Here is a 108,826-nt window from a genome sequence, read left to right as displayed (position 1 = left end):
AGTGAAGACCTCACAACTATGAAATAACACATACGCAATCATGTAGTAACCAAAAAAGTGATAGACTAATCAAAATATATTTTAGATTTGAGATTCTTCAAAGTAGCCACCCTTTGCCTTGATGACAGCTTTGAACACTCTTGGGATTCTCTCAACCAGCTTCATGAAGTAGTCACCTGGAATGCATTTCAATTAACAGGTGTGCCTTGTTAAAAGTTAATTTGTGGAATTTCTTTCCTTCTTAATGCATTTGAGCCAATCAGTTGTGTTGTGACAAGGTAGAAGATAGCCCTATTTGGTAAAAGACCAAGTCCATATTATGGCAAGAAAAGCTCAAAAAGCAAAGAGAAACGACAGTCCATCATTACTTTAAGACATGAAGGTCGGTCAATCCGGAAAATTTCAAGAACTTTGAAAGTTTCTTCAAGTACAGTCATAAACCATCAAGCGCTATGATGAAACTGTCTCTCATGAGGTCCACCACAGCAAATGAAGACCCAGAGTTACCTCTGCTGCAGAGGATAAGTTAATTCGAGTTATCAGCCTCAGAAATTGCAGCCCAAATAAATGCTTCACAGAGTTCAAGTAACAGACACATTTCAACATCAACTGTTCAGAGGAGACTGCGTGAATCAGGACTTCATGGTTGAATTGCTGCAAAGAAACCACTACTGAAGGACACCAGAGACTTGCTTGGGCCAAGAAACACAAGCTATGGACATTAGACGAGTCCAGATTTGAGATTTTTGGTTCCAACCGCTGTGTCTTTGTGAGACGCAGAGTATGTGAAAGGATGATCTCCGCATGTGTGGTTCCCACTGTGAAGCATGGAGGAGGTGTGATGGTGTGGGGGTGTTTTGCTGGTGAAATCATCTGTGATTTATTTAGAATTCAAGGCACATTTAACCAGCATGGCTACCACAGCATTCTTCAGCAATAAGCCATCCCATCTGGTTTGCGCTTAGTGGGACTATCAGTTGTTTTTCAACAGGACAATGACCCAACACACCTCCAGGCTGTGTAAGGGCTATTTGACCAAGAAGGAGTGATGGAGTGCTGCATCAGATGACCTGGCCTCCACAATCACCCGACCTCAACCCAATTGAGATGGATTGGGATAAGTTGGACAGCAGAGTGAAGGACAAGCAGCCAACAAGTGCTCAGCATATGTGGGAACTCTTTCAAGACCGTTGGAAAAGCATTCCAGGTGAAGCTGGTTGAGAGAATGCCAAGGGTGTGCAAAGCTGTCATCAAGGCAAAGGGTGGCTACTTTGAAGAATCTAAAATATATTTGGATTTGTTTAAGACTTTTTTGGTTACTACATTATTCCATGTGTTATTTCATAGTTATGATGTCTTCACTATTATTCTACAATGTAGAAAACTGGGAAAAATAAAGAAAAACCCTTGAATGAGTAGGTGTGTCCAAATTTTTTAATGGTACTGTATATATATTTTTTCAATTTCTATATGCCCAAGTAATTGATGGAGCACAGTCTGTGTGGGTTGTGCCTGAGAGGGCGCCTCCTTGGCTCTGCGGTCCTCCTGAGAGTGGAGCTGTCTGAGACGAGCCCTCTCCAGGCTGTCAGTCTGAGTCTGCAGGCTCTCTAAAACACAAACAAACAGGTTCAACATATATACACACACTAAGACAGAAGGTAATCAAATCCATCCTACAGAAGATACATATGAACTACTTTATGCGAATGCACACACATAATTAACAAGCAGAGTTTATAGTTACTCAGAAGTGCAGGGTCTGGGTTGGCCACTAAGGGGGTGATGGAAACATAGGCACCATCCTTTGGGTTTCCTGATAAGATAAACAAATACTTAAAAACAAAGAAGAGCCATGTATAGATAGAAACTCCTTTTTTGGCAATTATAAATAGTTTCATAGAGGCCTTGTCCACTCTAGTGGTTCTACTTTCAGAGAACTCACGATTAACAGTGCAAAATGTGAGGAAGTAGTCGGCTGGCACACTCCTGAGGCTGCTGGGACAGAAAGAGAAGCTTCAGAGCCCCGTGGTCATCACACAGATCCACCAGCTCTGAAACACACATGCAAATAGATACATTTAAGACAAATCTATCCATCTGCAATGAGAACCAAGACTGGTTGAATATAACATGCTTGGTGTCCATTAGAGATGGCTGTGTGTGATTTACAGCTGATAGCTTTTTGATGGTCACACCCACTCATCAGCAAGCCTCATTAATGTCAGTGCTAATGAGAGGGGTAATGCTAGCATCATTACTGCAGGAGGCTTGCTCTTGGCCTTGCTCTAACGCAGCGTTGAGTGTAGCAGGACCCAGTAGGTGTAAGCAGACACCATTGGAGTTGAGCAGTGTGAAATATTTAACGCCAGCCTCTGGTGAACCCCCCCCACACACCCCCAACCAGATCCATGATTCTCACATCAACACTCTCCATCCACATTCCCTGCTTTAGCTACAACTGTGGCACTAAACTTGGGATATACTCAAGCCCCACCTTGCCTGTAAGAGCAATGGCCTTGGGAACCATTAGCACAGCAGCATTTCAATCAGGAAACTGTCATCATCACCCCACAGGCCTCCATTCCACCCTCCCTGATGTGGTGTTAGTTTTGATGCCAGAGAGCAATCCTACTCCTGCCTATGCCAGCCTTATTACAGTGTGCTGACTAGTGTCATGAGGAGTGAAGGACAAGCTGAATCACACTTACAGACAACACAACAACCGTATCAAGACAATAGCAAATATGAACAATAAACCAAGTCTTATAAAACAGATTTAATTTACACTACATGGCCAAAAGTATGTGGACACTTGCTTGTCGAACATCTCATTCCAAAATCATGGGCATTAATATGGAGTTGGTCCCCCCCTTCGCTGCTATAACAGCCTCCACTCTTCTGGGAAGGCTTTCCACTAGACGTTGGAACATTGCTGCGGGGACTTGCTTCCATTCAGCCACAAGAGCATTAGTGAGGTCGGGCACTGATGTTGGGCAATTAGGCCTGACGCGCAGTTGGCATTCCAATTCATTCCAAAGGTGTTTGATGGAGTTGAGGTCAGGGCTCTGTGCAAGCCAGTCAAGTTCTTCTCAACAAACCATTTCTTTATGGTCATCGTTTTGTGCATGGGGGCATTGTCATGCTGAATAAGGAAAGGGCCTTCCCAAACTGTTGCCACAAAGTTGGAAGCACAGCATCGTCTAGAATGTCATTGCATGCTGTAGCGTTGATTTCCCTTAACTGGAACTAAGGGGCCTAACTCAAACCATTAAAAACAGCCCCAGACCATTATTCCTCCTCCACCAAACTTTACAGTTGGCCCTATGCATTGGGGCAGGTAGCGTTCTTCTGGCATCCGCCAAACCCAGATTTGTCCGTCAGACTGCCAGATGGTGAAGCGTGACTCATCACTCCAGAGAACGCATTTCCACTGCTCCAAAGTCCAATGGTGGCGAGCTTTATACCACTCCAGCCGACGCTTGGCATTGCGCATGGTGATCTTAGTCTTGTGTGCGGCTGCTCGGCCATGGAAACCCATTTCATGAAGGTCCCAATGAACAGTTCTTGTGCTGACTTTGGTTCCAGAGGCAATTTGGAACTCGGTAGTGAGTGTTACAACCGAATGCTAAAGCTATGCTGTTTAGCCCTCGGCGGTCCCGTTCTGTGAGCTTGTGTGGCCGACCACTTCACAGTTGACCGGGGCAGCTCTAGCAGGGCAGAAATTTGACGAACTGACTTGTTGGAAAGGTGGCATCCTATGACGGTGCCACGTTGAAAGTCACTGAGCGCTTCAGTAATGCCATTCTACTGCCAATGTCTGTCTATGGAGATTAAATGGCTGTGTGTCGATTCTATACACCTACCAGCAACGGGTGTGGCTGAAATAACAGAATCCAGTAATTTGAGGGTGTATCCACATACTTTTGTATATATAGTGCATCAAATGATATATATTAGCAATTTGTTCTGTTCATAACAAATAATTAGCATAAGATTTATAATATACTGTATCTACACTCAGTACATTGAGTATTCCAAACATTAGGAACATTTTGTCTTGCACATTCGCGCACTGAATGGCACACATACATAGACAAACCACGTCTCAGGCTTAAACATCCTTCTTTACGTCTCCTCCCCTTCATCTACACTGATTGAAGTGGATTTAACAAGTGACACCAATAAGCTTTCACCTGGTCAGTCTATGTCATGGAAAGAGCAGGTGTTCTTAATGTTTTGTATACTCAGTGTACATCCATGCTTTTCCTCTCATTTCGAGTTGAAAATATACCCCTTCCACCAGCATCCAATACCTAATCAGCCTGTCTCCAACTAGTTAAAATAGAACATGGCCAGATCAGACCTTTTAACAGACAGTGATTTGGAGGCCCCAGGCACAGGGCAGTCCGAGGTTTTAGTTAGGGATCCATCAATGTGGAAATTCTGGGTGAATACATATTTGATATTTTCTTAATCAAACAACACCTATACTGAACAAAAATATAAATGCAGTGCTATGAAAGGGTGGGATTTTATGTTATTAATTTAATATCAAGCAATACATGGATTACCCTGTTTATTGTTGTCTCAGCCTATTTTGCTTTTCCTAGGGGTTTGAATTATGCCAGCCATTATAGAGTTCTGGGCAAGGGTGAACCGTTTCATGTTTCAGCTTCAGCTTCTTTAGACTGTAGTTATATTGAACAAAAATATGAACGCAACATATAACGTGTTGGTCCCATGTTTCATGAGCTGAAATAAAAGATCCCAGAAATGTTCCATATGCACAAAAAGCTTATTTCTCCAAAATTGTGTGCACAAATGTGTTTACATCCCTGTCAGTGAGCATTTCTCCTTTGCCAAGATAATTAATCAACCTGACAGGTGTGGCATATCAAGAAGCTGATTAAACAGCATGATCATTAATTACACCGGTGCACCTTGTGCTGGGGACAATAAAAGGCCACTTTAAAATGTGCCGTTTTGTCACACAACACAATGACACAGATGTCTCAAGTTGAGGGAGCGTGCAATTGGCATACTGACTGCAACAATGTCCAAAAGAGCTGTTGCCAGATAATTGAATGTTCATTTCTTCACCATCAGCAGTAGATCCAACTGGCCTCACAACCGCAGACCACATGTAACCAAGCCAGCCCAGGACCTCCACATCTGGCTTCTTTACCTGTGGGATCATCTGAAGGGGGGAGGGGTGTTGAGGAGTATTTCTGTCTGTAATAAATCTCTTTGTGGGGAATAACTCATTTAGATAGGCTAGGCTAGGCCTGGCTCCCCAGTGGGTGGGCCTATGCCCTCCCCGGCCCACCAATGGCTGTGCCCCTCCATAAATTAGGGTCTAATGAATTTACATTGTCTGATTTCCTTCTGTGAACTGTAACTCAGTGTAACATTTGAAATTGTTGCATGTTGCATTTATATTTATATAATTAAAAAAATTACAAGTTTATGTAGGTCCTGTGTGGCTCAGTTGGTAGAGCATGGTGTTTGCAACACCAGGGTTGTGGGTTCAATTCCCATGGGGGACCAGTATGGAGAAAATAATGTATGAAATGTATGCATTCACTACTGTAAGCACCTCTAGATAAGAGTGTCTGCTAAATAATGTAAATGTAATGGCCATTCCAGCACAGATAGAAACTTGGTTGCAGTTTATGTTCATAAAGCTAATAAGAAAATATGTTAAATGACTTGAATATAGGAAATATGTAACAATTTCAATTTGCATCAGAAAGTGAGAATTGTATCAGAAATTGGAAAGTTCAGGAAAACATAAGGGAAGATCATCAGGTATGTAGAAAAAAAAGATGTGTCCTGCAGAGCTTGTGAGTGTCGTAGATGGAAACAAAGAATTTCTTAGCTTCAGGAATGGGGTCATAATAGTTTTTTTTATTGTATTTTTATTCAACTAGGCAAGTCAGTTAAGAACAAATTATTTTTACAATGATGTCCTACACCGGCCAAACCCAAACCAGGACGACACTGGGCCAATTACGCACCGCCCTATGGGACTCCTGATCATGGCCGGTTGTGATACAGCCCGGGATCGAACCAGTGTCCATTGTGACGCCTCTAGCACTGTGATGCAGTGCCTTAGACCGCTGCGCCACTCGGGAGCCCACCGCTCAAAAGCTAGAGGCAAATTCGCAGGAAGATAACAGAATCGGCACTGCTTGTCATAAACAAAGATGGTCACAATTGCTTAATAGCGCATTATTAAACAAAATGATGATGATGTAAGGCCCCAGGCAATTGCCTGAGTTGGTACATACTGATAGGAAAAACTAGAAGCCAGGCACGCGAGGCCCAGGCTACCCTCTGGCCAACCCCACATCCAGTTCATCGCAAAGATGAGGAGAGTATCAGAGAGCAAACATCATAGCCATGGTGATCAACTGTACTGCGCTGATGGAGCGGAAATCACAGAAGATATATGTGGTCGTTGCAGCAGCAGAGAAATATTTTGGGGTGAGAGATTTTAGTGCAGAAGAGCTACAGGAAGTTTTGAGAGAAGGGGTTCCATCCTCCCAGACCGACAGCATGGTGTAGGATTGTTACGGGCCAACGTAGTGGGATGGGGTGGTTAGTTTTTGGTGATAATGTATAGGTGCTGGGTTAGATGGTGGTGCAATTTAAGATTATCCCATTCACCTTCTTTTTTTTTTGTGACCAAAATTTGCAATCCACACTCCGACCTGTGAAAGGCAGTAGGCAACACAGCGTCTAGTCTGCTGGAAAGCCACATGAAGAAGAAGAGCGCAAAACATCTCCAGAGTCCATAATAGAACACTGAGTTGACCTCAAAGACTGCCCTCTGTTGGAATTATTGAACACCAAGGGCCCTGTCCAGGAAATTGGCAAAATGCTTTGGTTGTCCGGGTAAGAAGGGTGAGAGAACAGCAAGGTCCATTGTCTTCAGGGTCTCATTAAGAGTGCTGTGAAATAATTGGAGAGAAAAGGGTATGTTGACCCACTGGATTTCAATCACAGTTTGACAACTCTAGGACTTTATTAGCAGAAATGTACATATACAATATGTCAGATTGACCAAGTGAGTCCTCATGATCAAGTTGCACATGAGGATTTACACTGACCTGGGGGTGCAGTACAGTAGGTGTGAGTCTTGGTGTAGCTGTCTGGCCAGCTCTAGCTGGTGATTGTCCATAAGTTTGTCATTGACCACCACTAGCAGTGGCTTGTCTGCACCAAGGGTCTCCAGACAACTACCTGCCCCTGAAAATACAATACAAGTCATTATAATTCATCAACATCATAGACCAGCACAATAGTATGTTAGTTTAGCTAGTTTGTTTCATTTCTTTTTAAAAAATAGATACACACCAGCATGGCTGATAACCAAGTCGGCACATTTGATATTTTCAGCAATGGAATCCTTGAATCGAAATGCCTCTAACGTGAGCTCGTGACAGCTGTCTGAATCTGGGAGAATGGAGCCTTGTCCAACCTGCAGAACCAAATGTTGATAGCCGCGGGCTTTCAACTCCTTCAAGAGAGAGATGCATAACGTTCTAGAAATATAACAATGCGAGGGTATGGCACGACTACTCAAATTATTATTGTCTACTTTTTGAGGACAGTTGGCTAGCTAGCTAACGTTAGTTTCTGTAGCCATCACATATCATACTCACTTGAACAGCTTCAGGGGAAGTAACGCGTTCGATTAGGTCATCAAAGCTTGTTGTTCCTACAGTTACAAATACCCTCTTCATGGTTGCTCATGTATCAAATGTAATTTGCAGTACTTGTACTAAAGATGTCCCATGTGTTTGTTTACAAAATTCAGTAGCCTGACGTCACGTTTTTCTTTCATTTACTTGGCATTTCCGCTAAAGAATACATCACTCTGCCACCTACAGGTTTGGACATGAACTTGCAGTCTAGACATTTTTCTTTCCTAAAAATAAGTGTGGTGGTATTGATCTAACGAAGAAACAGTAGTTTGTCTATGACCATTTTGAAAATGCCTCCAGTAGGTAGGTTTCCATTTAATTGGTGACAGATTTTCTTGCGAATATTCTAACATCCGCATAAAGAAATTATGCGCATTTCCCACTAGTGTGGTGTTTCCACCAAACGGATTTGTTGCCGATAAAAATCAGTGCACTTATGTTTTATTTAACCTTTTAACTAGGTAAAGATTAAATAAATAAAACATACATCCACTGATTTTTATCGGCAACAAATACGTTTGGTTGATGATATAGTGCACACGTTTACTTTTTCGCTTAAGTTTTATGTACCGAATAAAAATACAAAGTTAAATGTGTTTCCATCACATTTTCAACTCCACGGTTAGTTTTGTCAAAAAAAACTGTTGTGTTAAATAGAAAACTTTGCCTACTCTGGTCTTTGCACGTGTTTTCTAGCCAACAGCTAGCATATACAGTGCGAGTAGGCTGTGCAGGTTGTTTTGTCTACTACATGATGAGATTATGGATAAAAACTATCATATTGTATCTGGCAAACGGCAGTGAAGCATCGACCATCATGTCACCAGAATAAGACCCTCGCTATATTGGAAGGCAGCATCAAACTCATTACCGTGCACTTTCACCACCCTGTGAAGTTCATCATAATTTATTTAATCTGTAACCTAATAAAGTACATGGTTTCCCGAGTCGTAGTGGGAGGACCACAAGCCGTATCATCGCGACTCCAAATGTACTTCGAGATGATTAACTCAATATTTGCGCATTAAGGCGTTTCCACTGGCATTTCCCGCATAATTGATTTTACCGACACAAAAAGATCCCACCATGTTGAACGAACAAATTATCTGTCGGCATTTATACAATTACGCAGAAACGTCCTGTCTCCATTACAGCTGTTGTGATTTTGTTTAATACAATATTACTTTAGTCGTATAAAAACTGTGGATGGAAACGTTGTTTGACATGTAAAAATACATTTAAAAAAGCCCCCAGAGCTAGATTAACTGCTTTCAAATAATGTAGAGAATGCTGCCCTCTTGTGGCTGATTGTGTAACAGTATTTGGCCTTACTATATGCAACACATAAAACGTTGCAGATAGAAATATACTATATAGAACAGACTATTCTTTCTACATGACAGAAACTCATGTTCTACCACATATTCAGAATGGCCCAACCTCAAGGCCACTCAAGTCGGGTCATTTGAATATTGAGCCAGCTCAAAAAGTGCCAGTTCTCATTATGTGCAATGGAAGGACAGACAGCAATTTGCATAAAGTGTTTGTTTAAAAAAAAATGTGAAGTAGGAAACGATATTCAATATATAGTGTGTTTCAGTCTGTAATGAAGTCTAAACCAGAAATGTAAGACCATTTCAATCAGCATACCAAACTTGTGACCACATGATCAGGTCAGGGTCCTTCAATCTTAGTATCAAATTTGTACTATTTGGCAGTAATTGTGTTGAAGAGTTGAAAGTATGAGACTGAATGACCACACAGAAACCAACATAAGACTGAAATCATTTAAGGCTCTGTTAATTCAAAACTTACAACAAAAAACTCACTGTAAAGTCAAAAAAAGCTAACCCAAAAGCAAGTATAAAAGAAAACTTTGATTGGATAACAATGTAATTAGATATTTTAATAAATAGGTTATGAGAAACTTACAAAAAAATATATAATATAAAAAAGTTAGTTTAGGGCCAGAATTTGATCAAACCATGTAACATGACAGTCATCATCCAAATGCCGAGGAACCTATATCTAAAGCAACCACACAGCTGTAATCAGAAAACAAACATGGATGTGCTCTACAGTCAACTCAATGTGAATGTCTCATGCTTAGGGGCACATTGACCTGGCTTGACCACACCCGTCGGGAAAAAAATGAAAATTGGTCTGCTTCTATGGCCACCATACAGTTGGTTTTAGGCCCTATAAAGCAGTGTTTCCCCACTCCAGCCCTCAAGTCAACTAATCATTAAGCCCTCATTAAACATTTTTCCAACCACTCTTTTCGCGAGTAAAGTCATACTGTATTAAAACAAAAACATCACGACAGCTGTAATGGAAACAGGAAGCGTCAGTACAATTTTTATAAATGCAGACAGACAATTCGTTAATTCGACATGGTGGGCTCTTTCTGGGCTGGTAAAATGTATTGTGAGAAATAGCGGTGGAAACCCCTTTATGCGCAAATATTGATATAATAACCATCATATCGAAGTCAACTTGGAGTCACGCGATGATGTGGTCCTCCCACTCCCACTCGAGAAACCATGCAGTTTATTAGGCTACAGATTAAATAATTGATGAATGTCACAGTGTGGTGAAAGTGCAAGGTGATCTTGATGTTCCTTCCCAATAAAAAACAAGGGTGTGATTCTGGTGACATGATGATCGATGCAAAAAAAATGTTTTTGTTATTCATAATAATGTAATGTAATGTAGACTAGCCTACCTGTGGTCTGTTAGCTAGAGTGCACGTGCCAAGACCAGAGTTGGCACATTTGCTATTTAACACAACAGTTGACAAAACTAACACGTTGAACTTTTGATTTTTATTCCGTACATGAAAACGGTTGCAGAAAAGTACATTGTGTGTGCACTACGTCATCACGCAGTGATTTCTATCTGGAACAAGTCCGTTTATGAAAATCTGTCGCCAATTGGTCGGAAACCTAGCTAACGACTTCAAATCAGGTGTTTTGGTAAACACTGCTGTAGAGCACAGCAATCATATATTTACCACGGTTTGATTGAATTCTGTCCCGAGGCCCAAACCTGTATAATGGCTGTTATCGCTTCAAAATTAGATACCAGATTTAACAAACCAATTCCAGTACAAAGTAAAACTAGTGGATATAATGACTGAGCAGCTTCAAAAAGGGACACTGTGGTCCCGAGCAGATCACTGCTCATTGCCCCAGCACTCCCCAACCCCAAATGAGAAAATAGAAATCCATAGACAACCCTTCATCCTCATAAATCTGTCCTATACACATTGAAAAGTAGGTCTTCCCTGGGCCTAAACCATGAAGGCCAGTGAGTCTGCAGGTGAATGTGTTCCACAGTCAAGATATCAAAGGTTGGGCAGGCTCAAGACTCCCTTGAATTGGCTCATGAACAGACAGAAATCTGCCCTCTGGTAAGTAATACTGCCAGCTGGAGAGGTCAGAAGGTGTGATGGCGCTGAAGTGGTTCCTGGGGTCATAGGTCATCAAAGCAGGAACTTTACAACAATGGAAAAAGAAAATGTACTGTGTTACTGAGAGTAGAGGAAAGACTGAAAACAATAGGTGTTGAGACACTCGTAGATATGAAGATATGACTAAGTAATTAACACCTTTACAATTAAGGAAATGAGCATTTCACCAATATGTAAACTGTGAAACTCAGTTACAACGACAACTACCTCAATGTGTATGTCTGTGTGTCTGCTGTATGGGTGGGGAAGTTACTTCTCACAGTGAAGAAAATCTGCTTCCTGTTTTGGAACATCAATTTATATTCAGGATGTTGCGTTTTCCTTTTTCTTTGTCTGGGATCTGCCCTCTCTTGCTCACAGGTCGCTCGTCTCTCTGCTTGTACATAACCATTCACTTCCCTCACTCCTCTTTTCCGCCCCTGTGCTCACTGCTCAGACAGTTGGCTTCTTCACGCCACATTCTTTGTCTGATCTAATGATAACAGGCTAAACCAACGGTTTTATCAGTCCGTGCAGCAAACCCCCTTTCCGTCTGCTTCTTCTAACAGCTGTCATATGGTTCCATTTGTGCCACCCCTGATCCTCTCATCTCCCTGCACATTTTTGTACATGCATTACAAACTCTGCACTGCTGCTATCCATGCCCATATGTCTATTGACAACATGTGAATTCTTGCCCGTTGTCAGTGAAAAGCCTATCAGTGTGCATTATCACTTCTTAGTGTTACTATGTGTGTGGAGGGTGAAGTATAGTGCTTCAGCCTCTTACCTGGGGGAGAGTTGTGGAGAGGACAGTGTCCCCCTACTCCTTTACTGCACCACACAGGCCGTGCAGCACTGCTCCTGTTTCTCTGGCAGCGTAGCATAGTTCATCTGACGGACGATCTCAGCAAACAGCTCGTCCACCATGGTCTTGCTCTTGGCAGAGGTCTCGATGAAGGGGCAGCCCCACTCCTGAGCCAGGGCCCGACCGTCTGCACCTGCAACCTCCCTCTCAGACTCCAGGTCCACCTTGTTGCCCACCAGGATCAGTGGCACCTTCTCAAAGCGCTTGACCCGCACTATCTGGTCTCGCATCGGCCTGATGTCCTGGAGTTAGGGATGGATAGAAAGGATATTCTCAGGAACTGTGGAAAAACGTTTGTGCAACAACTATTGCTGCATAGCTCTTCGATGAATATCAATGAGTTAAGTAGAAGCCCATTGGCCATTCTTCCAACCTGTTGAGCTTATAGAATTTTGGACTTAGCCCATAGTTGTAGGGATTAAGGCTATGGCTGGATCTCTCTAGTTGGTTCCTGATTTGTCAACAATGGGGTTACAACTAAAAATGATACAAGACAACTGAGATTGCTCAGTAGGCCCATTTAAAACATGGGTACAGTGCATCTTGATAGCTGGTGATGCTAGTAAGAGAGATGCTCCTTGACATGTGGGCAGGTATTGGTAACAGGTAGTAAGGGCCTTTACCTGAAAAGACTGTTGATTGACGAGACTGTAGACAAGTATGAAACCCTGGCCGTTCTTGATGTACAGGTCCCTCATGGAGGCGAACTGTTCTGTCCCTGCCGTGTCAAGGATCTCCAACACCGAAGGCGACGAGTCCACTTCAATCTCTTTCCGATAGAAGTCCTCAATTGTAGGGTCATATTTTTCGATGAACGTGCCCGTGACAAACTGGACAGTCAGCGCGGACTTGCCAACGCCTCCGCTTCCCAACACAACCACTTTGTACTCCTTCATTAGGGTGCACGAGCTTGTCCTGGGCTACTTAGCTGGCTAGCTGGATTGTTATATCCTTTGACAACATTAAATCAAGCAAAACTTGAAAGCACTCCTCTGCAAACTAACAAGTGAACCTCAGTTAAAATGTTAACACGTATGCTTAACAATTGGCAAACATACAAGAAGTTAAAACAAACACAAATCTGGTTAAATACAGATTTGGACTGAGTAAGCTAGCTAGCAAAGTTGGCTAAATCCACAACGCCCCTCCATGCTCGCTCACGATAAGGAGCCTTATGCCAAATCCTACACAGACAATAAATATACCTTGGGCAGTAGTTGCTTTAATCTGCCCCAAAACGGCGCATTAGCTGGCTTGGTGGCTAACTAGATAAGACGCACAATACGATAATGATTTCCTATTGTCTCCATTTTTGGAGAGCATGTGAATGTGGCTCGCTCACATACTGTTCCACATCATAAACAATACCGGTGCCGCAAAAGCGCAATGCCAACGTCTGCCACGGAGGGTCCCTGGCCTTATCCCGAGCGGGCTGCACTTAGCAGCCAGATAGCGTTTAAGAACCTTGGGCTGGAGTTTTAGTCCAATGCTGTCCACAGTACACTGCTTGCGGTTTAGGATGAGAAGGTGGAAGACCTCCCACTCCCTTCCCTAATTTCGTCCTCACGGCCTCTCCCTACTGATACTGCCTCACCCTCGCGACCACCACTGAGCTGTAATGGAACCGAGTATGTTAGCAGCTCGTATTTTCTTTCCAAATCTATAAAATGAGGGAGCACCAAATTTATGCTGCGAATACTATATGTTCTAGTCCTCAGCAGGGACATTAAAACGATACACGACAATGCAAAATGCAGGCCATAATGTAAAGGAATGACCATGGTGGGGAATGTGCAATTTAATTGGTCCTTGAAGAGCCATTGGCATTCCCATTGGTTAAACTATGACTTCAGGCGGGACAGTAGATCGAAACGTTTGAACGTTTAGAATTTGCACATAGAAATGGCCTGCATAGAACGGAACTTTCAGGATTAAGTTTCAACATTTAGTGAGCTATTTACAGAAACGATATGTGTTATTGGCAAGAAATAATTTGTCTGATATGTCATATATTTTGTATGTGTATTTATAAGTGTGCTCAAGCTTTTCCCCAGTAGGTGGATTGGGAGACTGCAAACATTGATGTGAATTTGTGTTCTCATCTGCTTTTTTGGACCTCTTTTTCTGGATGTTGTTGCTCTGGATTCTTTTACTTATGACTGTAAGGTTGACATCTGTTGATCAGCGTATCAGCCATGCCACAGAGCATAGTCAATGGGCTAGGGGACAAAACAAAACAGATACCCAGATGACCACTCGAGTGAAACTAACTTCGAACAGGGACACAGACACACTGCTACATTGCCTTTCTCATTATACAATGAAAAAACCCCGAATAATACCAAATAACTCATGAACCATTAAGAGAGATCACAATTTTAGTGCTTTATTAAAAGGTAAAACAAAAATAACAGGAGTCATACATGTATTTATATCTCTATATTTATACATATTGAAAATAACTGGTATGTAGCACAGTTCTCTAGCACATACAAGTGCAAGCTAAATATCGGTAGCTGTTAATTTGTTTGTAAATGTTGGGAGCTCTGACAAAAGACAGGAAAACAGTGACCATGTTCGGGCGACCAACATGCATTTATTTCCCCACGATCATCTGATCCTGACGTTATTCCACAGACAGCCAGCAGGGGGAACTCCAGACTCACAAGTTTTTCTGCTAACCCCAAACTCACTAACCATACAATACAACTATTTCCACCACTAGGCTTACTGCAGTCACTGCTTCAACCGTTACTGAACGACCATGAAAAATACTTTTAGACAGCTGAAGCAAGCATACTTTATAAAAAAGTATCCTTTCTTGTTGACGAGGGATTTGGCAGTGCGGTCATTGAGATTTCATACTTCTTACTGGATGCACGGCGGGATTAGCTCAAATGGTAGAGCGCTCGCTTAGCATGCGAGAGGTAGCGGGATCGATGCCCGCATCCTCCAATTATTTAGTTTGGTTCAATCAGCACACATTGTTGTTGTAGCTCTGCACTGATTTAACTAATCCAAGGATTAGTTAACAAATTGAATCAAGTGTGCTTGTCTGGCTCTAAAATGTAAATGTCTATTGTTGGCGGTTCCCGAGGACTACAGTTGGGAAACACGAGTGGAAGGTAGAGCATGGTGACGAGTTGAAATATGAATTCAGAACAGACCTATCGGTAGACGATGCTATCATGGCTTTTAATAACATATTAGGCTAAGTAGTGTTTTATACTATGTACTTTCAATTGTTTTGAGTTGATGACATATTTCTCATGCAGTGTTTTAATAGGATTATTTAGGGACAGTTCAAAAGTTACTGGGTGACTGGGGGTTTGTAACTCTCAAACTCTAGGGGTGTTTCTCCAAACATACTACGATGCTCCACACTCATGCTCCGATTGTATTCTCCACTACATTCTTTTGAGTACGTTCTTTGTGAGGTCAAGAGTGAGGAGAATGCATAAAACAATACATTTAAGAAGCACTCGCACTCCCCCTACTGTATTACCTCACGCTTCACCGCCCCATTCGCTGAACCTCCTTCCAGCCAGGACAATGTCAACAATAGACGAAACAAGATATACACAAAGCAAACGTTTGACTTCATAATTATCAGCTAAATATGTGAATCGTAATAATTTAGCTAGCCAGATAGTTAAACAGGAAAAAATGACCTAAAACTAATATTATGCAAGATAGATGTCAATTCTTCATGGTTACAGTAGCTAGCTAACAATTCGTTGTGGCTATCAGCTAGCCAGTCAGCCCTATTGACTAATTATGGGCTTGCGATATAAGGTACGTAGGCAGGTAAACATGCCGAACAATACCAAATGACTCATGAACCATTAAGAGAGATCACAATTTTAGTGCTTTATTAAAAGGTAAAACAAAAATAACAGGAGTTATACATATATTTCTATCTCTATATTGAAAATAATTGGTATGTAGCACAAATCTCTAGCACATACAAGTGCGAGCAAAATATCTGAAGTGAACTGCCTTACTGCCTCAACTCCTCTAACTACAGACTCCATCACTCTCCATCTTATTATTATCATCTGAAGCTGTGGAAGCCATCGGCCAAGTATGTACCAGATCACCTTGAATTTATTTTCGTTTCTAAAGCTACTTTGAGATTCTGTGTGTAATGAAAAGTGCTATATAGAATAAATCATTATTATTATTAGTTATCCTACAGGGGAGGAGGAGCCCTTGTCATAATGGCTTTGCGATATGATGGACAGCCTTCTTTTCGCTACTAAACAGGTCCTAATATCTTAGTCTCTGTGCCAGTTCATTCTCTCTTTTGCCTTTGTTGTGGCAAGCAGAAACACACTGGAATTTAGGAAATCCCACCAAACCACCTAATTATTACTTAAATTAAAGGGACAAATTCTGTGGTCGCTTGGGGTAATGCAACAATCCCCTTTCGTTATCACATGTAGGCACATGTGTAGTTTATGAGACAGATCTTTGATTTAGTAGCTGTTCATTTGTTAGTAAATGTTGGGAGCTGTGCCTCTATTTATTCTACTGGAAGGCTGTCCTCTCCTCTGCTTACAGTAGAAAGGCCTTGGACCGACCCACTGAGACGCAGTGAGCATAAGAACGACAAAAGACAGGAAAACAGTGAACATGTTCGGGCGACCAACATGCATTTATTTCCCCACGATCATCTGATCCTGATGTTATTCCACAGACAGCCAGCAGGGGGAACTCCAGACTCACAAGTTTTTCTGCTAACCCCAAACTCACTAACCATACAATACAACTATTTCCACCACTAGGCTTACTGCAGTCACTGCTTCAACCGTTACTGAACGACCATGAAAAATACTTTTAGACAGCTGAAGCAAGCATACTTTATAAAAAAGTATCCTTTCTTGTTGACGAGGGATTTGGCAGTGGGGTCATTGAGATTTCATACTTCTTACTGGATGCACAGCGGGATTAGCTCAAATGGTAGAGCGCTCGCTTAGCATGCGAGAGGTAGCGGGATCGATGCCCCCATCCTCCAATTATTTAGTTTGGTTCAATCAGCACACATTGTTGTTGTACCTCTGGACTGATTTAACTAATCGAAGGATTAGTTAACAAATTGAATCAAGTGTGCTTGTCTGGCTCTAAAATGTAAATGTCTATTGTTGGGGGTTCCCGAGGACTACAGTTGGGAAACACGAGTGGAAGGTAGAGCATGGTGACGAGTTGAAATATGAATTCAGAACAGACCTATCGGTAGACGATGCTATCATGGCTTTTAATAACATATTAGGCTAAGTAGTGTTTTATACTATGTACTTTCAATTGTTTTGAGTTGATGACATATTTCTCATGCAGTGTTTTAATAGGATTATTTAGGGACAGTTCAAAAGTTACTGGGTGACTGGGGGCTTGTAACTCTCAAACTCTAGGGGTGTTTCTCCAAACATACTACGATGCTCCACACTCATGCTCCGATTGTATTCTCCACTACATTCTTTTGAGTACGTTCTTTGTGAGGTCAAGAGTGAGGAGAATGCATAAAACAATACATTTAAGAAGCACTCGCACTCCCCCTACTGTATTACCTCACGCTTCACCGCCCCATTCGCTGAACCTCCTTCCAGCCAGGACAATGTCAACAATAGACGAAACAAGATATACACAAAGCAAACGTTTGACTTCATAATTATCAGCTAAATATGTGAATCGTAATAATTTAGCTAGCCAGATAGTTAAACAGGAAAAAATGACCTAAAACTAATATTATGCAAGATAGATGTCAATTCTTCATGGTTACAGTAGCTAGCTAACAATTCGTTGTGGCTATCAGCTAGCCAGTCAGCCCTATTGACTAATTATGGGCTTGCGATATAAGGTACGTAGGCAGGTAAACATGCCGAACAATACCAAATGACTCATGAACCATTAAGAGAGATCACAATTTTAGTGCTTTATTAAAAGGTAAAACAAAAATAACAGGAGTTATACATATATTTCTATCTCTATATTGAAAATAATTGGTATGTAGCAGAAATCTCTAGCACATACAAGTGCGAGCAAAATATCTGAAGTGAACTGCCTTACTGCCTCAACTCCTCTAACTACAGACTCCATCACTCTCCATCTTATTATTATCATCTGAAGCTGTGGAAGCCATCGGCCAAGTATGTACCAGATCACCTTGAATTTATTTTCGTTTTTAAAGCTACTTTGAGATTCTGTGTGTAATGAAAAGTGCTATATAGAATAAATCATTATTATTATTAGTTATCCTACAGGGGAGGAGGAGCCCTTGTCATAATGGCTTTGCGATATGATGGACAGCCTTCTTTTCGCTACTAAACAGGTCCTAATATCTTAGTCTCTGTGCCAGTTCATTCTCTCTTTTGCCTTTGTTGTGGCAAGCAGAAACACACTGGAATTTAGGAAATCCCACCAAACCACCTAATTATTACTTAAATTAAAGGGACAAATTCTGTGGTCGCTTGGGGTAATGCAATAATCCCCTTTCGTTATCACATGTAGGCACATGTGTAGTTTAGGAGACAGATCTTTGATTTAGTAGCTGTTCATTTGTTAGTAAATGTTGGGAGCTGTGCCTCTATTTATTCTACTGGAAGGCTGTCCTCTCCTCTGCTTACAGTAGAAAGGCCTTGGACCGACCCACTGAGACGCAGTGAGCATAAGAACGACAAAAGACAGGAAAACAGTGACCATGTTCGGGCGACCAACATGCATTTATTTCCCCACGATCATCTGATCCTGATGTTATTCCACAGACAGCCAGCAGGGGGAACTCCAGACTCACAAGTTTTTCTGCTAACCCCAAACTCACTAACCATACAATACAACTATTTCCACCACTAGGCTTACTGCAGTCACTGCTTCAACCGTTACTGAACGACCATGAAAAATACTTTTAGACAGCTGAAGCAAGCATACTTTATAAAAAAGTATCCTTTCTTGTTGACGAGGGATTTGGCAGTGCGGTCATTGAGATTTCATACTTCTTACTGGATGCACAGGGGGATTAGCTCAAATGGTAGAGCGCTCGCTTAGCATGCGAGAGGTAGCGGGATCGATGCCCGCATCCTCCAATTATTTAGTTTGGTTCAATCAGCACACATTGTTGTTGTAGCTCTGCACTGATTTAACTAATCGAAGGATTAGTTAACAAATTGAATCAAGTGTGCTTGTCTGGCTCTAAAATGTAAATGTCTATTGTTGGGGGTTCCCGAGGACTACAGTTGGGAAACACGAGTGGAAGGTAGAGCATGGTGACGAGTTGAAATATGAATTCAGAACAGACCTATCGGTAGACGATGCTATCATGGCTTTTAATAACATATTAGGCTAAGTAGTGTTTTATACTATGTACTTTCAATTGTTTTGAGTTGATGACATATTTCTCATGCAGTGTTTTAATAGGATTATTTAGGGACAGTTCAAAAGTTACTGGGTGACTGGGGGTTTGTAACTCTCAAACTCTAGGGGTGTTTCTCCAAACATACTACGATGCTCCACACTCATGCTCCGATTGTATTCTCCACTACATTCTTTTGAGTACGTTCTTTGTGAGGTCAAGAGTGAGGAGAATGCATAAAACAATACATTTAAGAAGCACTCGCACTCCCCCTACTGTATTACCTCACGCTTCACCGCCCCATTCGCTGAACCTCCTTCCAGCCAGGACAATGTCAACAATAGACGAAACAAGATATACACAAAGCAAACGTTTGACTTCATAATTATCAGCTAAATATGTGAATCGTAATAATTTAGCTAGCCAGATAGTTAAACAGGAAAAAATGGCCTAAAACTAATATTATGCAAGATAGATGTCAATTCTTCATGGTTACAGTAGCTAGCTAACAATTCGTTGTGGCTATCAGCTAGCCAGTCAGCCCTATTGACTAATTATGGGCTTGCGATATAAGGTACGTATGCAGGTAAACATGCCGAACAATACCAAATGACTCATGAACCATTAAGAGAGATCACAATTTTAGTGCTTTATTAAAAGGTAAAACAAAAATAACAGGAGTTATACATATATTTCTATCTCTATATTGAAAATAATTGGTATGTAGCACAAATCTCTAGCACATACAAGTGCGAGCAAAATATCTGAAGTGAACTGCCTTACTGCCTCAACTCCTCTAACTACAGACTCCATCACACTCCATCTTATTATTATCATCTGAAGCTGTGGAAGCCATCGGCCAAGTATGTACCAGATCACCTTGAATTTATTTTCGTTTCTAAAGCTACTTTGAGATTCTGTGTGTAATGAAAAGTGCTATATAGAATAAATCATTATTATTATTAGTTATCCTACAGGGGAGGAGGAGCCCTTGTCATAATGGCTTTGCGATATGATGGACAGCCTTCTTTTCGCTACTAAACAGGTCCTAATATCTTAGTCTCTGTGCCAGTTCATTCTCTCTTTTGCCTTTGTTGTGGCAAGCAGAAACACACTGGAATTTAGGAAATCCCACCAAACCACCTAATTATTACTTAAATTAAAGGGACAAATTCTGTGGTCGCTTGGGGTAATGCAACAATCCCCTTTCGTTATCACATGTAGGCACATGTGTAGTTTATGAGACAGATCTTTGATTTAGTAGCTGTTCATTTGTTAGTAAATGTTGGGAGCTGTGCCTCTATTTATTCTACTGGAAGGCTGTCCTCTCCTCTGCTTACAGTAGAAAGGCCTTGGACCGACCCACTGAGACGCAGTGAGCATAAGAACGACAAAAGACAGGAAAACAGTGAACATGTTCGGGCGACCAACATGCATTTATTTCCCCACGATCATCTGATCCTGATGTTATTCCACAGACAGCCAGCAGGGGGAACTCCAGACTCACAAGTTTTTCTGCTAACCCCAAACTCACTAACCATACAATACAACTATTTCCACCACTAGGCTTACTGCAGTCACTGCTTCAACCGTTACTGAACGACCATGAAAAATACTTTTAGACAGCTGAAGCAAGCATACTTTATAAAAAAGTATCCTTTCTTGTTGACGAGGGATTTGGCAGTGGGGTCATTGAGATTTCATACTTCTTACTGGATGCACAGCGGGATTAGCTCAAATGGTAGAGCGCTCGCTTAGCATGCGAGAGGTAGCGGGATCGATGCCCCCATCCTCCAATTATTTAGTTTGGTTCAATCAGCACACATTGTTGTTGTACCTCTGGACTGATTTAACTAATCGAAGGATTAGTTAACAAATTGAATCAAGTGTGCTTGTCTGGCTCTAAAATGTAAATGTCTATTGTTGGGGGTTCCCGAGGACTACAGTTGGGAAACACAAGTGGAAGATAGAGCATGGTGACGAGTTGAAATATGAATTCAGAACAGACCTATCGGTAGACGATGCTATCATGGCTTTTAATAACATATTAGGCTAAGTAGTGTTTTATACTATGTACTTTCAATTGTTTTGAGTTGATGACATATTTCTCATGCAGTGTTTTAATAGGATTATTTAGGGACAGTTCAAAAGTTACTGGGTGACTGGGGGTTTGTAACTCTCAAACTCTAGGGGTGTTTCTCCAAACATACTACGATGCTCCACACTCATGCTCCGATTGTATTCTCCACTACATTCTTTTGAGTACGTTCTTTGTGAGGTCAAGAGTGAGGAGAATGCATAAAACAATACATTTAAGAAGCACTCGCACTCCCCCTACTGTATTACCTCACGCTTCACCGCCCCATTCGCTGAACCTCCTTCCAGCCAGGACAATGTCAACAATAGACGAAACAAGATATACACAAAGCAAACGTTTGACTTCATAATTATCAGCTAAATATGTGAATCGTAATAATTTAGCTAGCCAGATAGTTAAACAGGAAAAAATGACCTAAAACTAATATTATGCAAGATAGATGTCAATTCTTCATGGTTACAGTAGCTAGCTAACAATTCGTTGTGGCTATCAGCTAGCCAGTCAGCCCTATTGACTAATTATGGGCTTGCGATATAAGGTACGTAGGCAGGTAAACATGCCGAACAATACCAAATGACTCATGAACCATTAAGAGAGATCACAATTTTAGTGCTTTATTAAAAGGTAAAACAAAAATAACAGGAGTTATACATATATTTCTATCTCTATATTGAAAATAATTGGTATGTAGCAGAAATCTCTAGCACATACAAGTGCGAGCAAAATATCTGAAGTGAACTGCCTTACTGCCTCAACTCCTCTAACTACAGACTCCATCACTCTCCATCTTATTATTATCATCTGAAGCTGTGGAAGCCATCGGCCAAGTATGTACCAGATCACCTTGAATTTATTTTCGTTTTTAAAGCTACTTTGAGATTCTGTGTGTAATGAAAAGTGCTATATAGAATAAATCATTATTATTATTAGTTATCCTACAGGGGAGGAGGAGCCCTTGTCATAATGGCTTTGCGATATGATGGACAGCCTTCTTTTCGCTACTAAACAGGTCCTAATATCTTAGTCTCTGTGCCAGTTCATTCTCTCTTTTGCCTTTGTTGTGGCAAGCAGAAACACACTGGAATTTAGGAAATCCCACCAAACCACCTAATTATTACTTAAATTAAAGGGACAAATTCTGTGGTCGCTTGGGGTAATGCAATAATCCCCTTTCGTTATCACATGTAGGCACATGTGTAGTTTAGGAGACAGATCTTTGATTTAGTAGCTGTTCATTTGTTAGTAAATGTTGGGAGCTGTGCCTCTATTTATTCTACTGGAAGGCTGTCCTCTCCTCTGCTTACAGTAGAAAGGCCTTGGACCGACCCACTGAGACGCAGTGAGCATAAGAACGACAAAAGACAGGAAAACAGTGACCATGTTCGGGCGACCAACATGCATTTATTTCCCCACGATCATCTGATCCTGATGTTATTCCACAGACAGCCAGCAGGGGGAACTCCAGACTCACAAGTTTTTCTGCTAACCCCAAACTCACTAACCATACAATACAACTATTTCCACCACTAGGCTTACTGCAGTCACTGCTTCAACCGTTACTGAACGACCATGAAAAATACTTTTAGACAGCTGAAGCAAGCATACTTTATAAAAAAGTATCCTTTCTTGTTGACGAGGGATTTGGCAGTGCGGTCATTGAGATTTCATACTTCTTACTGGATGCACAGGGGGATTAGCTCAAATGGTAGAGCGCTCGCTTAGCATGCGAGAGGTAGCGGGATCGATGCCCGCATCCTCCAATTATTTAGTTTGGTTCAATCAGCACACATTGTTGTTGTAGCTCTGCACTGATTTAACTAATCGAAGGATTAGTTAACAAATTGAATCAAGTGTGCTTGTCTGGCTCTAAAATGTAAATGTCTATTGTTGGGGGTTCCCGAGGACTACAGTTGGGAAACACGAGTGGAAGGTAGAGCATGGTGACGAGTTGAAATATGAATTCAGAACAGACCTATCGGTAGACGATGCTATCATGGCTTTTAATAACATATTAGGCTAAGTAGTGTTTTATACTATGTACTTTCAATTGTTTTGAGTTGATGACATATTTCTCATGCAGTGTTTTAATAGGATTATTTAGGGACAGTTCAAAAGTTACTGGGTGACTGGGGGTTTGTAACTCTCAAACTCTAGGGGTGTTTCTCCAAACATACTACGATGCTCCACACTCATGCTCCGATTGTATTCTCCACTACATTCTTTTGAGTACGTTCTTTGTGAGGTCAAGAGTGAGGAGAATGCATAAAACAATACATTTAAGAAGCACTCGCACTCCCCCTACTGTATTACCTCACGCTTCACCGCCCCATTCGCTGAACCTCCTTCCAGCCAGGACAATGTCAACAATAGACGAAACAAGATATACACAAAGCAAACGTTTGACTTCATAATTATCAGCTAAATATGTGAATCGTAATAATTTAGCTAGCCAGATAGTTAAACAGGAAAAAATGACCTAAAACTAATATTATGCAAGATAGATGTCAATTCTTCATGGTTACAGTAGCTAGCTAACAATTCGTTGTGGCTATCAGCTAGCCAGTCAGCCCTATTGACTAATTATGGGCTTACGATATAAGGTACGTAGGCAGGTAAACATGCCGAACAATACCAAATGACTCATGAACCATTAAGAGAGATCACAATTTTAGTGCTTTATTAAAAGGTAAAACAAAAATAACAGGAGTTATACATATATTTCTATCTCTATATTGAAAATAATTGGTATGTAGCACAAATCTCTAGCACATACAAGTGCGAGCAAAATATCTGAAGTGAACTGCCTTACTGCCTCAACTCCTCTAACTACAGACTCCATCACTCTCCATCTTATTATTATCATCTGAAGCTGTGGAAGCCATCGGCCAAGTATGTACCAGATCACCTTGAATTTATTTTCGTTTTTAAAGCTACTTTGAGATTCTGTGTGTAATGAAAAGTGCTATATAGAATAAATCATTATTATTATTAGTTATCCTACAGGGGAGGAGGAGCCCTTGTCATAATGACTTTGCGATATGATGGACAGCCTTCTTTTCGCTACTAAACAGGTCCTAATATCTTAGTCTCTGTGCCAGTTCATTCTCTCTTTTGCCTTTGTTGTGGCAAGCAGAAACACACTGGAATTTAGGAAATCCCACCAAACCACCTAATTATTACTTAAATTAAAGGGACAAATTCTGTGGTCGCTTGGGGTAATGCAATAATCCCCTTTCGTTATCACATGTAGGCACATGTGTAGTTTAGGAGACAGATCTTTGATTTAGTAGCTGTTCATTTGTTAGTAAATGTTGGGAGCTGTGCCTCTATTTATTCTACTGGAAGGCTGTCCTCTCCTCTGCTTACAGTAGAAAGGCCTTGGACCGACCCACTGAGACGCAGTGAGCATAAGAACGACAAAAGACAGGAAAACAGTGACCATGTTCGGGCGACCAACATGCATTTATTTCCCCACGATCATCTGATCCTGATGTTATTCCACAGACAGCCAGCAGGGGGAACTCCAGACTCACAAGTTTTTCTGCTAACCCCAAACTCACTAACCATACAATACAACTATTTCCACCACTAGGCTTACTGCAGTCACTGCTTCAACCGTTACTGAACGACCATGAAAAATACTTTTAGACAGCTGAAGCAAGCATACTTTATAAAAAAGTATCCTTTCTTGTTGACGAGGGATTTGGCAGTGCGGTCATTGAGATTTCATACTTCTTACTGGATGCACAGGGGGATTAGCTCAAATGGTAGAGCGCTCGCTTAGCATGCGAGAGGTAGCGGGATCGATGCCCGCATCCTCCAATTATTTAGTTTGGTTCAATCAGCACACATTGTTGTTGTAGCTCTGCACTGATTTAACTAATCGAAGGATTAGTTAACAAATTGAATCAAGTGTGCTTGTCTGGCTCTAAAATGTAAATGTCTATTGTTGGGGGTTCCCGAGGACTACAGTTGGGAAACACGAGTGGAAGGTAGAGCATGGTGACGAGTTGAAATATGAATTCAGAACAGACCTATCGGTAGACGATGCTATCATGGCTTTTAATAACATATTAGGCTAAGTAGTGTTTTATACTATGTACTTTCAATTGTTTTGAGTTGATGACATATTTCTCATGCAGTGTTTTAATAGGATTATTTAGGGACAGTTCAAAAGTTACTGGGTGACTGGGGGTTTGTAACTCTCAAACTCTAGGGGTGTTTCTCCAAACATACTACGATGCTCCACACTCATGCTCCGATTGTATTCTCCACTACATTCTTTTGAGTACGTTCTTTGTGAGGTCAAGAGTGAGGAGAATGCATAAAACAATACATTTAAGAAGCACTCGCACTCCCCCTACTGTATTACCTCACGCTTCACCGCCCCATTCGCTGAACCTCCTTCCAGCCAGGACAATGTCAACAATAGACGAAACAAGATATACACAAAGCAAACGTTTGACTTCATAATTATCAGCTAAATATGTGAATCGTAATAATTTAGCTAGCCAGATAGTTAAACAGGAAAAAATGACCTAAAACTAATATTATGCAAGATAGATGTCAATTCTTCATGGTTACAGTAGCTAGCTAACAATTCGTTGTGGCTATCAGCTAGCCAGTCAGCCCTATTGACTAATTATGGGCTTGCGATATAAGGTACGTAGGCAGGTAAACATGCCGAACAATACCAAATGACTCATGAACCATTAAGAGAGATCACAATTTTAGTGCTTTATTAAAAGGTAAAACAAAAATAACAGGAGTTATACATATATTTCTATCTCTATATTGAAAATAATTGGTATGTAGCACAAATCTCTAGCACATACAAGTGCGAGCAAAATATCTGAAGTGAACTGCCTTACTGCCTCAACTCCTCTAACTACAGACTCCATCACTCTCCATCTTATTATTATCATCTGAAGCTGTGGAAGCCATCGGCCAAGTATGTACCAGATCACCTTGAATTTATTTTCGTTTCTAAAGCTACTTTGAGATTCTGTGTGTAATGAAAAGTGCTATATAGAATAAATCATTATTATTATTAGTTATCCTACAGGGGAGGAGGAGCCCTTGTCATAATGGCTTTGCGATATGATGGACAGCCTTCTTTTCGCTACTAAACAGGTCCTAATATCTTAGTCTCTGTGCCAGTTCATTCTCTCTTTTGCCTTTGTTGTGGCAAGCAGAAACACACTGGAATTTAGGAAATCCCACCAAACCACCTAATTATTACTTAAATTAAAGGGACAAATTCTGTGGTCGCTTGGGGTAATGCAATAATCCCCTTTCGTTATCACATGTAGGCACGTGTAGTTTATGAGACAGATCTTTGATTTAGTAGCTGTTCATTTGTTAGTAAATGTTGGGAGCTGTGCCTCTATTTATTCTACTGGAAGGCTGTCCTCTCCTCTGCTTACAGTAGAAAGGCCTTGGACCGACCCACTGAGACGCAGTGAGCATAAGAACGACAAAAGACAGGAAAACAGTGACCATGTTCGGGCGACCAACATGCATTTATTTCCCCACGATCATCTGATCCTGACGTTATTCCACAGACAGCCAGCAGGGGGAACTCCAGACTCACAAGTTTTTCTGCTAACCCCAAACTCACTAACCATACAATACAACTATTTCCACCACTAGGCTTACTGCAGTCACTGCTTCAACCGTTACTGAACGACCATGAAAAATACTTTTAGACAGCTGAAGCAAGCATACTTTATAAAAAAGTATCCTTTCTTGTTGACGAGGGATTTGGCAGTGCGGTCATTGAGATTTCATACTTCTTACTGGATGCACAGGGGGATTAGCTCAAATGGTAGAGCGCTCGCTTAGCATGCGAGAGGTAGCGGGATCGATGCCCGCATCCTCCAATTATTTAGTTTGGTTCAATCAGCACACATTGTTGTTGTAGCTCTGCACTGATTTAACTAATCGAAGGATTAGTTAACAAATTGAATCAAGTGTGCTTGTCTGGCTCTAAAATGTAAATGTCTATTGTTGGGGGTTCCCGAGGACTACAGTTGGGAAACACGAGTGGAAGGTAGAGCATGGTGACGAGTTGAAATATGAATTCAGAACAGACCTATCGGTAGACGATGCTATCATGGCTTTTAATAACATATTAGGCTAAGTAGTGTTTTATACTATGTACTTTCAATTGTTTTGAGTTGATGACATATTTCTCATGCAGTGTTTTAATAGGATTATTTAGGGACAGTTCAAAAGTTACTGGGTGACTGGGGGTTTGTAACTGTCAAACTCTAGGGGTGTTTCTCCAAACATACTACGATGCTCCACACTCATGCTCCGATTGTATTCTCCACTACATTCTTTTGAGTACGTTCTTTGTGAGGTAAAGAGTGAGGAGAATGCATAAAACAATACATTTAAGAAGCACTCGCACTCCCCCTACTGTATTACCTCACGCTTCACCGCCCCATTCGCTGAACCTCCTTCCAGCCAGGACAATGTCAACAATAGACGAAACAAGATATACACAAAGCAAACGTTTGACTTCATAATTATCAGCTAAATATGTGAATCGTAATAATTTAGCTATCCAGATAGTTAAACAGGAAAAAATGACCTAAAACTAATATTATGCAAGATAGATGTCAATTCTTCATGGTTACAGTAGCTAGCTAACAATTCGTTGTGGCTATCAGCTAGCCAGTCAGCCCTATTGACTAATTATGGGCTTGCGATATAAGGTACGTAGGCAGGTAAACATGCCGAACAATACCAAATGACTCATGAACCATTAAGAGAGATCACAATTTTAGTGCTTTATTAAAAGGTAAAACAAAAATAACAGGAGTTATACATATATTTCTATCTCTATATTGAAAATAATTGGTATGTAGCACAAATCTCTAGCACATACAAGTGCGAGCAAAATATCTGAAGTGAACTGCCTTACTGCCTCAACTCCTCTAACTACAGACTCCATCACTCTCCATCTTATTATTATCATCTGAAGCTGTGGAAGCCATCGGCCAAGTATGTACCAGATCACCTTGAATTTATTTTCGTTTCTAAAGCTACTTTGAGATTCTGTGTGTAATGAAAAGTGCTATATAGAATAAATCATTATTATTATTAGTTATCCTACAGGGGAGGAGGAGCCCTTGTCATAATGGCTTTGCGATATGATGGACAGCCTTCTTTTCGCTACTAAACAGGTCCTAATATCTTAGTCTCTGTGCCAGTTCATTCTCTCTTTTGCCTTTGTTGTGGCAAGCAGAAACACACTGGAATTTAGGAAATCCCACCAAACCACCTAATTATTACTTAAATTAAAGGGACAAATTCTGTGGTCGCTTGGGGTAATGCAATAATCCCCTTTCGTTATCACATGTAGGCACATGTGTAGTTTATGAGACAGATCTTTGATTTAGTAGCTGTTCATTTGTTAGTAAATGTTGGGAGCTGTGCCTCTATTTATTCTACTGGAAGGCTGTCCTCTCCTCTGCTTACAGTAGAAAGGCCTTGGACCGACCCACTGAGACGCAGTGAGCATAAGAACGACAAAAGACAGGAAAAAAGTGACCATGTTCGGGCGACCAACATGCATTTATTTCCCCACGATCATCTGATCCTGATGTTATTCCACAGACAGCCAGCAGGGGGAACTCCAGACTCACAAGTTTTTCTGCTAACCCCAAACTCACTAACCATACAATACAACTATTTCCACCACTAGGCTTACTGCAGTCACTGCTTCAACCGTTACTGAACGACCATGAAAAATACTTTTAGACAGCTGAAGCAAGCATACTTTATAAAAAAGTATCCTTTCTTGTTGACGAGGGATTTTGCAGTGCGGTCATTGAGATTTCATACTTCTTACTGGATGCACAGGGGGATTAGCTCAAATGGTAGAGCGCTCGCTTAGCATGCGAGAGGTAGCGGGATCGATGCCCGCATCGTCCAATTATTTAGTTTGGTTCAATCAGCACACATTGTTGTTGTAGCTCTGGACTGATTTAACTAATCGAAGGATTAGTTAACAAATTGAATCAAGTGTGCTTGTCTGGCTCTAAAATGTAAATGTCTATTGTTGGGGGTTCCCGAGGACTACAGTTGGGAAACACGAGTGGAAGGTAGAGTATGGTGACGAGTTGTAATATGAATTCAGAACAGACCTATCGGTAGACGATGCTATCATGGCTTTTAATAACATATTAGGCTAAGTAGTGTTTTATACTATGTACTTTCAATTGTTTTGAGTTGATGACATATTTCTCATGCAGTGTTTTAATAGGATTATTTAGGGACAGTTCAAAAGTTACTGGGTGACTGGGGGTTTGTAACTGTCAAACTCTAGGGGTGTTTCTCCAAACATACTACGATGCTCCACACTCATGCTCCGATTGTATTCTCCACTACATTCTTTTGAGTACGTTCTTTGTGAGGTCAAGAGTGAGGAGAATGCATAAAACAATACATTTAAGAAGCACTCGCACTCCCCCTACTGTATTACCTCACGCTTCACCGCCCCATTCGCTGAACCTCCTTCCAGCCAGGACAATGTCAACAATAGACGAAACAAGATATACACAAAGCAAACGTTTGACTTCATAATTATCAGCTAAATATGTGAATCGTAATAATTTAGCTAGCCAGATAGTTAAACAGGAAAAAATGACCTAAAACTAATATTATGCAAGATAGATGTCAATTCTTCATGGTTACAGTAGCTAGCTAACAATTCGTTGTGGCTATCAGCTAGCCAGTCAGCCCTATTGACTAATTATGGGCTTGCGATATAAGGTACGTAGGCAGGTAAACATGCCGAACAATACCAAATGACTCATGAACCATTAAGAGAGATCACAATTTTAGTGCTTTATTAAAAGGTAAAACAAAAATAACAGGAGTTATACATATATTTCTATCTCTATATTGAAAATAATTGGTATGTAGCACAAATCTCTAGCACATACAAGTGCGAGCAAAATATCTGAAGTGAACTGCCTTACTGCCTCAACTCCTCTAACTACAGACTCCATCACTCTCCATCTTATTATTATCATCTGAAGCTGTGGAAGCCATCGGCCAAGTATGTACCAGATCACCTTGAATTTATTTTCGTTTCTAAAGCTACTTTGAGATTCTGTGTGTAATGAAAAGTGCTATATAGAATAAATCATTATTATTATTAGTTATCCTACAGGGGAGGAGGAGCCCTTGTCATAATGGCTTTGCGATATGATGGACAGCCTTCTTTTCGCTACTAAACAGGTCCTAATATCTTAGTCTCTGTGCCAGTTCATTCTCTCTTTTGCCTTTGTTGTGGCAAGCAGAAACACACTGGAATTTAGGAAATCCCACCAAACCACCTAATTATTACTTAAATTAAAGGGACAAATTCTGTGGTCGCTTGGGGTAATGCAATAATCCCCTTTCGTTATCACATGTAGGCACATGTGTAGTTTATGAGACAGATCTTTGATTTAGTAGCTGTTCATTTGTTAGTAAATGTTGGGAGCTGTGCCTCTATTTATTCTACTGGAAGGCTGTCCTCTCCTCTGCTTACAGTAGAAAGGCCTTGGACCGACCCACTGAGACGCAGTGAGCATAAGAACGACAAAAGACAGGAAAACAGTGACCATGTTCGGGCGACCAACATGCATTTATTTCCCCACGATCATCTGATCCTGACGTTATTCCACAGACAGCCAGCAGGGGGAACTCCAGACTCACAAGTTTTTCTGCTAACCCCAAACTCACTAACCATACAATACAACTATTTCCACCACTAGGCTTACTGCAGTCACTGCTTCAACCGTTACTGAACGACCATGAAAAATACTTTTAGACAGCTGAAGCAAGCATACTTTATAAAAAAGTATCCTTTCTTGTTGACGAGGGATTTGGCAGTGCGGTCATTGAGATTTCATACTTCTTACTGGATGCACAGGGGGATTAGCTCAAATGGTAGAGCGCTCGCTTAGCATGCGAGAGGTAGCGGGATCGATGCCCGCATCCTCCAATTATTTAGTTTGGTTCAATCAGCACACATTGTTGTTGTAGCTCTGCACTGATTTAACTAATCGAAGGATTAGTTAACAAATTGAATCAAGTGTGCTTGTCTGGCTCTAAAATGTAAATGTCTATTGTTGGGGGTTCCCGAGGACTACAGTTGGGAAACACGAGTGGAAGGTAGAGCATGGTGACGAGTTGAAATATGAATTCAGAACAGACCTATCGGTAGACGATGCTATCATGGCTTTTAATAACATATTAGGCTAAGTAGTGTTTTATACTATGTACTTTCAATTGTTTTGAGTTGATGACATATTTCTCATGCAGTGTTTTAATAGGATTATTTAGGGACAGTTCAAAAGTTACTGGGTGACTGGGGGCTTGTAACTCTCAAACTCTAGGGGTGTTTCTCCAAACATACTACGATGCTCCACACTCATGCTCCGATTGTATTCTCCACTACATTCTTTTGAGTACGTTCTTTGTGAGGTCAAGAGTGAGGAGAATGCATAAAACAATACATTTAAGAAGCACTCGCACTCCCCCTACTGTATTACCTCACGCTTCACCGCCCCATTCGCTGAACCTCCTTCCAGCCAGGACAATGTCAACAATAGACGAAACAAGATATACACAAAGCAAACGTTTGACTTCATAATTATCAGCTAAATATGTGAATCGTAATAATTTAGCTAGCCAGATAGTTAAACAGGAAAAAATGACCTAAAACTAATATTATGCAAGATAGATGTCAATTCTTCATGGTTACAGTAGCTAGCTAACAATTCGTTGTGGCTATCAGCTAGCCAGTCAGCCCTATTGACTAATTATGGGCTTGCGATATAAGGTACGTAGGCAGGTAAACATGCCGAACAATACCAAATGACTCATGAACCATTAAGAGAGATCACAATTTTAGTGCTTTATTAAAAGGTAAAACAAAAATAACAGGAGTTATACATATATTTCTATCTCTATATTGAAAATAATTGGTATGTAGCACAAATCTCTAGCACATACAAGTGCGAGCAAAATATCTGAAGTGAACTGCCTTACTGCCTCAACTCCTCTAACTACAGACTCCATCACTCTCCATCTTATTATTATCATCTGAAGCTGTGGAAGCCATCGGCCAAGTATGTACCAGATCACCTTGAATTTATTTTCGTTTCTAAAGCTACTTTGAGATTCTGTGTGTAATGAAAAGTGCTATATAGAATAAATCATTATTATTATTAGTTATCCTACAGGGGAGGAGGAGCCCTTGTCATAATGGCTTTGCGATATGATGGACAGCCTTCTTTTCGCTACTAAACAGGTCCTAATATCTTAGTCTCTGTGCCAGTTCATTCTCTCTTTTGCCTTTGTTGTGGCAAGCAGAAACACACTGGAATTTAGGAAATCCCACCAAACCACCTAATTATTACTTAAATTAAAGGGACAAATTCTGTGGTCGCTTGGGGTAATGCAACAATCCCCTTTCGTTATCACATGTAGGCACATGTGTAGTTTATGAGACAGATCTTTGATTTAGTAGCTGTTCATTTGTTAGTAAATGTTGGGAGCTGTGCCTCTATTTATTCTACTGGAAGGCTGTCCTCTCCTCTGCTTACAGTAGAAAGGCCTTGGACCGACCCACTGAGACGCAGTGAGCATAAGAACGACAAAAGACAGGAAAACAGTGACCATGTTCGGGCGACCAACATGCATTTATTTCCCCACGATCATCTGATCCTGACGTTATTCCACAGACAGCCAGCAGGGGGAACTCCAGACTCACAAGTTTTTCTGCTAACCCCAAACTCACTAACCATACAATACAACTATTTCCACCACTAGGCTTACTGCAGTCACTGCTTCAACCGTTACTGAACGACCATGAAAAATACTTTTAGACAGCTGAAGCAAGCATACTTTATAAAAAAGTATCCTTTCTTGTTGACGAGGGATTTGGCAGTGCGGTCATTGAGATTTCATACTTCTTACTGGATGCACAGGGGGATTAGCTCAAATGGTAGAGCGCTCGCTTAGCATGCGAGAGGTAGCGGGATCGATGCCCGCATCCTCCAATTATTTAGTTTGGTTCAATCAGCACACATTGTTGTTGTAGCTCTGCACTGATTTAACTAATCGAAGGATTAGTTAACAAATTGAATCAAGTGTGCTTGTCTGGCTCTAAAATGTAAATGTCTATTGTTGGGGGTTCCCGAGGACTACAGTTGGGAAACACGAGTGGAAGGTAGAGCATGGTGACGAGTTGAAATATGAATTCAGAACAGACCTATCGGTAGACGATGCTATCATGGCTTTTAATAACATATTAGGCTAAGTAGTGTTTTATACTATGTACTTTCAATTGTTTTGAGTTGATGACATATTTCTCATGCAGTGTTTTAATAGGATTATTTAGGGACAGTTCAAAAGTTACTGGGTGACTGGGGGCTTGTAACTCTCAAACTCTAGGGGTGTTTCTCCAAACATACTACGATGCTCCACACTCATGCTCCGATTGTATTCTCCACTACATTCTTTTGAGTACGTTCTTTGTGAGGTCAAGAGTGAGGAGAATGCATAAAACAATACATTTAAGAAGCACTCGCACTCCCCCTACTGTATTACCTCACGCTTCACCGCCCCATTCGCTGAACCTCCTTCCAGCCAGGACAATGTCAACAATAGACGAAACAAGATATACACAAAGCAAACGTTTGACTTCATAATTATCAGCTAAATATGTGAATCGTAATAATTTAGCTAGCCAGATAGTTAAACAGGAAAAAATGACCTAAAACTAATATTATGCAAGATAGATGTCAATTCTTCATGGTTACAGTAGCTAGCTAACAATTCGTTGTGGCTATCAGCTAGCCAGTCAGCCCTATTGACTAATTATGGGCTTGCGATATAAGGTACGTAGGCAGGTAAACATGCCGAACAATACCAAATGACTCATGAACCATTAAGAGAGATCACAATTTTAGTGCTTTATTAAAAGGTAAAACAAAAATAACAGGAGTTATACATATATTTCTATCTCTATATTGAAAATAATTGGTATGTAGCACAAATCTCTAGCACATACAAGTGCGAGCAAAATATCTGAAGTGAACTGCCTTACTGCCTCAACTCCTCTAACTACAGACTCCATCACTCTCCATCTTATTATTATCATCTGAAGCTGTGGAAGCCATCGGCCAAGTATGTACCAGATCACCTTGAATTTATTTTCGTTTCTAAAGCTACTTTGAGATTCTGTGTGTAATGAAAAGTGCTATATAGAATAAATCATTATTATTATTAGTTATCCTACAGGGGAGGAGGAGCCCTTGTCATAATGGCTTTGCGATATGATGGACAGCCTTCTTTTCGCTACTAAACAGGTCCTAATATCTTAGTCTCTGTGCCAGTTCATTCTCTCTTTTGCCTTTGTTGTGGCAAGCAGAAACACACTGGAATTTAGGAAATCCCACCAAACCACCTAATTATTACTTAAATTAAAGGGACAAATTCTGTGGTCGCTTGGGGTAATGCAACAATCCCCTTTCGTTATCACATGTAGGCACATGTGTAGTTTATGAGACAGATCTTTGATTTAGTAGCTGTTCATTTGTTAGTAAATGTTGGGAGCTGTGCCTCTATTTATTCTACTGGAAGGCTGTCCTCTCCTCTGCTTACAGTAGAAAGGCCTTGGACCGACCCACTGAGACGCAGTGAGCATAAGAACGACAAAAGACAGGAAAACAGTGACCATGTTCGGGCGACCAACATGCATTTATTTCCCCACGATCATCTGATCCTGACGTTATTCCACAGACAGCCAGCAGGGGGAACTCCAGACTCACAAGTTTTTCTGCTAACCCCAAACTCACTAACCATACAATACAACTATTTCCACCACTAGGCTTACTGCAGTCACTGCTTCAACCGTTACTGAACGACCATGAAAAATACTTTTAGACAGCTGAAGCAAGCATACTTTATAAAAAAGTATCCTTTCTTGTTGACGAGGGATTTGGCAGTGCGGTCATTGAGATTTCATACTTCTTACTGGATGCACAGGGGGATTAGCTCAAATGGTAGAGCGCTCGCTTAGCATGCGAGAGGTAGCGGGATCGATGCCCGCATCCTCCAATTATTTAGTTTGGTTCAATCAGCACACATTGTTGTTGTAGCTCTGCACTGATTTAACTAATCGAAGGATTAGTTAACAAATTGAATCAAGTGTGCTTGTCTGGCTCTAAAATGTAAATGTCTATTGTTGGGGGTTCCCGAGGACTACAGTTGGGAAACACGAGTGGAAGGTAGAGCATGGTGACGAGTTGAAATATGAATTCAGAACAGACCTATCGGTAGACGATGCTATCATGGCTTTTAATAACATATTAGGCTAAGTAGTGTTTTATACTATGTACTTTCAATTGTTTTGAGTTGATGACATATTTCTCATGCAGTGTTTTAATAGGATTATTTAGGGACAGTTCAAAAGTTACTGGGTGACTGGGGGCTTGTAACTCTCAAACTCTAGGGGTGTTTCTCCAAACATACTACGATGCTCCACACTCATGCTCCGATTGTATTCTCCACTACATTCTTTTGAGTACGTTCTTTGTGAGGTCAAGAGTGAGGAGAATGCATAAAACAATACATTTAAGAAGCACTCGCACTCCCCCTACTGTATTACCTCACGCTTCACCGCCCCATTCGCTGAACCTCCTTCCAGCCAGGACAATGTCAACAATAGACGAAACAAGATATACACAAAGCAAACGTTTGACTTCATAATTATCAGCTAAATATGTGAATCGTAATAATTTAGCTAGCCAGATAGTTAAACAGGAAAAAATGACCTAAAACTAATATTATGCAAGATAGATGTCAATTCTTCATGGTTACAGTAGCTAGCTAACAATTCGTTGTGGCTATCAGCTAGCCAGTCAGCCCTATTGACTAATTATGGGCTTGCGATATAAGGTACGTAGGCAGGTAAACATGCCGAACAATACCAAATGACTCATGAACCATTAAGAGAGATCACAATTTTAGTGCTTTATTAAAAGGTAAAACAAAAATAACAGGAGTTATACATATATTTCTATCTCTATATTGAAAATAATTGGTATGTAGCACAAATCTCTAGCACATACAAGTGCGAGCAAAATATCTGAAGTGAACTGCCTTACTGCCTCAACTCCTCTAACTACAGACTCCATCACTCTCCATCTTATTATTATCATCTGAAGCTGTGGAAGCCATCGGCCAAGTATGTACCAGATCACCTTGAATTTATTTTCGTTTCTAAAGCTACTTTGAGATTCTGTGTGTAATGAAAAGTGCTATATAGAATAAATCATTATTATTATTAGTTATCCTACAGGGGAGGAGGAGCCCTTGTCATAATGGCTTTGCGATATGATGGACAGCCTTCTTTTCGCTACTAAACAGGTCCTAATATCTTAGTCTCTGTGCCAGTTCATTCTCTCTTTTGCCTTTGTTGTGGCAAGCAGAAACACACTGGAATTTAGGAAATCCCACCAAACCACCTAATTATTACTTAAATTAAAGGGACAAATTCTGTGGTCGCTTGGGGTAATGCAACAATCCCCTTTCGTTATCACATGTAGGCACATGTGTAGTTTATGAGACAGATCTTTGATTTAGTAGCTGTTCATTTGTTAGTAAATGTTGGGAGCTGTGCCTCTATTTATTCTACTGGAAGGCTGTCCTCTCCTCTGCTTACAGTAGAAAGGCCTTGGACCGACCCACTGAGACGCAGTGAGCATAAGAACGACAAAAGACAGGAAAACAGTGACCATGTTCGGGTGACCAACATGCATTTATTTCCCCACGATCATCTGATCCTGATGTTATTCCACAGACAGCCAGCAGGGGGAACTCCAGACTCACAAGTTTTTCTGCTAACCCCAAACTCACTAACCATACAATACAACTATTTCCACCACTAGGCTTACTGCAGTCACTGCTTCAACCGTTACTGAACGTCCATGAAAAATACTTTTAGACAGCTGAAGCAAGCATACTTTATAAAAAAGTATCCTTTCTTGTTGACGAGGGATTTGGCAGTGCGGTCATTGAGATTTCATACTTCTTACTGGGTGCACAGGGGGATTAGCTCAAATGGTAGAGCGCTCGCTTAGCATGCGAGAGGTAGCGGGATCGATGCCCCCATCCTCCAATTATTTAGTTTGGTTCAATCAGCACACATTGTTGTTGTAGCTCTGGACTGATTTAACTAATCGAAGGATTAGTTAACAAATTGAATCAAGTGTGCTTGTCTGGCTCTAAAATGTAAATGTCTGTTGTTGGGGGTTCCCGAGGACTACAGTTGGGAAACACGAGTGGAAGGTAGAGCATGGTGACGAGTTGAAATATGAATTCAGAACAGACCTATCGGTAGACGATGCTATCATGGCTTTTAATAACATATTAGGCTAAGTAGTGTTTTATACTATGTACTTTCAATTGTTTTGAGTTGATGACATATTTCTCATGCAGTGTTTTAATAGGATTATTTAGGGACAGTTCAAAAGTTACTGGGTGACTGGGGGCTTGTAACTCTCAAACTCTAGGGGTGTTTCTCCAAACATACTACGATGCTCCACACTCATGCTCCGATTGTATTCTCCACTACATTCTTTTGAGTACGTTCTTTGTGAGGTCAAGAGTGAGGAGAATGCATAAAACAATACATTTAAGAAGCACTCGCACTCCCCCTACTGTATTACCTCACGCTTCACCGCCCCATTCGCTGAACCTCCTTCCAGCCAGGACAATGTCAACAATAGACGAAACAAGATATACACAAAGCAAACGTTTGACTTCATAATTATCAGCTAAATATGTGAATCGTAATAATTTAGCTAGCCAGATAGTTAAACAGGAAAAAATGACCTAAAACTAATATTATGCAAGATAGATGTCAATTCTTCATGGTTACAGTAGCTAGCTAACAATTCGTTGTGGCTATCAGCTAGCCAGTCAGCCCTATTGACTAATTATGGGCTTGCGATATAAGGTACGTAGGCAGGTAAACATGCCGAACAATACCAAATGACTCATGAACCATTAAGAGAGATCACAATTTTAGTGCTTTATTAAAAGGTAAAACAAAAATAACAGGAGTTATACATATATTTCTATCTCTATATTGAAAATAATTGGTATGTAGCACAAATCTCTAGCACATACAAGTGCGAGCAAAATATCTGAAGTGAACTGCCTTACTGCCTCAACTCCTCTAACTACAGACTCCATCACTCTCCATCTTATTATTATCATCTGAAGCTGTGGAAGCCATCGGCCAAGTAGGTACCAGATCACCTTGAATTTATTTTCGTTTCTAAAGCTACTTTGAGATTCTGTGTGTAATGAAAAGTGCTATATAGAATAAATCATTATTATTATTAGTTATCCTACAGGGGAGGAGGAGCCCTTGTCATAATGGCTTTGCGATATGATGGACAGCCTTCTTTTCGCTACTAAACAGGTCCTAATATCTTAGTCTCTGTGCCAGTTCATTCTCTCTTTTGCCTTTGTTGTGGCAAGCAGAAACACACTGGAATTTAGGAAATCCCACCAAACCACCTAATTATTACTTAAATTAAAGGGACAAATTCTGTGGTCGCTTGGGGTAATGCAACAATCCCCTTTCGTTATCACATGTAGGCACATGTGTAGTTTATGAGACAGATCTTTGATTTAGTAGCTGTTCATTTGTTAGTAAATGTTGGGAGCTGTGCCTCTATTTATTCTACTGGAAGGCTGTCCTCTCCTCTGCTTACAGTAGAAAGGCCTTGGACCGACCCACTGAGACGCAGTGAGCATAAGAACGACAAAAGACAGGAAAACAGTGACCATGTTCGGGCGACCAACATGCATTTATTTCCCCACGATCATCTGATCCTGATGTTATTCCACAGACAGCCAGCAGGGGGAACTCCAGACTCACAAGTTTTTCTGCTAACCCCAAACTCACTAACCATACAATACAACTATTTCCACCACTAGGCTTACTGCAGTCACTGCTTCAACCGTTACTGAACGACCATGAAAAATACTTTTAGACAGCTGAAGCAAGCATACTTTATAAAAAAGTATCCTTTCTTGTTGACGAGGGATTTGGCAGTGCGGTCATTGAGATTTCATACTTCTTACTGGATGCACAGGGGGATTAGCTCAAATGGTAGAGCGCTCGCTTAGCATGCGAGAGGTAGCGGGATCGATGCCCGCATCCTCCAATTATTTAGTTTGGTTCAATCAGCACACATTGTTGTTGTAGCTCTGCACTGATTTAACTAATCGGAGGATTAGTTAACAAATTGAATCAAGTGTGCTTGTCTGGCTCTAAAATGTAAATGTCTATTGTTGGGGGTTCCCGAGGACTACAGTTGGGAAACACGAGTGGAAGGTAGAGCATGGTGACGAGTTGAAATATGAATTCAGAACAGACCTATCGGTAGACGATGCTATCATGGCTTTTAATAACATATTAGGCTAAGTAGTGTTTTATACTATGTACTTTCAATTGTTTTGAGTTGATGACATATTTCTCATGCAGTGTTTTAATAGGATTATTTAGGGACAGTTCAAAAGTTACTGGGTGACTGGGGGCTTGTAACTCTCAAACTCTAGGGGTGTTTCTCCAAACATACTACGATGCTCCACACTCATGCTCCGATTGTATTCTCCACTACATTCTTTTGAGTACGTTCTTTGTGAGGTCAAGAGTGAGGAGAATGCATAAAACAATACATTTAAGAAGCACTCGCACTCCCCCTACTGTATTACCTCACGCTTCACCGCCCCATTCGCTGAACCTCCTTCCAGCCAGGACAATGTCAACAATAGACGAAACAAGATATACACAAAGCAAACGTTTGACTTCATAATTATCAGCTAAATATGTGAATCGTAATAATTTAGCTAGCCAGATAGTTAAACAGGAAAAAATGACCTAAAACTAATATTATGCAAGATAGATGTCAATTCTTCATGGTTACAGTAGCTAGCTAACAATTCGTTGTGGCTATCAGCTAGCCAGTCAGCCCTATTGACTAATTATGGGCTTGCGATATAAGGTACGTAGGCAGGTAAACATGCCGAACAATACCAAATGACTCATGAACCATTAAGAGAGATCACAATTTTAGTGCTTTATTAAAAGGTAAAACAAAAATAACAGGAGTTATACATATATTTCTATCTCTATATTGAAAATAATTGGTATGTAGCACAAATCTCTAGCACATACAAGTGCGAGCAAAATATCTGAAGTGAACTGCCTTACTGCCTCAACTCCTCTAACTACAGACTCCATCACTCTCCATCTTATTATTATCATCTGAAGCTGTGGAAGCCATCGGCCAAGTATGTACCAGATCACCTTGAATTTATTTTCGTTTCTAAAGCTACTTTGAGATTCTGTGTGTAATGAAAAGTGCTATATAGAATAAATCATTATTATTATTAGTTATCCTACAGGGGAGGAGGAGCCCTTGTCATAATGGCTTTGCGATATGATGGACAGCCTTCTTTTCGCTACTAAACAGGTCCTAATATCTTAGTCTCTGTGCCAGTTCATTCTCTCTTTTGCCTTTGTTGTGGCAAGCAGAAACACACTGGAATTTAGGAAATCCCACCAAACCACCTAATTATTACTTAAATTAAAGGGACAAATTCTGTGGTCGCTTGGGGTAATGCAACAATCCCCTTTCGTTATCACATGTAGGCACATGTGTAGTTTATGAGACAGATCTTTGATTTAGTAGCTGTTCATTTGTTAGTAAATGTTGGGAGCTGTGCCTCTATTTATTCTACTGGAAGGCTGTCCTCTCCTCTGCTTACAGTAGAAAGGCCTTGGACCGACCCACTGAGACGCAGTGAGCATAAGAACGACAAAAGACAGGAAAACAGTGACCATGTTCGGGCGACCAACATGCATTTATTTCCCCACGATCATCTGATCCTGATGTTATTCCACAGACAGCCAGCAGGGGGAACTCCAGACTCACAAGTTTTTCTGCTAACCCCAAACTCACTAACCATACAATACAACTATTTCCACCACTAGGCTTACTGCAGTCACTGCTTCAACCGTTACTGAACGACCATGAAAAATACTTTTAGACAGCTGAAGCAAGCATACTTTATAAAAAAGTATCCTTTCTTGTTGACGAGGGATTTGGCAGTGCGGTCATTGAGATTTCATACTTCTTACTGGATGCACAGGGGGATTAGCTCAAATGGTAGAGCGCTCGCTTAGCATGCGAGAGGTAGCGGGATCGATGCCCGCATCCTCCAATTATTTAGTTTGGTTCAATCAGCACACATTGTTGTTGTAGCTCTGCACTGATTTAACTAATCGGAGGATTAGTTAACAAATTGAATCAAGTGTGCTTGTCTGGCTCTAAAATGTAAATGTCTATTGTTGGGGGTTCCCGAGGACTACAGTTGGGAAACACGAGTGGAAGGTAGAGCATGGTGACGAGTTGAAATATGAATTCAGAACAGACCTATCGGTAGACGATGCTATCATGGCTTTTAATAACATATTAGGCTAAGTAGTGTTTTATACTATGTACTTTCAATTGTTTTGAGTTGATGACATATTTCTCATGCAGTGTTTTAATAGGATTATTTAGGGACAGTTCAAAAGTTACTGGGTGACTGGGGGCTTGTAACTCTCAAACTCTAGGGGTGTTTCTCCAAACATACTACGATGCTCCACACTCATGCTCCGATTGTATTCTCCACTACATTCTTTTGAGTACGTTCTTTGTGAGGTCAAGAGTGAGGAGAATGCATAAAACAATACATTTAAGAAGCACTCGCACTCCCCCTACTGTATTACCTCACGCTTCACCGCCCCATTCGCTGAACCTCCTTCCAGCCAGGACAATGTCAACAATAGACGAAACAAGATATACACAAAGCAAACGTTTGACTTCATAATTATCAGCTAAATATGTGAATCGTAATAATTTAGCTAGCCAGATAGTTAAACAGGAAAAAATGACCTAAAACTAATATTATGCAAGATAGATGTCAATTCTTCATGGTTACAGTAGCTAGCTAACAATTCGTTGTGGCTATCAGCTAGCCAGTCAGCCCTATTGACTAATTATGGGCTTGCGATATAAGGTACGTAGGCAGGTAAACATGCCGAACAATACCAAATGACTCATGAACCATTAAGAGAGATCACAATTTTAGTGCTTTATTAAAAGGTAAAACAAAAATAACAGGAGTTATACATATATTTCTATCTCTATATTGAAAATAATTGGTATGTAGCACAAATCTCTAGCACATACAAGTGCGAGCAAAATATCTGAAGTGAACTGCCTTACTGCCTCAACTCCTCTAACTACAGACTCCATCACTCTCCATCTTATTATTATCATCTGAAGCTGTGGAAGCCATCGGCCAAGTATGTACCAGATCACCTTGAATTTATTTTCGTTTCTAAAGCTACTTTGAGATTCTGTGTGTAATGAAAAGTGCTATATAGAATAAATCATTATTATTATTAGTTATCCTACAGGGGAGGAGGAGCCCTTGTCATAATGGCTTTGCGATATGATGGACAGCCTTCTTTTCGCTACTAAACAGGTCCTAATATCTTAGTCTCTGTGCCAGTTCATTCTCTCTTTTGCCTTTGTTGTGGCAAGCAGAAACACACTGGAATTTAGGAAATCCCACCAAACCACCTAATTATTACTTAAATTAAAGGGACAAATTCTGTGGTCGCTTGGGGTAATGCAACAATCCCCTTTCGTTATCACATGTAGGCACATGTGTAGTTTATGAGACAGATCTTTGATTTAGTAGCTGTTCATTTGTTAGTAAATGTTGGGAGCTGTGCCTCTATTTATTCTACTGGAAGGCTGTCCTCTCCTCTGCTTACAGTAGAAAGGCCTTGGACCGACCCACTGAGACGCAGTGAGCATAAGAACGACAAAAGACAGGAAAACAGTGACCATGTTCGGGCGACCAACATGCATTTATTTCCCCACGATCATCTGATCCTGATGTTATTCCACAGACAGCCAGCAGGGGGAACTCCAGACTCACAAGTTTTTCTGCTAACCCCAAACTCACTAACCATACAATACAACTATTTCCACCACTAGGCTTACTGCAGTCACTGCTTCAACCGTTACTGAACGACCATGAAAAATACTTTTAGACAGCTGAAGCAAGCATACTTTATAAAAAAGTATCCTTTCTTGTTGACGAGGGATTTGGCAGTGCGGTCATTGAGATTTCATACTTCTTACTGGATGCACAGGGGGATTAGCTCAAATGGTAGAGCGCTCGCTTAGCATGCGAGAGGTAGCGGGATCGATGCCCGCATCCTCCAATTATTTAGTTTGGTTCAATCAGCACACATTGTTGTTGTAGCTCTGCACTGATTTAACTAATCGGAGGATTAGTTAACAAATTGAATCAAGTGTGCTTGTCTGGCTCTAAAATGTAAATGTCTATTGTTGGGGGTTCCCGAGGACTACAGTTGGGAAACACGAGTGGAAGGTAGAGCATGGTGACGAGTTGAAATATGAATTCAGAACAGACCTATCGGTAGACGATGCTATCATGGCTTTTAATAACATATTAGGCTAAGTAGTGTTTTATACTATGTACTTTCAATTGTTTTGAGTTGATGACATATTTCTCATGCAGTGTTTTAATAGGATTATTTAGGGACAGTTCAAAAGTTACTGGGTGACTGGGGGCTTGTAACTCTCAAACTCTAGGGGTGTTTCTCCAAACATACTACGATGCTCCACACTCATGCTCCGATTGTATTCTCCACTACATTCTTTTGAGTACGTTCTTTGTGAGGTCAAGAGTGAGGAGAATGCATAAAACAATACATTTAAGAAGCACTCGCACTCCCCCTACTGTATTACCTCACGCTTCACCGCCCCATTCGCTGAACCTCCTTCCAGCCAGGACAATGTCAACAATAGACGAAACAAGATATACACAAAGCAAACGTTTGACTTCATAATTATCAGCTAAATATGTGAATCGTAATAATTTAGCTAGCCAGATAGTTAAACAGGAAAAAATGACCTAAAACTAATATTATGCAAGATAGATGTCAATTCTTCATGGTTACAGTAGCTAGCTAACAATTCGTTGTGGCTATCAGCTAGCCAGTCAGCCCTATTGACTAACTATGGGCTTGCGATATAAGGTACGTAGGCAGGTAAACATGCCGAACAATACCAAATGACTCATGAACCATTAAGAGAGATCACAATTTTAGTGCTTTATTAAAAGGTAAAACAAAAATAACAGGAGTTATACATATATTTCTATCTCTATATTGAAAATAATTGGTATGTAGCACATATCTCTAGCACATACAAGTGCGAGCAAAATATCTGAAGTGAACTGCCTTACTGCCTCAACTCCTCTAACTACAGACTCCATCACTCTCCATCTTATTATTATCATCTGAAGCTGTGGAAGCCATCGGCCAAGTATGTACCAGATCACCTTGAATTTATTTTCGTTTCTAAAGCTACTTTGAGATTCTGTGTGTAATGAAAAGTGCTATATAGAATAAATCATTATTATTATTAGTTATCCTACAGGGGAGGAGGAGCCCTTGTCATAATGGCTTTGCGATATGATGGACAGCCTTCTTTTCGCTACTAAACAGGTCCTAATATCTTAGTCTCTGTGCCAGTTCATTCTCTCTTTTGCCTTTGTTGTGGCAAGCAGAAACACACTGGAATTTAGGAAATCCCACCAAACCACCTAATTATTACTTAAATTAAAGGGACAAATTCTGTGGTCGCTTGGGGTAATGCAACAATCCCCTTTCGTTATCACATGTAGGCACATGTGTAGTTTATGAGACAGATCTTTGATTTAGTAGCTGTTCATTTGTTAGTAAATGTTGGGAGCTGTGCCTCTATTTATTCTACTGGAAGGCTGTCCTCTCCTCTGCTTACAGTAGAAAGGCCTTGGACCGACCCACTGAGACGCAGTGAGCATAAGAACGACAAAAGACAGGAAAACAGTGACCATGTTCGGGCGACCAACATGCATTTATTTCCCCACGATCATCTGATCCTGACGTTATTCCACAGACAGCCAGCAGGGGGAACTCCAGACTCACACGTTTTTCTGCTAACCCCAAACTCACTAACCATACAATACAACTATTTCCACCACTAGGCTTACTGCAGTCACTGCTTCAACCGTTACTGAACGACCATGAAAAATACTTTTAGACAGCTGAAGCAAGCATACTTTATAAAAAAGTATCCTTTCTTGTTGACGAGGGATTTGGCAGTGCGGTCATTGAGATTTCATACTTCTTACTGGATGCACAGGGGGATTAGCTCAAATGGTAGAGCGCTCGCTTAGCATGCGAGAGGTAGCGGGATCGATGCCCCCATCCTCCAATTATTTAGTTTGGTTCAATCAGCACACATTGTTGTTGTAGCTCTGGACTGATTTAACTAATCGAAGGATTAGTTAACAAATTGAATCAAGTGTGCTTGTCTGGCTCTAAAATGTAAATGTCTATTGTTGGGGGTTCCCGAGGACTACAGTTGGGAAACACGAGTGGAAGGTAGAGCATGGTGACGAGTTGAAATATGAATTCAGAACAGACCTATCGGTAGACGATGCTATCATGGCTTTTAATAACATATTAGGCTAAGTAGTGTTTTATACTATGTACTTTCAATTGTTTTGAGTTGATGACATATTTCTCATGCAGTGTTTTAATAGGATTATTTAGGGACAGTTCAAAAGTTACTGGGTGACTGGGGGCTCGTAACTCTCAAACTCTAGGGGTGTTTCTCCAAACATACTACGATGCTCCACACTCATGCTCCGATTGTATTCTCCACTACATTCTTTTGAGTACGTTCTTTGTGAGGTCAAGAGTGAGGAGAATGCATAAAACAATACATTTAAGAAGCACTCGCACTCCCCCTACTGTATTACCTCACGCTTCACCTCCCCATTCGCTGAACCTCCTTCCAGCCAGGACAATGTCAACAATCGACGAAACAAGATATACACAAAGCAAACGTTTGACTTCATAATTATCAGCTAAATATGTGAATCGTAATAATTTAGCTAGCCAGATAGTTAAACAGGAAAAAATGACCTAAAACTAATATTATGCAAGATAGATGTCAATTCTTCATGGTTACAGTAGCTAGCTAACAATTCGTTGTGGCTATCAGCTAGCCAGTCAGCCCTATTGACTAATTATGGGCTTGCGATATAAGGTACGTAGGCAGGTAAACATGCCGAACAATACCAAATGACTCATGAACCATTAAGAGAGATCACAATTTTAGTGCTTTATTAAAAGGTAAAACAAAAATAACAGGAGTTATACATATATTTCTATCTCTATATTGAAAATAATTGGTATGTAGCACAAATCTCTAGCACATACAAGTGCGAGCAAAATATCTGAAGTGAACTGCCTTACTGCCTCAACTCCTCTAACTACAGACTCCATCACTCTCCATCTTATTATTATCATCTGAAGCTGTGGAAGCCATCGGCCAAGTATGTACCAGATCACCTTGAATTTATTTTCGTTTCTAAAGCTACTTTGAGATTCTGTGTGTAATGAAAAGTGCTATATAGAATAAATCATTATTATTATTAGTTATCCTACAGGGGAGGAGGAGCCCTTGTCATAATGGCTTTGCGATATGATGGACAGCCTTCTTTTCGCTACTAAACAGGTCCTAATATCTTAGTCTCTGTGCCAGTTCATTCTCTCTTTTGCCTTTGTTGTGGCAAGCAGAAACACACTGGAATTTAGGAAATCCCACCAAACCACCTAATTATTACTTAAATTAAAGGGACAAATTCTGTGGTCGCTTGGGGTAATGCAACAATCCCCTTTCGTTATCACATGTAGGCACATGTGTAGTTTATGAGACAGATCTTTGATTTAGTAGCTGTTCATTTGTTAGTAAATGTTGGGAGCTGTGCCTCTATTTATTCTACTGGAAGGCTGTCCTCTCCTCTGCTTACAGTAGAAAGGCCTTGGACCGACCCACTGAGACGCAGTGAGCATAAGAACGACAAAAGACAGGAAAACAGTGACCATGTTCGGGCGACCAACATGCATTTATTTCCCCACGATCATCTGATCCTGACGTTATTCCACAGACAGCCAGCAGGGGGAACTCCAGACTCACACGTTTTTCTGCTAACCCCAAACTCACTAACCATACAATACAACTATTTCCACCACTAGGCTTACTGCAGTCACTGCTTCAACCGTTACTGAACGACCATGAAAAATACTTTTAGACAGCTGAAGCAAGCATACTTTATAAAAAAGTATCCTTTCTTGTTGACGAGGGATTTGGCAGTGCGGTCATTGAGATTTCATACTTCTTACTGGATGCACAGGGGGATTAGCTCAAATGGTAGAGCGCTCGCTTAGCATGCGAGAGGTAGCGGGATCGATGCCCCCATCCTCCAATTATTTAGTTTGGTTCAATCAGCACACATTGTTGTTGTAGCTCTGGACTGATTTAACTAATCGAAGGATTAGTTAACAAATTGAATCAAGTGTGCTTGTCTGGCTCTAAAATGTAAATGTCTATTGTTGGGGGTTCCCGAGGACTACAGTTGGGAAACACGAGTGGAAGGTAGAGCATGGTGACGAGTTGAAATATGAATTCAGAACAGACCTATCGGTAGACGATGCTATCATGGCTTTTAATAACATATTAGGCTAAGTAGTGTTTTATACTATGTACTTTCAATTGTTTTGAGTTGATGACATATTTCTCATGCAGTGTTTTAATAGGATTATTTAGGGACAGTTCAAAAGTTACTGGGTGACTGGGGGCTCGTAACTCTCAAACTCTAGGGGTGTTTCTCCAAACATACTACGATGCTCCACACTCATGCTCCGATTGTATTCTCCACTACATTCTTTTGAGTACGTTCTTTGTGAGGTCAAGAGTGAGGAGAATGCATAAAACAATACATTTAAGAAGCACTCGCACTCCCCCTACTGTATTACCTCACGCTTCACCGCCCCATTCGCTGAACCTCCTTCCAGCCAGGACAATGTCAACAATCGACGAAACAAGATATACACAAAGCAAACGTTTGACTTCATAATTATCAGCTAAATATGTGAATCGTAATAATTTAGCTAGCCAGATAGTTAAACAGGAAAAAATGACCTAAAACTAATATTATGCAAGATAGATGTCAATTCTTCATGGTTACAGTAGCTAGCTAACAATTCGTTGTGGCTATCAGCTAGCCAGTCAGCCCTATTGACTAATTATGGGCTTGCGATATAAGGTACGTAGGCAGGTAAACATGCCGAACAATACCAAATGACTCATGAACCATTAAGAGAGATCACAATTTTAGTGCTTTATTAAAAGGTAAAACAAAAATAACAGGAGTTATACATATATTTCTATCTCTATATTGAAAATAATTGGTATGTAGCACAAATCTCTAGCACATACAAGTGCGAGCAAAATATCTGAAGTGAACTGCCTTACTGCCTCAACTCCTCTAACTACAGACTCCATCACTCTCCATCTTATTATTATCATCTGAAGCTGTGGAAGCCATCGGCCAAGTATGTACCAGATCACCTTGAATTTATTTTCGTTTCTAAAGCTACTTTGAGATTCTGTGTGTAATGAAAAGTGCTATATAGAATAAATCATTATTATTATTAGTTATCCTACAGGGGAGGAGGAGCCCTTGTCATAATGGCTTTGCGATATGATGGACAGCCTTCTTTTCGCTACTAAACAGGTCCTAATATCTTAGTCTCTGTGCCAGTTCATTCTCTCTTTTGCCTTTGTTGTGGCAAGCAGAAACACACTGGAATTTAGGAAATCCCACCAAACCACCTAATTATTACTTAAATTAAAGGGACAAATTCTGTGGTCGCTTGGGGTAATGCAACAATCCCCTTTCGTTATCACATGTAGGCACATGTGTAGTTTATGAGACAGATCTTTGATTTAGTAGCTGTTCATTTGTTAGTAAATGTTGGGAGCTGTGCCTCTATTTATTCTACTGGAAGGCTGTCCTCTCCTCTGCTTACAGTAGAAAGGCCTTGGACCGACCCACTGAGACGCAGTGAGCATAAGAACGACAAAAGACAGGAAAACAGTGACCATGTTCGGGCGACCAACATGCATTTATTTCCCCACGATCATCTGATCCTGATGTTATTCCACAGACAGCCAGCAGGGGGAACTCCAGACTCACAAGTTTTTCTGCTGACCCCAAACTCACTAACCATACAATACAACTATTTCCACCACTAGGCTTACTGCAGTCACTGCTTCAACCGTTACTGAACGACCATGAAAAATACTTTTAGACAGCTGAAGCAAGCATACTTTATAAAAAAGTATCCTTTCTTGTTGACGAGGGATTTGGCAGTGCGGTCATTGAGATTTCATACTTCTTACTGGATGCACAGGGGGATTAGCTCAAATGGTAGAGCGCTCGCTTAGCATGCGAGAGGTAGCGGGATCGATACCCCCATCCTCCAATTATTTAGTTTGGTTCAATCAGCACACATTGTTGTTGTAGCTCTGGACTGATTTAACTAATCGAAGGATTAGTTAACAAATTTAATCAAGTGTGCTTGTCTGGCTCTAAAATGTAAATGTCTATTGTTGGGGGTTCCCGAGGACTACAGTTGGGAAACACGAGTGGAAGGTAGAGCATGGTGACGAGTTGAAATATGAATTCAGAACAGACCTATCGGTAGACGATGCTATCATGGCTTTTAATAACATATTAGGCTAAGTAGTGTTTTATACTATGTACTTTCAATTGTTTTGAGTTGATGACATATTTCTCATGCAGTGTTTTAATAGGATTATTTAGGGACAGTTCAAAAGTTACTGGGTGACTGGGGGCTCGTAACTCTCAAACTCTAGGGGTGTTTCTCCAAACATACTACGATGCTCCACACTCATGCTCCGATTGTATTCTCCACTACATTCTTTTGAGTACGTTCTTTGTGAGGTCAAGAGTGAGGAGAATGCATAAAACAATACATTTAAGAAGCACTCGCACTCCCCCTACTGTATTACCTCACGCTTCGCCGACCCATTCGCTGAACCTCCTTCCAGCCAGGACAATGTCAACAATCGACGAAACAAGATATACACAAAGCAAACGTTTGACTTCATAATTATCAGCTAAATATGTGAATCGTAATAATTTAGCTAGCCAGATAGTTAAACAGGAAAAAATGACCTAAAACTAATATTATGCAAGATAGATGTCAATTCTTCATGGTTACAGTAGCTAGCTAACAATTCGTTGTGGCTATCAGCTAGCCAGTCAGCCCTATTGACTAATTATGGGCTTGCGATATAAGGTACGTAGGCAGGTAAACATGCCGAACAATACCAAATTACTCATGAACCATTAAGAGAGATCACAATTTTAGTGCTTTATTAAAAGGTAAAACAAAAATAACAGGAGTTATACATATATTTCTATCTCTATATTGAAAATAATTGGTATGTAGCACAAATCTCTAGCACATACAAGTGCGAGCAAAATATCTGAAGTGAACTGCCTTACTGCCTCAACTCCTCTAACTACAGACTCCATCACTCTCCATCTTATTATTATCATCTGAAGCTGTGGAAGCCATCGGCCAAGTATGTACCAGATCACCTTGAATTTATTTTCGTTTCTAAAGCTACTTTGAGATTCTGTGTGTAATGAAAAGTGCTATATAGAATAAATCATTATTATTATTAGTTATCCTACAGGGGAGGAGGAGCCCTTGTCATAATGGCTTTGCGATATGATGGACAGCCTTCTTTTCGCTACTAAACAGGTCCTAATATCTTAGTCTCTGTGCCAGTTCATTCTCTCTTTTGCCTTTGTTGTGGCAAGCAGAAACACACTGGAATTTAGGAAATCCCACCAAACCACCTAATTATTACTTAAATTAAAGGGACAAATTCTGTGGTCGCTTGGGGTAATGCAACAATCCCCTTTCGTTATCACATGTAGGCACATGTGTAGTTTATGAGACAGATCTTTGATTTAGTAGCTGTTCATTTGATAGTAAATGTTGGGAGCTGTGCCTCTATTTATTCTACTGGAAGGCTGTCCTCTCCTCTGCTTACAGTAGAAAGGCCTTGGACCGACCCACTGAGACGCAGTGAGCATAAGAACGACAAAAGACAGGAAAACAGTGACCATGTTCGGGCGACCAACATGCATTTATTTCCCCACGATCATCTGATCCTGATGTTATTCCACAGACAGCCAGCAGGGGGAACTCCAGACTCACAAGTTTTTCTGCTAACCCCAAACTCACTAACCATACAATACAACTATTTCCACCACTAGGCTTACTGCAGTCACTGCTTCAACCGTTACTGAACGACCATGAAAAATACTTTTAGACAGCTGAAGCAAGCATACTTTATAAAAAAGTATCCTTTCTTGTTGACGAGGGATTTGGCAGTGCGGTCATTGAGATTTCATACTTCTTACTGGATGCACAGAGGATTAGCTCAAATGGTAGAGCGCTCGCTTAGCATGCGAGAGGTAGCGGGATCGATGCCCCCATCCTCCAATTATTTAGTTTGGTTCAATCAGCACACATTGTTGTTGTAGCTCTGGACTGATTTAACTAATCGAAGGATTAGTTAACAAATTGAATCAAGTGTGCTTGTCTGGCTCTAAAATGTAAATGTCTATTGTTGGGGGTTCCCGAGGACTACAGTTGGGAAACACGAGTGGAAGGTAGAGCATGGTGACGAGTTGAAATATGAATTCAGAACAGACCTATCGGTAGACGATGCTATCATGGCTTTTAATAACATATTAGGCTAAGTAGTGTTTTATACTATGTACTTTCAATTGTTTTGAGTTGATGACATATTTCTCATGCAGTGTTTTAATAGGATTATTTAGGGACAGTTCAAAAGTTACTGGGTGACTGGGGGCTCGTAACTCTCAAACTCTAGGGGTGTTTCTCCAAACATACTACGATGCTACACACTCATGCTCCGATTGTATTCTCCACTACATTCTTTTGAGTACGTTCTTTGTGAGGTCAAGAGTGAGGAGAATGCATAAAACAATACATTTAAGAAGCACTCGCACTCCCCCTACTGTATTACCTCACGCTTCACCGCCCCATTCGCTGAACCTCCTTCCAGCCAGGACAATGTCAACAATCGACGAAACAAGATATACACAATGCAAACGTTTGACTTCATAATTATCAGCTAAATATGTGAATCGTAATAATTTAGCTAGCCAGATAGTTAAACAGGAAAAAATGACCTAAAACTAATATTATGCAAGATAGATGTCAATTCTTCATGGTTACAGTAGCTAGCTAACAATTCGTTGTGGCTATCAGCTAGCCAGTCAGCCCTATTGACTAATTATGGGCTTGCGATATAAGGTACGTAGGCAGGTAAACATGCCGAACAATACCAAATTACTCATGAACCATTAAGAGAGATCACAATTTTAGTGCTTTATTAAAAGGTAAAACAAAAATAACAGGAGTTATACATATATTTCTATCTCTATATTGAAAATAATTGGTATGTAGCACAAATCTCTAGCACATACAAGTGCGAGCAAAATATCTGAAGTGAACTGCCTTACTGCCTCAACTCCTCTAACTTCAGACTCCATCACTCTCCATCTTATTATTATCATCTGAAGCTGTGGAAGCCATCGGCCAAGTATGTACCAGATCACCTTGAATTTATTTTCGTTTCTAAAGCTACTTTGAGATTCTGTGTGTAATGAAAAGTGCTATATAGAATAAATCATTATTATTATTAGTTATCCTACAGGGGAGGAGGAGCCCTTGTCATAATGGCTTTGCGATATGATGGACAGCCTTCTTTTCGCTACTAAACAGGTCCTAATATCTTAGTCTCTGTGCCAGTTCATTCTCTCTTTTGCCTTTGTTGTGGCAAGCAGAAACACACTGGAATTTAGGAAATCCCACCAAACCACCTAATTATTACTTAAATTAAAGGGACAAATTCTGTGGTCGCTTGGGGTAATGCAACAATCCCCTTTCGTTATCACATGTAGGCACATGTGTAGTTTATGAGACAGATCTTTGATTTAGTAGCTGTTCATTTGTTAGTAAATGTTGGGAGCTGTGCCTCTATTTATTCTACTGGAAGGCTGTCCTCTCCTCTGCTTACAGTAGAAAGGCCTTGGACCGACCCACTGAGATGCAGTGAGCATAAGAACGACAAAAGACAGGAAAACAGTGACCATGTTCGGGCGACCAACATGCATTTATTTCCCCACGATCATCTGATCCTGACGTTATTCCACAGACAGCCAGCAGGGGGAACTCCAGACTCACAAGTTTTTCTGCTAACCCCAAACTCACTAACCATACAATACAACTATTTCCACCACTAGGCTTACTGCAGTCACTGCTTCAACCGTTACTGAACGACCATGAAAAATACTTTTAGACAGCTGAAGCAAGCATACTTTATAAAAAAGTATCCTTTCTTGTTGACGGGGGATTTGGCAGTGCGGTCATTGAGATTTCATACTTCTTACTGGATGCACAGGGGGATTAGCTCAAATGGTAGAGCGCTCGCTTAGCATGCGAGAGGTAGCGGGATCGATGCCCGCATCCTCCAATTATTTAGTTTGGTTCAATCAGCACACATTGTTGTTGTAGCTCTGGACTGATTTAACTAATCGAAGGATTAGTTAACAAATTGAATCAAGTGTGCTTGTCTGGCTCTAAAATGTAAATGTCTATTGTTGGGGGTTCCCGAGGACTACAGTTGGGAAACACGAGTGGAAGGTAGAGCATGGTGACGAGTTGAAATATGAATTCAGAACCGACCTATCGGTAGACGATGCTATCATGGCTTTTAATAACATATTAGGCTAAGTAGTGTTTTATACTATGTACTTTCAATTGTTTTGAGTTGATGACATATTTCTCATGCAGTGTTTTAATAGGATTATTTAGGGACAGTTCAAAAGTTACTGGGTGACTGGGGGCTCGTAACTCTCAAACTCTAGGGGTGTTTCTCCAAACATACTACGATGCTCCACACTCATGCTCCGATTGTATTCTCCACTACATTCTTTTGAGTACGTTCTTTGTGAGGTCAAGAGTGAGGAGAATGCATAAAACAATACATTTAAGAAGCACTCGCACTCCCCCTACTGTATTACCTCACGCTTCACCGCCCCATTCGCTGAACCTCCTTCCAGCCAGGACAATGTCAACAATCGACGAAACAAGATATACACAAAGCAAACGTTTGACTTCATAATTATCAGCTAAATATGTGAATCGTAATAATTTAGCTAGCCAGATAGTTAAACAGGAAAAAATGACCTAAAACTAATATTATGCAAGATAGATGTCAATTCTTCATGGTTACAGTAGCTAGCTAACAATTTGTTGTGGCTATCAGCTAGCCAGTCAGCCCTATTGACTAATTATGGGCTTGCGATATAAGGTACGTAGGCAGGTAAACATGCCGAACAATACCAAATGACTCATGAACCATTAAGAGAGATCACAATTTTAGTGCTTTATTAAAAGGTAAAACAAAAATAACAGGAGTTATACATATATTTCTATCTCTATATTGAAAATAATTGGTATGTAGCAGAAATCTCTAGCACATACAAGTGCGAGCAAAATATCTGAAGTGAACTGCCTTACTGCCTCAACTCCTCTAACTACAGACTCCATCACTCTCCATCTTATTATTATCATCTGAAGCTGTGGAAGCCATCGGCCAAGTATGTACCAGATCACCTTGAATTTATTTTCGTTTCTAAAGCTACTTTGAGATTCTGTGTGTAATGAAAAGTGCTATATAGAATAAATCATTATTATTATTAGTTATCCTACAGGGGAGGAGGAGCCCTTGTCATAATGGCTTTGCGATATGATGGACAGCCTTTTCGCTACTAAACAGGTCCTAATATCTTAGTCTCTGTGCCAGTTCATTCTCTCTTTTGCCTTTGTTGTGGCAAGCAGAAACACACTGGAATTTAGGAAATCCCACCAAACCACCTAATTATTACTTAAATTAAAGGGACAAATTCTGTGGTCGCTTGGGGTAATGCAACAATCCCCTTTCGTTATCACATGTAGGCACATGTGTAGTTTATGAGACAGATCTTTGATTTAGTAGCTGTTCATTTGTTAGTAAATGTTGGGAGCTGTGCCTCTATTTATTCTACTGGAAGGCTGTCCTCTCCTCTGCTTACAGTAGAAAGGCCTTGGACCGACCCACTGAGACGCAGTGAGCATAAGAACGACAAAAGACAGGAAAACAGTGACCATGTTCGGGCGACCAACATGCATTTATTTCCCCACGATCATCTGATCCTGACGTTATTCCACAGACAGCCAGCAGGGGGAACTCCAGACTCACAAGTTTTTCTGCTAACCCCAAACTCACTAACCATACAATACAACTATTTCCACCACTAGGCTTACTGCAGTCACTGCTTCAACCGTTACTGAACGACCATGAAAAATACTTTTAGACAGCTGAAGCAAGCATACTTTATAAAAAAGTATCCTTTCTTGTTGACGAGGGATTTGGCAGTGCGGTCATTGAGATTTCATACTTCTTACTGGATGCACAGGGGGATTAGCTCAAATGGTAGAGCGCTCGCTTAGCATGCGAGAGGTAGCGGGATCGATGCCCGCATCCTCCAATTATTTAGTTTGGTTCAATCAGCACACATTGTTGTTGTAGCTCTGGACTGATTTAACTAATCGAAGGATTAGTTAACAAATTGAATCAAGTGTGCTTGTCTGGCTCTAAAATGTAAATGTCTATTGTTGGGGGTTCCCGAGGACTACAGTTGGGAAACACGAGTGGAAGGTAGAGCATGGTGACGAGTTGAAATATTAATTCAGAACAGACCTATCGGTAGACGATGCTATCATGGCTTTTAATAACATATTAGGCTAAGTAGTGTTTTATACTATGTACTTTCAATTGTTTTGAGTTGATGACATATTTCTCATGCAGTGTTTTAATAGGATTATTTAGGGACAGTTCAAAAGTTACTGGGTGACTGGGGGCTCGTAACTCTCAAACTCTAGGGGTGTTTCTCCAAACATACTACGATGCTCCACACTCATGCTCCGATTGTATTCTCCACTACATTCTTTTGAGTACGTTCTTGTGAGGTCAAGAGTGAGGAGAATGCATAAAACAATACATTTAAGAAGCACTCGCACTCCCCTTACTGTATTACCTCACGCTTCACCGCCCCATTCGCTGAACCTCCTTCCAGCCAGGACAATGTCAACAATAGACGAAACAAGATATACACAAAGCAAACGTTTGACTTCATAATTATCAGCTAAATATGTGAATCGTAATAATTTAGCTAGCCAGATAGTTAAACAGGAAAAAATGACCTAAAACTAATATTATGCAAGATAGATGTCAATTCTTCATGGTTACAGTAGCTAGCTAACAATTTGTTGTGGCTATCAGCTAGCCAGTCAGCCCTATTGACTAATTATGGGCTTGCGATATAAGGTACGTAGGCAGGTAAACATGCCGAACAATACCAAATGACTCATGAACCATTAAGAGAGATCACAATTTTAGTGCTTTATTAAAAGGTAAAACAAAAATAACAGGAGTTATACATATATTTCTATCTCTATATTGAAAATAATTGGTATGTAGCACAAATCTCTAGCACATACAAGTGCGAGCAAAATATCTGAAGTGAACTGCCTTACTGCCTCAACTCCTCTAACTACAGACTCCATCACTCTCCATCTTATTATTATCATCTGAAGCTGTGGAAGCCATCGGCCAAGTAGGTACCAGATCACCTTGAATTTATTTTCGTTTCTAAAGCTACTTTGAGATTCTGTGTGTAATGAAAAGTGCTATATAGAATAAATCATTATTATTATTAGTTATCCTACAGGGGAGGAGGAGCCCTTGTCATAATGGCTTTGCGATATGATGGACAGCCTTTTCGCTACTAAACAGGTCCTAATATCTTAGTCTCTGTGCCAGTTCATTCTCTCTTTTGCCTTTGTTGTGGCAAGCAGAAACACACTGGAATTTAGGAAATCCCACCAAACCACCTAATTATTACTTAAATTAAAGGGACAAATTCTGTGGTCGCTTGGGGTAATGCAACAATCCCCTTTCGTTATCACATGTAGGCACATGTGTAGTTTATGAGACAGATCTTTGATTTAGTAGCTGTTCATTTGTTAGTAAATGTTGGGAGCTGTGCCTCTATTTATTCTACTGGAAGGCTGTCCTCTCCTCTGCTTACAGTAGAAAGGCCTTGGACCGACCCACTGAGACGCAGTGAGCATAAGAACGACAAAAGACAGGAAAACAGTGACCATGTTCGGGCGACCAACATGCATTTATTTCCCCACGATCATCTGATCCTGACGTTATTCCACAGACAGCCAGCAGGGGGAACTCCAGACTCACAAGTTTTTCTGCTAACCCCAAACTCACTAACCATACAATACAACTATTTCCACCACTAGGCTTACTGCAGTCACTGCTTCAACCGTTACTGAACGACCATGAAAAATACTTTTAGACAGCTGAAGCAAGCATACTTTATAAAAAAGTATCCTTTCTTGTTGACGAGGGATTTGGCAGTGCGGTCATTGAGATTTCATACTTCTTACTGGATGCACAGGGGGATTAGCTCAAATGGTAGAGCGCTCGCTTAGCATGCGAGAGGTAGCGGGATCGATGCCCCCATCCTCCAATTATTTAGTTTGGTTCAATCAGCACACATTGTTGTTGTAGCTCTGGACTGATTTAACTAATCGAAGGATTAGTTAACAAATTGAATCAAGTGTGCTTGTCTGGCTCTAAAATGTAAATGTCTATTGTTGGGGGTTCCCGAGGACTACAGTTGGGAAACACGAGTGGAAGGTAGAGCATGGTGACGAGTTGAAATATGAATTCAGAACAGACCTATCGGTAGACGATGCTATCATGGCTTTTAATAACATATTAGGCTAAGTAGTGTTTTATACTATGTACTTTCAATTGTTTTGAGTTGATGACATATTTCTCATGCAGTGTTTTAATAGGATTATTTAGGGACAGTTCAAAAGTTACTGGGTGACTGGGGGCTCGTAACTCTCAAACTCTAGGGGTGTTTCTCCAAACATACTACGATGCTCCACACTCATGCTCCGATTGTATTCTCCACTACATTCTTTTGAGTACGTTCTTTGTGAGGTCAAGAGTGAGGAGAATGCATAAAACAATACATTTAAGAAGCACTCGCACTCCCCCTACTGTATTACCTCACGCTTCACCGCCCCATTCGCTGAACCTCCTTCCAGCCAGGACAATGTCAACAATCGACGAAACAAGATATACACAAAGCAAACGTTTGACTTCATAATTATCAGCTAAATATGTGAATCGTAATAATTTAGCTAGCCAGATAGTTAAACAGGAAAAAATGACCTAAAACTAATATTATGCAAGATAGATGTCAATTCTTCATGGTTACAGTAGCTAGCTAACAATTCGTTGTGGCTATCAGCTAGCCAGTCAGCCCTATTGACTAATTATGGGCTTGCGATATAAGGTACGTAGGCAGGTAAACATGCCGAACAATACCAAATGACTCATGAACCATTAAGAGAGATCACAATTTTAGTGCTTTATTAAAAGGTAAAACAAAAATAACAGGAGTTATACATATATTTCTATCTCTATATTGAAAATAATTGGTATGTAGCACAAATCTCTAGCACATACAAGTGCGAGCAAAATATCTGAAGTGAACTGCCTTACTGCCTCAACTCCTCTAACTACAGACTCCATCACTCTCCATCTTATTATTATCATCTGAAGCTGTGGAAGCCATCGGCCAAGTATGTACCAGATCACCTTGAATTTATTTTCGTTTCTAAAGCTACTTTGAGATTCTGTGTGTAATGAAAAGTGCTATATAGAATAAATCATTATTATTATTTGTTATCCTACAGGGGAGGAGGAGCCCTTGTCATAATGGCTTTGCGATATGATGGACAGCCTTCTTTTCGCTACTAAACAGGTCCTAATATCTTAGTCTCTGTGCCAGTTCATTCTCTCTTTTGCCTTTGTTGTGGCAAGCAGAAACACACTGGAATTTAGGAAATCCCACCAAACCACCTAATTATTACTTCAATTAAAGGGACAAATTCTGTGGTCGCTTGGGGTAATGCAACAATCCCCTTTCGTTATCACATGTAGGCACATGTGTAGTTTATGAGACAGATCTTTGATTTAGTAGCTGTTCATTTGTTAGTAAATGTTGGGAGCTGTGCCTCTATTTATTTTACTGGAAGGCTGTCCTCTCCTCTGCTTACAGTAGAAAGGCCTTGGACCGACCCACTGAGACGCAGTGAGCATAAGAACGACAAAAGACAGGAAAACAGTGACCATGTTCGGGCGACCAACATGCATTTATTTCCCCACGATCATCTGATCCTGATGTTATTCCACAGACAGCCAGCAGGGGGAACTCCAGACTCACAAGTTTTTCTGCTAACCCCAAACTCACTAACCATACAATACAACTATTTCCACCACTAGGCTTACTGCAGTCACTGCTTCAACCGTTACTGAACGACCATGAAAAATACTTTTAGACAGCTGAAGCAAGCATACTTTATAAAAAAGTATCCTTTCTTGTTGACGAGGGATTTGGCAGTGCGGTCATTGAGATTTCATACTTCTTACTGGATGCACAGGGGGATTAGCTCAAATGGTAGAGCGCTCGCTTAGCATGCGAGAGGTAGCGGGATCGATGCCCCCATCCTCCAATTATTTAGTTTGGCTCAATCAGCACACATTGTTGTTGTAGCTCTGGACTGATTTAACTAATCGAAGGATTAGTTAACAAATTGAATCAAGTGTGCTTGTCTGGCTCTAAAATGTAAATGTCTATTGTTGGGGGTTCCCGAGGACTACAGTTGGGAAACACGAGTGGAAGGTAGAGCATGGTGACGAGTTGAAATATGAATTCAGAACAGACCTATCGGTAGACGATGCTATCATGGCTTTTAATAACATATTAGGCTAAGTAGTGTTTTATACTATGTACTTTCAATTGTTTTGAGTTGATGACATATTTCTCATGCAGTGTTTTAATAGGATTATTTAGGGACAGTTCAAAAGTTACTGGGTGACTGGGGGCTCGTAACTCTCAAACTCTAGGGGTGTTTCTCCAAACATACTACGATGCTCCACACTCATGCTCCGATTGTATTCTCCACTACATTCTTTTGAGTACGTTCTTTGTGAGGTCAAGAGTGAGGAGAATGCATAAAACAATACATTTAAGAAGCACTCGCACTCCCCCTACTGTATTACCTCACGCTTCACCGCCCCATTCGCTGAACCTCCTTCCAGCCAGGACAATGTCAACAATCGACGAAACAAGATATACACAAAGCAAACGTTTGACTTCATAATTATCAGCTAAATATGTGAATCGTAATAATTTAGCTAGCCAGATAGTTAAACAGGAAAAAATGACCTAAAACTAATATTATGCAAGATAGATGTCAATTCTTCATGGTTACAGTAGCTAGCTAACAATTCGTTGTGGCTATCAGCTAGCCAGTCAGCCCTATTGACTAATTATGGGCTTGCGATATAAGGTACGTAGGCAGGTAAACATGCCGAACAATACCAAATGACTCATGAACCATTAAGAGAGATCACAATTTTAGTGCTTTATTAAAAGGTAAAACAAAAATAACAGGAGTTATACATATATTTCTATCTCTATATTGAAAATAATTGGTATGTAGCACAAATCTCTAGCACATACAAGTGCGAGCAAAATATCTGAAGTGAACTGCCTTACTGCCTCAACTCCTCTAACTACAGACTCCATCACTCTCCATCTTATTATTATCATCTGAAGCTGTGGAAGCCATCGGCCAAGTATGTACCAGATCACCTTGAATTTATTTTCGTTTCTAAAGCTACTTTGAGATTCTGTGTGTAATGAAAAGTGCTATATAGAATAAATCATTATTATTATTAGTTATCCTACAGGGGAGGAGGAGCCCTTGTCATAATGGCTTTGCGATATGATGGACAGCCTTCTTTTCGCTACTAAACAGGTCCTAATATCTTAGTCTCTGTGCCAGTTCATTCTCTCTTTTGCCTTTGTTGTGGCAAGCAGAAACACACTGGAATTTAGGAAATCCCACCAAACCACCTAATTATTACTTCAATTAAAGGGACAAATTCTGTGGTCGCTTGGGGTAATGCAACAATCCCCTTTCGTTATCACATGTAGGCACATGTGTAGTTTATGAGACAGATCTTTGATTTAGTAGCTGTTCATTTGTTAGTAAATGTTGGGAGCTGTGCCTCTATTTATTCTACTGGAAGGCTGTCCTCTCCTCTGCTTACAGTAGAAAGGCCTTGGACCGACCCACTGAGACGCAGTGAGCATAAGAACGACAAAAGACAGGAAAACAGTGACCATGTTCGGGCGACCAACATGCATTTATTTCCCCACGATCATCTGATCCTGACGTTATTCCACAGACAGCCAGCAGGGGGAACTCCAGACTCACAAGTTTTTCTGCTAACCCCAAACTCACTAACCATACAATACAACTATTTCCACCACTAGGCTTACTGCAGTCACTGCTTCAGCCGTTACTGAACGACCATGAAAAATACTTTTAGACAGCTGAAGCAAGCATACTTTATAAAAAAGTATCCTTTCTTGTTGACGAGGGATTTGGCAGTGCGGTCATTGAGATTTCATACTTCTTACTGGATGCACAGGGGGATTAGCTCAAATTGTAGAGCGCTCGCTTAGCATGCGAGAGGTAGCGGGATCGATGCCCGCATCCTCCAATTATTTAGTTTGGTTCAATCAGCACACATTGTTGTTGTAGCTCTGGACTGATTTAACTAATCGAAGGATTAGTTAACATATTGAATCAAGTGTGCTTGTCTGGCTCTAAAATGTAAATGTCTATTGTTGGGGGTTCCCGAGGACTACAGTTGGGAAACACGAGTGGAAGGTAGAGCATGGTGACGAGTTGAAATATGAATTCAGAACAGACCTATCGGTAGACGATGCTATCATGGCTTTTAATAACATATTAGGCTAAGTAGTGTTTTATACTATGTACTTTCAATTGTTTTGAGTTGATGACATATTTCTCATGCAGTGTTTTAATAGGATTATTTAGGGACAGTTCAAAAGTTACTGGGTGACTGGGGGCTCGTAACTCTCAAACTCTAGGGGTGTTTCTCCAAACATACTACGATGCTCCACACTCATGCTCCGATTGTATTCTCCACTACATTCTTTTGAGTACGTTCTTGTGAGGTCAAGAGTGAGGAGAATGCATAAAACAATACATTTAAGAAGCACTCGCACTCCCCCTACTGTATTACCTCACGCTTCACCGCCCCATTCGCTGAACCTCCTTCCAGCCAGGACAATGTCAACAATAGACGAAACAAGATATACACAAAGCAAACGTTTGACTTCATAATTATCAGCTAAATATGTGAATCGTAATAATTTAGCTAGCCAGATAGTTAAACAGGAAAAAATGACCTAAAACTAATATTATGCAAGATAGATGTCAATTCTTCATGGTTACAGTAGCTAGCTAACAATTCGTTGTGGCTATCAGCTAGCCAGTCAGCCCCTATTGACTAATTATGGGCTTGCGATATAAGGTACGTAAGGCCGGTAAACATGCCGAACAATACCAAATGACTCATGAACCATTAAGAGAGATCACAATTTTAGTGCTTTATTAAAAGGTAAAACAAAAATAACAGGAGTTATACATATATTTCTATCTCTATATTGAAAATAATTGGTATGTAGCACAAATCTCTAGCACATACAAGTGCGAGCAAAATATCTGAAGTGAACTGCCTTACTGCCTCAACTCCTCTAACTACAGACCCCATCACTCTCCATCTTATTATTATCATCTGAAGCTGTGGAAGCCATCGGCCAAGTATGTACCAGATCACCTTGAATTTATTTTCGTTTCTAAAGCTACTTTGAGATTCTGTGTGTAATGAAAAGTGCTATATAGAATAAATCATTATTATTATTAGTTATCCTACAGGGGAGGAGGAGCCCTTGTCATAATGGCTTTGCGATATGATGGACAGCATTCTTTTCGCTACTAAACAGGTCCTAATATCTTAGTCTCTGTGCCAGTTCATTCTCTCTTTTGCCTTTGTTGTGGCAAGCAGAAACACACTGGAATTTAGGAAATCCCACCAAACCACCTAATTATTACTTCAATTAAAGGGACAAATTCTGTGGTCGCTTGGGGTAATGCAACAATCCCCTTTCGTTATCACATGTAGGCACATGTGTAGTTTATGAGACAGATCTTTGATTTAGTAGCTGTTCATTTGTTAGTAAATGTTGGGAGCTGTGCCTCTATTTATTCTACTGGAAGGCTGTCCTCTCCTCTGCTTACAGTAGAAAGGCCTTGGACCGACCCACTGAGACGCAGTGAGCATAAGAACGACAAAAGACAGGAAAACAGTGACCATGTTCGGGCGACCAACATGCATTTATTTCCCCACGATCATCTGATCCTGACGTTATTCCACAGACAGCCAGCAGGGGGAACTCCAGACTCACAAGTTTTTCTGCTAACCCCAAACTCACTAACCATACAATACAACTATTTCCACCACTAGGCTTACTGCAGTCACTGCTTCAACCGTTACTGAACGACCATGAAAAATACTTTTAGACAGCTGAAGCAAGCATACTTTATAAAAAAGTATCCTTTCTTGTTGACGAGGGATTTGGCAGTGCGGTCATTGAGATTTCATACTTCTTACTGGATGCACAGGGGGATTAGCTCAAATGGTAGAGCGCTCGCTTAGCATGCGAGAGGTAGCGGGATCGATGCCCCCATCCTCCAATTATTTAGTTTGGTTCAATCAGCACACATTGTTGTTGTAGCTCTGGACTGATTTAACTAATCGAAGGATTAGTTAACAAATTGAATCAAGTGTGCTTGTCTGGCTCTAAAATGTAAATGTCTATTGTTGGGGGTTCCCGAGGACTACAGTTGGGAAACACGAGTGGAAGGTAGAGCATGGTGACGAGTTGAAATATGAATTCAGAACAGACCTATCGGTAGACGATGCTATCATGGCTTTTAATAACATATTAGGCTAAGTAGTGTTTTATACTATGTACTTTCAATTGTTTTGAGTTGATGACATATTTCTCATGCAGTGTTTTAATAGGATTATTTAGGGACAGTTCAAAAGTTACTGGGTGACTGGGGGCTCGTAACTCTCAAACTCTAGGGGTGTTTCTCCAAACATACTACGATGCTCCACACTCATGCTCCGATTGTATTCTCCACTACATTCTTTTGAGTACGTTCTTGTGAGGTCAAGAGTGAGGAGAATGCATAAAACAATACATTTAAGAAGCACTCGCACTCCCCCTACTGTATTACCTCACGCTTCACCGCCCCATTCGCTGAACCTCCTTCCAGCCAGGACAATGTCAACAATAGACGAAACAAGATATACACAAAGCAAACGTTTGACTTCATAATTATCAGCTAAATATGTGAATCGTAATAATTTAGCTAGCCAGATAGTTAAACAGGAAAAAATGACCTAAAACTAATATTATGCAAGATAGATGTCAATTCTTCATGGTTACAGTAGCTAGCTAACAATTCGTTGTGGCTATCAGCTAGCCAGTCAGCCCCTATTGACTAATTATGGGCTTGCGATATAAGGTACGTAAGGCCGGTAAACATGCCGAACAATACCAAATGACTCATGAACCATTAAGAGAGATCACAATTTTAGTGCTTTATTAAAAGGTAAAACAAAAATAACAGGAGTTATACATATATTTCTATCTCTATATTGAAAATAATTGGTATGTAGCACAAATCTCTAGCACATACAAGTGCGAGCAAAATATCTGAAGTGAACTGCCTTACTGCCTCAACTCCTCTAACTACAGACTCCATCACTCTCCATCTTATTATTATCATCTGAAGCTGTGGAAGCCATCGGCCAAGTATGTACCAGATCACCTTGAATTTATTTTCGTTTCTAAAGCTACTTTGAGATTCTGTGTGTAATGAAAAGTGCTATATAGAATAAATCATTATTATTATTAGTTATCCTACAGGGGAGGAGGAGCCCTTGTCATAATGGCTTTGCGATATGATGGACAGCATTCTTTTCGCTACTAAACAGGTCCTAATATCTTAGTCTCTGTGCCAGTTCATTCTCTCTTTTGCCTTTGTTGTGGCAAGCAGAAACACACTGGAATTTAGGAAATCCCACCAAACCACCTAATTATTACTTCAATTAAAGGGACAAATTCTGTGGTCGCTTGGGGTAATGCAACAATCCCCTTTCGTTATCACATGTAGGCACATGTGTAGTTTATGAGACAGATCTTTGATTTAGTAGCTGTTCATTTGTTAGTAAATGTTGGGAGCTGTGCCTCTATTTATTCTACTGGAAGGCTGTCCTCTCCTCTGCTTACAGTAGAAAGGCCTTGGACCGACCCACTGAGACGCAGTGAGCATAAGAACGACAAAAGACAGGAAAACAGTGACCATGTTCGGGCGACCAACATGCATTTATTTCCCCACGATCATCTGATCCTGACGTTATTCCACAGACAGCCAGCAGGGGGAACTCCAGACTCACAAGTTTTTCTGCTAACCCCAAACTCACTAACCATACAATACAACTATTTCCACCACTAGGCTTACTGCAGTCACTGCTTCAACCGTTACTGAACGACCATGAAAAATACTTTTAGACAGCTGAAGCAAGCATACTTTATAAAAAAGTATCCTTTCTTGTTGACGAGGGATTTGGCAGTGCGGTCATTGAGATTTCATACTTCTTACTGGATGCACAGGGGGATTAGCTCAAATGGTAGAGCGCTCGCTTAGCATGCGAGAGGTAGCGGGATCGATGCCCCCATCCTCCAATTATTTAGTTTGGCTCAATCAGCACACATTGTTGTTGTAGCTCTGGACTGATTTAACTAATCGAAGGATTAGTTAACAAATTGAATCAAGTGTGCTTGTCTGGCTCTAAAATGTAAATGTCTATTGTTGGGGGTTCCCGAGGACTACAGTTGGGAAACACGAGTGGAAGGTAGAGCATGGTGACGAGTTGAAATATGAATTCAGAACAGACCTATCGGTAGACGATGCTATCATGGCTTTTAATAACATATTAGGCTAAGTAGTGTTTTATACTATGTACTTTCAATTGTTTTGAGTTGATGACATATTTCCCATGCAGTGTTTTAATAGGATTATTTAGGGACAGTTCAAAAGTTACTGGGTGACTGGGGGCTCGTAACTCTCAAACTCTAGGGGTGTTTCTCCAAACATACTACGATGCTCCACACTCATGCTCCGATTGTATTCTCCACTACATTCTTTTGAGTACGTTCTTTGTGAGGTCAAGAGTGAGGAGAATGCATAAAACAATACATTTAAGAAGCACTCGCACTCCCCCTACTGTATTACCTCACGCTTCACCGCCCCATTCGCTGAACCTCCTTCCAGCCAGGACAATGTCAACAATCGACGAAACAAGATATACACAAAGCAAACGTTTGACTTCATAATTATCAGCTAAATATGTGAATCGTAATAATTTAGCTAGCCAGATAGTTAAACAGGAAAAAATGACCTAAAACTAATATTATGCAAGATAGATGTCAATTCTTCATGGTTACAGTAGCTAGCTAACAATTCGTTGTGGCTATCAGCTAGCCAGTCAGCCCTATTGACTAATTATGGGCTTGCGATATAAGGTACGTAGGCAGGTAAACATGCCGAACAATACCAAATGACTCATGAACCATTAAGAGAGATCACAATTTTAGTGCTTTATTAAAAGGTAAAACAAAAATAACAGGAGTTATACATATATTTCTATCTCTATATTGAAAATAATTGGTATGTAGCACAAATCTCTAGCACATACAAGTGCGAGCAAAATATCTGAAGTGAACTGCCTTACTGCCTCAACTCCTCTAACTACAGACTACATCACTCTCCATCTTATTATTATCATCTGAAGCTGTGGAAGCCATCGGCCAAGTATGTACCAGATCACCTTGAATTTATTTTCGTTTCTAAAGCTACTTTGAGATTCTGTGTGTAATGAAAAGTGCTATATAGAATAAATCATTATTATTATTAGTTATCCTACAGGGGAGGAGGAGCCCTTGTCATAATGGCTTTGCGATATGATGGACAGCCTTCTTTTCGCTACTAAACAGGTCCTAATATCTTAGTCTCTGTGCCAGTTCATTCTCCCTTTTGCCTTTGTTGTGGCAAGCAGAAACACACTGGAATTTAGGAAATCCCACCAAACCACCTAATTATTACTTAAATTAAAGGGACAAATTCTGTGGTCGCTTGGGGTAATGCAACAATCCCCTTTCGTTATCACATGTAGGCACATGTGTAGTTTATGAGACAGATCTTTGATTTAGTAGCTGTTCATTTGTTAGTAAATGTTGGGAGCTGTGCCTCTATTTATTCTACTGGAAGGCTGTCCTCTCCTCTGCTTACAGTAGAAAGGCCTTGGACCGACCCACTGAGACGCAGTGAGCATAAGAATGACAAAAGACAGGAAAACAGTGACCATGTTCGGGCGACCAACATGCATTTATTTCCCCACGATCATCTGATCCTGATGTTATTCCACAGACAGCCAGCAGGGGGAACTCCAGACTCACAAGTTTTTCTGCTAACCCCAAACTCACTAACCATACAATACAACTATTTCCACCACTAGGCTTACTGCAGTCACTGCTTCAACCGTTACTGAACGACCATGAAAAATACTTTTAGACAGCTGAAGCAAGCATACTTTATAAAAAAGTATCCTTTCTTGTTGACGAGGGATTTGGCAGTGCGGTCATTGAGATTTCATACTTCTTACTGGATGCACAGGGGGATTAGCTCAAATGGTAGAGCGCTCGCTTAGCATGCGAGAGGTAGCGGGATCGATGCCCGCATCCTCCAATTATTTAGTTTGGTTCAATCAGCACACATTGTTGTTGTAGCTCTGGACTGATTTAACTAATCGAAGGATTAGTTAACAAATTGAATCAAGTGTGCTTGTCTGGCTCTAAAATGTAAATGTCTATTGTTGGGGGTTCCCGAGGACTACAGTTGGGAAACACGAGTGGAAGGTAGAGCATGGTGACGAGTTGAAATATGAATTCAGAACAGACCTACCGGTAGACGATGCTATCATGGCTTTTAATAACATATTAGGCTAAGTAGTGTTTTATACTATGTACGTTCAATTGTTTTGAGTTGATGACATATTTCTCATGCAGTGTTTTAATAGGATTATTTAGGGACAGTTCAAAAGTTACTGGGTGACTGGGGGCTCGTAACTCTCAAACTCTAGGGGTGTTTCTCCAAACATACTACGATGCTCCACACTCATGCTCCGATTGTATTCTCCACTACATTCTTATGAGTACGTTCTTGTGAGGTCAAGAGTGAGGAGAATGCATAAAACAATACATTTAAGAAGCACTCGCACTCCCCCTACTGTATTACCTCACGCTTCACCGCCCCATTCGCTGAACCTCCTTCCAGCCAGGACAATGTCAACAATAGACGAAACAAGATATACACAAAGCAAACGTTTGACTTCATAATTATCAGCTAAATATGTGAATCGTAATAATTTAGCTAGCCAGATAGTTAAACAGGAAAAAATGACCTAAAACTAAGATTATGCAAGATAGATGTCAATTCTTCATGGTTACAGTAGCTAGCTAACAATTCGTTGTGGCTATCAGCTAGCCAGTCAGCCCCTATTGACTAATTATGGGCTTGCGATATAAGGTACGTAAGGCCGGTAAACATGCCGAACAATACCAAATGACTCATGAACCATTAAGAGAGATCACAATTTTAGTGCTTTATTAAAAGGTAAAACAAAAATAACAGGAGTTATACATATATTTCTATCTCTATATTGAAAATAATTGGTATGTAGCACAAATCTCTAGCACATACAAGTGCAAGCAAAATATCTGAAGTGAACTGCCTTACTGCCTCAACTCCTCTAACTACAGACTCCATCACTCTCCATCTTATTATTATCATCTGAAGCTGTGGAAGCCATCGGCCAAGTATGTACCAGATCACCTTGAATTTATTTTCGTTTCTAAAGCTACTTTGAGATTCTGTGTGTAATGAAAAGTGCTATATAGAATAAATCATTATTATTATTAGTTATCCTACAGGGGAGGAGGAGCCCTTGTCATAATGGCTTTGCGATATGATGGACATCCTTCTTTTCGCTACTAAACAGGTCCTAATATCTTAGTCTCTGTGCCAGTTCATTCTCTCTTTTGCCTTTGTTGTGGCAAGCAGAAACACACTGGAATTTAGGAAATCCCACCAAACCACCTAATTATTACTTAAATTAAAGGGACAAATTCTGTGGTCGCTTGGGGTAATGCAACAATCCCCTTTCGTTATCACATGTAGGCACATGTGTAGTTTATGAGACAGATCTTTGATTTAGTAGCTGTTCATTTGTTAGTAAATGTTGGGAGCTGTGCCTCTATTTATTCTACTGGAAGGCTGTCCTCTCCTCTGCTTACAGTAGAAAGGCCTTGGACCGACCCACTGAGACGCAGTGAGCATAAGAACGACAAAAGACAGGAAAACAGTGACCATGTTCGGGCGACCAACATGCATTTATTTCCCCACGATCATCTGATCCTGATGTTATTCCACAGACAGCCAGCAGGGGGAACTCCAGACTCACAAGTTTTTCTGCTAACCCCAAACTCACTAATCATACAATACAACTATTTCCACCACTAGGCTTACTGCAGTCACTGCTTCAACCGTTACTGAACGACCATGAAAAATACTTTTAGACAGCTGAAGCAAGCATACTTTATAAAAAAGTATCCTTTCTTGTTAACGAGGGATTTGGCAGTGCGGTCATTGAGATTTCATACTTCTTACTGGATGCACAGGGGGATTAGCTCAAATGGTAGAGCGCTCGCTTAGCATGCGAGAGGTAGCGGGATCGATGCCCGCATCCTCCAATTATTTAGTTTGGTTCAATCAGCACACATTGTTGTTGTAGCTCTGGACTGATTTAACTAATCGAAGGATTAGTTAACAAATTGAATCAAGTGTGCTTGTCTGGCTCTAAAATGTAAATGTCTATTGTTGGGGGTTCCCGAGGACTACAGTTGGGAAACACGAGTGGAAGATAGAGCATGGTGACGAGTTGAAATATGAATTCAGAACAGACCTATCGGTAGACGATGCTATCATGGCTTTTAATAACATATTAGGCTAAGTAGTGTTTTATACTATGTACTTTCAATTGTTTTGAGTTGATGACATATTTCTCATGCAGTGTTTTAATAGGATTATTTAGGGACAGTTCAAAAGTTACTGGGTGACTGGGGGCTCGTAACTCTCAAACTCTAGGGGTGTTTCTCCAAACATACTACGATGCTCCACACTCACGCTCCGATTGTATTCTCCACTACATTCTTTTGAGTACGTTCTTGTGAGGTCAAGAGTGAGGAGAATGCATAAAACAATACATTTAAGAAGCACTCGCACTCCCCCTACTGTATTACCTCACGCTTCACCGCCCCATTCGCTGAACCTCCTTCCAGCCAGGACAATGTCAACAATCGACGAAACAAGATATACACAAAGCAAACGTTTGACTTCATAATTATCAGCTAAATATGTGAATCGTAATAATTTAGCTAGCCAGATAGTTAAACAGGAAAAAATGACCTAAAACTAATATTATGCAAGATAGATGTCAATTCTTCATGGTTACAGTAGCTAGCTAACAATTCGTTGTGGCTATCAGCTAGCCAGTCAGCCCTATTGACTAATTATGGGCTTGCGATATAAGGTACGTAGGCAGGTAAACATGCCGAACAATACCAAATTACTCATGAACCATTAAGAGAGATCACAATTTTAGTGCTTTATTAAAAGGTAAAACAAAAATAACAGGAGTTATACATATATTTCTATCTCTATATTGAAAATAATTGGTATGTAGCACAAATCTCTAGCACATACAAGTGCGAGCAAAATATCTGAAGTGAACTGCCTTACTGCCTCAACTCCTCTAACTACAGACTCCATCACTCTCCATCTTATTATTATCATCTGAAGCTGTGGAAGCCATCGGCCAAGTATGTACCAGATCACCTTGAATTTATTTTCGTTTCTAAAGCTACTTTGAGATTCTGTGTGTAATGAAAAGTGCTATATAGAATAAATCATTATTATTATTAGTTATCCTACAGGGGAGGAGGAGCCCTTGTCATAATGGCTTTGCGATATGATGGACATCCTTCTTTTCGCTACTAAACAGGTCCTAATATCTTAGTCTCTGTGCCAGTTCATTCTCTCTTTTGCCTTTGTTGTGGCAAGCAGAAACACACTGGAATTTAGGAAATCCCACCAAACCACCTAATTATTACTTAAATTAAAGGGACAAATTCTGTGGTCGCTTGGGGTAATGCAACAATCCCCTTTCGTTATCACATGTAGGCACATGTGTAGTTTATGAGACAGATCTTTGATTTAGTAGCTGTTCATTTGTTAGTAAATGTTGGGAGCTGTGCCTCTATTTATTCTACTGGAAGGCTGTCCTCTCCTCTGCTTACAGTAGAAAGGCCTTGGACCGACCCACTGAGACGCAGTGAGCATAAGAACGACAAAAGACAGGAAAACAGTGACCATGTTCGGGCGACCAACATGCATTTATTTCCCCACGATCATCTGATCCTGATGTTATTCCACAGACAGCCAGCAGGGGGAACTCCAGACTCACAAGTTTTTCTGCTAACCCCAAACTCACTAATCATACAATACAACTATTTCCACCACTAGGCTTACTGCAGTCACTGCTTCAACCGTTACTGAACGACCATGAAAAATACTTTTAGACAGCTGAAGCAAGCATACTTTATAAAAAAGTATCCTTTCTTGTTAACGAGGGATTTGGCAGTGCGGTCATTGAGATTTCATACTTCTTACTGGATGCACAGGGGGATTAGCTCAAATGGTAGAGCGCTCGCTTAGCATGCGAGAGGTAGCGGGATCGATGCCCGCATCCTCCAATTATTTAGTTTGGTTCAATCAGCACACATTGTTGTTGTAGCTCTGGACTGATTTAACTAATCGAAGGATTAGTTAACAAATTGAATCAAGTGTGCTTGTCTGGCTCTAAAATGTAAATGTCTATTGTTGGGGGTTCCCGAGGACTACAGTTGGGAAACACGAGTGGAAGATAGAGCATGGTGACGAGTTGAAATATGAATTCAGAACAGACCTATCGGTAGACGATGCTATCATGGCTTTTAATAACATATTAGGCTAAGTAGTGTTTTATACTATGTACTTTCAATTGTTTTGAGTTGATGACATATTTCTCATGCAGTGTTTTAATAGGATTATTTAGGGACAGTTCAAAAGTTACTGGGTGACTGGGGGCTCGTAACTCTCAAACTCTAGGGGTGTTTCTCCAAACATACTACGATGCTCCACACTCACGCTCCGATTGTATTCTCCACTACATTCTTTTGAGTACGTTCTTGTGAGGTCAAGAGTGAGGAGAATGCATAAAACAATACATTTAAGAAGCACTCGCACTCCCCCTACTGTATTACCTCACGCTTCACCGCCCCATTCGCTGAACCTCCTTCCAGCCAGGACAATGTCAACAATCGACGAAACAAGATATACACAAAGCAAACGTTTGACTTCATAATTATCAGCTAAATATGTGAATCGTAATAATTTAGCTAGCCAGATAGTTAAACAGGAAAAAATGACCTAAAACTAATATTATGCAAGATAGATGTCAATTCTTCATGGTTACAGTAGCTAGCTAACAATTCGTTGTGGCTATCAGCTAGCCAGTCAGCCCTATTGACTAATTATGGGCTTGCGATATAAGGTACGTAGGCAGGTAAACATGCCGAACAATACCAAATTACTCATGAACCATTAAGAGAGATCACAATTTTAGTGCTTTATTAAAAGGTAAAACAAAAATAACAGGAGTTATACATATATTTCTATCTCTATATTGAAAATAATTGGTATGTAGCACAAATCTCTAGCACATACAAGTGCGAGCAAAATATCTGAAGTGAACTGCCTTACTGCCTCAACTCCTCTAACTACAGACTCCATCACTCTCCATCTTATTATTATCATCTGAAGCTGTGGAAGCCATCGGCCAAGTATGTACCAGATCACCTTGAATTTATTTTCGTTTCTAAAGCTACTTTGAGATTCTGTGTGTAATGAAAAGTGCTATATAGAATAAATCATTATTATTATTAGTTATCCTACAGGGGAGGAGGAGCCCTTGTCATAATGGCTTTGCGATATGATGGACAGCCTTCTTTTCGCTACTAAACAGGTCCTAATATCTTAGTCTCTGTGCCAGTTCATTCTCTCTTTTGCCTTTGTTGTGGCAAGCAGAAACACACTGGAATTTAGGAAATCCCACCAAACCACCTAATTATTACTTAAATTAAAGGGACAAATTCTGCGGTCGCTTGGGGTAATGCAACAATCCCCTTTCGTTATCACATGTAGGCACATGTGTAGTTTATGAGACAGATCTTTGATTTAGTAGCTGTTCATTTGTTAGTAAATGTTGGGAGCTGTGCCTCTATTTATTCTACTGGAAGGCTGTCCTCTCCTCTGCTTACAGTAGAAAGGCCTTGGACCGACCCACTGAGACGCAGTGAGCATAAGAACGACAAAAGACAGGAAAACAGTGACCATGTTCGGGCGACCAACATGCATTTATTTCCCCACGATCATCTGATCCTGACGTTATTCCACAGACAGCCAGCAGGGGGAACTCCAGACTCACAAGTTTTTCTGCTAACCCCAAACTCACTAACCATACAATACAACTATTTCCACCACTAGGCTTACTGCAGTCACTGCTTCAACCGTTACTGAACGACCATGAAAAATACTTTTAGACAGCTGAAGCAAGCATACTTTATAAAAAAGTATCCTTTCTTGTTGACGAGGGATTTGGCAGTGCGGTCATTGAGATTTCATACTTCTTACTGGATGCACAGGGGGATTAGCTCAAATGGTAGAGCGCTCGCTTAGCATGCGAGAGGTAGCGGGATCGATGCCCGCATCCTCCAATTATTTAGTTTGGTTCAATCAGCACACATTGTTGTTGTAGCTCTGGATTGATTTAACTAATCGAAGGATTAGTTAACAAATTGAATCAAGTGTGCTTGTCTGGCTCTAAAATGTAAATGTCTATTGTTGGGGGTTCCCGAGGACTACAGTTGGGAAACACGAGTGGAAGGTAGAGCATGGTGACGAGTTGAAATATGAATTCAGAACAGACCTATCGGTAGACGATGCTATCATGGCTTTTAATAACATATTAGGCTAACTAGTGTTTTATACTATGTACTTTCAATTGTTTTGAGTTGATGACATATTTCTCATGCAGTGTTTTAATAGGATTATTTAGGGACAGTTCAAAAGTTACTGGGTGACTGGGGGCTCGTAACTCTCAAACTCTAGGGGTGTTTCTCCAAACATACTACGATGCTCCACACTCATGCTCCGATTGTATTCTCCACTACATTCTTTTGAGTACGTTCTTGTGAGGTCAAGAGTGAGGAGAATGCATAAAACAATACATTTAAGAAGCACTCGCACTCCCCCTACTGTATTACCTCACGCTTCACCGCCCCATTCGCTGAACCTCCTTCCAGCCAGGACAATGTCAACAATAGACGAAACAAGATATACACAAAGCAAACGTTTGACTTCATAATTATCAGCTAAATATGTGAATCGTAATAATTTAGCTAGCCAGATAGTTAAACAGGAAAAAATGACCTAAAACTAATATTATGCAAGATAGATGTCAATTCTTCATGGTTACAGTAGCTAGCTAACAATTCGTTGTGGCTATCAGCTAGCCAGTCAGCCCCTATTGACTAATTATGGGCTTGCGATATAAGGTACGTAAGGCCGGTAAACATGCCAAACAATACCAAATGACTCATGAACCATTAAGAGAGATCACAATTTTAGTGCTTTATTAAAAGGTAAAACAAAAATAACAGGAGTTATACATATATTTCTATCTCTATATTGAAAATAATTGGTATGTAGCACAAATCTCTAGCACATACAAGTGCGAGCAAAATATCTGAAGTGAACTGCCTTACTGCCTCAACTCCTCTAACTACAGACTCCATCACTCTCCATCTTATTATTATCATCTGAAGCTGTGGAAGCCATCGGCCAAGTATGTACCAGATCACCTTGAATTTATTTTCGTTTCTAAAGCTACTTTGAGATTCTGTGTGTAATGAAAAGTGCTATATAGAATAAATCATTATTATTATTAGTTATCCTACAGGGGAGGAGGAGCCCTTGTCATAATGGCTTTGCGATATGATGGACAGCCTTCTTTTCGCTACTAAACAGGTCCTAATATCTTAGTCTCTGTGCCAGTTCATTCTCTCTTTTGCCTTTGTTGTGGCAAGCAGAAACACACTGGAATTTAGGAAATCCCACCAAACCACCTAATTATTACTTAAATTAAAGGGACAAATTCTGTGGTCGCTTGGGGTAATGCAACAATCCCCTTTCGTTATCACATGTAGGCACATGTGTAGTTTATGAGACAGATCTTTGATTTAGTAGCTGTTCATTTGTTAGTAAATGTTGGGAGCTGTGCCTCTATTTATTCTACTGGAAGGCTGTCCTCTCCTCTGCTTACAGTAGAAAGGCCTTGGACCGACCCACTGAGACGCAGTGAGCATAAGAACGACAAAAGACAGGAAAACAGTGACCATGTTCGGGCGACCAACATGCATTTATTTCCCCACGATCATCTGATCCTGACGTTATTCCACAGACAGCCAGCAGGGGGAACTCCAGACTCACAAGTTTTTCTGCTAACCCCAAACTCACTAACCATACAATACAACTATTTCCACCACTAGGCTTACTGCAGTCACTGCTTCAACCGTTACTGAACGACCATGAAAAATACTTTTAGACAGCTGAAGCAAGCATACTTTATAAAAAAGTATCCTTTCTTGTTGACGAGGGATTTGGCAGTGCGGTCATTGAGATTTCATACTTCTTACTGGATGCACAGGGGGATTAGCTCAAATGGTAGAGCGCTCGCTTAGCATGCGAGAGGTAGCGGGATCGATGCCCACATCCTCCAATTATTTAGTTTGGTTCAATCAGCACACATTGTTGTTGTAGCTCTGGATTGATTTAACTAATCGAAGGATTAGTTAACAAATTGAATCAAGTGTGCTTGTCTGGCTCTAAAATGTAAATGTCTATTGTTGGGGGTTCCCGAGGACTACAGTTGGGAAACACGAGTGGAAGGTAGAGCATGGTGACGAGTTGAAATATGAATTCAGAACAGACCTATCGGTAGACGATGCTATCATGGCTTTTAATAACATATTAGGCTAAGTAGTGTTTTATACTATGTACTTTCAATTGTTTTGAGTTGATGACATATTTCTCATGCAGTGTTTTAATAGGATTATTTAGGGACAGTTCAAAAGTTACTGGGTGACTGGGGGCTCGTAACTCTCAAACTCTAGGGGTGTTTCTCCAAACATACTACGATGCTCCACACTCATGCTCCGATTGTATTCTCCACTACATTCTTTTGAGTACGTTCTAGTGAGGTCAAGAGTGAGGAGAATGCATAAAACAATACATTTAAGAAGCACTCGCACTCCCCCTACTGTATTACCTCACGCTTCACCGCCCCATTCGCTGAACCTCCTTCCAGCCAGGACAATGTCAACAATAGACGAAACAAGATATACACAAAGCAAACGTTTGACTTCATAATTATCAGCTAAATATGTGAATCGTAATAATTTAGCTAGCCAGATAGTTAAACAGGAAAAAATGACCTAAAACTAATATTATGCAAGATAGATGTCAATTCTTCATGGTTACAGTAGCTAGCTAACAATTCGTTGTGGCTATCAGCTAGCCAGTCAGCCCCTATTGACTAATTATGGGCTTGCGATATAAGGTACGTAAGGCCGGTAAACATGCCAAACAATACCAAATGACTCATGAACCATTAAGAGAGATCACAATTTTAGTGCTTTATTAAAAGGTAAAACAAAAATAACAGGAGTTATACATATATTTCTATCTCTATATTGAAAATAATTGGTATGTAGCACAAATCTCTAGCACATACAAGTGCGAGCAAAATATCTGAAGTGAACTGCCTTACTGCCTCAACTCCTCTAACTACAGACTCCATCACTCTCCATCTTATTATTATCATCTGAAGCTGTGGAAGCCATCGGCCAAGTATGTACCAGATCACCTTGAATTTATTTTCGTTTCTAAAGCTACTTTGAGATTCTGTGTGTAATGAAAAGTGCTATATAGAATAAATCATTATTATTATTAGTTATCCTACAGGGGAGGAGGAGCCCTTGTCATAATGGCTTTGCGATATGATGGACAGCCTTCTTTTCGCTACTAAACAGGTCCTAATATCTTAGTCTCTGTGCCAGTTCATTCTCTCTTTTGCCTTTGTTGTGGCAAGCAGAAACACACTGGAATTTAGGAAATCCCACCAAACCACCTAATTATTACTTAAATTAAAGGGACAAATTCTGTGGTCGCTTGGGGTAATGCAACAATCCCCTTTCGTTATCACATGTAGGCACATGTGTAGTTTATGAGACAGATCTTTGATTTAGTAGCTGTTCATTTGTTAGTAAATGTTGGGAGCTGTGCCTCTATTTATTCTACTGGAAGGCTGTCCTCTCCTCTGCTTACAGTAGAAAGGCCTTGGACCGACCCACTGAGACGCAGTGAGCATAAGAACGACAAAAGACAGGAAAACAGTGACCATGTTCGGGCGACCAACATGCATTTATTTCCCCACGATCATCTGATCCTGACGTTATTCCACAGACAGCCAGCAGGGGGAACTCCAGACTCACAAGTTTTTCTGCTAACCCCAAACTCACTAACCATACAATACAACTATTTCCACCACTAGGCTTACTGCAGTCACTGCTTCAACCGTTACTGAACGACCATGAAAAATACTTTTAGACAGCTGAAGCAAGCATACTTTATAAAAAAGTATCCTTTCTTGTTGACGAGGGATTTGGCAGTGCGGTCATTGAGATTTCATACTTCTTACTGGATGCACAGGGGGATTAGCTCAAATGGTAGAGCGCTCGCTTAGCATGCGAGAGGTAGCGGGATCGATGCCCGCATCCTCCAATTATTTAGTTTGGTTCAATCAGCACACATTGTTGTTGTAGCTCTGGACTGATTTAACTAATCGAAGGATTAGTTAACAAATTGAATCAAGTGTGCTTGTCTGGCTCTAAAATGTAAATGTCTATTGTTGGGGGTTCCCGAGGACTACAGTTGGGAAACACGAGTGGAAGGTAGAGCATGGTGACGAGTTGAAATATTAATTCAGAACAGACCTATCGGTAGACGATGCTATCATGGCTTTTAATAACATATTAGGCTAAGTAGTGTTTTATACTATGTACTTTCAATTGTTTTGAGTTGATGACATATTTCTCATGCAGTGTTTTAATAGGATTATTTAGGGACAGTTCAAAAGTTACTGGGTGACTGGGGGCTCGTAACTCTCAAACTCTAGGGGTGTTTCTCCAAACATACTACGATGCTCCACACTCATGCTCCGATTGTATTCTCCACTACATTCTTTTGAGTACGTTCTTGTGAGGTCAAGAGTGAGGAGAATGCATAAAACAATACATTTAAGAAGCACTCGCACTCCCCCTACTGTATTACCTCACGCTTCACCGCCCCATTCGCTGAACCTCCTTCCAGCCAGGACAATGTCAACAATAGACGAAACAAGATATACACAAAGCAAACGTTTGACTTCATAATTATCAGCTAAATATGTGAATCGTAATAATTTAGCTAGCCAGATAGTTAAACAGGAAAAAATGACCTAAAACTAATATTATGCAAGATAGATGTCAATTCTTCATGGTTACAGTAGCTAGCTAACAATTCGTTGTGGCTATCAGCTAGCCAGTCAGCCCCTATTGACTAATTATGGGCTTGCGATATAAGGTACGTAAGGCCGGTAAACATGCCGAACAATACCAAATGACTCATGAACCATTAAGAGAGATCACAATTTTAGTGCTTTATTAAAAGGTAAAACAAAAATAACAGGTGTTATACATATATTTCTATCTCTATATTGAAAATAATTGGTATGTAGCACAAATCTCTAGCACATACAAGTGCGAGCAAAATATCTGAAGTGAACTGCCTTACTGCCTCAACTCCTCTAACTACAGACTCCATCACTCTCCATCTTATTATTATCATCTGAAGCTGTGGAAGCCATCGGCCAAGTATGTACCAGATCACCTTGAATTTATTTTCGTTTCTAAAGCTACTTTGAGATTCTGTGTATAATGAAAAGTGCTATATAGAATAAATCATTATTGTTATTAGTTATCCTACAGGGGAGGAGGAGCCCTTGTCATAATGGCTTTGCGATATGATGGACAGCCTTCTTTTCGCTACTAAACAGGTCCTAATATCTTAGTCTCTGTGCCAGTTCATTCTCTCTTTTGCCTTTGTTGTGGCAAGCAGAAACACACTGGAATTTAGGAAATCCCACCAAACCACCTAATTATTACTTAAATTAAAGGGACAAATTCTGTGGTCGCTTGGGGTAATGCAACAATCCCCTTTCGTTATCACATGTAGGCACATGTGTAGTTTATGAGACAGATCTTTGATTTAGTAGCTGTTCATTTGTTAGTAAATGTTGGGAGCTGTGCCTCTATTTATTCTACTGGAAGGCTGTCCTCTCCTCTGCTTACAGTAGAAAGGCCTTGGACCGACCCACTGAGACGCAGTGAGCATAAGAACGACAAAAGACAGGAAAACAGTGACCATGTTCGGGCGACCAACATGCATTTATTTCCCCACGATCATCTGATCCTGACGTTATTCCACAGACAGCCAGCAGGGGGAACTCCAGACTCACAAGTTTTTCTGCTAACCCCAAACTCACTAACCATACAATACAACTATTTCCACCACTAGGCTTACTGCAGTCACTGCTTCAACCGTTACTGAACGACCATGAAAAATACTTTTAGACAGCTGAAGCAAGCATACTTTATAAAAAAGTATCCTTTCTTGTTGACGAGGGATTTGGCAGTGCGGTCATTGAGATTTCATACTTCTTACTGGATGCACAGGGGGATTAGCTCAAATGGTAGAGCGCTCGCTTAGCATGCGAGAGGTAGCGGGATCGATGCCCGCATCCTCCAATTATTTAGTTTGGTTCAATCAGCACACATTGTTGTTGTAGCTCTGGACTGATTTAACTAATCGAAGGATTAGTTAACAAATTGAATCAAGTGTGCTTGTCTGGCTCTAAAATGTAAATGTCTATTGTTGGGGGTTCCCGAGGACTACAGTTGGGAAACACGAGTGGAAGGTAGAGCATGGTGACGAGTTGAAATATGAATTCAGAACCGACCTATCGGTAGACGATGCTATCATGGCTTTTAATAACATATTAGGCTAAGTAGTGTTTTATACTATGTACTTTCAATTGTTTTGAGTTGATGACATATTTCTCATGCAGTGTTTTAATAGGATTATTTAGGGACAGTTCAAAAGTTACTGGGTGACTGGGGGCTCGTAACTCTCAAACTCTAGGGGTGTTTCTCCAAACATACTACGATGCTCCACACTCATGCTCCGATTGTATTCTCCACTACATTCTTTTGAGTACGTTCTTGTGAGGTCAAGAGTGAGGAGAATGCATAAAACAATACATTTAAGAAGCACTCGCACTCCCCCTACTGTATTACCTCACGCTTGACCGCCCCATTCGCTGAACCTCCTTCCAGCCAGGACAATGTCAACAATAGACGAAACAAGATATACACACAGCAAACGTTTGACTTCATAATTATCAGCTAAATATGTGAATCGTAATAATTTAGCTAGCCAGATAGTTAAACAGGAAAAAATGACCTAAAACTAGTATTATGCAAGATAGATGTCAATTCTTCATGGTTACAGTAGCTAGCTAACAATTCGTTGTGGCTATCAGCTAGCCAGTCAGCCCCTATTGACTAATTATGGGCTTGCGATATAAGGTACGTAAGGCCGGTAAACATGCCGAACAATACCAAATGACTCATGAACCATTAAGAGAGATCACAATTTTAGTGCTTTATTAAAAGGTAAAACAAAAATAACAGGTGTTATACATATATTTCTATCTCTATATTGAAAATAATTGGTATGTAGCACAAATCTCTAGCACATACAAGTGCGAGCAAAATATCTGAAGTGAACTGCCTTACTGCCTCAACTCCTCTAACTACAGACTCCATCACTCTCCATCTTATTATTATCATCTGAAGCTGTGGAAGCCATCGGCCAAGTATGTACCAGATCACCTTGAATTTATTTTCGTTTCTAAAGCTACTTTGAGATTCTGTGTATAATGAAAAGTGCTATATAGAATAAATCATTATTGTTATTAGTTATCCTACAGGGGAGGAGGAGCCCTTGTCATAATGGCTTTGCGATATGATGGACAGCCTTCTTTTCGCTACTAAACAGGTCCTAATATCTTAGTCTCTGTGCCAGTTCATTCTCTCTTTTGCCTTTGTTGTGGCAAGCAGAAACACACTGGAATTTAGGAAATCCCACCAAACCACCTAATTATTACTTAAATTAAAGGGACAAATTCTGTGGTCGCTTGGGGTAATGCAACAATCCCCTTTCGTTATCACATGTAGGCACATGTGTAGTTTATGAGACAGATCTTTGATTTAGTAGCTGTTCATTTGTTAGTAAATGTTGGGAGCTGTGCCTCTATTTATTCTACTGGAAGGCTGTCCTCTCCTCTGCTTACAGTAGAAAGGCCTTGGACCGACCCACTGAGACGCAGTGAGCATAAGAACGACAAAAGACAGGAAAACAGTGACCATGTTCGGGCGACCAACATGCATTTATTTCCCCACGATCATCTGATCCTGACGTTATTCCACAGACAGCCAGCAGGGGGAACTCCAGACTCACAAGTTTTTCTGCTAACCCCAAACTCACTAACCATACAATACAACTATTTCCACCACTAGGCTTACTGCAGTCACTGCTTCAACCGTTACTGAACGACCATGAAAAATACTTTTAGACAGCTGAAGCAAGCATACTTTATAAAAAAGTATCCTTTCTTGTTGACGAGGGATTTGGCAGTGCGGTCATTGAGATTTCATACTTCTTACTGGATGCACAGGGGGATTAGCTCAAATGGTAGAGCGCTCGCTTAGCATGCGAGAGGTAGCGGGATCGATGCCCGCATCCTCCAATTATTTAGTTTGGTTCAATCAGCACACATTGTTGTTGTAGCTCTGGACTGATTTAACTAATCGAAGGATTAGTTAACAAATTGAATCAAGTGTGCTTGTCTGGCTCTAAAATGTAAATGTCTATTGTTGGGGGTTCCCGAGGACTACAGTTGGGAAACACGAGTGGAAGGTAGAGCATGGTGACGAGTTGAAATATGAATTCAGAACCGACCTATCGGTAGACGATGCTATCATGGCTTTTAATAACATATTAGGCTAAGTAGTGTTTTATACTATGTACTTTCAATTGTTTTGAGTTGATGACATATTTCTCATGCAGTGTTTTAATAGGATTATTTAGGGACAGTTCAAAAGTTACTGGGTGACTGGGGGCTCGTAACTCTCAAACTCTAGGGGTGTTTCTCCAAACATACTACGATGCTCCACACTCATGCTCCGATTGTATTCTCCACTACATTCTTTTGAGTACGTTCTTGTGAGGTCAAGAGTGAGGAGAATGCATAAAACAATACATTTAAGAAGCACTCGCACTCCCCCTACTGTATTACCTCACGCTTCACCGCCCCATTCGCTGAACCTCCTTCCAGCCAGGACAATGTCAACAATAGACGAAACAAGATATACACACAGCAAACGTTTGACTTCATAATTATCAGCTAAATATGTGAATCGTAATAATTTAGCTAGCCAGATAGTTAAACAGGAAAAAATGACCTAAAACTAGTATTATGCAAGATAGATGTCAATTCTTCATGGTTACAGTAGCTAGCTAACAATTCGTTGTGGCTATCAGCTAGCCAGTCAGCCCTATTGACTAATTATGGGCTTGCGATATAAGGTACGTAGGCAGGTAAACATGCCGAACAATACCAAATGACTCATGAACCATTAAGAGAGATCACAATTTTAGTGCTTTATTAAAAGGTAAAACAAAAATAACAGGAGTTATACATATATTTCTATCTCTATATTGAAAATAATTGGTATGTAGCACAAATCTCTAGCACATACAAGTGCGAGCAAAATATCTGAAGTGAACTGCCTTACTGCCTCAACTCCTCTAACTACAGACTCCATCACTCTCCATCTTATTATTATCATCTGAAGCTGTGGAAGCCATCGGCCAAGTATGTACCAGATCACCTTGAATTTATTTTCGTTTCTAAAGCTACTTTGAGATTCTGTGTGTAATGAAAAGTGCTATATAGAATAAATCATTATTATTATTAGTTATCCTACAGGGGAGGAGGAGCCCTTGTCATAATGGCTTTGCGATATGATGGACAGCCTTCTTTTCGCTACTAAACAGGTCCTAATATCTTAGTCTCTGTGCCAGTTCATTCTCTCTTTTGCCTTTGATGTGGCAAGCAGAAACACTGGAATTGAGGAAATCCCACCAAACCACCTAATTATTACTTAAATTAAAGGGACAAATTCTGTGGTCGCTTGGGGTAATGCAACAATCCCCTTTCGTTATCACATGTAGGCACATGTGTAGTTTATGAGACAGATCTTTGATTTAGTAGCTGTTCATTTGTTAGTAAATGTTGGGAGCTGTGCCTCTATTTATTCTACTGGAAGGCTGTCCTCTCCTCTGCTTACAGTAGAAAGGCCTTGGACCGACCCACTGAGACGCAGTGAGCAGAAGAACGACAAAAGACAGGAAAACAGTGACCATGTTCGGGCGACCAACATGCATTTATTTCCCCACGATCATCTGATCCTGACGTTATTCCACAGACAGCCAGCAGGGGGAACTCCAGACTCACAAGTTTTTCTGCTAACCCCAAACTCACTAACCATACAATACAACTATTTCCACCACTAGGCTTACTGCAGTCACTGCTTCAACCGTTACTGAACGACCATGAAAAATACTTTTAGACAGCTGAAGCAAGCATACTTTATAAAAAAGTATCCTTTCTTGTTGACGGGGGATTTGGCAGTGCGGTCATTGAGATTTCATACTTCTTACTGGATGCACAGGGGGATTAGCTCAAATGGTAGAGCGCTCGCTTAGCATGCGAGAGGTAGCGGGATCGATGCCCGCATCCTCCAATTATTTAGTTTGGTTCAATCAGCACACATTGTTGTTGTAGCTCTGGACTGATTTAACTAATCGAAGGATTAGTTAACAAATTGAATCAAGTGTGCTTGTCTGGCTCTAAAATGTAAATGTCTATTGTTGGGGGTTCCCGAGGACTACAGTTGGGAAACACGAGTGGAAGGTAGAGCATGGTGACGAGTTGAAATATGAATTCAGAACAGACCTACCGGTAGACGATGCTATCATGGCTTTTAATAACATATTAGGCTAAGTAGTGTTTTATACTATGTACTTTCAATTGTTTTGAGTTGATGACATATTTCTCATGCAGTGTTTTAATAGGATTATTTAGGGACAGTTCAAAAGTTACTGGGTGACTGGGGGCTCGTAACTCTCAAACTCTAGGGGTGTTTCTCCAAACATACTACGATGCTCCACACTCATGCTCCGATTGTATTCTCCACTACATTCTTTTGAGTACGTTCTTTGTGAGGTCAAGAGTGAGGAGAATGCATAAAACAATACATTTAAGAAGCACTCGCACTCCCCCTACTGTATTACCTCACGCTTCACCTCCCCATTCGCTGAACCTCCTTCCAGCCAGGACAATGTCAACAATAGACGAAACAAGATATACACAAAGCAAACGTTTGACTTCATAATTATCAGCTAAATATGTGAATCGTAATAATTTAGCTAGCCAGATAGTTAAACAGGAAAAAATGACCTAAAACTAATATTATGCAAGATAGATGTCAATTCTTCATGGTTACAGTAGCTAGCTAACAATTCGTTGTGGCTATCAGCTAGCCAGTCAGCCCTATTGACTAATTATGGGCTTGCGATATAAGGTACGTAGGCAGGTAAACATGCCGAACAATACCAAATGACTCATGAACCATTAAGAGAGATCACAATTTTAGTGCTTTATTAAAAGGTAAAACAAAAATAACAGGAGTTATACATATATTTCTATCTCTATATTGAAAATAATTGGTATGTAGCACAAATCTCTAGCACATACAAGTGCAAGCAAAATATCTGAAGTGAACTGCCTTACTGCCTCAACTCCTCTAACTACAGACTCCATCACTCTCCATCTTATTATTATCATCTGAAGCTGTGGAAGCCATCGGCCAAGTATGTACCAGATCACCTTGAATTTATTTTCGTTTCTAAAGCTACTTTGAGATTCTGTGTGTAATGAAAAGTGCTATATAGAATAAATCATTATTATTATTAGTTATCCTACAGGGGAGGAGGAGCCCTTGTCATAATGGCTTTGCGATATGATGGACATCCTTCTTTTCGCTACTAAACAGGTCCTAATATCTTAGTCTCTGTGCCAGTTCATTCTCTCTTTTGCCTTTGTTGTGGCAAGCAGAAACACACTGGAATTTAGGAAATCCCACCAAACCACCTAATTATTACTTAAATTAAAGGGACAAATTCTGTGGTCGCTTGGGGTAATGCAACAATCCCCTTTCGTTATCACATGTAGGCACATGTGTAGTTTATGAGACAGATCTTTGATTTAGTAGCTGTTCATTTGTTAGTAAATGTTGGGAGCTGTGCCTCTATTTATTCTACTGGAAGGCTGTCCTCTCCTCTGCTTACAGTAGAAAGGCCTTGGACCGACCCACTGAGACGCAGTGAGCATAAGAACGACAAAAGACAGGAAAACAGTGACCATGTTCGGGCGACCAACATGCATTTATTTCCCCACGATCATCTGATCCTGATGTTATTCCACAGACAGCCAGCAGGGGGAACTCCAGACTCACAAGTTTTTCTGCTAACCCCAAACTCACTAATCATACAATACAACTATTTCCACCACTAGGCTTACTGCAGTCACTGCTTCAACCGTTACTGAACGACCATGAAAAATACTTTTAGACAGCTGAAGCAAGCATACTTTATAAAAAAGTATCCTTTCTTGTTAACGAGGGATTTGGCAGTGCGGTCATTGAGATTTCATACTTCTTACTGGATGCACAGGGGGATTAGCTCAAATGGTAGAGCGCTCGCTTAGCATGCGAGAGGTAGCGGGATCGATGCCCGCATCCTCCAATTATTTAGTTTGGTTCAATCAGCACACATTGTTGTTGTAGCTCTGGACTGATTTAACTAATCGAAGGATTAGTTAACAAATTGAATCAAGTGTGCTTGTCTGGCTCTAAAATGTAAATGTCTATTGTTGGGGGTTCCCGAGGACTACAGTTGGGAAACACGAGTGGAAGGTAGAGCATGGTGACGAGTTGAAATATGAATTCAGAACAGACCTATCGGTAGACGATGCTATCATGGCTTTTAATAACATATTAGGCTAAGTAGTGTTTTATACTATGTACTTTCAATTGTTTTGAGTTGATGACATATTTCTCATGCAGTGTTTTAATAGGATTATTTAGGGACAGTTCAAAAGTTACTGGGTGACTGGGGGCTCGTAACTCTCAAACTCTAGGGGTGTTTCTCCAAACATACTACGATGCTCCACACTCACGCTCCGATTGTATTCTCCACTACATTCTTTTGAGTACGTTCTTGTGAGGTCAAGAGTGAGGAGAATGCATAAAACAATACATTTAAGAAGCACTCGCACTCCCCCTACTGTATTACCTCACGCTTCACCGCCCCATTCGCTGAACCTCCTTCCAGCCAGGACAATGTCAACAATCGACGAAACAAGATATACACAAAGCAAACGTTTGACTTCATAATTATCAGCTAAATATGTGAATCGTAATAATTTAGCTAGCCAGATAGTTAAACAGGAAAAAATGACCTAAAACTAATATTATGCAAGATAGATGTCAATTCTTCATGGTTACAGTAGCTAGCTAACAATTCGTTGTGGCTATCAGCTAGCCAGTCAGCCCTATTGACTAATTATGGGCTTGCGATATAAGGTACGTAGGCAGGTAAACATGCCGAACAATACCAAATTACTCATGAACCATTAAGAGAGATCACAATTTTAGTGCTTTATTAAAAGGTAAAACAAAAATAACAGGAGTTATACATATATTTCTATCTCTATATTGAAAATAATTGGTATGTAGCACAAATCTCTAGCACATACAAGTGCGAGCAAAATATCTGAAGTGAACTGCCTTACTGCCTCAACTCCTCTAACTACAGACTCCATCACTCTCCATCTTATTATTATCATCTGAAGCTGTGGAAGCCATCGGCCAAGTATGTACCAGATCACCTTGAATTTATTTTCGTTTCTAAAGCTACTTTGAGATTCTGTGTGTAATGAAAAGTGCTATATAGAATAAATCATTATTATTATTAGTTATCCTACAGGGGAGGAGGAGCCCTTGTCATAATGGCTTTGCGATATGATGGACAGCCTTCTTTTCGCTACTAAACAGGTCCTAATATCTTAGTCTCTGTGCCAGTTCATTCTCTCTTTTGCCTTTGTTGTGGCAAGCAGAAACACACTGGAATTTAGGAAATCCCACCAAACCACCTAATTATTAATTAAATTAAAGGGACAAATTCTGCGGTCGCTTGGGGTAATGCAACAATCCCCTTTCGTTATCACATGTAGGCACATGTGTAGTTTATGAGACAGATCTTTGATTTAGTAGCTGTTCATTTGTTAGTAAATGTTGGGAGCTGTGCCTCTATTTATTCTACTGGAAGGCTGTCCTCTCCTCTGCTTACAGTAGAAAGGCCTTGGACCGACCCACTGAGACGCAGTGAGCATAAGAACGACAAAAGACAGGAAAACAGTGACCATGTTCGGGCGACCAACATGCATTTATTTCCCCACGATCATCTGATCCTGATGTTATTCCACAGACAGCCAGCAGGGGGAACTCCAGACTCACAAGTTTTTCTGCTAACCCCAAACTCACTAACCATACAATACAACTATTTCCACCACTAGGCTTACTGCAGTCACTGCTTCAACCGTTACTGAACGACCATGAAAAATACTTTTAGACAGCTGAAGCAAGCATACTTTATAAAAAAGTATCCTTTCTTGTTGACGAGGGATTTGGCAGTGCGGTCATTGAGATTTCATACTTCTTACTGGATGCACAGGGGGATTAGCTCAAATGGTAGCGCGCTCGCTTAGCATGCGAGAGGTAGCGGGATCGATGCCCCCATCCTCCAATTATTTAGTTTGGTTCAATCAGCACACATTGTTGTTGTAGCTCTGGACTGATTTAACTAATCGAAGGATTAGTTAACAAATTGAATCAAGTGTGCTTGTCTGGCTCTAAAATGTAAATGTCTATTGTTGGGGGTTCCCGAGGACTACAGTTGGGAAACACGAGTGGAAGGTAGAGCATGGTGACGAGTTGAAATATGAATTCAGAACAGACCTATCGGTAGACGATGCTATCATGGCTTTTAATAACATATTAGGCTAAGTAGTGTTTTATACTATGTACTTTCAATTGTTTTGAGTTGATGACATATTTCTCATGCAGTGTTTTAATAGGATTATTTAGGGACAGTTCAAAAGTTACTGGGTGACTGGGGGCTCGTAACTCTCAAACTCTAGGGGTGTTTCTCCAAACATACTACGATGCTCCACACTCACGCTCCGATTGTATTCTCCACTACATTATTTTGAGTACGTTCTTGTGAGGTCAAGAGTGAGGAGAATGCATAAAACAATACATTTAAGAAGCACTCGCACTCCCCCTACTGTATTACCTCACGCTTCACCGCCCCATTCGCTGAACCTCCTTCCAGCCAGGACAATGTCAACAATCGACGAAACAAGATATACACAAAGCAAACGTTTGACTTCATAATTATCAGCTAAATATGTGAATCGTAATAATTTAGCTAGCCAGATAGTTAAACAGGAAAAAATGACCTAAAACTAATATTATGCAAGATAGATGTCAATTCTTCATGGTTACAGTAGCTAGCTAACAATTCGTTGTGGCTATCAGCTAGCCAGTCAGCCCTATTGACTAATTATGGGCTTGCGATATAAGGTACGTAGGCAGGTAAACATGCCGAACAATACCAAATTACTCATGAACCATTAAGAGAGATCACAATTTTAGTGCTTTATTAAAAGGTAAAACAAAAATAACAGGAGTTATACATATATTTCTATCTCTATATTGAAAATAATTGGTATGTAGCACAAATCTCTAGCACATACAAGTGCGAGCAAAATATCTGAAGTGAACTGCCTTACTGCCTCAACTCCTCTAACTACAGACTCCATCACTCTCCATCTTATTATTATCATCTGAAGCTGTGGAAGCCATCGGCCAAGTATGTACCAGATCACCTTGAATTTATTTTCGTTTCTAAAGCTACTTTGAGATTCTGTGTGTAATGAAAAGTGCTATATAGAATAAATCATTATTATTATTAGTTATCCTACAGGGGAGGAGGAGCCCTTGTCATAATGGCTTTGCGATATGATGGACAGCCTTCTTTTCGCTACTAAACAGGTCCTAATATCTTAGTCTCTGTGCCAGTTCATTCTCTCTTTTGCCTTTGTTGTGGCAAGCAGAAACACACTGGAATTTAGGAAATCCCACCAAACCACCTAATTATTACTTAAATTAAAGGGACAAATTCTGTGGTCGCTTGGGGTAATGCAACAATCCCCTTTCGTTATCACATGTAGGCACATGTGTAGTTTATGAGACAGATCTTTGATTTAGTAGCTGTTCATTTGTTAGTAAATGTTGGGAGCTGTGCCTCTATTTATTCTACTGGAAGGCTGTCCTCTCCTCTGCTTACAGTAGAAAGGCCTTGGACCGACCCACTGAGACGCAGTGAGCATAAGAACGACAAAAGACAGGAAAACAGTGACCATGTTCGGGCGACCAACATGCATTTATTTCCCCACGATCATCTGATCCTGACGTTATTCCACAGACAGCCAGCAGGGGGAACTCCAGACTCACAAGTTTTTCTGCTAACCCCAAACTCACTAACCATACAATACAACTATTTCCACCACTAGGCTTACTGCAGTCACTGCTTCAACCGTTACTGAACGACCATGAAAAATACTTTTAGACAGCTGAAGCAAGCATACTTTATAAAAAAGTATCCTTTCTTGTTGACGGGGGATTTGGCAGTGCGGTCATTGAGATTTCATACTTCTTACTGGAAGCACAGGGGGATTAGCTCAAATGGTAGAGCGCTCGCTTAGCATGCGAGAGGTAGCGGGATCGATGCCCGCATCTTCCAATTATTTAGTTTGGTTCAATCAGCACACATTGTTGTTGTAGCTCTGGACTGATTTAACTAATCGAAGGATTAGTTAACAAATTGAATCAAGTGTGCTTGTCTGGCTCTAAAATGTAAATGTCTATTGTTGGGGGTTCCCGAGGACTACAGTTGGGAAACACGAGTGGAAGGTAGAGCATGGTGACGAGTTGAAATATGAATTCAGAACAGACCTATCGGTAGACGATGCTATCATGGCTTTTAATAACATATTAGGCTAAGTAGTGTTTTATACTATGTACTTTCAATTGTTTTGAGTTGATGACATATTTCTCATGCAGTGTTTTAATAGGATTATTTAGGGACAGTTCAAAAGTTACTGGGTGACTGGGGGCTCGTAACTCTCAAACTCTAGGGGTGTTTCTCCAAACATACTACGATGCTCCACACTCACGCTCCGATTGTATTCTCCACTACATTATTTTGAGTACGTTCTTGTGAGGTCAAGAGTGAGGAGAATGCATAAAACAATACATTTAAGAAGCACTCGCACTCCCCCTACTGTATTACCTCACGCTTCACCGCCCCATTCGCTGAACCTCCTTCCAGCCAGGACAATGTCAACAATCGACGAAACAAGATATACACAAAGCAAACGTTTGACTTCATAATTATCAGCTAAATATGTGAATCGTAATAATTTAGCTAGCCAGATAGTTAAACAGGAAAAAATGACCTAAAACTAATATTATGCAAGATAGATGTCAATTCTTCATGGTTACAGTAGCTAGCTAACAATTCGTTGTGGCTATCAGCTAGCCAGTCAGCCCTATTGACTAATTATGGGCTTGCGATATAAGGTACGTAGGCAGGTAAACATGCCGAACAATACCAAATTACTCATGAACCATTAAGAGAGATCACAATTTTAGTGCTTTATTAAAAGGTAAAACAAAAATAACAGGAGTTATACATATATTTCTATCTCTATATTGAAAATAATTGGTATGTAGCACAAATCTCTAGCACATACAAGTGCGAGCAAAATATCTGAAGTGAACTGCCTTACTGCCTCAACTCCTCTAACTACAGACTCCATCACTCTCCATCTTATTATTATCATCTGAAGCTGTGGAAGCCATCGGCCAAGTATGTACCAGATCACCTTGAATTTATTTTCGTTTCTAAAGCTACTTTGAGATTCTGTGTGTAATGAAAAGTGCTATATAGAATAAATCATTATTATTATTAGTTATCCTACAGGGGAGGAGGAGCCCTTGTCATAATGGCTTTGCGATATGATGGACAGCCTTCTTTTCGCTACTAAACAGGTCCTAATATCTTAGTCTCTGTGCCAGTTCATTCTCTCTTTTGCCTTTGTTGTGGCAAGCAGAAACACACTGGAATTTAGGAAATCCCACCAAACCACCTAATTATTACTTAAATTAAAGGGACAAATTCTGTGGTCGCTTGGGGTAATGCAACAATCCCCTTTCGTTATCACATGTAGGCACGTGTAGTTTATGAGACAGATCTTTGATTTAGTAGCTGTTCATTTGTTAGTAAATGTTGGGAGCTGTGCCTCTATTTATTCTACTGGAAGGCTGTCCTCTCCTCTGCTTACAGTAGAAAGGCCTTGGACCGACCCACTGAGACGCAGTGAGCATAAGAACGACAAAAGACAGGAAAACAGTGACCATGTTCGGGCGACCAACATGCATTTATTTCCCCACGATCATCTGATCCTGATGTTATTCCACAGACAGCCAGCAGGGGGAACTCCAGACTCACAAGTTTTTCTGCTAACCCCAAACTCACTAACCATACAATACAACTATTTCCACCACTAGGCTTACTGCAGTCACTGCTTCAACCGTTACTGAACGACCATGAAAAATACTTTTAGACAGCTGAAGCAAGCATACTTTATAAAAAAGTATCCTTTCTTGTTGACGGGGGATTTGGCAGTGCGGTCATTGAGATTTCATACTTCTTACTGGATGCACAGGGGGATTAGCTCAAATGGTAGAGCGCTCGCTTAGCATGCGAGAGGTAGCGGGATTGATGCCCGCATCTTCCAATTATTTAGTTTGGTTCAATCAGCACACATTGTTGTTGTAGCTCTGGACTGATTTAACTAATCGAAGGATTAGTTAACAAATTGAATCAAGTGTGCTTGTCTGGCTCTAAAATGTAAATGTCTATTGTTGGGGGTTCCCGAGGACTACAGTTGGGAAACACGAGTGGAAGGTAGAGCATGGTGACGAGTTGAAATATGAATTCAGAACAGACCTATCGGTAGACGATGCTATCATGGCTTTTAATAACATATTAGGCTAAGTAGTGTTTTATACTATGTACTTTCAATTGTTTTGAGTTGATGACATATTTCTCATGCAGTGTTTTAATAGGATTATTTAGGGACAGTTCAAAAGTTACTGGGTGACTGGGGGCTCGTAACTTTCAAACTCTAGGGGTGTTTCTCCAAACATACTACGATGCTCCACACTCATGCTCCGATTGTATTCTCCACTACATTCTTTTGAGTACGTTCTTGTGAGGTCAAGAGTGAGGAGAATGCATAAAACAATACATTTAAGAAGCACTCGCACTCCCCCTACTGTATTACCTCACGCTTCACCGCCCCATTCGCTGAACCTCCTTCCAGCCAGGACAATGTCAACAATAGACGAAACAAGATATACACAAAGCAAACGTTTGACTTCATAATTATCAGCTAAATATGTGAATCGTAATAATTTAGCTAGCCAGATAGTTAAACAGGAAAAAATGACCTAAAACTAATATTATGCAAGATAGATGTCAATTCTTCATGGTTACAGTAGCTAGCTAACAATTCGTTGTGGCTATCAGCTAGCCAGTCAGCCCCTATTGACTAATTATGGGCTTGCGATATAAGGTACGTAAGGCAGGTAAACATGCCGAACAATACCAAATTACTCATGAACCATTAAGAGAGATCACAATTTTAGTGCTTTATTAAAAGGTAAAACAAAAATAACAGGAGTTATACATATATTTCTATCTCTATATTGAAAATAATTGGTATGTAGCACAAATCTCTAGCACATACAAGTGCGAGCAAAATATCTGAAGTGAACTGCCTTACTGCCTCAACTCCTCTAACTACAGACTCCATCACTCTCCATCTTATTATTATCATCTGAAGCTGTGGAAGCCATCGGCCAAGTATGTACCAGATCACCTTGAATTTATTTTCGTTTCTAAAGCTACTTTGAGATTCTGTGTGTAATGAAAAGTGCTATATAGAATAAATCATTATTATTATTAGTTATCCTACAGGGGAGGAGGAGCCCTTGTCATAATGGCTTTGCGATATGATGGACAGCCTTCTTTTCGCTACTAAACAGGTCCTAATATCTTAGTTTCTGTGCCAGTTCATTCTCTCTTTTGCCTTTGTTGTGGCAAGCAGAAACACACTGGAATTTAGGAAATCCCACCAAACCACCTAATTATTACTTAAATTAAAGGGACAAATTCTGTGGTCGCTTGGGGTAATGCAACAATCCCCTTTCGTTATCACATGTAGGCACATGTGTAGTTTATGAGACAGATCTTTGATTTAGTAGCTGTTCATTTGTTAGTAAATGTTGGGAGCTGTGCCTCTATCTATTCTACTGGAAGGCTGTCCTCTCCTCTGCTTACAGTAGAAAGGCCTTGGACCGACCCACTGAGACGCAGTGAGCAGAAGAACGACAAAAGACAGGAAAACAGTGACCATGTTCGGGCGACCAACATGCATTTATTTCCCCACGATCATCTGATCCTGACGTTATTCCACAGACAGCCAGCAGGGGGAACTCCAGACTCACAAGTTTTTCTGCTAACCCCAAACTCACTAACCATACAATACAACTATTTCCACCACTAGGCTTACTGCAGTCACTGCTTCAACCGTTACTGAACGACCATGAAAAATACTTTTAGACAGCTGAAGCAAGCATACTTTATAAAAAAGTATCCTTTCTTGTTGACGGGGGATTTGGCAGTGCGGTCATTGAGATTTCATACTTCTTACTGGATGCACAGGGGGATTAGCTCAAATGGTAGAGCGCTCGCTTAGCATGCGAGAGGTAGCGGGATCGATGCCCGCATCTTCCAATTATTTAGTTTGGTTCAATCAGCACACATTGTTGTTGTAGCTCTGGACTGATTTAACTAATCGAAGGATTAGTTAACAAATTGAATCAAGTGTGCTTGTCTGGCTCTAAAATGTAAATGTCTATTGTTGGGGGTTCCCGAGGACTACAGTTGGGAAACACGAGTGGAAGGTAGAGCATGGTGACGAGTTGAAATATGAATTCAGAAGAGACCTATCGGTAGACGATGCTATCATGGCTTTTAATAACATATTAGGCTAAGTAGTGTTTTATACTATGTACTTTCAATTGTTTTGAGTTGATGACATATTTCTCATGCAGTGTTTTAATAGGATTATTTAGGGACAGTTCAAAAGTTACTGGGTGACTGGGGGCTCGTAACTCTCAAACTCTAGGGGTGTTTCTCCAAACATACTACGATGCTCCACACTCATGCTCCGATTGTATTCTCCACTACATTCTTTTGAGTACGTTCTTGTGAGGTCAAGAGTGAGGAGAATGCATAAAACAATACATTTAAGAAGCACTCGCACTCCCCCTACTGTATTACCTCACGCTTCACCGCCCCATTCGCTGAACCTCCTTCCAGCCAGGACAATGTCAACAATAGACGAAACAAGATATACACAAAGCAAACGTTTGACTTCATAATTATCAGCTAAATATGTGAATCGTAATAATTTAGCTAGCCAGATAGTTAAACAGGAAAAAATGACCTAAAACTAATATTATGCAAGATAGATGTCAATTCTTCATGGTTACAGTAGCTAGCTAACAATTCGTTGTGGCTATCAGCTAGCCAGTCAGCCCCTATTGACTAATTATGGGCTTGCGATATAAGGTACGTAAGGCCGGTAAACATGCCGAACAATACCAAATGACTCATGAACCATTAAGAGAGATCACAATTTTAGTGCTTTATTAAAAGGTAAAACAAAATAACAGGAGTTATCCATATATTTCTATCTCTATATTGAAAATAATTGATATGTAGCACAAATCTCTAGCACATACAAGTGCGAGCAAAATATCTGAAGTGAACTGCCTTACTGCCTCAACTCCTCTAACTACAGACTCCATCACTCTCCATCTTATTATTATCATCTGAAGCTGTGGAAGCCATCGGCCAAGTATGTACCAGATCACCTTGAATTTATTTTCGTTTCTAAAGCTACTTTGAGATTCTGTGTGTAATGAAACGTGCTATATAGAATAAATCATTATTATTATTAGTTATCCTACAGGGGAGGAGGAGCCCTTGTCATAATGGCTTTGCGATATGATGGACAGCCTTCTTTTCGCTACTAAACAGGTCCTAATATCTTAGTCTCTGTGCCAGTTCATTCTCTCTTTTGCCTTTGTTGTGGCAAGCAGAAACACACTGGAATTTAGGAAATCCCACCAAACCACCTAATTATTACTTAAATTAAAGGGACAAATTCTGTGGTCGCTTGGGGTAATGCAACAATCCCCTTTCGTTATCACATGTAGGCACATGTGTAGTTTATGAGACAGATCTTTGATTTAGTAGCTGTTCATTTGTTAGTAAATGTTGGGAGCTGTGCCTCTATTTATTCTACTGGAAGGCTGTCCTCTCCTCTGCTTACAGTAGAAAGGCCTTGGACCGACCCACTGAGACGCAGTGAACATAAGAACGACAAAAGACAGGAAAACAGTGACCATGTTCGGGCGACCAACATGCATTTATTTCCCCACGATCATCTGATCCTGATGTTATTCCACAGACAGCCAGCAGGGGGAACTCCAGACTCACAAGTTTTTCTGCTAACCCCAAACTCACTAACCATACAATACAACTATTTCCACCACTAGGCTTACTGCAGTCACTGCTTCAACCGTTACTGAACGACCATGAAAAATACTTTTAGACAGCTGAAGCAAGCATACTTTATAAAAAAGTATCCTTTCTTGTTGACGGGGGATTTGGCAGTGCGGTCATTGAGATTTCATACTTCTTACTGGATGCACAGGGGGATTAGCTCAAATGGTAGAGCGCTCGCTTAGCATGCGAGAGGTAGCGGGATCGATGCCCGCATCCTCCAATTATTTAGTTTGGTTCAATCAGCACACATTGTTGTTGTAGCTCTGGACTGATTTAACTAATCGAAGGATTAGTTAACAAATTGAATCAAGTGTGCTTGTCTGGCTCTAAAATGTAAATGTCTATTGTTGGGGGTTCCCGAGGACTACAGTTGGGAAACACGAGTGGAAGGTAGAGCATGGTGACGAGTTGAAATATGAATTCAGAACAGACCTATCGGTAGACGATGCTATCATGGCTTTTAATAACATATTAGGCTAAGTAGTGTTTTATACTATGTACTTTCAATTGTTTTGAGTTGATGACATATTTCTCATGCAGTGTTTTAATAGGATTATTTAGGGACAGTTCAAAAGTTACTGGGTGACTGGGGGTTTGTAACTCTCAAACTCTAGGGGTGTTTCTCCAAACATACTACGATGCTCCACACTCATGCTCCGATTGTATTCTCCACTACATTCTTTTGAGTACGTTCTTTGTGAGGTCAAGAGTGAGGAGAATGCATAAAACAATACATTTAAGAAGCACTCGCACTCCCCCTACTGTATAACCTCACGCTTCACCGCCCCATTCGCTGAACCTCCTTCCAGCCAGGACAATGTCAACAATAGACGAAACAAGATATACACAAAGCAAACGTTTGACTTCATAATTATCAGCTAAATATGTGAATCGTAATAATTTAGCTAGCCAGATAGTTAAACAGGAAAAAATGACCTAAAACTAATATTATGCAAGATAGATGTCAATTCTTCATGGTTACAGTAGCTAGCTAACAATTCGTTGTGGCTATCAGCTAGCCAGTCAGCCCTATTGACTAATTATGGGCTTGCGATATAAGGTACGTAGGCAGGTAAACATGCCGAACAATACCAAATGATTCATGAACCATTAAGAGAGATCACAATTTTAGTGCTTTATTAAAAGGTCAAACAAAAATAACAGGAGTTATACATATATTTCTATCTCTATATTGAAAATAATTGGTATGTAGCACAAATCTGTAGCACATACAAGTGCGAGCAAAATATCTGAAGTGAACTGCCTTACTGCCTCAACTCCTCTAACTACAGACTCCATCACTCTCCATCTTATTATTATCATCTGAAGCTGTGGAAGCCATCGACCAAGTATGTACCAGATCACCTTGAATTTATTTTCGTTTCTAAAGCTACTCTGAGATTCTGTGTGTAATGAAAAGTGCTATATAGAATAAATCATTATTATTATTAGTTATCCTACAGGGGAGGAGCCCTTGTCATAATGGCTTTGCGATATGATGGACAGCCTTCTTTTCGCTACTAAACAGGTCCTAATATCTTAGTCTCTGTGCCAGTTCATTCTCTCTTTTGCCTTTGTTGTGGCAAGCAGAAACACACTGGAATTTAGGAAATCCCACCAAACCACCTAATTATTACTTAAATTAAAGGGACAAATTCTGTGGTCGCTTGGGGTAATGCAACAATCCCCTTTCGTTATCACATGTAGGCACATGTGTAGTTTATGAGACAGATCTTTGATTTAGTAGCTGTTCATTTGTTAGTAAATGTTGGGAGCTGTGCCTCTATTTATTCTACTGGAAGGCTGTCCTCTCCTCTGCTTACAGTAGAAAGGCCTTGGACCGACCCACTGAGACGCAGTGAGCATAAGAACGACAAAAGACAGGAAAACAGTGACCATGTTCGGGCGACCAACATGCATTTATTTCCCCACGATCATCTGATCCTGACGTTATTCCACAGACAGCCAGCAGGGGGAACTCCAGACTCACAAGTTTTTCTGCTAACCCCAAACTCACTAACCATACAATACAACTATTTCCACCACTAGGCTTACTGCAGTCACTGCTTCAACCGTTACTGAACGACCATGAAAAATACTTTTAGACAGCTGAAGCAAGCATACTTTATAAAAAAGTATCCTTTCTTGTTGACGAGGGATTTGGCAGTGCGGTCATTGAGATTTCATACTTCTTACTGGATGCACAGGGGGATTAGCTCAAATGGTAGAGCGCTCGCTTAGCATGCGAGAGGTAGCGGGATCGATGCCCGCATCCTCCAATTATTTAGTTTGGTTCAATCAGCACACATTGTTGTTGTAGCTCTGGACTGATTTAACTAATCGAAGGATTAGTTAACAAATTGAATCAAGTGTGCTTGTCTGGCTCTAAAAGGTAAATGTCTGTTGTTGGGGGTTCCCGAGGACTACAGTTGGGAAACACGAGTGGAAGGTAGAGCATGGTGACGAGTTGAAATATGAATTCAGAACAGACCTATCGGTAGACGATGCTATCATGGCTTTTAATAACATATTAGGCTAAGTAGTGTTTTATACTATGTACTTTCAATTGTTTTGAGTTGAAGACATATTTCTCATGCAGTGTTTTAATAGGATTATTTAGGGACAGTTCAAAAGTTACTGGGTGACTGGGGGCTTGTAACTCTCAAACTCTAGGGGTGTTTCTCCAAACATACTACGATGCTCCACACTCATGCTCCGATTGTATTCTCCACTACATTCTTTTGAGTACGTTGTTTGTGAGGTCAAGAGTGAGGAGAATGCATAAAACAATACATTTAAGAAGCACTCGCACTCCCCCTACTGTATTACCTCACGCTTCACCGCCCCATTCGCTGAACCTCCTTCCAGCCAGGACAATGTCAACAATAGACGAAACAAGATATACACAAAGCAAACGTTTGACTTCATAATTATCAGCTAAATATGTGAATCGTAATAATTTAGCTAGCCAGATAGTTAAACAGGAAAAAATGACCTAAAACTAATATTATGCAAGATAGATGTCAATTCTTCATGGTTACAGTAGCTAGCTAACAATTTGTTGTGGCTATCAGCTAGCCAGTCAGCCCTATTGACTAATTATGGGCTTGCGATATAAGGTACGTAGGCAGGTAAACATGCCGAACAATACCAAATGACTCATGAACCATTAAGAGAGATCACAATTTTAGTGCTTTATTAAAAGGTAAAACAAAAATAACAGGAGTTATACATATATTTCTATCTCTATATTGAAAATAATTGGTATGTAGCACAAATCTCTAGCACATACAAGTGCGAGCAAAATATCTGAAGTGAACTGCCTTACTGCCTCAACTCCTCTAACTACAGACTCCATCACTCTCCATCTTATTATTATCATCTGAAGCTGTGGAAGCCATCGACCAAGTATGTACCAGATCACCTTGAATTTATTTTCGTTTCTAAAGCTACTCTGAGATTCTGTGTGTAATGAAAAGTGCTATATAGAATAAATCATTATTATTATTAGTTATCCTACAGGGGAGGAGCCCTTGTCATAATGGCTTTGCGATATGATGGACAGCCTTCTTTTCGCTACTAAACAGGTCCTAATATCTTAGTCTCTGTGCCAGTTCATTCTCTCTTTTGCCTTTGTTGTGGCAAGCAGAAACACACTGGAATTTAGGAAATCCCACCAAACCACCTAATTATTACTTAAATTAAAGGGACAAATTCTGTGGTCGCTTGGGGTAATGCAACAATCCCCTTTCGTTATCACATGTAGGCACATGTGTAGTTTATGAGACAGATCTTTGATTTAGTAGCTGTTCATTTGTTAGTAAATGTTGGGAGCTGTGCCTCTATTTATTCTACTGGAAGGCTGTCCTCTCCTCTGCTTACAGTAGAAAGGCCTTGGACCGACCCACTGAGACGCAGTGAGCATAAGAACGACAAAAGACAGGAAAACAGTGACCATGTTCGGGCGACCAACATGCATTTATTTCCCCACGATCATCTGATCCTGATGTTATTCCACAGACAGCCAGCAGGGGGAACTCCAGTCTCACAAGTTTTTCTGCTAACCCCAAACTCACTAACCATACAATACAACTATTTCCACCACTAGGCTTACTGCAGTCACTGCTTCAACCGTTACTGAACGACCATGAAAAATACTTTTAGACAGCTGAAGCAAGCATACTTTATAAAAAAGTATCCTTTCTTGTTGACGGGGGATTTGGCAGTGCGGTCATTGAGATTTCATACTTCTTACTGGATCCACAGGGGGATTAGCTCAAATGGTAGAGCGCTCGCTTAGCATGCGAGAGGTAGCGGGATCGATGCCCGCATCCTCCAATTATTTAGTTTGGTTCAATCAGCACACATTGTTGTTGTAGCTCTGGACTGATTTAACTAATCGAAGGATTAGTTAACAAATTGAATCAAGTGTGCTTGTCTGGCTCTAAAATGTAAATGTCTGTTGTTGGGGGTTCCCGAGGACTACAGTTGGGAAACACGAGTGGAAGGTAGAGCATGGTGACGAGTTGAAATATGAATTCAGAACAGACCTATCGGTAGACGATGCTATCATCGCTTTTAATAACATATTAGGCTAAGTAGTGTTTTATACTATGTACTTTCAATTGTTTTGAGTTGATGACATATTTCTCATGCAGTGTTTTAATAGGATTATTTAGGGACAGTTCAAAAGTTACTGGGTGACTGGGGGCTTGTAACTCTCAAACTCTAGGGGTGTTTCTCCAAACATACTACGATGCTCCACACTCATGCTCCGATTGTATTCTCCACTACATTCTTTTGAGTACGTTCTTTGTGAGGTCAAGAGTGAGGAGAATGCATAAAACAATACATTTAAGAAGCACTCGCACTCCCCCTACTGTATTACCTCACGCTTCACCGCCCCATTCGCTGAACCTCCTTCCAGCCAGGACAATGTCAACAATAGACGAAACAAGATATACACAAAGCAAACGTTTGACTTCATAATTATCAGCTAAATATGTGAATCGTAATAATTTAGCTAGCCAGATAGTTAAACAGGAAAAAATGACCTAAAACTAATATTATGCAAGATAGATGTCAATTCTTCATGGTTACAGTAGCTAGCTAACAATTCGTTGCGGCTATCAGCTAGCCAGTCAGCCCTATTGACTAATTATGGGCTTGTGATATAAGGTACGTAGGCAGGTAAACATGCCGAACAATACCAAATGACTCATGAACCATTAAGAGAGATCACAATTTTAGTGCTTTATTAAAAGGTAAAACAAAAATAACAGGAGTTATACATATATTTCTATCTCTATATTGAAAATAATTGGTATGTAGCACAAATCTCTAGCACATACAAGTGCGAGCAAAATATCTGAAGTGAACTGCCTTACTGCCTCAACTCCTCTAACTACAGACTCCATCACTCTCCATCTTATTATTATCATCTGAAGCTGTGGAAGCCATCGGCCAAGTATGTACCAGATCACCTTGAATTTATTTTCGTTTCTAAAGCTACTTTGAGATTCTGTGTGTAATGAAAAGTGCTATATAGAATAAATCATTATTATTATTAGTTATCCTACAGGGGAGGAGGAGCCCTTGTCATAATGGCTTTGCGATATGATGGACAGCCTTCTTTTCGCTACTAAACAGGTCCTAATATCTTAGTCTCTGTGCCAGTTCATTCTCTCTTTTGCCTTTGTTGTGGCAAGCAGAAACACACTGGAATTTAGGAAATCCCACCAAACCACCTAATTATTACTTCAATTAAAGGGACAAATTCTGTGGTCGCTTGGGGTAATGCAATAATCCCCTTTCGTTATCACATGTAGGCACATGTGTAGTTTATGAGACAGATCTTTGATTTAGTAGCTGTTCATTTGTTAGTAAATGTTGGGAGCTGTGCCTCTATTTATTCTACTGGAAGGCTGTCCTCTCCTCTGCTTACAGTAGAAAGGCCTTGGACCGACCCACTGAGACGCAGTGAGCATAAGAACGACAAAAGACAGGAAAACAGTGACCATGTTCGGGCGACCAACATGCATTTATTTCCCCACGATCATCTGATCCTGACGTTATTCCACAGACAGCCAGCAGGGGGAACTCCAGACTCACAAGTTTTTCTGCTAACCCCAAACTCACTAACCATACAATACAACTATTTCCACCACTAGGCTTACTGCAGTCACTGCTTCAACCGTTACTGAACAACCATGAAAAATACTTTTAGACAGCTGAAGCAAGCATACTTTATAAAAAAGTATCCTTTCTTGTTGACGGGGGATTTGGCAGTGCGGTCATTGAGATTTCATACTTCTTACTGGATGCACAGGGGGATTAGCTCAAATGGTAGAGCGCTCGCTTAGCATGCGAGAGGTAGCGGGATCGATGCCCGCATCCTCCAATTATTTAGTTTGGTTCAATCAGCACACACTGTTGTTGTAGCTCTGGACTGATTTAACTAATCGAAGGATTAGTTAACAAATTGAATCAAGTGTGCTTGTCTGGCTCTAAAATGTAAATGTCTATTGTTGGGGGTTCCCGAGGACTACAGTTGGGAAACACGAGTGGAAGGTAGAGCATGGTGACGAGTTGAAATATGAATTCAGAACAGACCTATCGGTAGACGATGCTATCATGGCTTTTAATAACATATTAGGCTAAGTAGTGTTTTATACTATGTACTTTCAATTGTTTTGAGTTGATGACATATTTCTCATGCAGTGTTTTAATAGGATTATTTAGGGACAGTTCAAAAGTTACTGGGTGACTGGGGGCTTGTAACTCTCAAACTCTAGGGGTGTTTCTCCAAACATACTACGATGCTCCACACTCATGCTCCGATTGTATTCTCCACTACATTCTTTTGAGTACGTTCTTGTGAGGTCAAGAGTGAGGAGAATGCATAAAACAATACATTTAAGAAGCACTCGCACTCCCCCTACTGTATTACCTCACGCTTCACCGCCCCATTCGCTGAACCTCCTTCCAGCCAGGACAATGTCAACAATAGACTAAACAAGATATACACAAAGCAAACGTTTGACTTCATAATTATCAGCTAAATATGTGAATCGTAATAATTTAGCTAGCCAGATAGTTAAACAGGAAAAAATGACCTAAAACGAATATTATGCAAGATAGATGTCAATTCTTCATGGTTACAGTAGCTAGCTAACAATTCGTTGTGGCTATCAGCTAGCCAGTCAGCCCTATTGACTAATTATGGGCTTGCGATATAAGGTACGTAGGCAGGTAAACATGCCGAACAATACCAAATGACTCATGAACCATTAAGAGAGATCACAATTTTAGTGCTTTATTAAAAGGTAAAACAAAAATAACAGGAGTTATACATATATTTCTATCTCTATATTGAAAATAATTGGTATGTAGCACATATCTCTAGCACATACAAGTGCGAGCAAAATATCTGAAGTGAACTGCCTTACTGCCTCAACTCCTCTAACTACAGACTCCATCACTCTCCATCTTATTATTATCATCTGAAGCTGTGGAAGCCATCGGCCAAGTATGTACCAGATCACCTTGAATTTATTTTCGTTTCTAAAGCTACTTTGAGATTCTGTGTGTAATGAAAAGTGCTATATAGAATAAATCATTATTATTATTAGTTATCCTACAGGGGAGGAGGAGCCCTTGTCATAATGGCTTTGCGATATGATGGACAGCCTTCTTTTCGCTACTAAACAGGTCCTAATATCTTAGTCTCTGTGCCAGTTCATTCTCTCTTTTGCCTTTGTTGTGGCAAGCAGAAACACACTGGAATTTAGGAAATCCCACCAAACCACCTAATTATTACTTAAATTAAAGGGACAAATTCTGTGGTCGCTTGGGGTAATGCAACAATCCCCTTTCGTTATCACATGTAGGCACATGTGTAGTTTATGAGACAGATCTTTGATTTAGTAGCTGTTCATTTGTTAGTAAATGTTGAGAGCTGTGCCTCTATTTATTCTACTGGAAGGCTGTCCTCTCCTCTGCTTACAGTAGAAAGGCCTTGGACCGACCCACTGAGACGCAGTGAGCATAAGAACGACAAAAGACAGTAAAACAGTGACCATGTTCGGGCGACCAACATGCATTTATTTCCCCACGATCATCTGATCCTGACGTTATTCCACAGACAGCCAGCAGGGGGAACTCCAGACTCACAAGTTTTTCTGCTAACCCCAAACTCACTAACCATACAATACAACTATTTCCACCACTAGGCTTACTGCAGTCACTGCTTCAACCGTTACTGAACGACCATGAAAAATACTTTTAGACAGCTGAAGCAAGCATACTTTATAAAAAAGTATCCTTTCTTGTTGACGAGGGATTTGGCAGTGCGGTCATTGAGATTTCATACTTCTTACTGGATGCACAGGGGGATTAGCTCAAATGTTAGCGCGCTCGCTTAGCATGCGAGAGGTAGCGGGATCGATGCCCGCATCCTCCAATTATTTAGTTTGGTTCAATCAGCACACATTGTTGTTGTAGCTCTGGACTGATTTAACTAATCGAAGGATTAGTTAACAAATTGAATCAAGTGTGCTTGTCTGGCTCTAAAATGTAAATGTCTATTGTTGGGGGTTCCCGAGGACTACAGTTGGGAAACACGAGTGGAAGGTAGAGCATGGTGACGAGTTGAAATATGAATTCAGAACAGACCTATCGGTAGACGATGCTATCATGGCTTTTAATAACATATTAGGCTAAGTAGTGTTTTATACTATGTACTTTCAATTGTTTTGAGTTGATGACATATTTCTCATGCAGTGTTTTAATAGGATTATTTAGGGACAGTTCAAAAGTTACTGGGTGACTGGGGGCTTGTAACTCTCAAACTCTAGGGGTGTTTCTCCAAACATACTACGATGCTCCACACTCATGCTCCGATTGTATTCTCCACTACATTCTTTTGAGTACTTTCTTTGTGAGGTCAAGAGTGAGGAGAATGCATAAAACAATACATTTAAGAAGCACTCGCACTCCCCCTACTGTATTACCTCACGCTTCACCGCCCCATTCGCTGAACCTCCTTCCAGCCAGGACAATGTCAACAATAGACGAAACAAGATATACACAAAGCAAACGTTTGACTTCATAATTATCAGCTAAATATGTGAATCGTAATAATTTAGCTAGCCAGATAGTTAAACAGGAAAAAATGACCTAAAACGAATATTATGCAAGATAGATGTCAATTCTTCATGGTCACAGTAGCTAGCTAACAATTCGTTGTGGCTATCAGCTAGCCAGTCAGCCCTATTGACTAATTATGGGCTTGCGATATAAGGTACGTAGGCAGGTAAACATGCCGAACAATACCAAATGACTCATGAACCATTAAGAGAGATCACAATTTTAGTGCTTTATTAAAAGGTAAAACAAAAATAACAGGAGTTATACATATATTTCTATCTCTATATTGAAAATAATTGGTATGTAGCACAAATCTCTAGCACATACAAGTGCGAGCAAAATATCTGAAGTGAACTGCCTTACTGCCTCAACTCCTCTAACTACAGACTCCATCACTCTCCATCTTATTATTATCATCTGAAGCTGTGGAAGCCATCGGCCAAGTATGTACCAGATCACCTTGAATTTATTTTCGTTTCTAAAGCTACTTTGAGATTCTGTGTGTAATGAAAAGTGCTATATAGAATAAATCATTATTATTATTAGTTATCCTACAGGGGAGGAGGAGCCCTTGTCATAATGGCTTTGCGATATGATGGACAGCCTTCTTTTCGCTACTAAACAGGTCCTAATATCTTAGTCTCTGTGCCAGTTCATTCTCTCTTTTGCCTTTGTTGTGGCAAGCAGAAACACACTGGAATTTAGGAAATCCCACCAAACCACCTAATTATTACTTAAATTAAAGGGACAAATTCTGTGGTCGCTTGGGGTAATGCAACAATCCCCTTTCGTTATCACATGTAGGCACATGTGTAGTTTATGAGACAGATCTTTGATTTAGTAGCTGTTCATTTGTTAGTAAATGTTGGGAGCTGTGCCTCTATTTATTCTACTGGAAGGCTGTCCTCTCCTCTGCTTACAGTAGAAAGGCCTTGGACCGACCCACTGAGACGCAGTGAGCATAAGAACGACAAAAGACAGGAAAACAGTGACCATGTTCGGGCGACCAACATGCATTTATTTCCCCACGATCATCTGATCCTGATGTTATTCCACAGACAGCCAGCAGGGGGAACTCCAGACTCACAAGTTTTTCTGCTAACCCCAAACTCACTAACCATACAATACAACTATTTCCACCACTAGGCTTACTGCAGTCACTGCTTCAACCGTTACTGAACGACCATGAAAAATACTTTTAGACAGCTGAAGCAAGCATACTTTATAAAAAAGTATCCTTTCTTGTTGACGAGGGATTTGGCAGTGCGGTCATTGAGATTTCATACTTCTTACTGGATGCACAGGGGGATTAGCTCAAATGGTAGAGCGCTCGCTTAGCATGCGAGAGGTAGCGGGATCGATGCCCGCATCCTCCAATTATTTAGTTTGGTTCAATCAGCACACATTGTTGTTGTAGCTCTGGACTGATTTAACTAATCGAAGGATTAGTTAACAAATTGAATCAAGTGTGCTTGTCTGGCTCTAAAATGTAAATGTCTATTGTTGGGGGTTCCCGAGGACTACAGTTGGGAAACACGAGTGGAAGGTAGAGCATGGTGACGAGTTGAAATATGAATTCAGAACAGACCTATCGGTAGACGATGCTATCATGGCTTTTAATAACATATTAGGCTAAGTAGTGTTTTATACTATGTACTTTCAATTGTTTTGAGTTGATGACATATTTCTCATGCAGTGTTTTAATAGGATTATTTAGGGACAGTTCAAAAGTTACTGGGTGACTGGGGGCTTGTAACTCTCAAACTCTAGGGGTGTTTCTCCAAACATACTACGATGCTCCACACTCATGCTCCGATTGTATTCTCCACTACATTCTTTTGAGTACGTTCTTGTGAGGTCAAGAGTGAGGAGAATGCATAAAACAATACATTTAAGAAGCACTCGCACTCCCCCTACTGTATTACCTCACGCTTCACCGCCCCATTCGCTGAACCTCCTTCCAGCCAGGACAATGTCAACAATAGACGAAACAAGATATACACAAAGCAAACGTTTGACTTCATAATTATCAGCTAAATATGTGAATCGTAATAATTTAGCTAGCCAGATAGTTAAACAGGAAAAAATGACCTAAAACTAATATTATGCAAGATAGATGTCAATTCTTCATGGTTACAGTAGCTAGCTAACAATTCGTTGTGGCTATCAGCTAGCCAGTCAGCCCTATTGACTAATTATGGGCTTGCGATATAAGGTACGTAGGCAGGTAAACATGCCGAACAATACCAAATGACTCATGAACCATTAAGAGAGATCACAATTTTAGTGCTTTATTAAAAGGTAAAACAAAAATAACAGGAGTTATACATATATTTCTATCTCTATATTGAAAATAATTGGTATGTAGCACAAATCTCTAGCACATACAAGTGCGAGCAAAATATCTGAAGTGAACTGCCTTACTGCCTCAACTCCTCTAACTACAGA

The 108,826-nt window shown here is 40.4% G+C and overlaps 2 protein-coding genes and 28 non-coding genes across 31 annotated transcripts; 28 read left to right on the top strand and 2 right to left on the bottom strand.

Annotated features, from left to right (window-relative positions):
- Nucleotides 1-5,888: 5,888 nt before the first annotated feature.
- Nucleotides 5,889-7,878, bottom strand: zgc:92907 (asparagine-linked glycosylation 13 homolog (S. cerevisiae)). 2 transcript variants are annotated; one of them, NM_001141119.2, is made up of 4 exons: nucleotides 7,668-7,789; nucleotides 7,360-7,522; nucleotides 7,113-7,251; nucleotides 5,889-6,953 (listed from the first exon to the last, which is right to left on the bottom strand). In NM_001141119.2, exons 1-4 carry the CDS (start codon nucleotides 7,746-7,748, stop codon nucleotides 6,842-6,844), a joined length of 495 nt encoding a protein of 164 aa, NP_001134591.1. In that variant the 5' UTR covers nucleotides 7,749-7,789; the 3' UTR covers nucleotides 5,889-6,841. The 2 variants fall into 2 exon arrangements, with proteins under 2 accessions (NP_001134591.1, XP_014067628.1); XM_014212153.3 differs by having other exon boundaries at nucleotides 6,632-6,953; nucleotides 7,360-7,483; nucleotides 7,668-7,878.
- Nucleotides 7,879-10,515: 2,637 nt separating this feature from the next.
- On the bottom strand, nucleotides 10,516-13,759 carry LOC100380837 (RAP2C, member of RAS oncogene family). The gene is given in 3 exon segments (NM_001173959.1): nucleotides 10,516-11,205; nucleotides 11,951-12,270; nucleotides 12,652-13,759. Coding segments are annotated over 2 exon segments (552 nt in total). The 5' UTR covers nucleotides 12,925-13,759; the 3' UTR covers nucleotides 10,516-11,205; nucleotides 11,951-11,991.
- Nucleotides 13,760-19,034: 5,275 nt separating this feature from the next.
- trnaa-agc (transfer RNA alanine (anticodon AGC)) lies at nucleotides 19,035-19,107 on the top strand. The gene has a single exon. It is a non-coding gene; the product is annotated as a tRNA-Ala (tRNA).
- A 4,051-nt stretch (nucleotides 19,108-23,158) lies between these two features.
- Nucleotides 23,159-23,231, top strand: trnaa-agc (transfer RNA alanine (anticodon AGC)). Its single transcript has one exon. It is a non-coding gene; the product is annotated as a tRNA-Ala (tRNA).
- Nucleotides 23,232-25,220: 1,989 nt separating this feature from the next.
- trnaa-agc (transfer RNA alanine (anticodon AGC)) lies at nucleotides 25,221-25,293 on the top strand. Its single transcript has one exon. It is a non-coding gene; the product is annotated as a tRNA-Ala (tRNA).
- A 1,987-nt stretch (nucleotides 25,294-27,280) lies between these two features.
- Nucleotides 27,281-27,353, top strand: trnaa-agc (transfer RNA alanine (anticodon AGC)). Its single transcript has one exon. It is a non-coding gene; the product is annotated as a tRNA-Ala (tRNA).
- A 4,051-nt stretch (nucleotides 27,354-31,404) lies between these two features.
- Nucleotides 31,405-31,477, top strand: trnaa-agc (transfer RNA alanine (anticodon AGC)). The gene has a single exon. It is a non-coding gene; the product is annotated as a tRNA-Ala (tRNA).
- Nucleotides 31,478-33,466: 1,989 nt separating this feature from the next.
- Nucleotides 33,467-33,539, top strand: trnaa-agc (transfer RNA alanine (anticodon AGC)). The gene has a single exon. It is a non-coding gene; the product is annotated as a tRNA-Ala (tRNA).
- Nucleotides 33,540-35,528: 1,989 nt separating this feature from the next.
- On the top strand, nucleotides 35,529-35,601 carry trnaa-agc (transfer RNA alanine (anticodon AGC)). Its single transcript has one exon. It is a non-coding gene; the product is annotated as a tRNA-Ala (tRNA).
- A 4,051-nt stretch (nucleotides 35,602-39,652) lies between these two features.
- Nucleotides 39,653-39,725, top strand: trnaa-agc (transfer RNA alanine (anticodon AGC)). Its single transcript has one exon. It is a non-coding gene; the product is annotated as a tRNA-Ala (tRNA).
- A 1,989-nt stretch (nucleotides 39,726-41,714) lies between these two features.
- Nucleotides 41,715-41,787, top strand: trnaa-agc (transfer RNA alanine (anticodon AGC)). Its single transcript has one exon. It is a non-coding gene; the product is annotated as a tRNA-Ala (tRNA).
- A 1,989-nt stretch (nucleotides 41,788-43,776) lies between these two features.
- On the top strand, nucleotides 43,777-43,849 carry trnaa-agc (transfer RNA alanine (anticodon AGC)). Its single transcript has one exon. It is a non-coding gene; the product is annotated as a tRNA-Ala (tRNA).
- Nucleotides 43,850-54,085: 10,236 nt separating this feature from the next.
- On the top strand, nucleotides 54,086-54,158 carry trnaa-agc (transfer RNA alanine (anticodon AGC)). The gene has a single exon. It is a non-coding gene; the product is annotated as a tRNA-Ala (tRNA).
- Nucleotides 54,159-56,144: 1,986 nt separating this feature from the next.
- Nucleotides 56,145-56,217, top strand: trnaa-agc (transfer RNA alanine (anticodon AGC)). The gene has a single exon. It is a non-coding gene; the product is annotated as a tRNA-Ala (tRNA).
- A 12,297-nt stretch (nucleotides 56,218-68,514) lies between these two features.
- On the top strand, nucleotides 68,515-68,587 carry trnaa-agc (transfer RNA alanine (anticodon AGC)). Its single transcript has one exon. It is a non-coding gene; the product is annotated as a tRNA-Ala (tRNA).
- A 1,990-nt stretch (nucleotides 68,588-70,577) lies between these two features.
- On the top strand, nucleotides 70,578-70,650 carry trnaa-agc (transfer RNA alanine (anticodon AGC)). The gene has a single exon. It is a non-coding gene; the product is annotated as a tRNA-Ala (tRNA).
- Nucleotides 70,651-72,638: 1,988 nt separating this feature from the next.
- Nucleotides 72,639-72,711, top strand: trnaa-agc (transfer RNA alanine (anticodon AGC)). Its single transcript has one exon. It is a non-coding gene; the product is annotated as a tRNA-Ala (tRNA).
- Nucleotides 72,712-74,699: 1,988 nt separating this feature from the next.
- trnaa-agc (transfer RNA alanine (anticodon AGC)) lies at nucleotides 74,700-74,772 on the top strand. Its single transcript has one exon. It is a non-coding gene; the product is annotated as a tRNA-Ala (tRNA).
- A 4,053-nt stretch (nucleotides 74,773-78,825) lies between these two features.
- Nucleotides 78,826-78,898, top strand: trnaa-agc (transfer RNA alanine (anticodon AGC)). The gene has a single exon. It is a non-coding gene; the product is annotated as a tRNA-Ala (tRNA).
- A 1,990-nt stretch (nucleotides 78,899-80,888) lies between these two features.
- Nucleotides 80,889-80,961, top strand: trnaa-agc (transfer RNA alanine (anticodon AGC)). Its single transcript has one exon. It is a non-coding gene; the product is annotated as a tRNA-Ala (tRNA).
- Nucleotides 80,962-82,951: 1,990 nt separating this feature from the next.
- Nucleotides 82,952-83,024, top strand: trnaa-agc (transfer RNA alanine (anticodon AGC)). The gene has a single exon. It is a non-coding gene; the product is annotated as a tRNA-Ala (tRNA).
- A 1,986-nt stretch (nucleotides 83,025-85,010) lies between these two features.
- trnaa-agc (transfer RNA alanine (anticodon AGC)) lies at nucleotides 85,011-85,083 on the top strand. Its single transcript has one exon. It is a non-coding gene; the product is annotated as a tRNA-Ala (tRNA).
- Nucleotides 85,084-87,072: 1,989 nt separating this feature from the next.
- Nucleotides 87,073-87,145, top strand: trnaa-agc (transfer RNA alanine (anticodon AGC)). The gene has a single exon. It is a non-coding gene; the product is annotated as a tRNA-Ala (tRNA).
- A 4,049-nt stretch (nucleotides 87,146-91,194) lies between these two features.
- Nucleotides 91,195-91,267, top strand: trnaa-agc (transfer RNA alanine (anticodon AGC)). Its single transcript has one exon. It is a non-coding gene; the product is annotated as a tRNA-Ala (tRNA).
- Nucleotides 91,268-95,316: 4,049 nt separating this feature from the next.
- trnaa-agc (transfer RNA alanine (anticodon AGC)) lies at nucleotides 95,317-95,389 on the top strand. The gene has a single exon. It is a non-coding gene; the product is annotated as a tRNA-Ala (tRNA).
- Nucleotides 95,390-97,378: 1,989 nt separating this feature from the next.
- trnaa-agc (transfer RNA alanine (anticodon AGC)) lies at nucleotides 97,379-97,451 on the top strand. The gene has a single exon. It is a non-coding gene; the product is annotated as a tRNA-Ala (tRNA).
- A 1,986-nt stretch (nucleotides 97,452-99,437) lies between these two features.
- trnaa-agc (transfer RNA alanine (anticodon AGC)) lies at nucleotides 99,438-99,510 on the top strand. The gene has a single exon. It is a non-coding gene; the product is annotated as a tRNA-Ala (tRNA).
- Nucleotides 99,511-101,496: 1,986 nt separating this feature from the next.
- On the top strand, nucleotides 101,497-101,569 carry trnaa-agc (transfer RNA alanine (anticodon AGC)). The gene has a single exon. It is a non-coding gene; the product is annotated as a tRNA-Ala (tRNA).
- Nucleotides 101,570-103,558: 1,989 nt separating this feature from the next.
- trnaa-agc (transfer RNA alanine (anticodon AGC)) lies at nucleotides 103,559-103,631 on the top strand. The gene has a single exon. It is a non-coding gene; the product is annotated as a tRNA-Ala (tRNA).
- Nucleotides 103,632-107,681: 4,050 nt separating this feature from the next.
- trnaa-agc (transfer RNA alanine (anticodon AGC)) lies at nucleotides 107,682-107,754 on the top strand. Its single transcript has one exon. It is a non-coding gene; the product is annotated as a tRNA-Ala (tRNA).
- Nucleotides 107,755-108,826: the final 1,072 nt, after the last annotated feature.

This window comes from Salmo salar, chromosome 09 (assembly GCF_965601325.2).
Source record: "Salmo salar chromosome 09, fSalSal1, whole genome shotgun sequence".
NCBI classification, from domain to species: Eukaryota; Metazoa; Chordata; class Actinopteri; order Salmoniformes; family Salmonidae; genus Salmo; species Salmo salar.
This window is presented reverse-complemented; position numbering and strand designations above follow the sequence as displayed.

Excerpts from the sequence above, each read along its gene's own strand:
- zgc:92907 (NM_001141119.2), bottom strand. The coding sequence starts at position 7,748 with ATGAAGAGGGTATTTGTAACTGTAGGAACAACAAGCTTTGATGACCTA. Across the intron at positions 7,523-7,667 it reads CTTCCCCTGAAGCTGTTCAA|GAGTTGAAAGCCCGCGGCTA; the intron begins GTGAGTATGATA and ends TCTCTCTTGAAG. Across the intron at positions 6,954-7,112 it reads CTACTGTACTGCACCCCCAG|CACTCTTAATGAGACCCTGA; the intron begins GTCAGTGTAAAT and ends ATTATTTCACAG.